This window comes from Carassius gibelio, chromosome B24 (assembly GCF_023724105.1).
Source record: "Carassius gibelio isolate Cgi1373 ecotype wild population from Czech Republic chromosome B24, carGib1.2-hapl.c, whole genome shotgun sequence".
Lineage (NCBI taxonomy): Eukaryota > Metazoa > Chordata > Actinopteri > Cypriniformes > Cyprinidae > Carassius > Carassius gibelio.
Window position 1 is genome coordinate 18780484 of NC_068419.1, and position 134343 is coordinate 18914826.

The 134343-nt window shown below is 38.9% G+C and overlaps 5 protein-coding genes and 2 long non-coding RNA genes across 7 annotated transcripts in view; 4 read left to right on the plus strand and 3 right to left on the minus strand.

Annotated features, from left to right (window-relative positions):
* Positions 1-3437: 3437 nt before the first annotated feature.
* Positions 3438-9823, minus strand: nrn1a (neuritin 1a). Its single transcript, XM_052596451.1, has 3 exons — positions 9566-9823; positions 6653-6797; positions 3438-5095 (listed from the first exon to the last, which is right to left on the minus strand). The coding sequence occupies exons 1-3, from the start codon at positions 9618-9620 to the stop codon at positions 4867-4869; spliced, it is 429 nt and encodes a 142-aa protein (XP_052452411.1). The 5' UTR covers positions 9621-9823; the 3' UTR covers positions 3438-4866.
* A 176-nt stretch (positions 9824-9999) lies between these two features.
* Positions 10000-89493, plus strand: LOC128013453 (uncharacterized). Its single transcript, XR_008183313.1, has 4 exons — positions 10000-10139; positions 10766-10835; positions 36084-36289; positions 89371-89493. It is a non-coding gene; the product is annotated as an uncharacterized LOC128013453 (long non-coding RNA).
* On the minus strand, positions 21081-37929 carry LOC128013442 (coagulation factor XIII A chain-like). Its single transcript, XM_052596437.1, has 15 exons — positions 37905-37929; positions 36652-36782; positions 35647-35832; positions 27304-27555; positions 27072-27190; positions 26861-26968; positions 25775-25949; positions 25526-25664; positions 25341-25444; positions 24483-24571; positions 24211-24364; positions 23835-24113; positions 23588-23748; positions 23361-23497; positions 21081-22952 (listed from the first exon to the last, which is right to left on the minus strand). The coding sequence occupies exons 2-15, from the start codon at positions 36752-36754 to the stop codon at positions 22814-22816; spliced, it is 2145 nt and encodes a 714-aa protein (XP_052452397.1). The 5' UTR covers positions 36755-36782; positions 37905-37929; the 3' UTR covers positions 21081-22813.
* Positions 61948-63420, plus strand: LOC128013454 (uncharacterized). The gene is made up of 3 exons (XR_008183314.1): positions 61948-62606; positions 62688-62780; positions 62866-63420. It is a non-coding gene; the product is annotated as an uncharacterized LOC128013454 (long non-coding RNA).
* LOC128013441 (coagulation factor XIII A chain-like) lies at positions 75721-89445 on the minus strand. Its single transcript, XM_052596436.1, has 15 exons — positions 89360-89445; positions 88259-88410; positions 86404-86589; positions 83631-83882; positions 83396-83514; positions 83177-83284; positions 79366-79543; positions 79121-79259; positions 78936-79039; positions 78075-78163; positions 77832-77985; positions 77456-77734; positions 77209-77369; positions 76973-77109; positions 75721-76522 (listed from the first exon to the last, which is right to left on the minus strand). Exons 1-15 carry the CDS (start codon positions 89413-89415, stop codon positions 76384-76386), a joined length of 2253 nt encoding a protein of 750 aa, XP_052452396.1. The 5' UTR covers positions 89416-89445; the 3' UTR covers positions 75721-76383.
* Positions 89494-93452: 3959 nt separating the features above from the next.
* eci2 (enoyl-CoA delta isomerase 2) lies at positions 93453-98682 on the plus strand. The gene is made up of 10 exons (XM_052596525.1): positions 93453-93590; positions 93795-93948; positions 95042-95140; positions 95660-95842; positions 96382-96451; positions 96539-96641; positions 96737-96857; positions 96967-97056; positions 97834-97977; positions 98103-98682. The coding sequence occupies exons 1-10, from the start codon at positions 93538-93540 to the stop codon at positions 98256-98258; spliced, it is 1173 nt and encodes a 390-aa protein (XP_052452485.1). The 5' UTR covers positions 93453-93537; the 3' UTR covers positions 98259-98682.
* Positions 98683-130106: 31424 nt separating this feature from the next.
* The window catches only part of inhbaa (inhibin subunit beta Aa), a 10194-nt gene continuing 5957 nt past the window's right edge, over positions 130107-134343 (plus strand). Inside the window, exon 1 of the mRNA XM_052595461.1 lies at positions 130107-130965. Coding sequence (XP_052451421.1) covers positions 130563-130965 — 403 coding nt within the window. The 5' untranslated portion in view covers positions 130107-130562. The remainder of the gene's footprint in view (positions 130966-134343) is intronic.

Below are 134343 nucleotides of genomic sequence, written 5' to 3' on the forward strand. Positions count from 1 at the left end.
AAGGTCTGGAGTCTGGAGGAAGACTGGAGAGGCACAGAATCCAAAGTGCAGTGTGAAGTTTCTGAAGTCAGAGATGATTTGGGGAGCCGTGACGTCTCCTGGTGTTGCTACATGTGTTTAATCAAGTCCAAAGTCCATGCAGCCATCTACCAGGAGATTTTGGAGCAGTTTATGCTTCCACCTGCTGACAAGCTTTATGGAGATGCTGATTTCATTTTGCAGCAGGACTTTAGCACCTGCCCACAGTGACCAGTGATATTACTGTGCTTGATTGGCCAGCCAACTCACCTGACCTGAACCTCACAGAGAATCTATGGGGTATTGTGAAGAGGATGATAAGTAAGATCTGACAAACAATACAGAGGAGCTGAAAAGCTTCAATAATGCCTCAGCAGTGCCACAGGCTGATCACCTCCATGCTACACCGCATAATTAAACCTGCTTTGGAGATCTTGAACATTACTGTTTTGTAAATCTTTTTTTTTTTTTTTTTTTTTTTTTTTTTGATTGATCTTTGTGAAAATATTCACATTTTTTGAGAGACTGATTTTTTATTTTATTTTCCCAAGCTGTAAATCATAACCATCAGAATTAAAACAAAAAACTCTTGAAATATTTCAGTTTATGTGAAATAAATCTAGAATATAATAAAGTTAGCTTTAAAAAAAAAAAAAAAATTACAAAAAAATAAAATATTAACTTTTCCATGATATTGTAATTTTTTTAGATGCACCTGTAGTCCATCTGCCATCAGTGGTTCAACCATAACGTTATGAAGTGACGAAAAATACTTTTTGTACATGAAGAAAACCAAAATAATGACTTTATTCAAAAATGTGTCTCCTCTGTGCATCACTATACCACCATTTTGGAAAATATCAGCTCAACACAAACTGCGTACGCTATTCTGTGTCAGCAGCGACACAAGGATACATTTTCTACGTGTATTTATGCTATGATGTGAACAAAAACAGCTCATCCCTGCAGCACGGCTGACACAGAATAGCGTACACAGTTTGCGTTCAGCGGATATTCTCCAAAATAGTGTTATGGTGATGCAGAGGAACACAGAGGAGATGAGTTGTTGAATAAAATCGTTATTTTTTTTTTTTTTTTAAATAAAGTACTCTTGTCGCTTCATAACATTAGGGTTGAACCACTGATGGCAGATGGACTATTCTGAAGATGTCTTTCATACTTTTCTGAACCTTGACAGTGTAATTTACCTGTCAGTCTATGGGAAAGTCACAAGGGTTCCCAGTAGGCCTAACAACCAAAGACTTTTGATTTAGGTTACAAAGAATATGCATTCCCATTAAACCTATACTTGTGAATGGGTGAAAGTGCAACACAATATTGTGGAACAAGCTAAGTCAGATTTCAGATTTCCACATCTAAATCTAGTGCACATAAAATGGTGCTTCATTGCACCTAACAAAGACATAGATTGACTGAATTATGTGATTTTACTGCATGCTAGCTTGCTTATTTTGGCCAAGTCCATGATCTAGTTAAGTCTAAATACCATTCTAAGAAACAAACCACAGGGTAAGAGCATAACCTAAAACACAATTTTATGATGTTGTCTGAGAATGTTAGTTGGAATTATGGATTCGGAAAACACCAACAGTGGAATTTACGACCAGATGGCTAACTATCCTTTTGGGAAATGCATCCCAGGTCATTTGATGAATTGATTTACTGATTAAATGATCAGCATCAAAATGAAATGCTGGGTCTTTTTCAAACTTTTTTTTCAATGCTAAAATTATTATCTTTGCTCTGTGGATCAAACCACTCCAGCTGACTGTGATGCTGAAAAAAAATATAATTTTCCATGATGCTCTGCATGACTGTAATGCCCTGCCTTTATGCTCACAGCACTGTGAGAAAAGGCACAGCTAAACAAACAGTGCCATGTCTGCCTGGCATTGGCATGGGCACATTGATCAAGCCTGCCAGCCCTGAAAAATGGTCATGCATAGTCCGTTGTGGAGCAGCTGTAGGGGAGCCAGCCATCTCAGTGTGAGTGTGCATGTCATCTACTTTCCTTGTTAAAGATTAAATGTCAAAATCAGTATAGCCTCTTCATTTTGCAAGGTTAGGAAATGTTCCAGTGAGTGTTTGCAGAACTGGAAAAAAACAACAACCTCTTAACTAGGCTACCTAAACAAATGTACCTCTATGCACTGCACAAAGATATGTGGAGGATAATCTATTCAGTGCAAGCAACAGAATAACATGCATTTTAATGAGATTACAAATGTAATCGTCATCGCCTTCCAGGGACAGAATGAAATCCAATCTCATTTTCAAACTCAAAAAGGAGCAATAAAAAACGCGTTCCAGGACTTGAGTCCCATTCATGCAGTCTCACACCTCCAGGGAGAATACTAGTGCTCATTTTACCACTGCTCCAAATAAGCTTGTTTATGTCTCAATGTATCAAAAAGAGTTGGTTTTTATACACACTCTGATTTATATAGATTTTCAAAAGAGCTGTATAATAAATAAGCGAAAACAGAACACTATTATTGTATCTATCGTATCTATGTAGCTTTAATGCGTTTATTGTCAGATATAAGCTTACCAGTTCTAGTTTTTTCTTCACTTTCTAAAAATGTAAAAACGTTCATATTTCAAATAATTTTATAGAAATTAAACGGTTAGCGTATTCTCTAAACCACGTTAAACTCGATTTAATGTTGGTTTGGATTCAAGTGTGTGTGCAAAATTATGCAGAAGTGCTTCCAAAATCCAATTAATGAAAAAAATTAATTAATAAATAAATTAAAATTAATTAGCATATTCTCCGTTTTTTTAAAGTCAGAATTCGAATTAAAATGTAAAAGTTATTTAACGAATATTTATTTTTATTTGCAGAAGGGATTAGATATTATTTTTAAGTGTTGTAATTTATATATATATATATATATATATATATATATATATATATATATATATATATATATATATATATATATATATAAAAGGCCGTAAAGCCTCTTGAAACGGTGATAGACTATAATGTTTCTTAAAATGCGTTTAGAATAAATACTTTCCCCTCGACTATCGTTTTTCAATCTGGAGGTTGTTTTCGCTCAGACAAGCGCCTCATATGCTGCAGAAATGCGCTGAGCGCGGGGGAATCAATATGAAATGACTCCCTCTGCCACCTTATTAATAATGAAACAATACGTCTTCACTCGATAGAGTCTCGCGCGCCTGCGTGCTCGTTCACGCCCGTTTGGGGAGCTGGAAGAGAAACACATGTGTGTTTAACCTACGCCTTAGAAATTTGATTTGTATTTTTGACAATCATTAATGAATGCCTCTTTTATTCATGCTGTGCATAACCGATATGCATTATGCTGTATTCGATAAGATATATTTTATATGATGCATTACAACCAATAAAACAACAACAACAACACAAATCTCTTTCAAATAGTAACTGTTTTTATTTAATTCTTTTAAATACTTTTTTTTAGCAGTCTATTTTATATACCTGTATAATCAATCTGTTTTAAAACGGTTTCGGTTAAAGTATCTCTCTTTTCATTTCACATACATCTCTTATTTACTTGTATGGTTTTGAATATTCAGGTATTTCGTATGCAACATCCCAAGAAACAAACAAACGAACGAACAAATAAAATACACATCTTCTGAAGGCAGTGAAACGTGGTCTATGCCTTGGCAACATCAAATAAAGCTAGCAAAATTCACGTCATCCAACTATTAATGTCAATGTCCAGATACTGTCGTGCTACGATAATGTTGGGAGAAATACAGGCCGCACTTTACGTTGCAGTGTAAGTATTGCGTAATAAGAATGAACTACGTGTATTTGATGTGTAATTGTTTTCTGGAGCTGCTTGCTTATAATTACACATTTGTTAATTGCAACATGGACACTGTAATGTAAAGTGTTACCTTTTTTACTGTTGTGTGTCCTACATAAAAAGAGACAATTCTTCTTTGAATGGAATAGAATAGCATTTTGGGAGAAAATGGGAACAGTCAACTATCTCACAGCCTCTTATGGCTACATTTGACACCTCTTTGTTCCTTAATAAAGTCTTATATATATATATATATATATATATATATATATATATATATATATATATATATATATATATATATATATATATATTATCTGCTCTCTTGTATGCCACTAAATCATTCCTGAGGTTTATTTATTATAGATTAATTTTTACTATCATCATGATTAGGCTAGTATTTAAAGCCTATCGTTATTATTAGAGTCGTTTCTTATATATATTTTTTTTCTCTGCATTGGTGGGTCAGGAAACCTTCTAACCCCTCACACATCATCCATATACTTGGCTTGACTAAAATAAATTTGATAAATGAAAAACTAAATATTGACAAAGAGCGTATAAAAAACAAACGGATGGGAGAATATTTCCTATTTTTCTATAATGCATGATGGCCGTTGAGAATGTGAACAGCCTACAGTAATAATTCATTCATAACAGACAGTAATGTTATAAAATACTACGCTTCTAACCAGGACCTTTCAGAAATTCAGGCCGTCATTTCAACTCAATATCTGATAAATATTTCATGAAATCGACCCAGAGTCAGGCAAATGTGCTTGTGCATTCCCAGAAGACCTCTTCTTGCCATTGTCTCTTGCAAAAAACGTTTTTTTTTTTTTTTTTTTTTTTTTTTTTTTTCTCCAGATGAAATAGGTATATAAATCCATTTGGGTGAGGATGAATCTTGATCGCCATTACTTATTATTATTTTTTATTATTGTGTTGATGGTTTGTCTGGTCTTTTACTCTCTCTTCTCTTTCTTTTTTCTCTTCTTTGATTTTCTTTTTTCTTCGTAGGTTAAAACTGCATCCACGTGACGAGCGCAGACAGTGCGGTGAGGATCAGCGTTAGGCCGAACGGAACCGATGATCGGCTCGCGCCGTTCCCAGCCGCACACAGTTCAAACAAGCTGCCGCGAAAGTCCAGATTTCTGGACTCTTTTTTCAGCTTCTCCCACAGATCTGTGGCTCCCTCTTGACAGTCTGCCAGAGCAGTGGTCGCACATGAATGGAAATCATCCCAGTAACTGCAAATCAAATATTTCAAACACAAAGCAAGAAATCATTACTCATCTCTGATTTGAGTCACGCTTCACTTTGCATTAACATATTCAAGTCGAGCATCTTACATTGTCGCGTTGTTATTGTTATTACTAAACATTTTTTTTAAAAGACGCCTAGACTATTGTCCTAATTCTGTGGAAATTGAAAGAGTTTTTATACTTTTTTTCTTTTTTCGTTTTAAAATTCCATTTTGAAAATATTCTATATGTGGAAAGCAATTTTGACATTTATTTTGCTTCCAATTTAAAAACGCCACAGTTTCGGTGTATGCGTTTATGTCAATCAAAAGGATTTAGGCTATTTGACTGCATTAAACTTGCGTTTTCATTTGCATTTTAAACACTACTAAAATAACGTAAAGTATTGTATTTTGTTTAGAAAATCCACATCACTTTTGTACATTATATATCATATTCATCTCAATTTGAATTATTCAGTTCATTTGAAGGCTACTAACAAAATAGCTAACATTAATGTTTAAAGAAACGTTTAACCGGAAAATATATAGCCTTTATATTGGCAATACAATCCATATAATTATGACATTATTCGACACTCTAACATAGAATGCATATTATAGCATGCATGAGTTCTTATGTAGGCACGTGAAGGAGGAGACAGGGCACGAGGGAAACCCGAGTTGTAAAGCGTCTCCAAAGGGAAAGTCTCTGTATCACGTGACTTCAAGTGCCCTCCCCATCTCTCCCACTCTCTTACAACTCCCCTCCTGCGCCCCACCCCCTTCCTCTATCCCACTCTCAAGCCTATCATTTATTCATTTATTTCAGGAAAACACACCCACATTCTAAACTCTGCATCTACAAATGAATACGCGCATGGTCACAAGTAGCCGCGCTACAAATAAATTAGAATACAATAGAATTTAATTAAATAAATTGCTTTACTTAAAGATATGTAGGCCTATAGTAACCTATATTAGGCTATATGGAAAATGCATGTAGTATCAACATTTACTGCACAAGTAATTGTATAGACCATGCATCTATTTTTAGTAAAAAATAATAATAATAAAAATAATAATAACAAAAAATAACTTAAGTGTTTAGAAGTGAATGAGCTGTGTAGGCTATATGAATTAAAAACCCACAGTCAGATTTAATATCGAAAAAAGGGAAGTATAATTTGAGTCCCTGTAATAAGATACTGTTCCGTTTTGATTCGCTCAGTCACGCTGTAAAAGAACCCGTTATTTTATAGGGCGGATCGCTTACAATAATCGTGCATTACCTCCGGATCCGATCCAATTATAGATGTTGACCTTTGGCCTCGGCGTGTAGAGATGGTTCATCTAATTGTAATTAACTGGTGAAATGTGAATAGTGCGTACTGCCTTCACGGCTCTATTTCTGCTCATGGAGCTGTCGAATTAAATAAGGGGCCCCTTGTGCCATCTGGCTCCTCTCGCCATCTCTCTCTCTCTCTCTCTCTCTCTCTCTCTCCCTCTCCCTACTCTCTCACCGCGTATTTCATCTGCGGTGTTGTATGCATGTTTCCCTTACGTGCAGATGGTCTGAAGGTTTTCCTTCTCGCCCAGCTCCTGTGGATAGTTGGCCATGTTCTCTCCCAGTTGAAGCAGGCAGTCGGAGAAACCTTTGAACACTGTTTCACATTTCCCAGCCGCTCGAACCGCCTGCAGCAGATAGGCTGGAAAACGAGAAATGAGCATAAATGCTATAATATATACTAATTTAAATACTATTATAATACACTAAATAAAAACTATTTTTTTTAACGTTTAAAAACAATTTTATGTTTTTATGTTATTTTATGTTATGTTGAATCTTCCAAATAGCGTTGGAATATATATATATATATATATATATATATATATATATATATATATATATATATATATATATATATATATATATATATATATATATATCAGCCCTTTAAATGTTTTGTACTTCACTCATCTAATTATTCTAGTTATAATAAATACATAAGGTCGAAGCGATTTTAAGACAAGACACTGCAACACAATAATGCGTGTTGAGCATGATGGTGGCGTGTGGACAAACGATGATGTAATGGTTTACATGAGGGTGGGGTGTGTGGGCTTGTGTGAGGTGAGATTTTCATTCTGAGTGATTTGTATCCCCCCCCCCCTTTTTTTTTACACATGTAGAAAAGAGTCTCTTTTTTTGATGACAGATCTATTAGGGAAAATGAGAAGATCTGGACACACATGCGTTTGTTTCCTGCCCTCTTCATTTGGGACTCTGTAATGGAATGGGAGCTAACAACTTGATCAAATGACCAGCTCCCTTTGTTTAACGAACCTTAAAACGCCAGTGGCTTCTTCTCAGGTTCGTTAAACAGCGAGATCTCTTGAATTGATGAAGTTGTTTCACTTTCCAAATCAGAAGGGCCCATTTAACCACTGTAGGAATATGGGCAAGATGCACACACCCTATTACACACACATTGTACACAATAGCTCAGGATATGTCCTTTCATTAGGCTATATCAAATGCTTTTTTATACTAGCATGGTTATATGCAGTACATACCCTGCGTCGATACACTGTATGTGCATTATAGAGCCTACTCTAGCCAACAGTGTCCCTGCATTATATTCTATGCATTTCATGCTATATGATCCATTATATTAAATGTAGGCTAGTCCATGCTAGTCTGTATTTCCCTATGCTGCATTATATATATATATATATATATATATATATATATATATATATATATATATATATATATATATATATATATATATATATATATATATTACATGCGTAGGCCTACCTACTTTATATTACATGCATTAGCCTATACGTTGTATATTTGTCCCCGCATTATATGCATTACACGTTATATGATCCTACATTATTTTATATCCATTATATACTGTACATTCCCATTTTATTTTCTACAAGAATTATACGGTAAATAAATAAATAAAAAAATAAAAAACGAACATAAAAATATAGCAATCATGTCTGTTTTATGTAGGATATATATTTTTCGTAAATCGTAAAAAGTCGTTGTTTGATGCTGTATAGCTGAAACACAGTCGTTTCGTTCATTCTTTATCACCCACAAGATAAATAACTCAAAGAACACATCCAGGAATGACACAAAATACTGAACTGATAAAGCACACTTAAGATTAGTAAAATTATTGTATCGATTCTTTGCACATAGAGTTACTGAGTAATGTCGCACCGTTGAGGGCTTACATAACGAATTATCACGCTATAATTGTGTGCTCACGGACAGATCGCCCTTTTCTTCTACACGAATCGCATATGCTGAACATTACAATCATATTCCTTCAACAGATCACACTGAGTGAAAATAAAGGCGTTAAATTCGATGGCGTGTATTATGCTCTCTATAACCCGTTTCGTGCTTTTGTACTAAAATAATTGAATTAGCCTATTCAGACCAACATGGCGGATATGCGAAATACAAAGATGCTCATATAGCATGCTTTGGAAAGCCAAGTATCACTGGGATGTAGCCTATGCTTTCATGTTTAAAATGCATTTAAGTCCCCCCTTCCTTTACTTTCGTAAGACTACGAACAAACGTTTTTCGTTGTAGACACGATGGTCTATATTTAGAAACAAACGAGCTTCTAATATAGACTCACCTATCCTACTGTACTAGTGGTCACGACCACTTTACTAGACCCTGTCAGCGGTACCGGTGTCAACCTGGCACTGCATAATCTGTTCAGTGAAGTCAAATGAATATAGTTCAGCTGGGTAATGGCACCAGCTTTTTCACTAACAACCCCAGTTCATCGCTACTGATTTCATCCCAAAGCACAACGTGCGATTTTCATTACAGAGCCCTGAAAGACATTTAAAAAACGCACAATAAACAAGACCTGTTATGTTCTGTATATTCTAAAACAACAGTTGCCCACCAGTTATTTTTCGCTAAATTATAATTAAATGGTATCCTATTTTGTGGTTATTGCGTTATTTGTAAAGGGACACATGGGACCATATAAAACTGATGATGCATGTATAAAACCTTCTCTGTTTGCAAGCCAAATCTGTTCATTCAATCATTTTAATGCGTGTTTCCTGTTTCCTATTATTTTTCAATATCTGTATGGATAAATTGTTATGTAGAGGATCGGGAAAGGTCGCACACTTTCACCAACTTGCTCCAATAAGATTTACTTAGCTTTATTTATTTCGGAACACTCTCCAACATTTAATGGAGATGCAATGCATTATTACATAATTGTTACATATTTAAAGGACTTTAGAGAACTGTCTTAGTCAAGATCCAGCTCTCTTTACCTTTACGGGCTCCAGTATAGCCTTAACTATGAATAAGCCTATAAGCGTTAACTTATACGTATCTATATAAAAGAAAAACGATACTCAAAAAACTAAAAGTCAGACCAACCCAAATATACGACAGAAAGAATCGACTTACCTATTTGAACAGCAAGAAACAATGAAATATATCTTCCAGACAAAGTTAATCCCATCCTACGTCCAGTAAAACCATTGGAGTATATATGCCGATTTTAGATAGTTGTGAGGGGAAAATATTGCCAAAACTGAGCGTTGAACATCGCTGTTTAGTTTACGCAGCTATTCGGAAACTCGGTGATTTTTCCCGTAGTCGATGTGGCGCAGTGAAGTGAAATGGTGCACCCCGTTAAGAGAAAGCGGTAATGCCTCGTGTTTTTTCTCTCCCTTCTTCACGCCCACATCTCAAGCTTGACGTAAATTTCACCGTCGGACTCCCCACTTCTCTATTTTCTCATTTGCTAGACCGGGCTGGCCCCCTTCTCCCCCTCTCGCACTGTACTGGCATTTCAGGGATTGCGGAGATGTCCGCATATATCTGCTCTCCGGTGGTCTCACCTATCTACCCTCACGCAGTCAAACTTACACGTGGACCCGTGACCCATATAAGGATACACGTGCAGACTTCATTGCTCCAGGGTGCCAAGACTGATAGCATGAATTTTGCAGTGCGTGATGAGGATGGGTTGCCTGAGGTTGGTTATAGGCCATACTCCTCTTAATGACATGACTGTGATGTAAGTTATTGTGTGTAGGCTAGGCATAATTATGGATTTGTAGTATAATTTTAAATGCCAACCTGCAGCGTGCAGATCTAGTTGGCGCTATAACACAGTTTGATTAATGAATTGCCCACATTTTATTTTGAGTCTTATTAAAAGCAGAACTAATCCTTATTGATGATTTTTTCATGACTTAAATACTCCAGCAATGTTTTCAAGATCTGACTGAGGTGAATTGAGGTAAACTAAACAGACTGAACTGTTTTGATGATTTCTGGCAGATTTATTATTATTATTATTATTATTGAGAATCGTGAATGGCTTATGAAGAACTTAGCACCTAGCACTGTATTAAAACGTCAATGTTGCCATATCTTTACATACTGAGTAATACTAATAAATTACAAGTTGGAATATGTTACTATGAAAGATTATTTATAGCCTATGGGTTGAGATGAGTTATGTTACAGCTGAGAGAAAGATGATGTCTGTATCACTGACTGAAAAAAGAGTTCTTACCTTGCTGACGTCAGCGGAATTTGTAGCCAACCAGTGAGTACTGAGTATTGATGCACACCATTTTTTTTTTTTTTTTTCAGAGACTCTGACTTCAGGAGGAGAATACTAAAAAGTTACCTAGGGCATTCTAACTGAAAGAGTATTCGACAAGTGAGTAGAAACCGTGTGCTCCTTGCTGCTGAGTAATTAGGTCCCCTGACAATTAATTTAGGGTCCAGACTATACAGAACCCAGGAGACGGATGCCATGAGGACTTTTCACAATTTGATCGATTTTTGTTTTTCATTGACAGTATGGATGACTTTTACTTTTTGATATTAGTTAAATTAATAAATTTTCTATATTTTTCTTCACGTACATCTTCAATCTGAATGTATGTCACATAAGTGTATTAGCATTAGCCTATGATTAGTGAAAATGTGTGCGTTTAACCTTTCGAGAACAATAAGCAGTTGCATAACCGAAAAAAGCCTGCATAGTTTGTTGCAATGCAGGGAGGGATGCAATATCATGGATTTAATTTATAGAGAATGCCATAGGAGTCCAAACAATCATAGGGTTTTATTCATGTTTTGTCTCCATCTTGTGGCGAAGGTGTGCAACGAAAAGTATAAGATATCTAGGTTATGTGATTACTTTGATCAGAAAAACAAATATTTTGGCTGATACACATAATACACAGCCCGTCTTAGAGGAATATCAAAAAATCCTGAGTGAACAGAGTTAAATGAACTGTTATTTCGACAGGGAATTCCTGTTTAATGTTTTTCCGTGGTGACTCATTCAGGTGGGCGTGGGGAGGGTTTGGGGAAAGCAGCCGAGACAGAAAGAGAGAGAAGGGGGTATTCCAGCACACTGATGCAGTGAAGGCTGTCTAAACCATGTTTCATTAATATGGAAGGAGTGGAGTGAATGAGGTAAGGCACCGATTGCATCAGAAGAGTTTCCTTTTGTGAAATTAGGCAAAGCAGATTCTATCTGGAATTATTTTAATAACAAGAATTAAGTGCAAGGTAAAGAGTGAAATAATTCTGTGCTTTATTAATATGATGAAACAAAGCTCATTAATAGTTTTATATATTAAAGTCAATGAGGCTACATGGACTGTTAGCTGTTTTTGTACATGCTGCATGCTATTCCCACCCTTAACCCATCTATTTTAGAGAACTACAGACTGGCTTCCCTTCTTCCTTTCGTTGCAAAAAACATTTGAATGAGCTGTGTTCAGTGAAGTCTCTGCCTTTCTCACACAGAACCACCTGCACAGACAGCAATCAGTCTGGTTTCAGAAGTGGACATTCAACCGAGACTGCCAGCCTTTGACGCAGTTAACTGCCAGATCCTCTCAAGGTCTCAGGAAGTGCACTCCAGTGGTTTGAGTCTTACCTCTCAGATAGGTCCTAAGTATTTTGGAGAGGTGAGGTGTCTAAATTGCAAAATCTAACTACTGGGGTGCCTCAGGGCTCAATTCTTGCACCACTTATCTTCTTTGTCTACATGGTATAATTAGGTTCTGTCATTAAGAAACATGGCTTTTCATATAACTGCAATGCTGATGGTACTCAACTCTACCTCTCATTCCATCCTGATGATCCAATGATAGCTCCTTGCATCTCAGCTTGTCTGTCAGATATTTCTTGCTGGATGAAGGACCATCACCTTCAACTCAAACTTGCCAAGACAGAACTGCATGTGGTTCCAGCAAATCAATCATTTCATTCATATAAATGTAAGAAAATAATTATTCATATTGTTAGGCATGTCAACCATAACTCCTTTATAAAACATCCAGAAACTCTGCAGTTATGATTGATGATCAGCTGACTTTCTCAGACCACATTGTTAAAATTGCCCAGTCCTTTAAACAACATCAAGAAGATCAGGCCCTTTCTTTCGGAACATGCTGCACAACTCCTTGTTCAATCTCTTGTTCTGTCCAGGCTGGACTATTTAAATGCTCTCTTGGCAGGTCTTCCAGCCAGTTCTATCAAACCTTTACAATTAATCCAGAATGCAGCAGCAAGATTAATTTTTAATAAGCCAAAAATAATGCACATCACACTGGACACACTTTAAAACATTGATATTTGCCTACACTACTGGCTCTGCACCCCTTTACCTAAATTCACTACTTCAGGCTGACAGCATGTGCCTCTTAGAAGCTTGTGTTCTGCAAGTGAATGACACTTTATTGTTCATTACTAAAGAAGCACAAAATCACTTTTAAAGTAAATGTTTCCTTGTGGTGGAATGACCTGCCCAACTCAATCCCAGCAGCTGAGTTCTTAATCATGTTCAAGAATCGACTAAAACACCTCTATTACAATTTTATTTGATATTCTAACTCTCTATTATAATTCTATTCTTTAAGAAAGTATCAATTTTAGACTTGCAACCTATTCATTTACTGTTTACTTAAAAAAAAAAAAAAACTTACACTAGCTTTTACATTTTTTTTATTCTGTTTTCTTTTTATTTATTTTATTTATTCAGTTAACAAAAGCAAAAAAGGCATCTGGCACTATAGCTTGCTTTATTCTTTTTCTATTATATCTGTTTTCTTTTTATTCATTGTATAATTTACAAAAATCCTTGCTACATGCACTGTGTTAAGCTAACTAAGACTCGTTATAGCACTTGCTTATAATTACTCTTTTGTTGATTTTGATTGATTTTATTGTCTTCATTTGCTTGTTTTAGCACTTTTACTTTCATGCATTTAGCAAACAATACATACATTGCATTCACGCTTACTTTATTTTATTTTTGTATCAGTATGTGTGTTCTCTGGGAATTGAACCCACAGCCTTTTGCAATGCTAACACAATGCTCTACCACTGAGCCACAGGAAAATTTGTAAGTCTTTTTTGATAAAAGCGTCCCTCCAACCTGGCCCAATTAAATTAGGGCCAACCCCACCTGAACCATTGCATATCATATGCACCCCAGTGCCAAAGTCCATTTCAGTGTATAATTATGTCAAAAAGAAACAGAAAATTTTGTCATTGAAACATGCATTCATTAAATCGTTCTAGGACTTCAGGATTGCTTGCCGAGTTCACACTGCATGATTTTATCATTGATTTATTTTTATTTTTTTTGCTATAGAAAGCCAACCTCCTGATCTGATATTTAAACTACTTCTTATTATTATTATGAGACTAAAACATGAGACACCAACATGCTCCTCCCAGGAGTCTGAGTAGACGACAATGTCGGGTTGGGTACACGGCACACTTTTTCAGATCTGAGACCACCCGATTCATCAGCCTTTGGAAGGTGGCTGGAGCATTCCACAAACTAAACGACATCACTGTATAAGTTATAAAGGCAGCAATTTCATAAGCTCTTTTGGAAAGGGGTACTTGCCAATGCTCTTATAAAAGATCAAATTTGCTAACATACTTTGCTGACCCAACTTGATCAATACAGTCCTCCATCCTAGGAAGAGGATAACGTTCTGATTTAGTAACATTGTTAACTTTTCTGTAATCAGTGCAGGGTCTAAAATTGGATTCAGAAATCAACAAAACAGGGTAGTTTCTGATAAGCGCTATCAATTCATCACGTTTCTCAGAGTCTAAATGATCTACCAAAACCCTAAGGTTTTGCAAAGTCTGGGAATTTTTTTTAACCGACCTTTCTAGACTTCTTCAGAAACCCTAATGACCTCCTCTTCTCTCCCCTCCACAAAGCTAAAGCCACAAGATGCAGTGACCGGAGCAGCAGTCAGCGGTGACCCCACCACTGGAGTGGATTCAACTTTGCTTTGATCATGGGAGTGATAACATTTTAACAGGTTCACATGGTATAATTTAGAGGACTTCCTATGACCAGGGGTTTCAATAAGATAGTTCAAATCTGACACTTTGCGCAACACCATGAAAGGACCACAGTATTTTGCCTAAAAAGGTGAACTTAAAAGAGGTTTTGTCTCTACAGGAAGTACGCGTTCACTCGGACTAAACTCGCGCAGCTCAGCCTGTCCATCATATCCTGTCCAAAATGAGAACATTTTAGTTTGTCTTCATGACCTGATTTGGAACTTGGTAAAGGCCCAACACAATCGATAATAAGATGCTCAAAATATTGCCCTATTGCTGTTATTGGATACAAAAGAGCTGGCTTTACAACCTGGTTTGGCTTGCTTGTGTGCTGTTTTTCAATTAACTGTTCCTTAGTACACACCTCTAAAACTACCTCTGAAGGAGCTTGTCTCAGCATAGAAGACATTTTCCTCAACCGATACAACTACAAATGCTGAAAGAGAGACAGAGAAAAAAAAAAACACAACTCACCTGCTGCCAGTCTGGGTTAAGGACAGGAGCCACCATAATCAAGTAATCAATCCCATAATATAAAAATCGCTGACTTACCTCTATCCATTGACGGTTTATCAGCATGCTGTTTCGCTCCGTCTGCCATCTTATCACAAACCCAATTTTCCTACCAACAAAGAGAGCTATACCAGGGATTTTTCAGGTCTGCTGCTTTTGCCGGACCCGCGATCATTCCTACATAGCCAAACACGGCTGTTGAGCACAATTAAGCGTCGTGGCCAATAGACCATGCAAGCTCCGATCTCGCCTCACTTGACACAACGATCGTGCCACCCAAGACCGAGCTCTCCTTGAGCACTGGATTGCAGCAGCAGCAGGCATTCAACTAGCCTGGGCCACACCCCAGTTCTCACCGGAGCAAGCCTCTCTCACTTCCCGCCGCAGTTCAGCCTTTCACCACGGCTTTTCCGGCCGAGACGCAGTTTGAGGCCGCTTCCTCTAGCAGCGCAGACCACGTGTAGTAAGCCAATACGTTTTCGGGCGAAGACGCTTAAAGCAGGTTCGCGGCTAAAGTTTGTTAAATGACTTCATGACGTAGTTCCGTCGGATGACGATGCCACTTTTAACCATGAAGCCAAGACATTATTTCCAGAGTCTTCATCCACACTGAAATGTCCAAGACATTACATTTTCCTTACCGTGCATGTTTAAACCTCACTGAGATGATACAGACATAAGTTTCATGATAGGTTAAAAAAATAAAAAATAAAAATAAATTTTTGATAAAAGCGTCTGCTAAATGCTGTTTACTTAAAAATACAATGAAAATGTTTAAATACATTTAATTGTACATTTAAATTTAAGTTTCATGTAAGTATTCTGGCAGAACCAATTTATTTAGGGACCTATTTCACCGTTCACTGGCGTGATCACTCAAAATTCATCTAAAATGCAACTGTCCTCGTGTTTTGACGCAGGACAGCAAGTGTGAGTAAAATTTCTGTTGCCTTTTTAGGACCGTAATATGAAAAGGCAAGTAAATATCTTTAGAAACCACTTGGAAGTGAAAAGCACTTTAGTTTATTATCGTTTCACTTTCACAGCACATTAAACATCACTCTCTTACTTGATCTGGACAAACCGTGCATCAATTGAAAGTCTAAAGGCTCTAGCTTCGATATTTGACCAATGTTTTCGATAAAACATTGTTGCAGTGACAGTTATTTAGTAATTTATGTGAGGAAAATGATTCCGTTTCCTGAACAGTAAACTTCGAAGGGTCAGCTTTGTGGACAGATGCTGATCATGTACAGTATCTAGTCAGAAAGAATCATGAGCAGAAACATTTTTATTTCGGGTATGTAATTTCTGTCTCCATGCCAAAAATGGTGGGTGACTGGTAAGGGATTAACGTTACTGCTATAATCATGTCTTTTGGTACAATGTTTTACAAGACTAAACATGCTTCATCGTTTCCAAAAGCCTCTGTTTCCACAGTCCATACTACAACGTGAAAACAGCATTCCAAATGTATCCGCTCTGGAGACTGTCTAAAAAGGCCGGAGGCCAAATGATAGGAAAATATGCTTTTCCAACTGGAACATACAAATGTGGACAAGGCTTGAGCTCCTGCAGGAGCCTTTCCTGTATCCCCTCACTGCCGCTGCAGTGTCTGCTCCCGCAGGAGCCTTTTCTGTATCTCCTCACTGCCGCAGCAGTGTCTGCTCCCGCAGGAGCCTTTTCTGTATCTCCTCACTGCAGCAGCAGTGTCTGCTCCCGCAGGAGCCTTTCCCGTATCTCCCCACTGCCGTAGCAGTGTCTGCTCCCGCAAAAAAAAACAAAAAAAACATTGACATCACCTCCACTCGAAAGGTATGCCTTGCATTCTAGGTTGCAGTGATAGTATCACGTATCGACGATAGTCAAAACGATATTAGGCTCATTCTCCAATCAACGGGTTTTATTATCATTATTAGGTGGCCTACCATAATTCGGCTATCAAACTGCTCCATTATCTCATCTCAGCACTCCATTTCACGCTCGCCTGTGCTCTCAAAGATTTGAGCCTGTAGGCTGCGAAAAAGTCTCCATCCACAAATAGACATACATCGTTTGCAGATATAAGGTATTCCACTGTACTAACAGGTAATCCGATACGTGCCATATTTTAAACGAGCTCTCATTCACGGAGTTTAATGCGCTTGTACTGTGTCTTTTGCGACGGCGTCGAAAGCGTCTCATTATATTGTACTCTCTGTATCTCTCTCTCTATAAATATATACACCCTAAGCAATAAAAAATTATGCAACGTCCTCATTCAAATGTACCATCTGTTCCTGTTTCAACGGACACTGCAAACCATGCAGCTTCTTTTTTATTTTATTTTTATAATCTCTTAAATATGTATTATATAAAATAGGAAGCTGCCCTGCAGCTAAAGTTATATAGCGCTTCGTTCATTTTTGAATTTTTGTACAGATAGGTCACGCAGTGACTTATCGATCTTCTACTGGTCCCAGATCTTCACATGATGCGAATTCGCAGGTCAGAGTTCACCAAACTTGAACTTTGGAACGCAGCGAAATGCACCGTTGACTGATTTTGCAGAACATTTAGACTGATAACTTCCGTACACAGATGTGGCAAACTTGTCACAGGACAAGCGAGAAGACAGTAGTGACGACTACATGAACTAGCTGTTTTAAATATAGTATTTTATATTTAATGGCAGTTTATCAGTATGTCTGAAAGTATATTTTTCGATTATTGGTGATTCCATAGGCTCTTTTCCGTGCACCTGCATGGTTAAAATGGCAAATAGTAAGCTCTGACAAGAATAAAGAATCTTTCTCTTACTTCACCCATGTACGATTACATCATCGATATGTACCATTGATCTCATGTGCTGACAATATGATGATTCGTCAATGACCATATCGCTGATTCATGGCACCTATTCGGGGTACACTGGCACAAGAAATTCAATTTATTTTTTGCACGCTTAACTTCGAATACAAAGACTGCACCGAGATTTTCTGACTCGTTATAGGAAGCAGCTCATTGGATTTGCTAAACAATTATTCAAGTAAGCCTCACAGCGACTACCCTCGTAGACAACCAAATTGTCCTTAGTATTGAACTCCCTGTCAGGCGCTGCAAGAGTGCTCCTGGTTGAGCCAACATTTGCCTTATATGAGTACCAATGAGTGCATCACAGCTAAAACAATTTTCCCACTGATGGCGAGACGTACCCATCCAATACCGCAAATTAAGCTTTCACCAAACACCAACGGGTGCTTTGCAGATAAAACAATCTCAATTTTCCCTGTGATGGTTGGAGAGACTACCCATCCGGGGTCACAAGTAAAAAAAACAACAACAACAAAAAACAACAACATATATATAGCCTATAGCCTCCCGGCTAGATAACCTTACTTTTTCTATCCTATTGTCAGCTAGGCTCCTCTCTTCGATGCCAGCAGCTCAAGCTCCCATTGGATGCCGACGAGAGCCTCCCGGCTAGACAACCTCACCTTTTCCATTCTGCGGCCAGCAAGGCTTACCCGTTCATTGCCAGGAGCTCACACTCCCTTCGGACGTAGGTAAAAGCCCCCGGCTACCTTTCTTGCCATTCCGTCTTACATACGGAGAGGTTTACCCATTCAGTGCATGGAGTCGGGGCTCCCATTGGATGTAGGTGAGAGCCTCCAGGCTAGACAACCTTACCTTTTCCGTCTTTTGGCCAGTGAGGCTTACCCGTTCAATGCCTGGAGCTAAGCTCCTATCGGACGTAGGTGAGAGCCTCCTGGCTAGACAACATTTTCTGTCCTTCGGTCATCGAGGCTTACCCATCTCATGTTCATCTTGTTGGATTAAATCCTGCCGTGGACACGCTTCAGGATTATACACAACAAAACGCAGCGACGTTGATGCGTGCACTTCTATTTCTTATGGACACCGTGAGCCTTCCGTGGTCGGATATTTTAATGCATATGGAAACGCTGCAGCAGGTGGATGTTTTTCTGGGTCGCGTGGGAATGCTTGCTTGGCATTTCACAATGGGTGGTACGCACAGTTCATAGAGGATACACAATTCAGTTTCATAAAGGAACGCCTTCTCTCTGTGGAATTGTTCCCACATTTGTGAAGCCAAAGGAAATTGTGGTGCTGCAGCAAGAGATGTCAGCTCTACTGAGCCAAGGGGCTATAGAAGAAGTACACCCCTCTGAGATGGAGTCAGGTTTTTACAGCCGCTAATTTGTTGGCTGGTGTTAGCACAATCGCAGACTCAAGCACACTCTCATCAGGATCTTATGCTGAATCATCTAAACAGCCTGGGCTTATTTACGAATTTCCAGAAGAGTGTTTTAATTCCTTCTCAATGAATAACCTTTCTGGGAATAGACTTGGACTCTCACACGATGACAGCAAGATTGTCTCTCTCATGTGTTCTCTCTCTTAACGTCATGTATGCGCCACTTCAAAGCAGGTCACTCAGTGACGGTGAGTTTGTGGGTCTAATGGCAGCAACATCCCCTGTAATCCATCTGGGCTTGCTTCATATGCGCCCATTTCAGTGGTGGATAAAAAGCCAAAAGATTTCACCCCATTTTTTTTATGCATTGGGCGATTTCGGTGACATGGAGGTGTTTATGTAAAAAAAACCTTGGATGTCAGCCAAATTCCTTCGAACTGGGGTTCGGTTGGGGATTTGTGTTTCCCACAAGACTGTCATGACGGACGTGTCTTTGAGGGAGCTGTTTTTCAAGGACGCCCAACTCACGGAGTATGGACATCGACACAACACAGGTGGCATATAAACAGGTTGGAATTGCTGGTAGTATTTTTAGCTGTCCAGTATTTCCCGAATCTTTTGATCGGCCGTAATGTATTAATCAGGTCAGACAAAATAGTGGTAGTGTCGTATCTGAATCATCAAGGAGGATTACGCTCTTGCCCCCTGTGGAGGCTGGCGAGGAATATTCTTCTTTGGTCTCAGAACAGATTTCTGTTGATCCGAGTGATTCATGTCCCCGGGCACTTGAACTTCAGAGTGGATTTGATCTCCAGACAGAGCCTGGAGGAAGGGAATGGAGGTTGAACCCCAAATGGTGAGCCTCATATGGCGAGTATTTGGAGAAGCAAAAGTGGAATTATTTTATCGGCCGATCGTTATGCGCACAGAGCCGTTGTTAACTGAGAAGATGCACAAATCCATGTTCATTTTCAGCATTTATTGGCGCATTTTCTCAGTTAATAACGGCTCTGTGTAGTAACAGCTGCTCTATGTGAAATCACGCACCTGATGGAATTAACCGCTGATTAGAGAACCGGCTTTACTGAAGAGATGCGCATTAACGATCGGCCGATCGTGATCGGAGCACCCCAAATGATAAGTGCTTAATGAATGACAGGCTTTCCGTTTAACATCGCGTTCACGTTAATCAGAATTTGTGTGCTGAAATAAATACTGGAAAAGATCTATTCGTGGCTTGTGACAATCAATATTGAACCGAAGAAAAAAAAGAAAAACGATAAATCTAAAAATCTAATTTTTTGCCCATCCCTACTAATCACTTGCTAATCATGCATGCTAGTAGCATGCTAATCATGCTAGAAACAGGCAAATTGCATGCTAGCAACTGGTTAATCATGCTGGAAATATGTTAGTAACTTGCTAATCATACTAACAACAAGCCAGATAGTTTATAATCATACTTTCAACAAGCTAACAATGCTAGAAACATGCTAGAGACATGTTAGTAATTTGGTTAATTTAATTTTTAATTTAATCATGCTAAAAACATGTTATCAACATGTTATCTAATCTATCTAAATTTTCAAACTTCAGGCTTTTACAACTGCTTTAAAATTTCAGGCTAAGCTTTCTCAAGCCAGTCTAAAGTTTGTCTTGACTAACATTTATTTTATCTAGTAAATAAAGTCCTGCTCTAGTTTTTAACATTGAATATTCAATTACACTGGAAAGTGCATAGAAGTAAAATGGTTTGTAAATGGTATTTTATTAGTGAGATGATTCCTTTTTTTTTTTTTTTGCAGGTGGTGTTGATGTCTTATTGAAGATTAGCAGTATAACAAATAAAACAATCAAAAATGCTTTCATGCTGAAGGTTTATTGTTAGTTTATATTAGTCAAACACAGTCAGTGGCATTTTAGCAGAGAAAATATGTAACATATTCTGATTAATACAGTCCAATTTATACAGTCTAATTAATAAGTTTAATACATGTTAATTGTACACACAACCAAAACAACTGTCAGGTAATTTAGATGTATGTGTAATATCAGAAAATCTTTTACATTTTCTTCTTAAATTTGAATACACCTTTGTTATTTCAAAGCTTTACGTTTGTCATAACTGCCAAAATTCCAAATATTATGAGGTTCTCCTGCTTTTTCCACTCTTCCTTCCATTCCCAATTTGCAACTTATTCTGATAACTGCACGATTTCTTACATCCACACTTTTCTAATCAGAATATATCAGACTCCCAGGGTGACTGTGCATTCTGTATGGGTACTTAATCTTTGATTGTGTGTATTTTAAACAGTCAATTGAGTTCACAGATTAAAACCTTCTGCTTAAAATGCTTGAAACACTATATTATTAAGGGGGGGGGGGGATGCTATTTCATGCATACTGAGTTTTTTACACTGTTAAAGAGTTGGATTCCCATGCTAAACATGGACAAAGTTTCAAAAATTAAGTTGTACGTTTGAAGGAGTATTTCGGTTCCAAAAATACTCCTTCCGGTTTGTCACAAGTTTCGGAAAGTTTTTTTCGAGTATGGCTCTGTGTGACGTTAGATGGAGCGGAATTTCCTTATATGGGTCCTAAGGCACTTCTGCCGGAAGAGCGCGCGCTCCCGTATAGCGAGGCTGAGCAGCACAGACATTTCACTGATCAGAGCGATTCACTGATCAGAGCGAGAGCGAAAAGTCGCGAAAAGTCACAAAAGAAGTGTGTTTTTGGTTGCCAGGGCAAGACAACCCTGCACAGATTACCAAAAAAAACAGCATTAGGGGACCAGTGGATGGAGTTTATTTTTACAGAGCATCAACGGAGATGTGCAAGTGTTTTTGTTTGTTCCCTGCATTTCGAAGATGCTTGTTCTCAAGGCCCAGTTTGACGACGGATTTGCATCGTTTATTTCTTAAGGATGATGCAATCCCAAGGAAAAAGGGTCACCATCGTGTGTTGGAACCGTAGGCGGTGAGTAAAACTGCTTCAAATATCTCTGCCTCCTTGTTAGTGCGTCCCCTCCCATGCCAGAGACCCGGGTTCAAACCCCGCTCAGAGCGAGTCGTTGCTGCTGCTGCTTTCGTTCAGTTTCAGCCTCTGGATCTGATTCTGGATCATAAATAAACGGCTGAATCTGACTGTAAGCCATGGTTTGTTTTGGATGATGGGTTTTCCCTCACGGTAATGTCACAGCTTCCAAACGCTCTCAACGCAAAAGCCTATTCGCGCTCGTGATTCTTTAGCTCCGCCCACACGTCAAGCCTCCAGCGGCTCGTGTTTTTCCGGGAAAAATCGGTACAGACTATCTTTCTCTTATGAATATAATAAAACTAAAGACTTTTTGGATTTATGAAGGATGCAGTACTACTCTATATGTACTCAAGATTAACAGGATATTGAGTGAAAACGAGCATTTCACCCCCCCTTTAACAATTCAGTTTTGGAAGGCGTAGGTGTAAAGAAAAAAATAATAATATTAGCTTGTTATTATTTCGATTATATTTGTGAAGAAAGCCAAGCAATTCAACAAAATGATATTGGGAACACTTTTTCTCTCTGGTTCCCTCGTGGCAATCTTTTATCTGTTACTGGACAATGATTTCCAGCTGACTGGTGACCTGCCTCACTGTAGCGCAGTCCAGACAAGCTATCAGCACCTTTTTCCCAGAAGACCAAGGGGTGATCGTGTTTGTATATTGCACAGTGCCACCAGGTGCGATCTGACTGCAAATGCATAAAAAATACTGAATGTCAGTATTTCACCAGTTAAAAGCAAACTGTTAAAAGCAAACACTAAGAGCAGTACAAGTTCTTAAGTAAGAGTTAACAATGTAAACAATGTCTACAGAATATTTCTACATCTACTAAGAAGCAAAGTTACCAAATGCATTATCAAAGCATACACCAGTGCTCTGTTAGTATCACTGTAACACAAAAATCTCCAAGAATGTGCACTGTTTCTTAGAATTGACTCAGCAAACAGTGTCACCATTTGCACATCTCTCTGTAGATCTATAGATGTCTTGTAGTCTGTTGAGATTTTTATTGTGTGTTTAGTCATCTATTCACTTGCTGACAATGAAAATCTGCGGAATGAAAAAATTAAATATGACAGAGGTTATTCCATCTTACTCGTATGTTTTCTTTCTGGTCGAAATCAGTCCAGGGCTTTCTAGGCGCAGCTGTACGTTTTTCAGGACGGAGTTAAAGGTATTTCGGAACGACACTGTGACCACGAAATCCTTGCCGACGCGGGGTGTTCCAGTCACCTGTGGATCATTTATAATGACTGTTAATGGACATAAAAGATCAAATGCATCACACATATTTCTCCATGTTTGGTAATAAAAGACGTATACCGTAATTGTGAGTTCAGGAGGACGGAGGGCGACAACTCTGGTTGTCGTAAGGGCCCTGCCAGTTTCCTGAATGCGTCCATATGCAACAAAGAACAGGTTGGACTGATCCACCCGGTAAGGCATGTATTCTGAAGCTGTGACATCGAACATCACTTTCGTGGCTGTAAAATGATTTTCAGAAATTAAGCTAATCAATCTAAAATGGATGTGCCCTAAACCTACAACAAACTTGTAAAGTCAGGCTCACCTTTCCAGGGATCCACAGATGCTGTTTTGCTTTCAAGCTTAAAGATTGAGCTGGTAACACCGGTGTAGTACACCACACAGCCAGTGATGGTGACATCAAGGGTGCAGTTTTGGCCGGTCTGGTTCTTAATGTTGAGTGTCAGCTTGAAGTTTTCACCTATGCTGATGGTGTCGGCCTGGAGCTCGATTTCCACACCTGTTTCAGGGGGTTTTGTGTAATCCCTGGCAGGAACGCCACGACGCTCTGCCATCTGCATGGCCTTCTTATCCATGTCACTGCCTGGAGTCAGGAATAAGATCAAAGAATGACAGGGAAAGAGATAGGGCATGTGTGTGACCATCCATGCCCAGGTGTTTTTGGACCAAATGAAGCTTACCTTCTGGGAATTTGTAGGTAGAAGTGATGTCCTCATAGTTATTACTGTTCACCCTTTTAGTGACGATGAGCTTTCCAACATTCGTGGTGTCCACAGAGATGATCTTTGTGTTTCCGTACTTATCAGATTGATAGTAAACCACATCACTGTTCACCTGAAGACAGGAGGAAGTATTGTTCTTTTTCTTTAAACAGATTTGCAATTTGCTGCTGAGATTTTGTAAACTAAAGATGTGGTTAGTAATCATCAAAGAGAAATGACATGTTTCTTACCTCTGCAAAGACAAACCTTGCATCAAATGGATAGCTGAGCTCTCCCTCTTTAATGGCAATGACAGACGTTGGGCCGCATCGATAAAGACCTAAAACAGAGAGGGAAATCCATTTTGAATGCAAACAACAGAAGGCAAATGGTATAGAATTACCATCTAATAAGGTACTGCACTATTGGATCACCAGTACAGTTTAATAAATGATCCACATTTATAGGTTACACTATGTTTCAAATGCATAAGGTCAGAGCAGATGCAGATGGAACAGAAATGCCAAAACCCCAATCCTCAGACATCACCTCAAATCACCAAGCAGATGGAGGGTCTAAATGTAGGCCTTTAAAAGCCTAGCATATTATTTCATGGTCTTGGTGCTTTCTATGAACAGGGTAAACATAAACATGGCTTGAATGAAAGACAGATTTTCTTTAAAGTATCAGTTGAAGGAGAGAAGTCTGAAATATATAGTTTGGACATAAACAGTATAAATATTTGCTGTTGGTCATTTTTCATTTTTTATCCCAGTTACCCGTACAATTGGTGACACTTAACTTCATAATGAAAAACTATATGACATTTTATATCTTAAAATTATTTATTTATAATCACACAATTGCAAGATACAAAACTCTTTTAGATATAGAAACCTGTTCCCTCATTTGACTATACAATTCACAATCGTTTATCTAACAAAAATAATTCAGAATTGTGAGAAAAAGAAGTCAGAATTGTGACATATAAACTTACAATCGCACGCAAAAAGTAAGAATTGTAATTAGTAATAAGGGGATGGGGGTTGGTGAAGACCATGCTGCTTTAGAGGAAAAACAGTGTATACTGAAGATGTGGAAGATCATACCATCACTGGTCTCTTGAGGTGTGCTGTCAACCACCTGCCAGCCAGAGTATTTTTCAGGCAGATCAGGCCTCCTCATGTACACCTCATTCCAGCAGTGGTAGTTCCTTTAAAATACAGTGTTATTGTCACTAAACAGCATTTAACCATCATAACCTATCAGACTGTGTATGCTTTGTTTATCTCACCAGACTGAATCTCTCGTTAGACTTCTGTTTATTGTCCCATCTTCGTTCAGTGTAATGTCAGTCTTCAGGTTGCCCGAGTTGTCGTGAGCAGAAGAGAAATTGGTGATGACTCGTGAGGGCATCCCAAGACAACGTAAAACTAGGGGTATCATCACATAACTGTCATGGTCATGCCACAGTCTTTTTTAACAAACCTCTAAATAACCTGAATTTCAGAATCGGTAATGAACATGCTGTCGCTATACTCACAGGTGTTCAGCACACCGGCATACACCCAGCACTGTGCAAAGCACACAGGCAAACCACCTTTGGCATATTTGAGCAGGATTTCAGGACTTCCTGTCCAGGCAGTGGGTGCTGTGCCAATGGAGTAATCATCACTCCAGTTGCCAACCAGGACACCATCGTCATCTTGGGAGTTCATCTGAAAATATACCCACCAAAAAAGCTTGCATATATGCTATGTAAATTCATGATTTTGCCAAGAAAGAAATGTTCCTGGATCAACATTACTGTATATATATATATATATATATATATATATATATACATACACATATACACATATATATTTTATTTCCATAAAATAAGTTATATTGTATGCATTGGTTTATATATATGCAGTAAGATTGCTGCAGCTCAACTTGATAGTCGTTGATCGCCATTCTTTTTATTTTATTGTATGGAAAAGAGTAGGTTTGTTTGTAGGTTTTTTTTTTTTTTTTTTTGCTCTTCTCAGCTCTTTCTCCACTCTCTCCATTAATGGAACTTTCTGGATTTCTTAGTTTTCAGTTTTATACAGTAGGTGGTGCTATTGCAGTTTTCTGATTGAGTACTGAATGTCTGGATTAAAATATGATGAAGGAGCAGCAGAAAGAAGCGATAGCATATGTAAGTAGGTGCATATTGTGACAAATTGGCTACCTCCCCGCTAATTATCATCACCAGCCTGTCTCTTACAGGAGAGGAGGGGTGCATAAAAAGCCAGGTCTGGCCGCATGTGATGAGGCACACCTGAACTGAATGGAGCCTCATCACCGCCACTGTGTAAATGCTGAGCGCGCCTCTCATCGTTAGACCGGTCTGTTCTCTGTGAATGCATGCTGGTGTCCTCGTGGGTCTGGAAAGGGTGTGTAGTGGGGAGGACTTCTAGACCACAATATCAGCGCGATCTTGCATTATTTCTTTATCAACTGTCTTTTTTTTTTTATTTGCCCAGGAATGTGTGTAGCTAGAATAAAACTATTTGTTTTGTTTTTGTTTAAATGCAGAGGCTATGTTATTTCTTTTGACACATTGCATGTTCAGATATTCATACAAAGTATTAAATCATACCAGAGCTGATCCCTGCCGAACTAATTCAATGGCGTTTCCACGGTACAGCAGTGGTACTTTCCCAGAATCCAGAATGAAAAGACAGGCATCCAGAATTCCCTCTTCAAACTACAAAAAACAATATAAAATGTTAGATGAAGGTATAAGGCTGAATAATCCACCATAATAGTTGGAACATTTGTTTTCTTCATGAAAACAGAAAACTGCTGACCTGGCCGTAGTTCCATGAACGGCGGTATTGATTGTTGAATTCTCCATTGTAGATGACGCCCACATCATTCATGACATACTCCTGTCTGTCGGAATCTCTGGGTATATACACCACATCCGCTGTGTGCCAACATATGAGATACATGCCTTATGACATATGCATAAATTCATAGGGTTTGTTGCCATCTATGCAAGTGGTGTTATGCAAAACAAAGTGTTATACTTGTACTCACCGGGGTCCCAAGGATTGAACAGCACATAGAAATCAGTGTCAGGGTTCTTTGGAGTGCGCTGTTTTCCAACATTAGTGATTACTGTTACAAAAGTGCTGAAGCGGCCAATGATGCAGCCAGCGTCAGGTGTTATGCCCACTGTCACATCATTGCCTTGCATGGCAATCACGCGACCCTTCCAGCGCCCATTACGTCTCCCTTTTCCGATGAACACAATGATGTAGGTGCCCCTGTTTTCATTCGGTGAACTGCCTGCGAGGGCATGTACAGTATATGTCAATTTTGAAGGACAGTTCAAACCAAATTAAAATTTTGGCATCATTTTATAATGACTTTCTTTCCATTGTGGAACAGAAAATGTTATATTTTATAAGTACGTCTGAAAGAGCAAGACATTTTTTACTCATACAATTATAGCCAGTAGCATCCAAAGAAACGTATCTATCAAATATCTATCAAAATATGCTGAATTCAGAACACATTGCTAAAACTGTTCGGTCCTGTAGATTTGCTTTATTTAACATCAAGAAGATCAGGCCCTTTCTTTCGGAACATGCTTCACAACTCCTTGTTCAAGCTCTTGTTCTGTCCAGGCTGGACTATTGCAATGCTCTCTTGGCAGGTCTGCCAGCCAGTTCTGTCAAACCTTAATTATTAATCCAGAACACCAAAGCAAGATTAATTTTTATTGAGCCAAAAAAAAAAAAAAAAAAAAAAAAAAAAAACACGTCACACCTGCACTGGCTACCAATAGATGGCAATTCAAGGCATTGATGTTTGCATTCAAAATCACCACTGGTTCTGCACCCCTTTAACTAAATTCATTACTTCAGACTTATGTGCCTCTAGAAGCTTGCATTCTGCAAGTGAACGTTGCTTGATTGTTCATCCCAAAGAGACACAAAATCACTTTCACAGACTTTTAAATTAAATGTTCCCTCCTGGTGGAATGACCTGCCCAACTCAGTCCTAGCAGCTGAGTCTTTCACCATGTTCAAGAATCGGCTAAAACACAACTCTAGCACTCTATTAATTCTATTCTTTTAAAAAAGGCCCTTTTATATTTGCACTCTATTCATGTAATAACTGCTTGTTTTTTTTTTGGTATAAAAAAGAAATAAAAAAACTAACACTAGCTTCTCTATTCTTTTTGTATTCTATCTGTTTTCTTTGTATTTATTATACAATTAAAAATGTAAAAAAGGCAGCTAACACCAGCCTGCTCTTTTTTTCCCATTGTATCTGTTTTTTATTTATTATATCATAAAAAAAAAACTTTGCTGCATGTGCTGTGTTAAGCTAACTGAGACTTGTTATAGCGCTTGCATATCATTGCTCTTTTGTTTGTTTTGATTGCTTTCATTGTTTCAATTTGTAAGTCGCTTTGGTCTATTAAATGACTTAATGTTAAATATATGCTTAGATATGTATGGGCAATCTGCCTTGGGTCATTTCAAAATGAAAAAGAAAAGAAAAACGGTGCTCTTGGGATTGGCTTCAGTAACAAGGGCCCAAACCTCAAGAGGAAATCTTCCCACAGGACAGAAGCTGAGCCAGCAATGATGAACATGAAGCTGACATCGAGACTGAATTAAATGGTGCTACAACAGCCATGGGGACATCACTTCAATTATTCAGCTGACCTAACTGTAGAATGGAACTATGCTCTGGTCAGTCTTTAATGAAGACGGACAGATATTTTCTCACTTTTATTCATTGTCTGATAGTTATTTCCAGTCCATTAATAGCTCTGCTGTCGATCAGTTCATGCTCCCTTTGAGCATATATATATATATATATATATATATATATATATGTGTGTGTGTAACCAGGGGAAGGAAAATATCTTACATTTAAATATGTAATTGGGATCAATGTCATACAGTACTAGTAATGTGTAAATGCCTTAAAAACATGACCAAGTACTGTCTGCTCTTGCCAACATGAATAATGCTAATACCAGATCTTATGTATACATTCCACGTGAGCGTCAAATTGTACCTTTCAGTGGTGACTGTTGTAAAGATAACCAAACTGTAGACGAGTTCATTGATGAAATTGAACGTGTCATTCGAGTCCGTGGTTTAAACAGTGAGGATCAGGTAGACTTTATTCTTTCTCATTTGAGAGGTTCAGCCTTGGATGAGATTAGGCTGTGTATGGGGGGGGAGAGATAAAACAACCCTAGCACCTGTTTTCTTATTTAAGGGGAGCTTTTAGAGAAAAACACACAACACCACAGCTGTTACATGCATTTTATTCACGCAGACAATCAGATGGGGAAGATTTTCGCAACTTTTACCATGCTTTGTCTCAACTTTTAAATGCTGCTATCCAACAGTCCTCTCATGTTGTGTCTGACCCACAGCTAGCTCTCAGAGACCAGTTCATTGACGGGGTGTGAGACTCTACCCTTCGTAGGGAACTGCGCAGGTTTGTGAGAGAGCGGCCACACTGTGCGTTGTTTGACATCCGTGATGAGGCCATGATGTGGTGCATGGAAGACAAACCTCATAGTGCCAATGTTGCTAGAAGTAGGAAAATTATGGGTGCAGGGCCGGTTGAGATATCAGAGCAGGACAACTCGGGTGGTACAGAGCCTACTGAACTAGCTGTAACTCTGCAGGAAGTGGTTAAAGTTATCACTCAGCAAGGCAAAGCTATTGGTGAGCTTACCACTGCAGTACGTGAATTTACCATGCAGAAAGCCAATGTTGTTCCTGACAAGAGCACAAAACCCAAATTCAGGCCAAGGTATACCGACGATGGTCAGCAAATCTGCCTAAGATGTGAAGGAATAGGACACTCAGCTCGAAACTGCACAGCATCACATGCCTCAAAAGCTGCGTCCAGTTCTGCCTCAATGTCTGTGGTACCGGGAAACTGTGTCCCTCCATTGCAGTGAGCCGAGTAATGCGAGGTAAGCCTGAAGGCTCAAACAGTAACCCATTGACTAAGCAAAGGTTTCTTGAGCGTGCAGTAGGCACATATCCCGAGGTCAATATCTACATTGGTGGCGAGCCTGCTCGTTGTTTATTGGATACGTGAAGTAACATTAGCACACTTACTGAAAGTTTTTTCAGAGAGCACCTCCATGGTGAGGATCAAGATATTCACTGTACAGCTAAGTGGCTAAAGATAACAGCAGCCAACAAGCTACCTTTACCATACCTTGGATATGTGGAACTAGATATCAAAGTTATGGGACTGACCATACCGGAATGTGGATTTCTTATAGTAAGGGACGAGGGTGGTCCAGAGTCCGACTCGACCCCACCGGGCATAATAGGAATGAATATAGCTCAGAGATGCAGACAGCTCGTTCTTTCTGAGTTTGATAACACTCTGGGAGGTCAATTGGACTCTATTTGGAGGGAAGCTTTCCAGCGAGTACAGGAAGCGGAGCTCATTGGAAAGGTGTCAATCGCCAGAGTAAGTGGCAAACGCAAAGCATATGTACCTGCTGCCTCTGTTGCCACAGTCTATGTCAGGGTCCACAAGAGACCAGTGGACAATGATGCTTGGGCATTGTTAGAGCCAGGGAACAGATCCTTGCCTGGTGAGTTGGTCCCAGTTCCGACCTTAGTGCCCCCTCATAGTCATGTTTTTCCAGTCCAGTTGGTCAATTTTTCATTCGGATGATGTTTGGTTGCTTCCCAAGACTCCGGTGGGTGTACTCAGCCATTGTCAATGCATGGAGGGTAACCCCTGTGAAGTGAGGTTTCATCGTATGTCAGCTGATCAAGAAGACATGTCTGATGATCGAGAAGTTAGACAAGAGCCTGACAGTGACATGAGACACCTGCTAGATAGACTATGGATAGGAGGTACGTATGAGCAAAAGGTAGAGCTAGTTGAACTTTTGAGGAAATATGCTGATGTGTTTGCTGTCTGTGAAGAGGATCTTCGGTACACAGACAGGGTGAAGTATGAGATTTCTTTAGTAGATGATACTCCAGTTGGCCAACCATACCGACGCATACCTCCGAACCAGGTTGAAGAAGTTAGGGAACATATTTCCAAGTTGCTCAGAAAAGGTGTCATACATGAGAGTTCCAGTTCTTATGCCTCACCAATTGTGCTGGTGCGCAAGACTGATGGGAGTCTCAGACTTTGTGTGGACTATAGGAAATTAAACGCTAAGACCAGGCTTGATGCTTTCCCGTTGCCACGCATAGATGAGAGTCTGGATGCCTTGGGGGGAGCAGAGATTTTTTCAACAACAGACCTTGCCAGTGGCTATCATCAAGTTGCTGTACATGAGAAAGACCGCCACAAGACCGCAATTGTAACTCCGTTTGAGCTATATGAGTATTGCCGTATGCCTTTCGGGCTTTGCAAAGCACCTGCAACTTTCCAGCAGCTCATGCAGTCTCTCATGAGTGACTTGGTGTTTCACATCGCCCTTGTTTACCAAGACGACTTGCTAGTGTACTTGTCTACCTTCACAGATTATCTGAAAAGACGGGAAATGGTGTTCAAAAGGCTGAAAGATACTGGGCTAAAAGTCAAGGTAGAGAAATGCCACTTCTTGCAGCCAGAGGTCAGGTTTCTTGGACATCAAGTCTCAGCTCAGGGAGTGAGCGCAGACCCGGACAAAGTAAGTGCGGTAGAGCAGTGGCCCACACCTAGCACCCTTAAAGAGCTCAGATCATTCCTGGGTTTCTGCAGTTACTACCGAAGATTTATAGAGGGTTTTTCCCAGGTTGCTGGTCCACTACATGACGTAGTCAATGCTTGTCTTTGAGGGGATAGTATTTGCAGGACAGATCAACAGTTTAAAGACTCTTGGTCTGCCCTTTGTCAGTCAGCCTTTGTGCAACTCAAAGAAAAGTTGACTAGTGCACAGACCTTGGGATATGCTGATTTCACCCTCCCGTTTGTTTTGGAAACAGACGCTAGCAAGCTTGTGTTGGGTGCCGTCTTATACCAGCATCAGAAAGGGATAAAGAGTGTGATACCATATGTGAGCAGGAGGCTACGTGGCCCGGAGCGGGATGATCATAATTATAGCAGTAGGAAGTTGGAGCTGTTGTCCCTCAAGTGGGCGGTGACAGAAAAATTCTGGAGTTACCTGTTGGGATCACAGTTCACCATCATCACTGACAACAACCCCCTCTGTCACCTTACAACTGCCAAGCTAGGGGCCATTGAGCAGCAATGGGCAGCACAACTTGCTGTCTTCAATTTCGATGTGAAGTACCGTCCTGGGCGATGCAACACATCAGTGGATGCACTCTCGAGAAGACCAGGTTTGGAGGAGGTGGAGCCTGAAAGTGAGGACATAGAGTATGATGACTGTGTCGCCATCTGTAACTCACTTAGAACCGGAACGGCCTTAGGGCCTGATCTGGTGGCCACAGGGATTGAATGTGGCAAAGTTTGGCAGATACAAGCATCCACTGCAGATGAGGAAGGGTTGACTGTGAGAATACACCTACCTTGCCGGGATACTCAAAAGCAGACCTCCGCCAGTTTCAGGAGACCGATCCAACTCTCCATGTCTTTAGAAAGTTCTGGAGTAGAAGAAGAAACCCCATTTACCAGGAGAGAATGGAGTTGTCAAAACCTGTGCTGTCCCTATTGAAATAGTGGAAGAAAATCAAGGAAAAAGAAGGTCTTCTGTATCGTATAGTCGAAGATGTTCACAATGGGGAGTGCCAACAGATACTGTTACCTACATGCTTGACTGAGCAGGTTCTGAGAAGCGTCCATGATCAGTTGGGGCATCAAGGCATAGAACGAACTCTGAGCTTGATAAAACCAAAGTGTTTTTGGGGGGGTATGTACGAGGATGTGGAAAAGTGGGTGAAAAATTGTCAGCGGTGTAAGTTGGCAAATATGCCGCAGCCTAAAATCCAAGCACCCTGGACACCATTCTTAGCTTCCCAACCACTGGAAGTTGTTGCAGTAGATTTTACCACTCTAGAGCCAGCTACAGATGGCCGAGAAAATGTCCTTGTGGTGACGGATGTATTCACCAAATTTAGTCAGGCATTCCCTACCCGTGACCAAAAGGCAGAAACTACTGCTAAGATCCTCCTAAAAGAATGGTTTTTAAAGTATGCAGTGCCAAATGCACCTGTATGGTAGGAGGCACTTTATACACATCATCTGATAGAACACTGAATGTCTGGATCAAAACATGGCAAAGATGAAGCAGAAATAAGTGATCACATGTGTAAAATAATGCGACCATCAAACATTATATAAACAGCATATAAATCAAAACTACCCAATGCGACCAAATAAAATGGTTTAGGACTGTGAAGCTTTGGGGGTGTTGATGGTTTGATGATCATCAACCTGCAAAAAAGCATAATTTTGTTAAAAATGTTTTTTTTTATATATATATAATACTTATTAAAAACTTAAAACTTTACAAATTTAAATACAAATAAAAAATAAGTGAAAGAGTTCAAATAATAGGACAACCGAAATGTCCACATTTATAGTCTTTATTTAGTAACATGTATGAAGTATTTTCTGCTTTTAAAGTTCAATTTAGAGATGTTTCAGTTTATTTTTGTCAATAGAAACAAAGTCAATGCTCACCAAAACTCTTTGGTGCCTTGACCCTCTAACACCTACATTCTCTATTCTATTTATATTCTATATACAGTACTTGTTTTCATTTTATTTATTATAAAACTTGAACAGGTTGATGGCTAATTTCACTGGTGAACTTGACACTCTATCACTAGCTCTATTTATTCTATTTCTATTCTGTCTACTTCTTTTCTTTTTATTTATTATACATAAAACACTTACACTCTAACACTTACACTTTATATTCTATTTCTATTCTATTTACTTGTTTATTTTATTATAAAAATAATAACCTGACCCCTAACCCCAGCCTTCCCTATTCTATTTCTATTCTATTTACTTGTTTTCTTTATAAATGTAGTAAATGAGTAAGGATGCCCCACTAGAAGAATTGCAGGTATTGGAACAACCAGTTTTGCTGTGCATAAGCAGTAAACATCAATCTGGATTAGAGTAATGTCTCTAGCTGCTATGCAATTCTAAACAAGAATCGCAAAGAAAAGCCATCCATAGTTGTAAAGTTTGTTTCACAAAAGGACAAGATTGCGCTACTGTGACAGACCAGAAAATTAAAAGGTACTGAAGAAAAAGAAAAATGCTGAAATAGCAAAATGGAGTCAAATACTCAGGAAGCAAGAGGAAATATAAGTAACATGGACATGGAATGGGAAGGTTTACATCCGACCAAATGGAGAAGATCAACACAGGCCAATCAAAACTGCAAGAATTGGACAGATACAAGTGATGGTCCACTTCTACAGCTATGTGGCTGAAAAGCTGGAAAGCTCGGGGTGTGTGCTGTGTTATCGGAAACTGCAACAAAAGATGTGTACATGGCGGCACAAGGATCTAATATAAATAATGCAATTCCTTACACAAAGGATAAAAGACCTGGTATTGTTATGGATGAACATGTGACGAAATTGGGGAATATAACCATAGATGAAATGTTTGAACAGGATGAACTTAAAGCTGCAGTTGGTAACTTTTGACACTCTAGTGGTTAATAAACAGAACTGCTTGCGTGTTGCGGAAGGACATTGTAGCCGGAGCTACTTCTCTCTGTTTATGTCTATGAAGAATCACAAAGGTACTGGGTTACTCCGCCACGGTGCCCCCGAAGCAATCTAAAATAGTCCGAATATAAACACTTATTATAGGTGCATCCTAGTGATTCAGGACAAGTTAAAAACACGGTTTGGGAAATGGATTCATGGTGTACTCGCTTATTATATACATTTTGTATACTTTGAACACAAAAAAAGTTACAGAATGCAGCTCTGATTGGTTGTTTATTACCAGGAGCAATGTATTTCTGCAAATGGCAATAGGACCACTGGGAGGAGCCAGAGGAGCTTGATTTTTTCACAGATTATCTGTCTCATATTCTAATGTCAGGACATGATGACAGGTTTTACAAATATGTCAAAAATACATTTTTACAAAAGTTACCAACTGCAGCTTTAAGAGGTATGATTCTGATAATGAAATTGATCTGCATTATTATAGCAATCTGATGTAAATTGTATTTATTACACAGATCAAGATTTCAACAAGAGCGTGAAAATGTATGGTGCTATTTCTATTTCTATTCCTTCTACTTCTTTCCTTTTTATTTATTAGAAGTAAAACATTGACCCTCAAACACTTACATTCTCTATTCTACTTCTATACTATCTACTTCTTTTCTTTATTTTATTATAAAAAATTATAACCTTATCCCCTATACCCAGCCTTCCCTATTCCATAAATGTAATGTAAATGTAAAGGAGATGTTCTGAAAGATCTGCTCACCAATCATGAACTCCAGCTGCACATTGTCCTGCTGGTCATTGAAGGGTTGGTCAAAGCTGATGATGATAAAGAATTCTTTATTCCTGCGCACAATGAGGTTTGTGTTCTCATACCTGCTGGTGTTGTGCTTTTTATTGTTGTCTGTCACAAGCATATCAACACCCAGCACTGAGATAGATCGTGTTGCTGAAAAAAAAGACAAAAAACGTACATGATCATTGGAATACAATCATTATTTTGTCAGAATCAGTTCTGAGAGTTTCAGAACAATTAAAAACACTTATTAAAACACTGAGTGGTAATTAAAGGCTTCCTTATCATCTAATCATGCTAATGAAAAGCATCTATAAAATAAAAAAATTGGTAGTGGTTATTAATTGTAACACTTGATCTCATTTAAAGAGTTTTCTTTATTTTTCTTTATTTTCAAATTGTAGAGTCACTCTGAAGGCATCAAGGGCTTTTTGACCAAGAAGGAGCGTGATGGGGTGCTGCGCCAGATGACCTGGCCTCCACAGTCAACGGACCTGAACGCAATCGAGATGGTTTAAGGGTGAGCTGGACCGCAGACAGAAAGCAAAAGGGCCAACAAGTGCTAAACATCTTGGGGAACTCCTTCAAGACTGTTGGAAGACCATTTCAGGTGACTACCTCTTGAAGCTCATCAGGAGAATGCCAAGAGTGTGCAAAGCACACATGAAAATAAAGAAAACTCTTTGAATGAGAAGGTGTGTCCAAACTTTTGGTCTGTAATGTATATATATATAATCAAGATGTCCATATATAACACCTATAAGAAAGACACTTTGAAGGATACAGTGAATCCAAGGTAAAAAAAAAAAAATATATATAAAAAAATCTATTTCACTAGATTTGAGAACAGACCAATATTGTCTTATTAGCTAGGTTTGGCATTTTAAGTGTGTGGTGAAAAAATTACACTTTGTTCATTTTGAAACACTTGGTTCATGAATTCCAGTTGAATGTGAATGAATAGGACTTTACTTGGTGCTCTGGGTCCTGCGCCTTCAAAAGCCTCAAAGACAGGTGGGTTAAACACCTCTGAGTTAGATTTGGAAAAATTGACACGGCCGAGATCACTTGACATGATGTACACAAGATGTCTTTTCGTTTGCCTAGAAGACAGATCATGCTAATATTAGACTTTTAAATACAGAGACTTTACATTTGGTAGATTTGTGACAGCTGCAAAGAAAAGGATAGATTTCACTGAATGAAAGAGACTTTATTTCTTTCTGTCTGTCCCTGTGGGAAGATATGATGCAATGTGGTGTTAGACTATTTTAGGAAAGCCAAACTCTCAGTGAAACTGTGAGAATCATAAAGTGCTGATGAAATATCATTCTCAACTGAGCAATGCAGTAGCAGCAAGAGCCTTCCTGTCACAGATCCATCACTAACACAGTTACTCAGAACATTGTTCAAAAGTTTGGAGTCCGTAAGATCTGTAATGTTTTCAAAAGAAGTCTCTTCTGCTCACAGCGGCTGCATTTGTTTGATCATAAATACAGTAAAAATAGCTATAACTGTGAAATAAATTGTATAATTTAAAATAACTTTTTTTTTCTATGTAAATATATTTAGTTTGTGATCAAATCAGAATTTTCAGCATTATTACTCCAGTCTTCAGTGTGACATGATCTTCAGAAATCATTCTAATATGCTGCTTTGCTGCTCAAATAACATTTCTGATTATAAGCAATGTTTGAAACATTCAGTCTTTTTTGTGGAAATTGTGACTTTTTTATCAGGGTGAATAGAAATAGTTATTTAAAAAAGAAATCTTCTGTAACATTCTAAATGTCTTTTTATAACTGCCCCTTTTGGACAATTTAACGCACCTTGCTGAATAAAATTAAATACTAAAAACAAATGCTGAACCCAAAAGTTTTGTACCTTTATGCAAGATAAATACATTTCAATTGTTTAAAAATCTCAAGTCATCAGAGAAAAAAAATCACCATTCTTCACTGATGAGTTTATACATATATTATAAAAAGGAAATTACCGTCATGTAGTATACACGTGGCCATAATTGACTAGTAAATTATTTTGACTGAACTGAAATAAGTGAAAAAATGAGTAAATCATGAACATATACAAATATTTTATTTAAATGTGAGAGAATTATGCAACCAAATAGTTAAAAACTGCACTGTTAAAATTGAAAAAAGTTTTCAAAATGTAAATCTAAGCTCAGAAATTTCAGAAAGCGTCATAAACAGTGCTGAACTCACTTTCTCTGTAGAAGTGGAGATGGTCTGCTGAGAAGCTCTGGACAGAGGAGCCCCATTCTGATTAATATATGCTCAGGACTTCCTCATCCACTGGAGAAAAACACCAGAGCAAGTCAAGATGATCCCAAGATCAGGTCAGTCTGACACACACACACACACACACATCTGTGACCTCACTTCTGATTCTTGATGACAGCAGCATATTTCAGACCATCACTGGCATGGCAAACATCTAACACACATTCAATAAAATGCCTAAAATAAAACTTTTTATTGGGCAACAACAACAACAAAAATGATCATAAAGTTCCCAAGTGCTGTTTTAACTTAGACAATTTATAAGAGGTTTCATGTTTCAGACTAAAGATTATCTGAAAGGCCCTTCAAGAACATACACACTCTTTTCTGACTGAAATCAATAGGGAAGCTGAAAATCCATGCTGATGAAATATCATACCTCAGATAAAGTGACTTCTCAGAATATTGCTAATATAAAAAAATTAAATAGGACTTACTAATAAAATAATGACAGTCTAGAATCAATTTTTCTGTAATACAACTAATCAGACCTGTTCATATTAATCTAAATGCAGACCAACACAACGTAAAAGTGTGATATGATTGTAAAGAGGACCAGTTGAGACTACTTTGAGTGCAATTTGACTAGACTGAAAAGTAAATGGTAATGTCATAACTGGTAGCAGCTGTCAAACCTGAAATATTACAAATAAAGAAGTAATAACAGAAAAAGACAACTTTCAGTTGAATATATGAAATCATTCTGAACTGATCACATCTGAGGTATTAAACTAGTTTTCAGCAGGGTTTGTGAGATGCTGTTCTTAGAAAAGAATCACAAATATACCTCATTATTTCAGAGTTAAGTTTCATAGGAATATCTTGACCTGTTGAATATCTTTGAGGGCATGTCAATAAAGCCATGGTAGAAAACATGGGGAACTGAAACTCGTGTTTGGCCCAAATGATAAGTTAAGTTGCTGTGTCTTTCAATTTCAGTAGAAATTCAGAAAACAATTAGAAATTCAAGGCAACCTTAAAACATAATCATTAGAAATGACTTTGCTCAGAGTCCTGCATCATAAAATAAGCTTGCAGACTTCAAGAAAAGCAGAGTTGGTAAAAAACTACCCTATTATTATTTAATTTTTTTTAAGTTCTAAAATTATGTTGCAGAAATATGTAAATTCAAACTTTAAAAGCCCAGATGCCAACTCATTTCCAGGTGAAGTTGCTAAAGGGAAAGTGAAGTGACATTCAGCCAAGTATGGTGACCCATACTCAGAATTCGTGCTCTGCATTTAACCCATCCGAAGAACACACACACACACACACCCAGAGCAGTGGGCAGCCATTTATGCTGCTGTGCCCGGGAGCAGTTGGGGGTTTAATGCCTTGCTCAAGGGCTACTCATTTGTGGTATTGCCAGCCCGAGATTCGAAACCCAAAACCCTAGGGTTAGGAGTCAAACTCTCTAACCACTAGGCCATGACTTCCCTAACGGCAGGTCAGTTGCTTTCTAGCTAAATGAATTATTAAACCATGACGTATTACAACCTATTATAACTTTTAAAAATCAAGCACCCTCTAGCGGCTTTATTTATTTATTTATTTTTTTATTAAAAGCTGTGGTGGTGGTGGTGTTTGTTAAGGAAGAGGCTCAAGTAAATCGCATGAAAACTTATGGAATTGTGGTAAGTGGAGAATTTATTGTTGTTTCACACTTGTTGCGCCTACATCTAGTTACTGTATATTGCTTCCATATATTTCAAATGAGAAAATTGAGCAAGGACTTTTACGTTATGGAAAGTTTAACGCAATAAAAATGGTACCACTCGCCTGTAAAAACAAAACGTTAAAACATGTAATTTCTTTCAGAAGACAGGTGTTCATGTTTTTGGAAGAACCAAATTTAGACGATGTATCTTTTTGGAGTGTTACACGAAGGAAAGGCAAATATGATTTATGCTAACACTGGAAGCATAAAATGCTATGAATGCAGGGATGTAGTTCACAAGTGGCTAGCATGCCATCATAAAGTGATTAGTGCTAATTTTGATACATCAAATGGTGAAGACGTGATGCTGAGATGAAAGATGATGATACGCTTTCTGAGATTTCTGACATGGGATCACAGATAGTGGGAGATGTGTATACTTTACAAAAGATCTTCTTGGATATGACTTTCGGTAAGAACGTTTTTTTCCTGATGATGATAAATTTATTGCGTCAGTATTGTTGTTGCTAAAAAAATGGTCAGCTATGTGGTTTTGGATAAGAAGAAGAGATTTTGTTTGAAGAAGATGGTAACAAAAAAACGAAAAGCTAAACTTGTTCTTCAAAGACATCAAAATGTTTAAATATCACTTTGTAACTTTTATACTTTGCAGTTTTTTCCTCATTCTATCCACTCTATACTCTTATATGGATTTTTTGAGGGTGGGTTCTCTAAATATGTATAGGGGAAGGGACAGGTAAATTAGCAATGGTTTCAGAATTCCTTAGAATTAAAGATTGATGTTGATGTTTACCAAATGGTTTTTCTGACCATCACATGATTATTTGGGATTTAAATCTAAATAAGTTATTAAGATTTAATTATTACTGGCATTTGAATGTTAAATTATTACATGATGCTTTTTTTTTGAAAGTTTTAAAGTGTTTTGGGGTAATTGGAAGATGAAGAAACTTTTATTTGAGAATCTTTTTCAATGGTGGGATGTTGGAAAGGCGAATGTAAGATCATTTTGTCAGAATTATGCTTTTCATACATCAACCATGGTTAAAACAACAGTAAATATTTTGCAAAAGGGCATTGAGTTGTTGGAAAAAAATCCTGTAACTGATAATGGAGAGGTATATGGTGATGTGTTAAAGTCGAAAAAAACAAGAACTGAACACTTTTTTAAAAGAGCAGGCAAAAGGAACATTGATAAGGGCAAGATTTTGCTCTATAAAAGACATGGGCGATCCAAGTGCTTTCTTTTTTAATCTTGTACGAAAATGTGTTAATCAAAAACAAATGTGTCATCTTCGTTGTCAGGATGGATCACTGATATCAAATCCAGTTGAAATGAGAAAATTAACAAGAGACTTCTACATTTTTACAGTTCTGAGAGCTGTGATGCTGAAAGTGGTGGTCATTTGATAAAGAACTACCTCAGCTTGAGGATGAACAAAAAAAGGAACTAGACACTTTGATTACTTTTAAGGAACTTACAGAAGCAATGCGGCAGTTACATATTGGATGTTCTCCAGCAATGGATGGACTACCTGTAGATTTTTATCAACAATTTTGGGAGGCAAAGTGTTGCTAGACTGCATTAGAAGTGAAACTCTTCCCATGAGCTTTTGTCAAGCTGTCTTGTCTCTGCTTCCAAAGAAGGGGGACTTGGGACTTCTTAAGAACTGGAGACCAGTGTCTTTGCTGTGCTCTGATAATAAAATATTTTCCTATCAAATAGACTTAAAAACTATTTAGATGGCTTGGTTCAAAATGATCAAACATACTGTATACCATAAAGATCTATAATGGACATTTTTTTATGGATATAATCAAGATTGATCTGTTTTATTATGCTAATTTTGGAGTTCTGTCATTTGATCAAGAAAAATCTTTTGATCAAGTTGATCACAAATATCTTTTAAATGTGTTAAAGTATTTTTCTGTTTGGTGACAGATTTATATCTTATATTCAGTTGTTGTACTGAATTGTACTGTACTTGATATTTATGTTATGGTTAAAGCGGCGATGGATTAAGTGAACCAATACCTTTGTTGAGAGGCATTAGACAAGGATATCCACTTTCTGGGGAATTATACACTTTGGTTATTCAACCTTTGTTGTGCAGATTGAGGAAGAATCTTTAAGGAGTTGTAATTCTAAATTAAAATGATAATTTTAAATGTTTTTTATCAGCGTATGCTGACGATATAACAAACTGCTAGATCCAATTACTTTTGTTCTCTTTTAGAAGAAAACAAACATTATCCAAGGTATTTATTCAATACAGTGGCTAAATTATTGAAAAATAAAGCCTCAACAAGTGTTAAAATTTCCCAAAATCACAGTAATGTCTTTATGAACTACTTTACTTCTAAAATCGATACTATTTGGGATAAAATTTTAACCATTCAGCTGTCACCTACAGTAGCGCATCAGACAGCTGAGGAACAGTTCTACTCATTCTCTACTGTAGGAGTGGAAGAGTTGTATAAACTTATTAAATCATCTAAACCAACAACATGAATGTTAGACCCTATACCATCTAAGCTCCTAAAAGGGGTGCTTCCAGAAGTCATAGATCTTCTTCTTACTATGATTAAATCCTCATTGTCATTAGGTTATGTCCCCAAATCCTTCAAACTGGCTGTTATTAAGCCTCAGATCAAAATAACAACAACTTGACCCCAAAGAACTAGTTAATTATCTTGAATCTCCCTTTTCTGTCCAAGATAGTAGAAAAGGTAGTATCCTCACAATTATATTCCTTCTTAGAGAAAAATGGTATTGAGAGAGGCCATTTAGTGCACGTCCTGGGGACCTTAAAAATAGGACTTAAACGGGATGTCCTCACAACGTCCAGCAACGAACATTACACAGCTGACCCAATCCATCCGTGAACATTATAAATCGGACGTACTGCTGACCTAAACGGACAGAACATTCAGAAAGTCTTGGGGAAGTCCCCTGTTTGCTGGGTTAATCACCTAGATTAGCGCCATCTACAGTTTTGCAAGAGGAAATTACTCAACTGCATTTGTGAGAAAATCTGCCTGAGTACATGTGAGAAAATCTGCCTTGACACATGTGAGAAAATCGAGCCGAGAGATCTCATAAAAAGCCAACTGTCTCACAATCGTAACAGACAGGTATGCATTTGTATGCACTAGAGTTGGTTACATGCAATTTGTTGGATAGTTTGTATTTATTTGTGAAGTATCATTTAGACTAATTTATTTATATTTGTAAAACACAATATTACTCAACAGCGTTTTCGCTCTATTTGACCTTTGTACTTTAACATTGTTTTCTGTTTGTTTGTGAGTCGAGTTTTCATTTGTAAAGCAAATCGAGTTTGTTTGCGAGTCGAGTTTTCCTTTGCAAAGCAGATCGAGTTTGTTTGCGAGATTGAGTTTGTTTGCAAAATGCTGGATTTGTTTGTTTAATTATGGCACAAAATTGGCTCCATAGAAATCAGTCTCATGAATGGGCATGATGTCCTAGGCGGGTGACGATGTGAGGTGGAATGAGCGTCAGCTTCTAGGAATGAAGCAAACTCTGGCAGGGATGCCGGAAGTATGGTTTTGAGACGCAGCATCTCGTTCCCTTCGGGGAACCATGGTTACATACGTAACCTGGGACGCTCCTCTTCAGGAACTCGAGCTGCGTCCGAAAACGCTATGGGAACGAGAATGCCCATGCCACCAGAGTTACAAGTCCCTGCCTAGTGTCTATAGAAGGAGCACAGCTAAGGCAAGAGAAAGAAGAGCCATAAGTGGCTCACAGGTCTAAACGATAAAATCTGATGAATGTGAGGGGTGTGGACCGTACAGCTGCATTGCAGATGTCCTGTATAGACACACCTGACAAGAAGGCCTTGGAGGCTGCCATACTTCGGTTCAAGTGAGCCTTGACTCCCAATGGTGAGGGGAGATGATTGGACTCAAGGTTTTAGGATAGCATCCTGATCAACCACTTAGCATAAGCCTCTTCTGTCCGGAGGCCTCAGCCTCAGTGCACCACAGAGGAAACATGTAACCAGAGGGTGTCTGCCCACTGAATGGCCACCAAGAAGGCACGGTAGGCTCTAATGGCTGCAACGTAGACCCTCAGGGTGGTCAACCCTGCAGAGAGAAGGGCCTGCAGGAACTCCAGAACTGTCCCAACTGGGCAAATAACTGGGTCAAGCTGGCAGTCTTCACACCAGGAGGTGAAAGGTTTCCACCTCAAGGTGTACGGTATCCTCATGGAGGGAGTTCTGGATTGGAGGATGATCTCAGCAACCTCGGTTGATACCCCAAATGCTACAAGATGTGCCCCCCCCCCATTCTCATAACTTCCATAGCTCCGGGCGGGGATGGAATATCGTGTCCTCTGCCTGTGAGAGGAGACCCCTCCTGATGGTGCCGTTGAGGAGAGAAATCAGATCCGAGAAACATACTCGGCCCACCCAGAACAGGGCTACTATTAGAAGATGGACCCCGTCCCAGCAAACTCTAAGCAGAACTCCTAAGAGCAGAGGGATCGGGGGGAAAGTGTACAGATGAAGCTTCTGCCAAGTCTGCACCATGGCATCCAGCCCCATTGGAGCCGGATGAGTCAGAGAAAAACAAAGGGGACAATGCGATGTTATCTGAGTCACAAACAGATCCACCTGACTAAATATTCTCCATATCTGCTTCACCACCTCGACTCCTGCCTCAACAGGATATCTGCAGCTGCCATCAGACCCAGCAGTCTAGATCTGTTTGACAGCAAGTGACCAGTCTTCACTCTCGTGACTGTGGTGAGGATCGACTCGATCCGAACAGGAGACATTTGTGCCTGCACCATGGTCGAATCCCACACCATGCCCAGATAAGTAGTTCTCTAGACTGGAGAAAGCACACCTTTCTTGGCTTTAAGTCTTAACCCCAGGTCTTTTGTGTGAGCAAAAAATGACATCCCGATGCCAAACCGCCATCCAGTTTGATTGAGCTAACATCAACCAATCATTGCACCATGTGCTTAAATGTGAAAGTGTGGGACGAGAATGCAAGGCCAAAGGAAGAACCGGTATTAGTAGACTTTTGCCCCCAAAAACCAACTTCAGGAACTAGGGATGGAGATTGCATCTTTCTAGATCGATTGTGACACCAGTCCTCATATTTGATTCTCTGCTTCTAGTGAAAGTGTGCTGAACCTCAGTCCCCTGACTGAGTGGTTCAAAAAATGCAGATCTAAAATATGACGCAACCCTTTATCCTTCCTCAGAAAGGTGAAGTACTGGCTGTGTGACCCGTCCACCGCTACGCGAGGAGGGACCACCTTGATGGCGTCAGAGGGTGTCTACTTCTGTTCCATAACCAGAGCCTGTTCAAGGCCCACCAGGGTGGAAAAAACCTTGTTGAATTGAGGCAGAGGAGAACCAAAATGGATTCTGTGGCCTCTTACTACAGTGTGAAGGACCCATTGAGACATGTTTGGCAGTAGTTTCCACACTGCTAAATAGTCTATTAAGGAAACCAGTCTCTCTAGACTGACCTCTGGTGTAATCAGAGCTGCTAGCTCGGTGCCCTGAAGCGGCGAACCAGCAGGGGAGAGCTGAACAAGCTGCTTAAGAGGACTCTGTGGAGGTCATGAGCCTCTAATCACTGCTACATTTCTGGGCAGTAACAGAGAAGCGCTCATTGAAGAACGCTGCACCCTGAAACACGGGCAGGGTTGGCAGATCGATCTCCTGAGGGCACTGAGGAGAGACGGGCACTGTTTAATGCTGTGTACCCTTGTCTTCCCCAGAGGGGCCTGCCCTCCGGGGTCCTGAGCCACAGCATCAGGACGCACAAAGCTTAAGTCTCCTATTAAAAACGATGATCCTCAGACCCACATCGTCTGCTAGGAAGACTCGATTGACTAGAGCCTGTTCGGGGCAGGACCCAATGAAGCACACTTGGCAGGATGCAGGTTCAGAACTGCTCGAAGCCTTCGGCCTGGGAGCACCACTCTGACTCTAGACTCTGCAGAGTATGAGAAGTGATACCCCCAGAATGAGGAGCTGGAACACAATAGGTTGGGACTGCTCTGCCCAGTAGCCCCTGCTGACCACCTCAACCTCCTCAGAGGAAGAGAGTTAAACACATGCTCTTACTTGAATTTTATATCCCTTGAGCTCCTGCATATCTAACTTCTCAAAGTGAGATACATGTCATTATATTCCTCAGAATTAAATGCCATCAAACAATCAGATGAGTTAACCTCGTCTGGCATGGTAAGATTCATATCAAGAATAAAAAAATAATATATCTAACTTCTCGTCGTTAGATAAATGCCTCATTTAATTCTTCATTATTAAATGGAGTGAAACAACCTTGTGTAACTGACACTTGTGTAACTGATATTTATGTTTATGTAACTAATGCTTGTGCAACTGCGCGCTCATCGACGCCCTCCATGTCAATCTCCTCGGAGAAAAACAGATGGAGCGCGAGCACAGCCACCGCTCCACCTCGGCAAAAGCAGGACTGGCACTGTGAGAAACGCTAGTGAAGGCTCCCTCCTTAAAGAGAGTCTTCTGAGAGTGAAACAAAGCAGTTACAAAGGGAGAGCTGATTCTGCGTGCTTCACTCTCAAGCAGACAACAAACTGCGTGTGTCCCTACCCCATTATATTCTCACGGTCTGGGAAAACACACATTCTGAACCCTGCCTGCTTTAGCCCAAAACTCCTCTTGACTGAGGTTTGATATAATGGAGCTTATCAATGGACAAACAACACTAAATAAGACTCACAAAACAAATAGCGACTGACACACACACAGAGCTATGCTGAATGACAAAAAGCTGACGCTTGTTCCACCTCATGTGCTTTTATACCTTCATGGTCGCTAAGTCACCCGCCTATGACATCAGGCCCATTCATGAGACTGATTTCACATATTATTCAGAAGTGGTCACACTAACGGGTGTTCCCATAGCATTTTCAGATGCAGCTCGAGTTCCTGTGGCAGCCTCATGCCCTATGAAGAAGTGGGGCTTTCGCCCAAGGAGGGGCATACAATAAGCGTCACTAATACATTGCTGCCCTCAAATTTAATAAAACTCTTCACCAAGTGTCAGCTTGAATAGATTCTGGACAAGAGAGTGATTTTATGGACATTGAGCTGGCTGCCAGATTAGGTGTTCCATCTGTTCGGCTGGCCGAGCCCATTTCAGCCAGCACCCATCTCAGCAGAATTACCCACTCTACCAGGTTTATTACTCTCACCCTCCTGGGTAATCATTCTGAGGAGATTCGTTTTCTCCTCATTCATTCTCCCTCTGCTCCATTAGTGTTAGGACACACATGGTTAGTCAAACATGACCCGCACATTGACTGGACTCTTACTTCTGTTCTGGCATGGAGCTCCTTTTGTTTATCTCAATGTTCCGGTCCTGCGTTTTCCCGTTATGTCTTGTTCTGTGTTACAGGAGGAGCCGGTAAACCTGGCGAATGTACCGGAGGCTTACTATGACTTTTCAGTAAGTCCTGAGCTTCATCTCTTCCTCCGCACCGCCTGTACGACTGTGTGATAGATCTGTTTCCTGGCACTTGGGGTTCTTCTTCATGGGGAAGAAGGATGGATCACTCCATCCCTGTATAGATTATCAGGGTTTGAATGACATCACGGTTAAGAAACCTTTGCCATTGATGTCATCGGCCTTCAAGCTCTTGTAGGGGGCAACCATCTTTACGAAGTTGGAACTTCACAATGCTTATCACCTAGTTCGGATTAGGGAGGGGGATGAATGAAAGACCACCTTTAACAACCCCACTGGGCACTTCGAGTATTTGGTCATGCCCTTTGGACTTTCAAACTTCCCGGTGGTCTTCCAGGCACTCGTCAATGACATGCTTAGAGTGATGTCAGGCGAGTGCTCCAGGTAAAGGTAAAAGCAGTTGCTGATTGTCCCACCCCAGCAATTTATGGGGTTTGCCAATTTTTACGGAATTTTAGCCAGGTCGCCTCCCATCTGATGGATCTCACCTCCACTCGAAGACGTTTCTGTTGGTAGCCGCAGGCTCAGGCTTCATTCTCTAATTTAAAGAGTCGCTTTGTTTCGGCTCCCATTCTTGTTACTCCCAATCCATCTCATCAGTTCGTTGTGGAGGTGGATGCAGCAGAGGTGGGAGCAGGGGAAATTTTGTCTAAGAGGTCACCTTCAGATGACAGAGTACATCCCTGTGCATTTTTTTTCTCATTGTTTAACCCCCTCGGAACGGAATTACGACATTGGGAATAGGGAGTTACTGGCTGTTAAGGTGGCACTGGAGGAGTGGCGTCACTGGTTAGAGGGCGCGGAGGTCCCTTTTTTAGTTTGGACCGATCATAAGAACTTAGAATATATCCGCACCGCTAAATGAATGAATTCCCGACAGGCTCGCTGGGCACAATTCTTCGGTCGGTTCAATTTTAACATCTCCTACCGTCCGGGGTCCAAGAATGGTAAGCCTGACGCACTTTCGCGGATCTTTGAGGCTGAACCAAGATCCATCCTCCCGGTGCCCATTCTGCCCCCCAATCCAGTACTAGCAATGGTCACCTGGGGGGTGGAGTCCAGAGTCCGCTCAGCTCTGCGCAACGTCACAGTTCCCACAGGTTGCCCTGAGAGCCTGTTGGTCGTGCCAGAATCGGTCCGAACTAAAATCCTACAGTGGGGTCACTCATCCGTACTAGCTTGCCACACAGGAACAACTCGTACATGTAGTTTAATCAAGCAGCGCTTCTGGTGGCCTTCCATGGCACGGGACGCACGTCAGTTCGTTTCGGCATGTCCTGTTTGTGCTGCGGGTGAGGGCTCCAATCAACCCCAGCATGCCTCCATACTAAGAGGGTCGCCAGAGAAGCCCTCACTCGGGCTCGTGACAGGAACAAGTCATCAGCTATCCCATCTAAAATGCTTAAACAGGTTTTTAACCACAGAGGGCCCATGCCTCCTCTCATTTATAAACAGTTGCCTGAGTTCAGGTTCTGTACCAACTGTATTCAAACACGCAGTGGTCAGGCCTCTGCTAAAAAAACCCAACCTTGATCCTACCGTTATGTCAAATTTTAGAACCTGTGTCCCATTTACCTTTTCTATCCAAGGTTTTGGAAAAGATTGTTTTCTTACAGTTACAGTCTTTTCTGGAGAACAATCAGATTTTTGAAAAGTTTCAGTCTGGCTTTAGGACACGACACAGCACTGAGTCCGCTCTTCTCAAAGTACAAAATTACATTCTCTTGTCCCTTGATGAGAAAAAGCCAGTGCTGCTCATAATGCTGGACCTTACTGCAGCATTTGACACCGTGGACCACTCAGTCCTCCTGACACGTCTGGAACAACAGGTTGGGCTTCAGGGACCTGTGCTGCAGTGGTTTAGGTCGTATTTAACAGAGAGGACTTTTTCTGTTAGGATTGGTGACCTCTCCTCCTCCTCCGCTCCCTTGACCTCTGGTGTGCCACAAGGTTCCATTTTGGGCCCTGTTTTATTTTCCTTGTATATGTTGCCGTTAGGTGCAGTTATTTCAAAGCACAAAATGTCTTTTCATCTGTATGCAGACGACCTACAGGTTTACCTTCCGGTTGTCCCTGCTTGTCCTAATAGTCTTCAGTCCATCAACAGATGCTTAGAGGACATCAGATTGTGGCTGTCCCAGATTTTCCTCTGTTTGAATGAGGATAAAACTGAATGTATTGTGTTCGGCACATCCAACCTGCCCAGTGTCTCAGCTCCTGGTCCTTTTGCTTTGGCCCCCCATCTTAACCATGTTGTCAAAAATCTGGGGGTAAAACTAGACAGCAGTCTAAAGTTTGATGAACAAATAGATTCGGTGGTTAGGGCAAGCTTTTTTCAGCTTCGCCTCCTTTCAAAGGTCAAACCGTTTTTAAGTCGTGCTGACCTGGAGAAAGCCATCCATGCTTTTATTAGCTCCCGCATAGACTACTGCAATGCGCTCTATGTGGGAGTTCACCAAACTGGACTTCACCGTTTGCAGCTTGTGCAAAACGCTGCTGCCCGACTGCTAACTAACAGTAGTAAACACGAGCACATAACACCTGTCCTGTACTCCCTGCACTTGCTCCCTGTCCAGTTTAGAATTAATTTTAAAATCTTAATGTTTGTTTTTAATGCACTCACGGGCCTTGCACCTTCCTATTTGTGTGAGATTCTGACCCCTCACAAACCCAGCAGAGCTCTACGTTCTGCTGGGCAACATCTGCTGAAGGTGCCCCGGTCCCGGTTCAAACAGTGGGGCGATCGTTCTTTTGCAGTGGCCGGTCCTAAACTCTGGAACTTGTTGCCCATTGAGTTACGTTCCATCACTGACCAGCCTCTGTTTAAAGCCAAACTTAAAACCTATTTATTTAAAATGGCTTTTTGCACTTAATGGCTCTGTGACACTGCTCTGTTTTTATTGTGTAAATATGTTTTAAACCTATTTGTAATTATGTTTATTTTTTACTAATGTTGTTAAGCACCTTGGTTCAATCTGTGGTTGTTGGAAGCTGCTATATAAATAAATATTGATTGATTGATTGATTATTGTTGATTTGTTTATGACCTAAATATTCCAGCAATTCAATTCAAGTTTTTTCAATTCAAGTTTATTTGTATAGCACTTTTTACAATACAAATCATTACAAAGCAACTTTACAGAAAATTATGTTTCTACAAGATTTAGTAATAGCTTATAAGTGGTGACTGTCAGTTTTTGAACGTATGACAGGATTTTTAGAAAAAATAATACAAGACGTAGTCAGTCAGAAGATGAACATTATTAATATTATTAATAATTATTATATGATGCAGTCACACTTGTAGCAATATTTGTTAGTTCTGTTTGTTGATTCAGGGTTAGCATCATCTCTTCTCAGGTGTTCTGGATCCAGAATGGAGCTTGTGTAAATCCTAGTTACTGTGGCAAAACATATAAACAAATAGAGACATCATTAGCATAGCTGCTGTTCCAACAAAGTAAAATTAATTAGTTTAACCCAAGCTAAAGAATAAAAATATGCATCTACAATCACTATTTAAGATACATTATTCAAATGCTTGACGAAAGAGATGCTTTTTTCAAGGTTTTCAAGGTCTGACTGAGGTGAATTGAGGTAAACTAAGCAGACTGAACTGATTTGATGATTACTGGCAGAATTATTATTACTATTGTTGTGAATTGTGAATGGCTCATGAAGAACTTTTTACACCTACAGTAGCACAATATTAAAACCACTTTACACACACAAGTGTCAATGTTGCGATATTTTTACATACTGAGTAATACTAATAAATTACAAGATGGAATCTGTTACTATGAAAGATTATCAGTTATTTTATATGGTTTGAGATGAGTTATGTTACAGCTGAGAGAAAGATGATGTCTGTATCGCTGACTGAAAAAAAGTTCTTACCTTGCTGACGTCAGCGGAATTTGTAGCCAACCAGTGAGTACTGAGTATTGATGCACACCATTTTTCTTTCAGAAACTCTGACTTCAGGAGAATAATACTAAAAGGTTACCTAGGGCATTCTAACTTAATGAGAATCCGACAAGTTAGTAGAAGCAGTGTGCTCCTCGCTGCCGAGTAATTAGGTCCCCTGACAATTCATTTAGGATCCAGACTATACAGAACCCAGGAGATGAATGCCCTGAGGACTCTTCACAATATGATCACTTTTTCTTTTTTTTTTTGGTCATTGACAGTATGGATGACTTTTACTATTTGTTTTAGTTAAATTAATGGTGGGCTATATTTGCCATCACGTAAATCTTCAAACTAAATGTATTAGAATTAGCCTATAATTAGGGAAAATGTGAAAACAATGAGCAGTTGCATAACCAAAAAAAAAAAAAAAAGACCTTCATAGTGTGTTGCAATGCAAGGAGGGATGCAATATCATGGATTTAATTTATAGAGAATGGCATGGGAGTCCAATCGATTACAGGTTTATATTCATGTTTTGTCTCCATCTTGTGGTGGAGGTGTTCAACAAAAAGTATAAGATATCTAGGTTATGTGATCACTTTGATCAGAAAAACTAATATTTTTTCCTTCTTAAAGGAATATCTAAAAATCCTGAGCGAACAGAGTTAAATGAACAGTTATTTCGACAGGGAATTCCTGTTTAATGGTTTTCCATGGTGACTCATTCAGGTGGGCGTGGGGAGGGTTTGGGGAAAGCAGCCGAGACAGAAAGAGAAAGAGTTATTCCAGCACACTGATGCAGTGAAGGCTGTCTAAGTATTTCGGAGAGGTGAGGTGTCTAAATCGCAACATCAAACTACTGGCGTGGCTCAGGGTTCAGTTCTTGGACCACTTCTTTTCTATGTCTTCATATCACTGCTATGCTGATGGCACTCAACTCTACCTCTCATTCCATCCTGATGATCCGAAGATAGCTGCTCGAATCTCAGCTTGTCATTTCTTGCTGGATGAAGGACCATCACCTTCAACTCAACCTTGCCAAGACAGAACTGCGTGTGGTTCCATCAAACCCTTCATTTCATCAAAATGTCACCATCCATTTAGGGACGTCAACCATAACTTCAACTATAGCTTCTTCATAAAACAGCCAGAAACCTTGGAGTTATGTTGTTGATCAGCTCACTTTCTCAGACCACATTGTTAAAATTGCCCAGTCCTGCAGATTTGTTTTAAACAACATCAAGAAGATCAGGCCCTTTCTTTCAGGACATGCTGCACAAATCCTTGTTCATTATCTTGTTCCATCCAGGCTGGATTATTACAATGCTCTCTTGGCAAGTCTTCCAGCCAGTTCTATCAAACTTCTACAATTAATCCAGAACGCAGCAGCAAGATACACTTTTAATAAGCCCAAAAGAATGCACGTCACATTTCTGTTCATCAGTTTGGAATGGCTACTAATAGCTGATTGATGTTTGCCTAAAAAAAACACCACTTGCTCTGCACCCCTTTACCTAAATTCACTACTTCAAGCTGACAGTATGTGCCTCTAGAAGCTTGCGTTCTGCAAGTGAACATCACTTTATTTTGTTATCCCAAAGAGGCACAAAATCACTTTCACAGACTTTTAAATTAAATGCTCCCTACTGGCTCCCTACTAGCTCCTAACTCAACTCAACTCAACTCAGTTCTTAACCATGTTCAAGAATCTACTAAAATACATCTATTACATCTTTATTTGATATTTTAACTCTAGCACTCTCTATTCTGATTATATTATTTAATAAAATATAAATTTTAGATTTGCACTCTATTCATTTACTTTTTACTTGGAAAAAACTTACACTAGCTTTTTATTTTTTAATTCTGTTTTATTTGTATGTATTATAAAATTAACAAAAGCCAAAAAGGCCTCTGAAACAGCTTACATTATTTTTTTCTATTCTATCTGTTTTCTTTAAAATATAACAAAATAAACTTGCTAAGTACGTGCACTGCGTTAAGCTAACTGAGACTTGTTATAGCACTTGCATATAATTGCTCTTTTGTTGATTTTGATAGCTTTTATTAAAAGTCTTCATTAACATTTATTTTTAAAATGGTATATTAATATTTATGATATTGCTAAATGATTTGTTTGTTCCTATCTTATTACTAACTTTTTACTTGTCTTCAACAATTTAATATTTGAAATTTATATTACAGTATTTCACATTTGCTAAAACACATTTCTTGAAACCTTCAACCATATTCTCAAAACTTTAAACACGAAAAAACAGTCTTTAAACTATATTCACAAAACCCCTGACTCTTCTGGCAAAATCAAACACTTGCCTCAAAACCATTTGATCTGTGCTCAAAATCAAACAATGTGTTCAAAACATAAACACAGCCAGTCACTCATCAGCGTTCATTAGACACTACATCAAAAAATTTACAACACAATGTTCAGGGCATGTAGTTAAAGAACAAAGTTTATTGCATATAGAAAATTATTTTGCCATAAATAAAAGTAAATAATTCTCAACTCAGTACAGCAAATATTGCATACTGTAAGTACTGCAAGTAATGATTCTGTGATAATCATTCTGCCTCAGCATCCTGTCTTCGTGCTGGGTCCAGCCAGAGGACGTCGTCCACATCACATGCAATGTTGTCCCTTCCTAGGCAACGGGGGAAGAACCCTCTTGTGTGCTGGATCCAGCTTTTACAACACACCTATGTCATCACAGGCCAATTCCATCGCCTGTAATAGGTTTACCCTTGTATATGGGTTACGGTCATAGACCTTCCATTGCCACGCAGAGAAAAAACTCTTCTATTGGGTTGAGGAAAGGGCTGTATGGTGGAAGGCAAGCAATCACGAATCGCTGGTTGATGTTGAACCACTCACGTATTCGTACACCACGGTGAAAGCTGACATTGTCCTAAACCACAACATAGACCGGATGCAACCTGCCTGCTGATTATCCTGCTGCTCACGTTCAAACAAAACATCCCGAAGACCACCCAGAAATGTAAGAAGATGGTCAGTTGCCCCCGATTGCTTATGGCTGCACATAGGTTGACATTGCCACCACGCTGGCCAGGGACTTCCACAATGGCGCGTTGACCATTCATCTACAAGAATATATTCATGGGGCCCTCGATATATAAAATAAATAAATAAATTGTTTTGTAAGTGTTACAGAAAGACATATTTCTGCAAAAGTGTATGAACATATGTATATGCACTCCTGATTTACATACACTACAATATAGTGCAGTTACAGTAACAGTATAGGATAACAACTGTAGGCCAAACTTGTACTGTAAGCATCAGTGCTGAAAGTGTAAACTTGCACATACTGATATCGTAGATCTTTGACCCTTTCTGAATTTCACTCAAAGGGTACTCTGTACACTTGCTTCATGCTTACTCTATTGCAATGGAGGACATGGGAAATGGTAGAAAGGCTGACACTGTTGATACCTTCAAAGTTTACATTGTCTTTTACAAGTCTTTGCTGTATTTCACGCAGTCGGGTGACATTGTTTTGACAGACCATATTAACAATGAGAGCCTCCTGCTGTTGGGAGAACAAAGGTGTGCTTCCACCCTCATTGGGTAGTCTTGCAGTTCTACAAAAGGCAAAATGCCTTTACATACAGAACCAATAGTACATACAGAAACAATAGTAATGGACATCACATTCATATGTAAAATGTATTGTAAATATTTTTTTCTTTTTTCCCCGCTCCCCTTTCTATTGACAAACTGAGGTACTATATCAAATGTATACAGTAAACATTCAGTCGCACAAATTAGAAAAACAATACATTTACCTGTTCTCTTCTCTGACTGTCCTGATTATGGTGGCCACAGAGAATCTGGACAAATTGGGTTGCATTCTTTATCCTTCTTCCCTCACTGTCATTCCATGAACAAGAACATGGTCTATCACAGTTGCCCGAATTTGATCTGAAATTAGTATTCTTGGTTTTGCTCTTCGTTGTCCTTGCACTCTTCCTCTTTTTCCACCACCTCTTACACAAACTCTTCCTCCTCTTCCTCTCAAATTGTTTCCATCCTTTGTGGTATCAACACTCAATGTATCTGGGCAACCTGTACTGGCTTATATTCTAGACAACTGATTTTCCGGGAATCAGACAACTTCATTTCCCAGAATCCCTTGCTTAAGGCTAATCACCACCAGGTGTTCCCCATTACCACTCCCCTATATATACTTTGTTTCGACTATCAATGATTGCAAAGTCTTATTTAGTTCTTTCTGGCATTTCCGAGTGGTTTCCCTGTGTTTATTCCTCCTGTGCTTGATCTTGGATAGTTTATACTGACTGTGATTCTCTGCCCTGACCTCTGCTTGTTACGGTTTCTGATTTTGGATATCTCCTGACATACCTGACACTGTTTTCTGATCTCTGTCTGTTTGACCATTCTCAATAATAAACTTCTGCATATGGATACAAATGTCTCTGACTCACTGTTACGGAAGACTTTTCCATACCAGGATCCAGCAGCCCGGTATCCTCTCGTTACCAAGATATCTGTTCCCACTTCCATGTCAGCGTTTCACTTATCCAGTTCAACCATGGACCCAGAAGACCAGCTATTGCATCTTTGTCAAGGATGCTTATATATTGAGGAGTATGTTCACCGGTTCTGTGAGTTGTCATATCAAGTACTGTTTCATGATTAAGTTTTGTTTAAGGACTTGATATTGGTTTGTTTGAACTCAGAGGGAGTGTCAGCCACATTAAAAAAGTTAACAGCTTAAGTCATTTGTGGATTAATGTGTATTGGAGACACAAACTGTTTAAAATGATTCAGTTTGATTTGGTGAACTGGTTCAAAAAGATCTGGTTACATTGAATGATTCGTTCGCGAACCGGATATCACAAACTGCTTTGTTTTGAACTCTCTCTCACAACAGACATGGAAGAGAAGACAATGCTGAATAAAGTCGTAGTTTTTGCTATTTTTGGACCAAAATGTATTTTCAATGCTTCAAAAAATTCTAATTGACCCTCTGATGTCACATGGACTACTTTGATTATGCTTTTCTTACCTTTCTGGACATGGACAGTATACCGTTCACACACTTTCAATGGAGGGAATGAGAGCTCTCTGACTAAATCTAAAATATCTTAAACTGTGTTCCAAAGATAAACGGAGGTCTTACAGGTTTGGAACAACATGAGGGTAAGTTATTAATGACATAAGTTAGATTTTTGGGTGAACTATCCCTTTAAGACCCTGAATAGCAATATAATCTGATGTTTTTAACATGAAACTATAACATTTATTTTGATGGGAACTTGCAGCTGCTGTGTATGTGACATGACAGTAGTTTTCTCAAATGAAACAGTAAAATGCTAATTAAATTAATCTCAGAGCTGCTTGAGATGATATTCCTGTATTCATATAATCATAGTGAGATAGCAGAAGCTGAAAAGTCTAGAACGTCATCGGTGCTATGCATGTAAGGTAACAAACAAAACAATGTGCCAAGCAATCCACCATTCATTCATTGATTGTGGAAGCTTGAGATGATATTCCCGTATTCATATAATCATAGTGAGATAGCAGAAGCTGAAAAGTCTGGAACGTCATCGGTGCTATGCGTGTGGATTGCCACGCAATCCACCATTCATTCTTTGATTGTGGAAGCTTGAGATGATATTCCTGTATTCATATAATCATAGTGAGATAGCAGAAGCTGAAAAGTCTGGAACGTCATCGGTGCTATGCGTGTAAGGTAACAAACAAAACAATGTGCCACGCAATCCACCATTCATTCATTGATTGTGGAAATCATGGCACCTTATGCGTGACATCAAATGCTCCCCAGATTTATAGTATTCCTATAAATATATTCCTATAGTATTGTTTTTTTGTTTTGTTTTTTTTTGCTGGAACATCACGTTCACGCTAATCAGATCTCATTTTAAATGTGTGCTGAAATAAATACCAGAAAAGATTGATTAGTGGCTTTTGAAAATCGAACGGATGTCATTTAAAAAAAAAACCGTCTCTAGGTCACGTATGTAACCCTAGTTCCTCGAGGGAGCAAGACGCTGTGTCAAATGCGCTTTGGGGAACGCGCTTAGCGTGAGCGACTCTAAATATTGTGTGTAATCAGTCCGATAGAAGAGTGTGACGTCACAGGCGGGGTGACGTAAGCGAACAGGAAGCTATAAAAGCATGTGCCGCGCAGCTGGCGTCAGCTTCAAGTACCAGCAAGCTCCTGCAGGGGTGCTGGGGGTATGGCTCCGAGACACAGCGTCTCATTCCCTTGAGGAACAAGGGTTACATACGTAACCTAGAGACGTTCCTCTTCAGGAACTCGAGCTGCGTCAAATGCGCTTTGGGGAACGAGTACCAACGCCCCCAGACTACCAAACCCCTGCCTAGTGTGTATCCGAATAGCACAGCTGAGGATAAGAGTACAGAAGGGCCTGGAGTGACTGGCATGTCTAGGCCATAGAATTTGACAAATGAAGAGGCTGTGGACCACCACGCAGAGTTGCAGATGTCCAGTATGGATATACCTGCTATGAAGCCCTTGGAGGCCGCCATACCCTGAGTAGAGTAAGGGTCCTCCGCTCGAGGGTATATAAACGCTTTGGTCATGCCAGGTACAAACTCAAGATAAGTGGGGGCCACAGAGAGGGCCTGAAGATCTCCTACTCTCCGCAGAGAGGTGATAGCCAACAGAAAGGAGGTTTTAAGTGTAAGATATCTGTCTGAAATATCTTGAATGGGTTCAAACGGGGGTTTGCATATTGCCTCTAACACCACAACCAAGTCCCACGGGGGAATACTGGACCGTACTGGATGTCTCAGCCTCAGCGCACCGCACCGCAGAGGAAAAGTGTAACCAGGGGGTGTCTTCCCAGAGACTGGCCATCGAGAAGGGCATGGTAGGCCCCAATGGCCGCCACGTAAACCTTCAGCGTGGAGTAGGTCAACCCTGCAGAGAGTTTGCTGGGTCTAGCTGGCGGTCTCTGCACCATGAGGTGAAGAGTTTCCACCTCAGGGCGTACAGTTTCCTCGTTGAGGGAGCTCTGGATTGGTGGAGGGTCTCAACAACCTCAGTTGAGAGACCAGTTGCTAACAGTTGTGCACACTCAGGGGCCACACCCACAACTTCCACAACTCCGGCGTACTCTCACCAGAACTCCCGGGAGCAGAGCAATAGGGGGAAAGACGTACAGACGAAGCCTCTGCCAAGTCTGTACCATAGAGTCCAGTCCCAGAGGCGCTGGATTCAATTCAATTCAATTCAAGTTTATTTGTATAGCGCTTTTTACAATACAAATCGTTACAAAGCAACTTTACAGAAAATTAGGTTTCTACAATATTTAGTAGTAGCTAGTAGTTTGTGCACGTTTGACAGGATTTTAGAAAAAATAAAATAAATAATAATAATAATACAAGACGTAGTTAGCTAGACAATGAACTATCAATATTAGTAATTAATAGGTATTATATGATGCAGTCACACATTTAGAAATAATTGTTAGTTCTGTTTGTTGATTCAAGGTTAGCATCATCTGGGGTCCTCTTAGGGACAGCATCAACTCTTCTCAGGTGTTCTGGATCCAGACTGGAGCTTGTGTAATCCTAGTAAATCCGAGCAAAACATAGAAACAAAATAGAGACATCATTAGCATAGCTGCTGATCAAACAAAGTAAAATTAGTTTAACCCAAGCTAATGAATAAAAATGCACATTTGATCAGATGCAACTACACTCACAATTTAAAATGTACATTAATGGTATGCTTGGCGAAAGAGATGTGTTTTTAATCTAGATTTAAACAAAGAGAGTGTGTTTGAACCCCGAACATTATCAGGAAGGCTATTCCAGAGTTTGGGAACCAAATGTGAGAAAGCTCTACCTCCTTTAGTGGACTTTGCTATCCTAGGAACCTAGGATTAAAGGCTAGTTAGGTATGCAGGAGCTAAACCATTTAGGGCCTTATAGGTAAGTAATGATAATTTGTAACTGATATGGAACTTAATAGGTAGCCAGTGCAGAGACTGTAAAATTAGGGTAATATGATCATATTTTCTTGCCCTCATAAGGACTCTAGCTGCTGCATTTTGGACTACCTGTAGATTGTTTATTGACGATGCAGGACAACCACCTAGAAGTGCATTACAATAGTCCAGTCTAGAGGTCATAAATGCATGAACTAGCTTTTCTGCATCAGAAACAGATAACATGTTTCGTAGCTTAGCAATGTTTCTAAGAAGGAAGAATGCCGTTTTTGTAACATTGGAAATATGATTTTCAAAAGACAAATTGCTGTCTAATATAACACCCAGATTTCTGACTGTAGAGGAAGTAACAGTACATCAGTCTAGTTGCAGATTGTAATCTACAAGATTCTGTGTAGTGTTTTTTGGTCCAATAATTAATATCTCTGTCTTATCCGAATTTAATTGGAGAAAATTATTTGTCATCCAGTCTTTTACATTTTTAACACACTCTGTTAGCTTAGATAATTGGGAAGTTTAATCTGGTCTCGTTGAGATATATAGCTGAGTATCCTCAGCATAACAGTGGAAGCTAATTCCGTATTTTCTAATAATATTACCAAGGGGAAAAATGTATATTGAAAATAGAAGGGGACCTAGGACGGATCCTTGTGGCACTCCATATTTTACTGATGATAAATGAGATGACACCCCATTTAAGTAAACAAAATGGTAGCGATCAGACAGGTAGGTTCTAAACCATCTTAGAGCCTGCCCTTGAATACCTGTATAGTTTTGTAATTAATCTATGAGTATGTCATGATCTATGGTGTCGAACGCAGCACTAAGATCAAGTAAGACTAGAAATGAGATGCAGCCTTGATCTGACGCAAGGAGCAGGTCATTTGTAATTTTAACAAGTGCAGTTGCTATGCTATGGTGGGGCCTAAAACCTGACCTGAAATTCTTCATACAGATCATTTTTATGCAGGAAGGTGCTCAATTGAGCAGACACAACTTTTTCTAAAATTTTAGATATAAATGGAAGATATGAAATAGGCCTATAATTTGCAAGTACACTAGGATCTAGTTTTGGTTTCTTAATAAGAGGCTTGATAACCGCCAGCTTGAATGGTTTTGGGACGTGACCTAAATATAACGACGAGTTAATGATATTGAGAAGTGGTTCTTTGGCTACAGCTCTTTCAGTAATTTAGTGGGTACAGGATCTAATAAACATGTTGTTGGTTTAGATACAGTGATAAGTTTATTTAGCTCTTCCTGTCCTATATTTGTAAAGCACTGCAGTTTATCTTTGGGTGCGATGGATGAAACTGAAGTGTTATTGTATTGTACATTCGCTATTGTATTTCTAATGTTATCTATTTTATCAGTGAAGAAATTCATAAAGTCATTACTATTTAACGTTGGTGGAATATTTGAATAAGGTGGCGTCTGGTAATTTGTTAATTTAACCACTGTGCTAAATAAAAACCTTGGATTGTTTTGGTTATTTTCAATGAGTTTGTGTATATGCTCTGCCCTAGCAGTTTTTAGAGCCTGTCTATTGCTGGATATACTGTTTTTCCATGCAATTCTAAAAACTTCTAAGTTAGTTTTTCTCCATTTGCGTTCAAGACTATGAGTTACTTTCTTGAGAGAGTGAGTATTACTGTTATACCATGGTACAGTACGTTTTTCTTTAACCTTTTTCAATTTGATGGGGGCAACAGCTTCTAATGTATTAGAGAAAATAGTGCCCATGTTGTCAGTAATTTCGTCTAATTCATGTGTATTTTTAGGTACAAATAGCAGTTGAGATAGATCAGGCAGGTTATTTGCAAATCTTTCTTTGGTGGCTGGAACAATAGTTCTGCCCAGACGGTATCGCTGAGACATATAGTTAATATCAGTTATACGCAGCATGCAAGATACAAGGAAATGGTTCTTCCACATGTCTAAGGCAAGGAGGCAGCGCCGCGTGACCTTGATAGTGTGAAGTAGATTGCCCCTCGGGGAAAATCACTTGAGCCACCACTGTAGGGGACTCATGTACAGCAGGCCAGGAGGTATCACGTTGGACGCAGCTGCCATCAGACCCAACAATCTCTGAAATTGTTTGACAGTAAGTGACTGGCCTTCTCTGACTCTCTCGACTGAGATGAGGACCCAGCAAACACAGAACGTTGTGAGGACGTCGCCAGTTAGTCGTCATTTGGTCAGCGCGACATTACTTTATGGCAACGTTGTGAGGACGTCGTGGTAAAGTTCCATTTTTTTTAATCTTGGCTAACTTCCCAGAAACGTCGTGGGCACGTACTCAAAAGACGTCGCTAGTTAGTCCCATTGGGGACGTTGTAGCAACGTGGTCAGCTGGTCTTCAGATAACTTTTAATATTATTGCACTAGATGTATTATTATTATTAAGATACCATTTGAACAGCATATTCTTTGGGAAATATACAAAAAAATTAATCAAGCATGTTAAAATAATTATATATATATGCCATCAGTTTAAGAACAATAAAATAAACAATTTGCTTAGCAAATGGTGATAATGTTTGTTAATGAAAGAGAGTACGGAACAAATTAACATTTAAACCTTAAACTAGCAGCGCACGTCACTTTCTGAGTGAAGTGCGCGACGTGCGCGTGCCCGTCATTTTGTAACGGTCAACTTCCAGCGGACGGACACGGAGGAAAGGTAAGTCCTATAAATCTACTTTTGTTCATAGATTTTAACTTGATATAACGTTAAATGCCATCAAAGAGGAGTAGTGTTTTGTATTTTTGTAGGTTTTCTCTTTCAATTTAATAAATAAATGCTCCGTTTGTTTAATTAGCTCAAAAGCAGTCTCAGGTGGTCTAAGGTAACGGTAACGTTAACTGTTAAAATCGAATTTAACCTTACCTGTTTTAAATTATTTGAAATTTATCACTATAAACTATACAGTGTTAACTTTCTAATAATTAAATTTTTAACCGTAGTAACGTTAATTAGTTTGTTTGAATAACTTACCTGCTGCTCGAGCTTGATGATGCTCATGCTATCCATGCTGTGAACTTGAATATAATCCGATATAACGTTAAATATAAAGGTTAACGTTAATTAGACCGAGGCTGCCGAAATCATGTTCAGTGTAACGTTATGTGGGATTAATAATTTCCCCTTTTCTCCCTCAAGTGGCAGGCTTGTAAATTCTGTCATCTGTTCATTATTGGTGTTGATGGTGTTTTTCACATGCATGCTTTTTAATGCTAGTTCAATTCTCAAATTGATCTGATACTTTCGTTTCACAAAAAGTAAACAAATTGTTCACTTTCTTAGGGCCTGACAACCACCAATTGAGTCCATGATTCAGTGAGTTCCTTATAAGGAAATATATTTGTTAACGCCTAGTAATTTAAATGTATTATTTATTGCTTTAAAATGAGCACATATATTTATCATCAGGGGAAAAGACAGTCTGGGCAGCAGCAACAAGACAACTATTACAAGTAGAGATGGGTTTCAAGAACTGGTACTAATTTGGTTCCTGACTTGTTCGGTACTGAAAACATTTACATAAGGTACAGGATCAATAGTGCTGCTATCAGTATTCTTGTAACATTGATTCATTACCCTTTAGACACAACCACATATCCTCCAAATCATCTTTGCGTGGATGGCAGCAAGGATCCAGGATCAAGAGATCATTCTTCATGGAAGCAGTTTCTCCTGGGTGAAAAACTAAACCTGGTTGTTTCAGCATCACTCAGGCAAGCCTAAATACTTTTAAATTGATTTCAGTTGGTTATGTGTTTCAGGTCATCCTGACCATTCTGCTGTCCTGGATGTAAGGCCGTGCTGGAACTACATTTCTCGTTGTTTAAAGATTTGTGCAGCGGTATCCAGACATATAACGCCCCATCACACGGGGCGTCAACGCCTCTCGTTTACTTTTAAATGAAGTGACGTCAAGGATGGTGAAATCAATTCTAGAAATTAATTCTAAATAGAAGTTGAAGACTTCTCAAGCGACAATGCAGCCGTCCTCCAGTCAGAACATCTTATGCAAATACCCTAGCGCAGACGCAAGCCAATCAAGTGCTTGCAAAACCAGAAAACTAATGTGATTGGCTGTCACTATGAGAAGAGACAGTAATTCTGATCCGATATCAGTGTCGTTTTTTGCAAAAAAAATTTTAAATCAATGTAGAATTTTCTATACTTCTGTGTAGGGATGTCAATTTTCAATCATTTCCATGATCGATCGTCGTTTAAATTAACAATCAAATAATCGATTAATTGTTAACCTTAATGCTGCAAAGTCTATTGCAGTAACATCCAGTCACTGGTATGACAGGATGTGCAAAAGTGTGTGTGTGTGTGTGTGTGTGTGTGTGTGTGTATATATATATATATATATATATATATATATATATATATATATATATAATATAAAAAACTGTAAAATATATATTTTACAGTAAAGACAAAAAGTTTGGACACCTTCTCATTCAAAGAGTTTTCTTTATTTTCATGACTATGAAAATTGTAGAGTCACACTGAAGGCATCAAGGGCTATTTGAGCAAGAAGGAGAGTGATGGGGTGCTGCGCCAGATGACCTGGCCTCCACAGTCACCGGACCTGAACCCAATCGAGATGGTTTAGGGGTGAGCTGGACCGCAGACAGAAGGCAAAAGGGCCAACAAGTGCTAAGCATCTCTCAGGGAACTCCTTCAAGACTGTTGGAAGACCATTTCAGGAGACTACCTCTTGAAGCTCATCAAGAGAAAGCCAAGAGTGTGCAAAGCAGTAATCAAAGCAGAAGGTGGCTACTTTGAAGAACCTAGAATGTGACATATTTTCAGTTGTTTCACACTTTTTTGTTATGTATATAATTCCACATGTGTTAATTCATAGTTTTGATGCCTTCAGTGTGAATCTACAATTTTCATAGTCATGAAAATAAAGAAAACTCTTTAAATGAGAAGGTGTTTGCAAACCTTTGGTCTCAAACTGATATATATATATATATATATATATATATATATATATATATATATATATATATATATATTAGACAGTTTCATCGGATGCATGCGCCTGGACCTAAGTTAACTTCCAGTCTGTGTATATATATATATATATATATATATAATTTAGCATTGTGATTATAGTTATATAACTATTGCAATTCGTGACTTATCCAAATTGTCTGTAAAATGATGTTTGTTTCTGTAGATTTGAGGGAAAGATTAAAAACAAGGAGGTCTGGGAATGACTGAAGGGAACTGACAGCAGTGAGGGAAGGAAGTAATCACCAGAATGTAAGTTCTTTGAGAATGTGTGCATTATTACAAGTTGAGTTTTCATTTAAATGTGGCAATGTACACAGCTGGTCAAAAGTTTTAAATATATTTTAAAAGTTGAATTTATTTCTATAATGCACAGCTATATTTTCAGCATTAATTACTCCAGTCTTCAGTGTCACATGATCTTCAGAAATCATTCTAATATGATGATTTACTGCTCAATACATTTTTCTGATTATTATCAGTTGTTCCGAACAGTTGTGCTGCCCAAACATTTTGTCTACACTACAGTTATATTTATTTATTATTTATTTTATTTATTTATTTTATTTGGGGGGGGGGGGGGGGGGGGTTGGCTAATAGCAAGAATGCATAAAATTGAAAACCAGTGGTAGAGAAGACTTTTGTAATTTTACAAAATATTACCTTTTTTTCAATGTTTTGAACTTTGTGTTTTATAAAATAATAATGAAGAAAAAATTCAACTTTCCAGAAATGCTAAGTTTTCTTCCCCATCATTTCTAATATGGGGTGCGCTTCCCTAAAACCAACTTAGTTCCACTGAACTCTATTGGTAACGAAGGAACTTTTTGAACAAAGGACCGTAGTAAGCTAACTGCAGATGTGATTTACATCATGTATGTCATGATCAGATGTACACTTTGATCTTAGCGGCAATAATGCGATTGGGTGCATGTAAATGCACTGATTTGTGATAATCAGCAATGTTTCCCGATCAGCAAATCAGTATATGAAAAAGATCATGTGACACTGCAGACTGGAGTAAAGATACTGAAAAATTCAGCTTTGCCTCATAATTATTTCAATAAATATGTTTAAGTATATTAAAAAAAAAGAGTATGAAAACTGTTATTTCTTTCTTTATTTCTGTTTTCTTTTTTTTTTTTTACAATTTGATTTTTTTTTTTTTTTTTCAAATTAATCTAGCCTTGGTGAGCAGAAGAGACTTCTCTTGAAAACCATAAAGAAAAGATTCCAGATTTTTGACTGGTTGTGAACATACATGAGCAACATTAACAAGATGATCCTCCCTTTCAGCTCAGAGAGGGATGTTGACAGCAGGTCCAGGATGAAGAAGAGGAGGAAGAACACGTTTAACAATTTTCTATAAGCTTGCCATTAGTTATAATAAAAACAATGAACATGACTACAATAATATGCTAAATGTTATTAAAAGATTCTAGTTTGCAAGAAGTCTGAGTGTCTGCCTCTACACTAGAGGAACTCTTTTCTGAAGAAGATCAGGTGCTGAGAAGGAGCCTTGTTCTACAGCAAAACACTGCATCAAGCCTCCTGTCCTTCCCTCAGAAGAGCCTGTCTTCTGCTGCTGGGGTAAGAAACACACTCTTCCTCTTCTCTATCAGCTGTCCTGCACCTAACTCTGCCTCCTCAGCACTGTCTGAAAGAGTCTTCTCCACAGTCAGTAATCACAGATCACAGATTCTTCTGAGAAAGTCGATATGCTCATTTTCTTAAAAAACTTTGTTTTTTCGGGTGGGACAAATAATACAGGAGAGATGCTAGAAATCTCTATATTGTTCATTTTTCATATCTTTACGCTTTATGAATGTTTTTCTTCTGAGAAGCTAAAAAATTATGGTTCTTTGGTAATTGCTTTATTGTTTAGTTTTATCCTCTGATAGTGAGCACAGAGCCCTGATCATGACATGCAAGAAAAAGAAAGAAATCATGTCCATGATTTACTAATTCGTTCCCTCTATGTACTAAAACGTGCACGATTACTTTTACATTTCATTGATTTGCTAAATCGTATGCACAATTTACTAATTCGTTCTCTTGATGTATAAATAGTGTACATGTTTTAGCAAATCGAGGGAATGAAATAGAAAATCGTGCGCATGAATTAGCCTAAATTTTTTTCTGCATGTCGTGTAATTAAAGCACATCACCACCAGACATTTATACCAGGAGCCTCATATACGACGCTCACAGTTTTACTTTGTGCAGTATCTCTGTGCAGTATCTGCTGAATTGTTTCATATCTATTTATCATGTATTTTTTGTTGCACTAAATTATGTTGTATCAATAAGTTTACTGATAATTATCTTTAATTTTCACTAATAACGTCATTAACCATCTCCCCATCTTTAAGACAAAACTAACTTAAGACTATTGTTTATATTGTGTAATCTATGAATTGATGTGTTTAGTTTTCTGTGCTCATAACTTAGTAACATTTTGCATGTTTAAAGAACAGGTGCGATGTTCAAAATGTTTTGGCTTCGTATTTGTACAAAGTAGTGCAGAATAAATATTGATTTGTGAATGAATGCAGTGTGTTTTTGTCCATTTTATACTAGAATGTAATGTTTTTGTATTTGTTTGCATTGCATGTATGTAATTAATGTATTAACTATGAATCCCCTATAATTAGATTACAATTAGATTTCATAAGGTTTATTTTTTGCACCAGAGATGGATTGAGTTTATTAGTTCTTTATGTATTTCAAGGTAATGGTGAGGTGAAAATATGAATTACCAATATGATCCTGTAATGTCACGTCCTCATAACATGCCAGTTTGGTCGTCAGGACATACTCATCACGTTCCAGCGACGTTCCACTATAACGTCGCCATGACGGATATGGGAATCACAAAGTTACGTCACTGGAACGTTATGTGGTACATCGCTGAGACCAATATGGTATTTTATAGGAACGTCCTCATGACGTGACAGTTTGGTCGTTGGGACGTACTCATCACGTTCCAGCGACGTTCCAATATAACGTCGCCACGACGGATATGGGAATCACAAAGTTACGTCACTGGAACGTTATATGGTACGTCGCTGCGACCAATATGGTACTTTATAGTAACGTTCTCATAACGTGGCAGTTTGGTCGCTGGGACGTACTCCTCACGTTCCAGCGACGTTCCACTATAACGTCGCCACGACGGATATGGGAATCACAAAGTTACGTCGCTGGAACGTTATTTGGGATGTCGCTGCAACGAATATGGTCTGGTCCAGTTACGTCGTCACAACGTAACTGTGTTAGCTGGGGATAGACTCGATACGAGTAGGGGACAATCGTGCCTGCATCGCGGTCGAATCCCATACTACACCTAGATAGGTGTTTCTCTGAACTGGAGAAAGTACACTCTTCTTGGCATCCATCGACCAATCTTCGATGTAGTTGAGAATGCGGATGCCCTGCATGTGCAGGGGAACCAGAGCCGCGTCTACACATTTTGTGAACGTGTGGGGTGAGAGTGCAAGGCCAAAGGGAAGTACTCGATATTGGTAAGCTTCACCCCAGAAAGCGAACCTCAGAAACTTCCTGTGTTGTGGAAGGATGGATATGTGGAAGTATGCATCTTTGAGATCTATTGTGACAAACCAGTCCTCAGACCTGTGAGCATTCTAAACTTCAATCTCATAACTGAACGATTTAAACCCCTCAAGTCTATAATCGGACGCAACCCCCTTTCCTTCTTTGGAACTATGAAATACTGGCTGTAAAATCCAGACTGCCGGTCTTGAGGAGGGACCACCTCGATGACCTCCTTCTCTAATAGGGTTTTCACTTCCTGTCCCATAACCAGACCCAGCCTGGGGCCGACTATCATCAGGATGACCACATTGAATATTGGTGGCTCAGAGCCCAACTGAATACGGTAGCCTTTTTCTACTGTGTGCAAGACCCCTCGAGATACATTTGGCAGTAGTTTCCACGCTGCTGAAAAATCTACTAAGGGAATCAGTCTCTCGAGACTGACTTCTGGTGTAAAAGGCCCCCGCAGGGGCGGCAAGCGTCTCAGCCAAGTCAAGTTACCTTTATTTATATAGCACTTTAAACAAAATACATTGCGTCAAAGCAACTGAACAACATTCATTAGGAAAACAGTGTGTCAATAATGCAAAATGATAGTTAAAGGCAGTTCATCATTGAATTCAGTGATGTCATCTCTGTTCAGTTAAATAGTGTCTGTGCATTTATTTGCAATCAAGTCAAGGATATTGCTGTAGATGAAGTGACCCCAACTAAGCAAGCCAGAGGCGACAGCGGCAAGGAACTGAAACTTAATCGGTGACAGAATGGAGAAAAAAACATTGGCCGCAGTTGGGGGGCCAGTTCTCCTCTGACCAGACAAAACCAGTAGTTCAATTCCACGCTGCAGCAAAGTCAGATTGTGCAGAAGAATCATCTGTTTCCTGTGGTCTTGTCCTGGTGGTCTTCTGAGACAAGGACTTTACAGGGGATCTGTATCTGGGGCTCTAGTTGTCCTAGTCTTCGCTGTCTTTCAGGGCAGTAGAGGTCCTTTCTAGGTGCTGATCCACCATCTGGTCTGGATACGTACTGGATCCGGGCGACAGCAGTGACCCTCTGATCTGGATACAGACTGGATCTGGTGGCTACGGTGACCTCGGAATAAGAAAGAAACAGACAAATATTAGCGTAGATGCCATTCTTCTAATGATGTAGCAAGTACATAGAGTGTTATGGGAAGTGTTTCCGGTTCTGGTTTACCTAATTAATGCAGCCTAAAAATCCTTTAACGGATTTGGATATTAAAAGCATATTAGTATGTTATGTGTAAGCCAGGTTAAAGAGATGGGTCTTTAATCTAGATTTAAACTGCAAGAGTGTGTCTGCCTCCCGAACAATGTTAGGTAGGTTATTCCAGAGTTTTGGCGCCAAATAGGAAAAGGGTCTGCCGCCCGCAGTTGATTTTGATATTCTAGGTATTATCAAATTGCCTGAGTTTTGAGAACGTAGCTTACGTAGAGGATTATAATGTAACAAGAGCTCATTCAAATACTGAGGTGCTAAACCATTCAGGGCTTTATAAGTAATAAGCAATATTTTAAAATCTATACGATGTTTGATAGGGAGCCAGTGCAGTGTTGACAGGACCGGGCTAATATAGTCATACTTCCTGGTTCTAGTAAGAACTCTTGCTGCTGCATTTTGGAATAGCTAATCGTGCAGAACAACCACCCAATAAAGCATTACAATAATCTAACCTTGAGGTCATAAATGCATGGATTAACATTTCTGCATTTGACATTGAGAGCATAGACCGTAATTTAGATATATTTTTGAGATGGAAAAATGCAATTTTTCAAATGCTAGAAACGTGGCTTTCTAAGGAAGGATTGCGATCAAATAGCACACCTAGGTTCCTAACTGATGACGAAGAATTGACAGAGAAACCATTAAGTTTTAGGCAGTGTTCTAGGTTATTACAAGTAGAGTTTTTACGTCCTATAATTAACACCTCTTAATTATAGGACCAGAATGTCACTTCCTGTTTGTTGTTGGCGGCTGTACTGCGTTTGAGCTCTGTCACTATATTCTTTTTATCGACTATTTTTAACTTAAAAATCAATTTTATACACCATCGTTTCCGTTTATATAACGTGTGAATATATCGTTTATTGTATTCTACAACAAAAATAATCAGAGCGCCTCGCTATCACTAGTTTTATTTTGATCTCCCGGGTCCGCTATTAGCTTATAGCCCATTAGCATCAGCGGTGTGGTTGCAAGCTAACTGCGCTTACATTGCTAATACTCTTTTCACACACATTACCACTGCTGTACTCACTGTTACTTGCTTTAATTTGCAGATGAATGTCTACCTCTGATTGCAGTTGGGGACACGCTCAAGCTGCATTCTGTGGAGCTCGAGCTCGAGGCCGTGGGGAAGCAGATTCGTGACCTGGAGGTGAGGCAGGCCCAGCTGAGAGAGTGGAGAGCCACGCTGGAATCATCCCGAGCTGACGCTCACAAGTCCGGGATAAGTATACAGCGTGCTGTTAACAGTCCCACAACGTCTACTCCGTGTGTTTCTCTGCATAGGCCCGGTGCACCCAGGACGCGAACTTCCCAGATGTCCTTCACTGCGACGCCGTCACACCACGGACCCTGGGTGCATCCAACGCGGAGAAGGCGAGCCGGGCCCTGGGCGACGACTTCTCCCTCTCCAGCCTTCGAGATCTCCATCCCGAACCACTTTGGAACAGAAACTGCTATTTGATAATAACTGGAATCTTTTCTGGGAGCGTCCTAGGCTGTTTCGCGCTGATGTGACCCCTAGCAGAATCGGAGCGGAGCTGCTCTCTGACAACATCTCCAGGACACTTCGCTCCATGTGACTAGTAAGACAATTCTCAAATAACTATTATAATGAGTTTTGTTCCACCCGCTTAAATGATAAAAGTACTTGTGGTGTAAAAACTATTAAGACTGTGTCTGTTCCCCGAATATTGAGGTCAAAATATGAATATAATGTAGGATCTTGAAAAAGTCTTATCGTAATTAAACCAGAAACATGTAAAGTGAATGAACAAAAACAATTTTCAAAGCTTGGCCTCATAAATATTAGATCACTCACACTCAAAGCAGTTATTTTAAATGAAATGATCACAGATAATAGTTTTGATGTACTCTGCTTGACTGAAACCTGGCTAAAACCAAATGATTATTTTGGTCTAAATGAGTCTACTCCACCAAACTACTGTTATAAGCATGAGCCCCGTCAGACTGGTCGTGGCAGAGGTGTTATACAATATATAGTGATATTCTCAGTGTTACCCAGAAAACAGCATACAGGTTTAACTCTTTTGAAATACTTCTGCTAAATGTTACACTGTCAGACATGCAAAATAAATCTAATGTATCTCTTGCTCTGGCTACTGTGTATAGACCACCAGGGCCGTATACAGAATTCATAAAATAATTTTTAGATTTCCTCTCAGACCTTCTAGTTACAGTTGATAAGGCGCTAATCATGGGAGATTTTAATATTCATGTTGATAATACAAATGATGCATTAGGACTTGCGTTTACTGACCTAATAAACTCCTTTGGAGTCAAGCAAAATGTCAACGGGCCCACTCATCGTTTTAATCATACACTAGATTTAATTATATCTCATGGAATCGATCTTACCATTATAGATATTGTACCTCAATGTGATGATATTACAGACCATTTCCTTGTATCGTGCATGCTGTGTATAACTGATATTAACTATATGTCTCAGCGTTACTGTCTATGCAGAACTATTGTTCCAGCCACCAAAGAACGATTCGCAAATAACCTGCCTGATCTATCTCAACTGCTATTTGTACCCAAAAATACACATGAGTTAGATGAAATGACTGACAACATGGGCACTATTTTCTCTAATACTTTAGAATCTTTTGCCCCCATCAAATTGAAAAAGGTTAGAGAAAAACGTACTGTGCCATGGTATAACAGTAATACTTACTCTCTCAAGAAAGAAACTCGTAGTCTTGAACGCAAATGGAGAAAAACTAACTTTTTAGTTTTTTAGAATTGCATGGAAAAACAGCTATAGACAGGCTCTAAAAACTGCTAGGGCAGAGCATATACACAAACTCATTGAAAATAACCAAAACAATTCAAGGTTTTTATTTAGCACAGTGGTTAAATTAACAAATTACCAGACGCTACCTGATACAAATATTCCACCAACGTTAAATAGTAATGACTTTATGAATTTCTTCACTGATAAAATAGATAACATGAAAAAAAATACAATAGCGAATGTAGATTCTTCAGCGACTAACACTTCAGTTTCATCCATCGCACCCAAAGATAAACTGCAGTGCTTTAAAACCATAGGACAGGAAGAGCTAAAGAAACTTATCACTGTATCTAAACCAACAACATGTTTACTAGATCCTGTACCCACTAAATTACAGAAAGAGTTGTTACCTGTAGCCGAAGAACCGCTTCTCAATATCATTAACTCGTCGTTATCTTTAGGTCACGTCCCAAAACCATTCAAGCTGGCGGTTATCAAGCCTCTTATTAAGAAACCAAAACTAGATCCTAGTGTACTGGCAAATTATAGGCCTATTTCAAATCTTCCATTTATGTCTAAAATTTTAGGAAAAAGTTGTGTCTGCTCAATTGAGCACCTTCCTGCATAAAAATTATCTGTATGAAGAATTTCAGGCCCCACCATAGCACAGAAACTGCACTTGTTAAAATTACAAATGACCTGCTCCTTGCGTCAGATCAAGGATGCATCTCATTTCTAGTCTTACTTGATCTTAGTGCTGCGTTCGACACCATAGATCATGACATACTCATAGATAGATTACAAAACTATACAGGTATTCAAGGGCAGGCTCTAAGATGGTTTAGATCCTACCTGTCCGATCGCTACCATTTTGTTTACTTAAATGGGGTGTCATCTCATTTATCATCAGTAAAATATGGAGTGCCACAAGGATCCGTCCTAGGTCCCCTTCTGTTTTCAATATACATGTTGCCCCTTGGTAATAGTATTAGAAAATACGGAATTAGCTTCCACTGTTATGCTGATGATACTCAGCTATATATCTCAACGAGACCAGATGAAAAATGTAAAAGATTGGATGACAAATAATTTTCTCCAAATAAATTCGGATACTTCCTCTACAGTCAGAGATCTGGGTGTTATATTAGACAGCAATTTGTCTTTTGAAAATCATATTTCCAATGTTACAAAAACTATTGTACTATTGACTATTGTAATGCACTTCTAGGTGGTTGTCCTGCTTCGTCAATAAACAGCAGCAGCTAGAGTTCTTACGAGGTCAAGAAAATATGATCATATTACCCCAATTTTACAGTCTCTGCACTGGCTACCTATTAAGTTCCGTATCAGTTACAAAGTATCATTACTTACCTATAAGGCCCTAAATGGTTTAGCTCCTGCATACCTAATTAGCCTTCTGCCACGCTACAACCCATCACGCACCCTAAGGTTACAGAACGCTGGACTGTTGGTAGTTCCTAGGATAGCAGAGTGCACTAAAGGAGGTAGAGCTTTCTCACATTTGGCTCCCAAACTCTGGAATAGCCTTCCTGATAATGTTCGGGGTTCAGACACACTCTCTCTGTTTAAATCTAGCCTAAAAACACATCTCTTTCGCCAAGCATTCAAATAATGTATCTCTTAAATTGTGAGTGTAGTTCCATCTGATCAAATGTCCATTTTTATTTATTAGCTTGGGTTAAACTAATTTTACTTTGTATGATCAGCAGCTATGCTAATGATGTGTCTATTTTGTTTCTATGTTTTGCCACGGGATTTACATCCCTTAACTAGGATTTACACAAGCTCCAGTCTGGATCCAGAACACCTGAGAAGAGATGATGCTGACCCTCAGAGGACCTCAGATGATGCTAACCCTGAATCAGAACAGAACTAACAATTATTGCTACATGTGTGTCTGCATCATATAATAATTATTAATTAATAATATTAATTATGTTCATCGTGTAGCTGACTACGTCTTGTATTAATTTTTTTCTAAAAATCCTGTCAAACGTGCACAAACTGACAGTCACCACCATAAGCTACTACTAAATATTGTAGAAACATAATTTTCTGTAAAGTTGCTTTGTAACGATTGTATTGTAAAAAGCGCTATACAAATAAACTTGAATTGAATTGAATTGAATTGAACCTCTGTTTTTTCAGAATTTAGCAGTAAGAAATTACTCGTCATCCAGTTTTTTATATCGACTATGCATTCCATTAGTGTGTTTCACTGGGCCGTGAAGAAATATAGAGCTTAGTATCATCAGCATAACAGTGAAAGCGAACACCATGTTTCCTGATGATATCTCCCAAGGGTAACATATAAAGCGTGAAGAGTAGCGGCCCTAGTACTGAGCCTTGAGGTACTACATACTGCACTTGTGATCGATATGATACATCTTCATTCACTGCTACTAACTGATGGCGGTCATATAAGTACAATTTAAACCATGCTAATGCACCTCCATTGATGCCAACAAAGTGTTCAAGTCTATGCAAAAGAATGTTGTGGTCAATTGTGTCAAACGCAACACTAAGATCCAATAAAACTAATAGAGAGATACACCCACGATCAGATGATAAGAGCAGATCATTTGTAACTCTAAGGAGAGCAGTCTCAGTACACGCACGGGTGGAAGATACTGAGACCAATGCTCGCTGGGTACTGCTGCGCCCTGGAACACTGGCAGGGTTGGCAGATCGGCCCCCAAAGGGCGCTGAGTCGAGACGGGCACCGTGTACTGTGGTGTGTACCGCTCTACCACAGCAGAGGCTGCCCTCTGAAACCCTGGACTTTTGGCATCAGGGTTTCTTGGCTGAGGACTTCTTAGCTTCTATAACTGCCCTAAGATCTTGTTTGGGCCTAGAAGACCTGGGCCTCGCGATACAAGCAGCTAGGGTGCGGCTGGGCATCTCCCGCCCAGATGCCCCGAGAGAGCAACGAGGTAGGAACTTATGGAACGCTGCCACTTCTCTCCCTCGTCTAGCTCTTTAAGCAGGTTGACTTGGTGCGCGCTTCCGACTCTAGGGATTGGGTGCTGGATCTGGTGGAAGTGGAAGGAGATAGGGACTGGCCCATCTCCATTCCCTCTTCCCTCCGTCTCCAAATCCACTTGCGAACCCCACGAGTGCAGCCGCCATTCTGCCTCGGCAGAAGCGGGACCAGAACCACGGGGGACACTGGCGAAGTCCCCCTCCTCGAAGAGGGCCCTCAGGGAATGAAGCAGCCGCACCAAAATTCGCTCACTATGTTTTAATTTTAGCATATCTAGGAGCTCTAACTGGACAGACAACAGTAAATAAGACTCACAAGACAAACAAGTGACATTCACACACAAAGCGCTTGCTGAAAGACGCGAAGCTGACGCCAGCTGCGTGGCATGTGCTTTTATAGCTTCCTGGTCCCTTACGTCACCCCGCTTATGATGTCACACTCTTCCATTGGACTGATTACACACAATATTCAGAGTCGCTCACGCTAAGCGCGTTCCCCAAAGCACATTTGACGCAGCTCGAGTTCCTGAAGAAGATTTTTTTTTGCCCATCCCTACTAATCACTTGCTAATCATGCAAGCTAGTAGCATGTTAATAATGCTAGAAACATGCAAGTGACAAGCTAGTAACTGGTTAATCATCCTAGAGACATGCTAGTAACTTGCTAATCATGCTAACAACAAGCTAGACACTTGCTAATCATACTATCAACAAGCTAATAATGCTAGAAACATGCTAGAGGCATGCTAGTAATTTGCTTATCATGCTAGAAACGTTATCAACATTTATCTAATCTATCAAAATTTTCAAATTTCAGGCTTTTACAACTGCTTTAAACTCTCTGGATAAGCTTTCTAAAGCCAATCTAAAGTTGGTCTTGACTAACATTTTTTTTTTCCCTGCTCCATTACACTGGAAAATGCATATAAGTAAAATGGTTTGCAAATGGCATTTCATTAATGAGATTTTTCTTTACAGGTGGTGTTGATGTCTTAATGAAGATTTGCAGTATAACAAATAAAATAATCAAAACGGCTTTCATGCTGAAGGTTTATTGTTAGTTTATATTAGTCAAACACAGTCAGTGGCATTTTAGCAGAGAAAATATGCAACATATTCTGATTAATACAGTCCAATTAATACAGTTAATTAATAAGTTTAATACATTTTAATTGTTGTTTTGTCATGTAATTAAGATTAAGGTGTTATTTCAAATAATCTTTGACATTTATACTTAATAGACCTTTGTTATTTCATCGCTTTTAGTTTGTCATACCTGCCAACATTTCCAATAATATAGTGTTCTCCTGTTTTTTTTTTTGTTTTGTTTTTTCACTCTTCCTCCCACTCCCAATTTACAACTTATTCTGATAACTGCATGATCTCTTGCATCCACACTTTGCTAATCAGAATATATAAGACTCCCAGATAGGTTGAGGGTGATTGTGCCTGTGCATTCTGTATTGGTACTTAATGTTCGATTGTGTGTATTTTGTACAGTTAAATGAGTTCACAAATTAAAACATTTTGCATGCTTAAAACACTATATTATTAGCATAGTGTTGGAAGTTGTGGGTGTAAAGAAAAAAGAAATTAATGCTAGCTTGTTATTATTTCAATGCTATTTGTAGAACAATTCAACAAAATGATATTGGGAACACTTTTTCTCTCTGGTTCCCTCGTGGCAATCTTTTATTCTCTACTGGACAATGATTTCCAGCTGACTGGTGACCTGCCTCACTGTAGGGCAGTCCAGACACGCTATCAGCACCTTCTTCCCAGAAGACCAAGGGGTGATCGTGTTTGTAAATTGCACAGTGCCACCAGGTGCGATCTGACTGCAAATGGAAATGGATATAGTTGTATATGAATAAAAAATACTGAATGTCAGTAACACACTAGTTAAAAGCAAACTGATCCCTAAACACGAAAAAAAATCTTACCAGTAAGAGCAGTAAAAATTCTTAACAATGAGTTAACAATGTAAACAATGTCGACAGAATAGTATTACATCTACTAATAAACATAGTTAACAAATTCATTATCAAATCATATGCCACTGCTCTGTTAGTATCACTGTAGCACAAAAATCTCCAAGAATGTGCCCTGTTTCTTAGAATTGACTCAGCAAAGAGTGTCACTGTTTGCACATCTCTCTGTAGATCTATTGATGTCTTGTAGCCTGTTGAGTGTCTTATTGTGTGTTTAGTCATCTACAGTATTCACTTACTGACAATGAAAATCTATGGAATGGAAAAATAAATATGAAAGAGGTTATTCCATCTTACTCGTATGTTTTCATTTTGGTCATAATCAATCCAGGGCTTTCTAGGCGCAGCTGAATGTTTTTCAGAACGAAGTTAAATGGATTTCGGAATGACACGATGACCATGAAATCCCGGCCGACCTGGGGTGTTCCAGTCACCTGTGGATCATTCATAATGACTGTTAATGAACAAAAAAGATCAAATGCATCACACATGTTGTGATGCAAGGGGTCTCTATGGTAATAAAGGACATATACCTTAATTGTGAGTTCAGGAGGACGGAGAGCGACAACTCTGGTTGTCGTAAGGCTCATGCCGGTTTCCTCAATGCGTCCATATGCCACAAAGAGCAGGTTGGACTGTTCCACCCGGTAAGGCATGTATTCTGAAGCTGTGACATCAAACATCACTTGCGTAGCTGTAAAATGATTTTCAGAAATTAAGCTAAGCAATCTAAAATGCATGTGCTCTAAACCTACAACAAACTTGTAAAGCCAGGCTCACTTTTCCAGGGATCCACAGATGCAGTTTTGCTTTCAGTCTTAAAGATTGAGCTGGTAACGCCGGTGTAGTACACCACACAGCCAGTGATGGTGACATCAAGGGTGCAGTTTTGGCCGGTCTGGTTCTTAATGTTCAGCGTCAGCTTGAAGTTTTCACCTATGTTGATGGTGTCGGTCTGGAGCTCGATTTCCACACCTGTTTTAGCGGGTGGCGTGTAATCCCTGGCAGGAACACCACGATTCTCTGCCATTTGCATGGCCCGCTTATCCATGTCACTGCCTGGAGTCAGGAAGAAGATCGAAGAATGACAGGGAAAAGGATAGGGCATGTGTGTGACCATCCATGCCCAGGTGTTTTTGGACCAAATGAAGCTTACCTTCCGGGTATTTGTAGGTAGAAGTGATGTCCTCATAGTTATTACTGTTCACTCCTTTGGTGAGAATGAGCTTTCCAACACTTGTGGTGTCCACAGAGATTATATTTTTATTTCCTAACTTATCAGACTTATAGTAAACCACATCACTGTTCACCTGGAGACAGAATTTGCAATTTGCTGCTGAGATTTTGTAAACTAAAGAAGTGGTGAGTAAACATCAAGGAGAAATGACACATTTCTTACCTCTGCAAAGACAAACCTGGCATCAAATGGATAACTGAGCTCTCCCTCTTTAATGGCAATGACAGACGTTGGGCCGCATCGATAAAGACCTGAATGAGTGAGCAAAATCATTTTTAATGTGTTTCATTTAGCATTACAGAATGTGAATGGTATAGAATTACCATCTAATAATGTCAAGGAACTCTTCTATTGGATCACCAGTACAATTTTATAAATGATCCACATTTATAGGTTACACTGTGTTTCAAATGCATAAGTTTAGAGGAGATGCCGATAGAGCAGAGATGCCAAAACCCCAATCCTCAGACATCCCTCAAATCACCAAGCAGATGGAGGGTCTAAATGTAGGCCTTTAAAAGTCTAGCATACTATATCAAGGTCTTGGTGATTTCTATGAACAGGGTTCAAAACATGGCTTAAATGAAAAGATAAAGTATCAGTTGAAGGAGATTATGAACTCTGAAAATTTTTGTTTGGCCAAATATAAATATATTTAATATTTTATCCCAGTTACCCCAATTGGTGAGACACCCAAGTCCATTTTAAAGTTTTCTTCAGACTTGTGATACAGAAACTCACAATTGCAATAAAGAGAATTCTGACAATTCTCAATCTGACTTTTTTCTTGCAACTGCAAGTTTACAGTATATCTTGCAGCTCTGAGAAAAGAAGTCAGAATTGCGAGAGAGAGAAAAAAGACTGTGAAATATACACTCACATTTGCGAGCTAGTTATCGGAATCAGGTGTGTTAAACAATAGAAACTTGCAAAATATGCAGTGCGGGGGGTTGCGAGGACCAGGATTAAGAACTGCTGCTTAAGAGGAAAAACAGGGTATACTGAAGATGTGGAGGATCATACCATCACTGGTCTCTTGAGGTGTGCCGTCAACCACCTGCCAGCCAGAATATTTTTCAGGCAGATCAGGCCTCCTCATGTACACCTCATTCCAGCTGTGGTAGTTCCTGTGAAATACAGTGTTATTGTCACTAAACAGCATTTAACCATCATTACCTATCAGACTGTGTATGCTTTGTGTATCTCACCAGACTGAATCTCTCGATAGGCTTCTGTTTATTGTCCCATCTTCGTCCAGTACAAGGTCAGTCTTCAGGTTGCCCGAGTTGTCGTGAGCAGAGGAGTAATTGGTGATGACTCGTGAGGGCATCCCAAGACAACGCAAAACTAGGGGTATCATCACAGTGCCATGGTCATGCCACAGTCTTTTTACCAAAGTTCTAAATAACCTGAATTTCAGAATCGGTAATGAACATGCTGTCGCTATACTCACAGGTGTTCAGCACACCGGCATACACCCAGCACTGTGCAAAGCACACAGGCAAACCATTGTCTTTGGCATATTTGAGCAGGATTTCAGGACTTCCTGTCCAGGCAGTGGGTGCTGTGCCAATAGAGTAATCATCACTCCAGTTGCCAACCAGGACACCATCGTCATCTTGGGAGTTCATCTGAAAATATACCACCAAAAACCCTACATATATACTATGAAAACTGATAGGTTGCCGTGATTTTGCAGAGTAGGATATGTTCCTTGATCAACATCTTTTGATGATCCTGAATCAACATGACTGTCCAACCCAATCCCTACCAATAATTTATTCCTAAAATCAGAGGGAAATGATAGCTGATTGACAAGGGTGTAGAAGCTCCTAATCTTGATTGTAAGCCTAAAACAGATATTTCCTGAAAAGTTATAACTCAGTTCTAATTGGTTGATTGGAATGTTATTGTTTTTTTTGCTTGTCATAGCTCTTTCTCCACCACTGATGGAACTTTCTGGATTTCTAAGTTTTCAATTGTATACAGCAGGTGGCGTTATTGCAATTTTCTGATACAGTACTGAATGTCTGGATGAAAATAAGATGAAGGAGCAGCAGATAGAAGTGATAGCATATGTAAGCAGGTGCATACTGTGGCGAGTCGGCTTTGCCCAGTTTCGGTCTGCTAAATAGTAAGGCGTGGCCAGCTGACTTCAATCACAGGTAATCAGGCAAATATAAAAGTGGTAGTTTTCACCGTTGCAGCGGTCACGGCAGCGCTCGTGTGAATCTTCCTCATTTGAAGACCGACGAGAGTAAAGACCATCGACTCTACCTGCGCGACTCCACCGAGCAAGTACACCGACAGGGCACTGGTATTGCTTTTTTCCCCTCTCTTCGGGTACCTTACTTAGTTCTCAAATACTTATTTCGGTCGCTTGTAGTCACTATGTGCTTTCTGATCTCTACTATCACTACTAACACTCTAGAGAGCATGCAATTTACATCGCAGGAAGGCCTATCCAACAAATCTACGGCCTGTCCATCTGACATTTACTACTGCACTCTCTATTCCAGTTGGTCGCTGGAACTGCCAGTCTGCTGTTAACAAAGCTGACTTCATTTCATCTATCGCTACTCATTCCGGTCTCAACCTCATGGCACTGACTGAGACTTAAATCAAACCTGAAGACAGTGCCACTCCCGCAGCCCTCTCCACTAATTTAACTTGTTCCCACACTCCTCATACGACTGGGAGGGGGGGAGGTCTCCTTTTATCAAAAAAATGGAAATTTGATCTTCAGCCATCACCTACAGCTACTGGTTCATTTGAATCACATGCCATTACTGTAACCCACCCTGTTAAAATCCACTTTGTGGTCATTTATCGCCCTCCAGGTCAATTGGGAAACTTCTTGGAGGAGTTGGATGTGCTGTGATCAAACTTTCCTGAAGATGGTACTCCTCTGGTACTGCTTGGAGACTTCAACATCCACCTAGATAAACCCCAGGCTGCTGACTTTCAAAACTCTGTTCGCCTCATTTGATCTCAAGCATGTACAGCGACACACAAATCAGCCAACCAACTTGACCTCATCTACATGCGCTTTTGCTCCGTGGACAACTCTTCAGTTGCTCTACTGAACACCTCAGAACACTTCCTCATTACTGCTAACCTAGCACTTACTTCTGAAGTGGCACACACTCCAACGCAGGTCACCATTCGATGGAACCTACGCTTATTCTCTCCATCTCGCCTATCTTCTGCGGTTTCATCTTCGCTTCCTGTACTCTCTCAGTTTTCAGCTCTGGACACGAACAGTGCTATTGAAACTCTTTGCTCCACTTTAACCTCTTGCTTGGAAAACTTTTGCCCACTGTCGTTGAGACCAGCATGCACCACCCCATCTGCCCCCTGGCTGTCCGAGGTTCTCCTCGAACATCGCTCTAAACTCAGGGCTGCAGAGAGGAAATGGCATAAATCAAGAAACTCTACCGACCTCAGTGTGTATCAGTCTCTCCTCTCTTTCTTCTCTGCAAATGTCTTCACTGCTAAAACATCCTACTACCACAACAAAATGAACAGCTGTTGTAACGCTCGGACACTCTTCAAAACTTTCTCTTCTCTTCTTAATCCACCTCCACCCCCTCCTCCATCGAATCTTACAGCGGATGACTTCGCAGTTTTCTTCACAAATTAGACAAGAACCGTCAGTGACCAATTCTCCACACCGCAGACTGAGGATAACTCCACAGTGTCTGATGCACACTCTTTCTCCTCCTTCTCTCCACTCTCAGAGATGGATTTTCTTCCGTCATACCTTTGCTTACTCACATTATCAAGTCCTCTCTTCACTCTGCCCTCAGCATTTAAGCAGGCTCGGGTAAGCCCACTGCTTAAGAAACCATCTGTAAATCCAGCACTTCTAGAAAGCTATAGACCGGTATCCGTTCTGCAATTCATTGCAAAGACACTTGAGGGAGCTGTGTTCAACCAGCATTCTATGTTCCTTGTACAGATCAACTTACTGGACACCAACCAATCTGGCTCCAAAGTGGCCACTCAACTGAGACTGCCCTGCTACAGGGCCTTACTGAAGCCCTGCAACTGGCAAGAGCAGCTTCAAAATCCTCAGTACTCATACATTCTCATACTCATACAACATTAGGAAGATTTGACCCTTCCTATCAGAGGAAGCCACCCAACTTCTTGTCCAAGCTCTTGTTCTCTCCAGACTGGAGTATTGTAATTCTCGCCTGGCGGGCCTTCCTGCATGTACTATGAAGCCTCTGCAATTGATCCAGAATGCAGCAGCGAGGGTTGTCTTCAATGAGTCCAAAAAAGCTCACGTTACTCCTCTCCTCATCAGGTTACACTGGCTACCAGTAGCCGCTCGCATCAAATTCAAGGTACTAACACTTGCCAACAAGACAACCACTGGCACGGCACCAACATACCTAAACTCACTGGTTAAATCTTATGTGCCCTCCAGAAGTTTGCGCTCGGCAAGTGAAAAACGCCTTGTGGTGCCATCCCAAAATAGGTCAAAATCACTCTCACGGTCCTTTTCCCGGACTGTGCCCAGCTGGTGGAATGACTTCCCAATCTCAATTCGTACAGCGGAGTCTTTACTCATTTTCAAGAAACAACTAAAGACTTATCTTTTTCACCAGCACCAACTAATACTAGCACTTCTATCTATTGCAGTGGTTCTCAAACTTGTCCTGGCGTACCCCCTGCCTTGCACATTTTGTGTGTCTCCCTCATCTATCACACCTGATTCAACTCAGTAGCTCATTAGTGGAGACTGCAAGACCTGGCTGTGTCTCTGGGAGACATAAATGTGCATTGCTTGGTTACTTCATGCAGAAGTTTGAGAATCCCTGATCTATTGTAAAGTCATGCAGTGTGTAACTTCCTGTCGCCATTCCATGATGTAATTAGAAAACAGCAGCCATCGAATGCTACCCCAGATAATTGTCCAGTGTAAAAACAATGGTGATCCGATGACTTTGAAAATAATGCAGTGTGAACACGGCATTCGTTGTTGAGGAACCAGTGCATCTGTTGAGTACTGTTAAAATCAGGTACTCTAAGACTATTATACAAGTTGCATTGGAATTGAGCTATGTTTTGATCTGAATTGGATGTCTTTGAGAAAAATGTTGTTGTTGTTTTATTATTTTATAATGTTTTTATAAATGGAACTTGCCCAGGAATGCATGAAGCTAGAATGAAACCACTTTTGTTTCAACGCAGAGGCTACTTTCTTTTTTTACATATTGCATTTTCAGATATTCATGCAAAATATTAAATCATACCAGAGCTGATCCCTGCCGAACTAATTCAATGGCATTTCCACGGTACAGCAGTGGTACTTTGCCGGCATCTAGAATGAAAAGACAGGCATCCAGAATCCCCTCTTCAAACTACAGGAAACAATATAAAATGTTAGATGAAGGTATCAGGTTGAATAATCCACCATAAAAGTTAGAACATTTGTTTTCTTTGTAAAGAAATATCTCCAGAAATCTACTGACCTGGCCATAGTTCCATGAACGGGGGGCTATATTGTTGAATTCTCCATTGTAGATAATGCCCACATCATTCATCACATACTCCTGTCTGTCGGAATCTCCGGGCATATACACCACATCCGCTGTGTACCAACATATGAGATACATGCATTATGACATATTCATAAATTCGTAGGGCTTGTTGCCATCTTTACAAGTGATGTCAGTACGCAAAACAGAATGTTATACTTGTACTCACCGGGGTCCCAAGGATTGAACAGCACATAGAAATCAGTGTCAGGGTTCTTTGGAGTGCGCTGTTTTCCAACATTAGTGATTACTGTTACAAAAGTGCTGAAGCGGCCAATGATGCAGCCAGCATCAGGTGTTATGCCCACTGTCACATCATTGTCTTGCGTGTCAACCACGCGACCCTTCCAGCGCCCATTACGTCTCCCTTGTCCAATGTACTCAATGATGTGGGTGCCATTGTTTTCATCCGGTGAACTGCCTGTGAGGACAGAGACAGTATATTCCAGTTTTGAAGGATATTTCACCCGAATTTAAATTCTGTCATCATTTTATGATGACTTTTCTTCCATTGTGGAACATAAAATTATGATGAACATGAAGCTGACATCGAGCATGAATTAAATGGTACTACAACAAAAATTTAGTTTTTTGTAATTATTATCTGTTATGTAGGCTCCTCCACAGCTTTTGTCAGGTTCAGTACTAACTTGATCTTTTGCTAACTCCTTCCCCTCCACCGATGGAACTTTATAAATCAAAACTGCCTGATATGACAGCATAAAATGGTTAAGGACTGTGAAGCTTTGGGGGTATAGATGGTTTGATGATCGATCTGAATCCGATCCAGAAGTAGTCTTTGACAAAAGCATCATTTTGTTCAAAATTGTACTTTTTTAAATAAAAAGTGTCCACATTCAAGTGGCAACTTAAAGGGGGAGTGAAATGCTCGTTTTCACTCAATATCCTGTTAATCTTGAGTACCTATAGAGTAGTACTGCATCCTTCATAACTCCAAAAAGTCTTTAGTTTTATTATATTTATAAGAGAAAAATAGTCTGCACTGTTTTTTTCCCGGAAAAACACGAGCGCCTGGAGGCGTGACGTGTGGGCGGAGCTAAAGAATCACAAGCGCGAGTAGGCTTTTGTGTTGAGAGCATCTGGAAACTGTGACATTACCGTGAGGAAAAAAAAAACATCATCCAAAACAAAGGTGTTTTAAGGTGTACATGTGGAAAGTGCAGTTTGATGACAACATCGCATGTTGTTTACTTGATGTGCTTACGCGCCGATAGCTAAGTTAACAACACAGAGATATTTGAAGCAGTTTTACTCACCGCCTGCGGTTTCAACACACGATCATGACCCTTTTTCGTTGGGACTGCATTATACTTAAGAAATAAACAATATGCAAATCCGGCGTAAAACTGGGCCTTGTTTGTAAAACAAGCATCTTCGAAATGCAGGGAACAAACAAAAACACTTGCACAACTCCGTTGATGCTCTGTAAAAATAAACTCCATCCACTAGTCCCTTAATGCTGTTTTTTTTTTTTTTTTTTTTGTAATCTGTGCAGGGTTGTCTTGCCCTGGCAACCAAAAACACAATTCTTTTGTGACATTTCGGTCTCTCGCTCTGGTCAGTGAATGTCTCTGCTCTGCTATACGGGAGCGCGCGCTCTTCCGGTAGAAGTGTCCTTAGGACCCATATAAGGAAATTCCACTCCATCTAACGTCACACACACCCATACTCGAAAAAAACTTTCCGAAACTTGTGACAAACCGTAAGTCCGTTGTTCCAAAAATACTCCTTCAAACGTACAACTTAATTTTTGAAACTTTGTCCATGTTTAGCATGGGAATCCAACTCTTTAACAGTGTAAAAAACTCAGTATGCATGAAATAGCATTTCACCCCCCCTTTAAAAAAAATAAAAATAAAAAAGGTCAGGGAAAAGGTTAAAATGATAGGACACCCAAAATGGCTTTATTTCTAGTCTTTATTTAGTAACCTGTATGACTTATTTTCTTCTTTTAAAAGACCCTTTAAAACTGGCACTTTCTATTCTATTTCTGCACTAAATACTTTTTAATTATTATAAAAACCTTACCCTGTAACACTTGCACTCTCCATTCTATTTCTATTCTATATGCTTGTTTTCTTTTTATTATAAAAACCTTGTCCCGCTAACACTGGCAATCTCTATTGTATTTCTATTCTGTATACTTGTTTTCTTTTTATTTATTATGAAAACCTGACCCTCTATCACTAGTTCTATATATTCTATATCTATTCAATTTACTTATTTTCTTTTTATTTATTATAAAAACTTGACCCTCTAACACTGTTTTTTTCTTTTTATTGATTATAAAAAACACGACTTACATTCTCTATTCTATTTCAATTCTCACTACTGGTTTTCTTTATTTTTATTATAAAAATAATAATCTGAGCCCTGACCCCAGCACTCCCTATACTATTTCTATTCTATCTAGTAGTTTTATTTTTATTTATTACAAAAATATTGACCCTCTAAACACTAGCAATTTATATTGTATTTCTATTCTATTTAATTGTTTTCATTATATTAATTATACAAACCTTGACCATCTAACACTGGCAATCTATATTGTATTTCTATTCTATCTACTAGTTTTCTTTTTATTTATTATAAAAATCTTGACCCTCAAACACTAGCTCTTGTCATTCTATTTTTTCTATCTACTTGTTTTCTTGTTATTTACCATACAACACTTAACACTTACATCCTCTATTCTATTTCTATTCTATTTACTTGTTTACATTTCTTTGTTTTTATAATAATAGTAACCTGACCCTCTAACACTAAAAAGAAAACTGCTACGTGTACTGCATTAGACCTGGGATTTGTCACAGGGTTGTTGCTCTTTAGTTGCTTTGATTGTTTTTATTGTCATCATTTGAAAGTCACTTTGGATAAATGTAATGTAAATGTAAATGAGATGTTCTGAAAGATCTGCTCACCAATCATGAACTCCAGCTGCACATTGTCCTGCTGCTCATTGAAGGGTTGGTCAAAGCTGATGATGATAAAGAATTCTTTATTCCTGCGCACAATGAGGTTGGTGTTCTTGTACCTGCTGGTGTTGTGTGCATTATTGTTGTCTGCCACAAGCATATCAACACCCAGCACGGAGAGAGCTTGGGTTGCTGAAAAAAAGACAAAAAACTTAAATGATAATTTGAACACAAACATTATTAGTCAGGTCAAATAGTTTCAGAACAATTAAAAAAATATATTCTTCTAACAAGTGTTTACCAATACTTAAAGTACTTTTCTAAACTCTTAACACAGAACACATCACTAAATTTTCTGGCCAAAACCACATTTTGTTAAATAAATACAAACCCTACATTTCAAAATGCTGAATACCTTTTTCTACATATACTAACTCTACTAACACAGCAAACACAATTCAAAATGGAGTCATTCGGACAAAACAATTACCACTACTTTTCTATCCAATAAGAACATATAGTCAATCATAGAACAGTGACTGTCAAAATAATAAAAGCTGATGGCTTTACAAAAACTCCATTACTTTCTTCTACACTTTGACATAGATGTTTCAGTTCTACTTGCATAGACAATATAAAAATTATTCATTGTTCAAAAATTCCATTGTTTTTTTGTAATGTACAGTAGTTACCTTCAAGTGGAAGCCATTTAAAAAAAAATTAGTTTTGAATGTGTTCATTCTTGGCAACATACTATCTAAAACTGAATGAGTCATTACTTTATAGACTTTATGTTTACTTTATGTACAATAGAAAAAAAATGGGTCCTCTATGCACAAATTCAATTGATTGAAATTGCTCTCCAGTGGGTGGTGGTTGGCTGTGGATGGTTGCTGATGCCAGTGATCAACAAAAATTACAACATACATGGCCTTTGGTTAATAGGCAATCTTGTTTCCATCACAGGATAAAAAAGTAAAAACTGTTAACTTTTTATCTCACAATTTGGACTTCTATTCTTAAGATTTTGAGTTTACATAAAATAAAAGTCACAATTACCCTTCACTTTTTATATTCCATGGCAGAAATAAGCTTGCATATGTTCCACATGTGTAAGAGAGAAAAACAAACAAACATAAAAAATATACAGTCCAGCACACAATCTTATACCCTTCCTTAACTTTTCTTTTCCATTACCTAACGTCTTCTGATCAAACTACTCCTCTCCCTCCTTCCACTATTCCTCTTCCCTTCCCAGGCATTATTTTTCTCTCTTTGATTCTTTGTGTTGTTCTTCATCCACAAATCCAATTCAAAGAGGTGTTTTTTACTCTATGTTGATGTAATGGTAAAAGCATCTACACCTGAATATACCTCCAACTGAGACTGGATTCAGCTATTTCTTAATATCTTTGTGATCTGTTACTTAAAAATGCTTATCAGTTGTTAGAATATTTAATATAGAGATATTTTTTATACTTTTGAGTTGCTCTTGTTGCAAATGTAGAGGCTTTTCACTATATTTAAAGTTTTGAACATTAGGTCTTTATTTCTGTCATGCTGTGTTTAAGCATTTGTAAAAAAAAAAAAGATAAGAACGATCTATGATTTTGGTATGGGGTAAGCGTGTGGGAAAATAAAATGTAAGCAGAAACATGTTAATTTACTGAATATTGTGTGAAAACAACATGAATTGTGTTAAAGGTAGGGTCACAACAGACTGATGTTGTGCTAATTGTGTTTTTGAAAATGTGACTACAGATTTGACAAAATGGTGATCTATGAAAAAAATGACACTTTGTTCATTTTAAAACACATGTTTCATGAAGTGAAAGTTGAATATAAATGAATAGGACTTTACTTGGTGCTCTGGGTCCTGCGCCTTTAAAAGCTTCAAAGACAGGTGGGTGATACGCATCGTAGTTTGATTTGGAAAACTTGATACGGCCGATTAGGGATCTCCAGAACTTAGTGTTACCGGACATGATGTACACAAGATGTCTTGACGTTTGCCTGGAAGACAGATCATGCTAATGTTAGACTTTTAAATACAGAGACTTTACATTTGGTATGAGACATACATCTGGAGATTCGTGATAGCTGCAGAGGAAAGGATAGACTTCAGTGAATGAAAAAAAAAAAAGGTGAAAGTTGTGACATTTGCCAAGTATAGTAACCCATACCCAGAACTGGTGCTCTGCATTTAACCCATCCAAGTGCACACACACAGCAGTGAGAAGTGAACACACACCCAGAGCAGTGGGCTCCTATATATAATGCAACTGGGGGCTCAGTGCCTTGCTCAAGGACACTTCAGCCATAAGTATTGAGAGTGGAAGAGAGCACTGTTCATTCACTCCCCACCACCTACAACTCCTGCCAACACCGAGACTTGAACCTTCGGGTAACTAGTCCAAGTCTCTAACCATCAGGCCACGGCTGCTCCCAAACCACACAGTGGGATTTGAACCCATGCACCAGAGAGACTGGAGCCTAAATCCAGCGCCTTAGACCACTCGCCATTATAAACATTAGAAATGTCTTTACTGCCCCTTTTGGATAATTTAATGCACCTTGCTGAAAATTAATTTCTTAGAACAGGTGCTGAACCCAAACGTTTTGTCCCTTTATGTAAGACAAATACAAATGAATTGTTTAATAATCTCAAAGTCACCATTCTACAAATTAACATCATGGAGCCTACTGTACATACACTTGGCCACAATTGACTAATTTGCTCTAGCAAATCATTTTGGTTGAACTGAAATGAGGAAACAAATGAGTAAATCATGGCCACAAATTAAAAAGCTGTTTGAACATATACAAAGATTTTATTTCAATGTGAGAGAATTATGCAAACAAATAGTTAAAAACTACACAGTTAAAATTGAAAGCAAAGTTTTAAAAATGTAAATCTAAACTCAGAAATTTCAGAAAGCGTCATAAACAGTGCTGAACTCACGGTCTCTGTAGAAGTGGAGATGGTCTGCTGAGAAGCTCTAGACAGAGGAGCCCCATTCTGATTAATATATGCTCAGGACTTCCTCTTCCACTGGAGAAAAACACCAGAGCAAGTCAAGATGATCCCAAGATCAGGTCAGTCTGACACACACACACACACACACACATCTGTGACCTCACTTCTGATTCTTGATGACAGCAGCATATTTCAGAACATCACTGGCATGACAAACATCTGACACACATTCAATAAAATGCCCAAAATATAACTTTTTATTGGGCGAAAAAAATCATCATAAAGTTCCCAAGTGCTATTTTAACTTAGACAATTTATTAGAGGTTTCATGTTTCAGTCTAAAGATTATCTGAAAGGCCCTTCAAGAACATACACACTCTTTTCTGACTGAAATCAATAGGGAAGCTGAAAATCCATGCTGATGAAATATCATACCTCAGATAAAGTGACTTCTCAGAATATTGCTAATATAAAAAAATGAAATGGGACTTACTAATAAAATAATGACAGTCTAGAATCAATGTTTCTGTAATACAACTAATCAGACCTGTTCATATTAATCTAAATGCAGACCAACACAACGTAAAAGTGTGATATGATTGTAAAGAGGACCAGTTGAGACTACTTTGAGTGCAATTTGACTAGACTGAAAAGAAAATGCTATCTTATAACTGGTACCCAGACAGCAAGCAATTTCGGCCCAGAACCCGCCTACATCTGTGGGCCAGATCTGGGCCGAAATTGCTTGCTGTCTGGGTAGTAGCTGTCAAACCTGAAATATTACAAATATTAAACTAGTTTTCAGCAGGGTTTGTGAGACACTGTTCTTAGTATCACAAATATACCTCATTATTTCAGAGTTAAGTTACATAGAAATATCTTGACCTGTTGAATATCTTTGAGGGCATGTCAATAAAGCCGTGGTAGAAAATATGGGGAACTGAAACTCGTGTTTGGCCCAAATGACAAGTTAACTTGCTCTGACTTTCAATTTCAGTAGAAATTCAGAAGAAATTAAAACAACAACAACAAAAACTGCCAAGCACATTTTCTATTTCTATTTTTACACATTAGAGTTTTTCTCATTAACTTTGGTGCATTTTTCAAAACAGAAATGAAATTCTCAAAACTACTTGTACAACCTCCTCATCATCTAGTCATTTATACACATCATAAAACCAGTTTCTCATTCTTTTGAACGAGTTGTGATTGCTTTTGTACTTTCATGCAATTGATTATGCACATTTATCTGCGGTTTCTTACATTATCAGTTGCTAATGTCATGTTGCTCAAAATGTATTATTCAGTCTTCTGTGCAATAGTCTCATGAATCTTCAGTTGGAAAGTTTATACTCTATAGACAGAGGACAATACAAGAGTTACACATTCAGAAAATTGACTTATTTCATCTTTGTGCTCATATTTCTTTTTCCTTTTCTATATCACAATGACATTGTAAAGGTTTTTTTTTTATTATTTATTTTTTTTTTGGCCAGACCACTAGTAAACGTGTAACTGGCAATTCAATCCATTCTATTTCAGTCAATACCCCACATATAGTAATGTGTAAATGTGTACTTTTGAAATGATTATATGGCATACATAAGCATATGGCATACTGTTCAATCCCTTAACTTTCATCCAAAATGTTGCTATAGTTTACATCAGAACATCCCTCCAGAGTAAACTGTTATATTGACAACATGACTAAGCAATTTGACTGTCTTATCCGTACACAATGACACAAGGACTTGTCATTCGATGGCACTGACATGTTCATTGACACAGATATTTGTTTTTGAGAGATGAACTAAGTATTTTGAGCAAGAGACTGGCTTTTGCAGGTAATCCATGGTGTTTTGCTGTTTGTATGAGTTGTCTTGAGAAATGCAATTACTGTTTTGCAAATCTCAAGGATAATTCGAGAAATGTACCAAAGCAACTGAGAAAAACTGTCACATCATGGCCACGTCTTCGGCCCTTGGCCAGGTTGAAGCCAGCTTCCTCCACAAACACAAGGATGTAAGGGGTCTTGTTTCCTTCAAATGCCATTATTCTCTACAATAGCGTAAAAAAAGGTCAGGTCACTAAACATACTGTTTGATTGGTCATCTAAAATGTATGAAACTCCTCCTCCGTTAGTCAAGTTCTAGTTTCACTGTCAATTTCTGTAATAAATTTATCAAATTTTCCAAGGATTCTTATATGGTATTCAGGCTATTATGTTCTTGTCTGATTTTGACATTTGAACAGACTATTGTGCATGTGATGATTTATACAATGAAATGACGCTGACACGTTTTGTAACGAACAACCATTAGACTGAGAATCAACAATCGGTTTAGATCAACAAAATCTATTCACTTGGAAATTGTGCTAAATATAACCTGTACTTAATCATTTGCAAAGATGTACTGAGACATTGAGACATGTACTTAGACATTTGCAATTTGATTAAATGAATGAGAAAATCAATTCTGTTGTGAACTATTGCCAAGTGGTTTGGAGGTTTGTCCAATATATTCATTGTGTCTTGCATGCATGTGGCAGTCTAATCCAAGCACTGCATTATTCATAACTTGTGTGTAGTCTACATGCACATCCCATTCACATCTAGTTCGAACCAACCGCACATTTATGTGATTGTTGTTATTATACTTTTCACATTTTACTATAATAGAAAAGTCATCCGAAATGTGTATCAACACACAAATATCTGATTTATCTTTATCTGAAAATATTTAGTCTACACAAACAAATATGTGCAGTTTAAACAGACGAGCCTCTGGATGGCCTCTGGCTATTTAAGTTGTATGTGGTCGTTAATCCTGGAATGAGATTTGGACTTCAGATTTGCTTTATTTTATGGCTCTGTTCATTTCGATCGAGAATAGAGGAGCTTGTTTGTTCTCTGCTAATGACTTAGTTTATGTTTTGTTTGCTAATTAATTAATGAACCATTACTTTTTTGGACATTTATTTATTTATATATATAAAAAAATGCCTATTGTTGTTAAGTACATTTTATGAAGCAGCAGATGACACTGTTCTACATTTTCCGAGACTGACTTTTTTTCCTGGCATCATACACAATGTACATAAAGCTGTCAGGCTTTCACCTAAAGGCGTTGAATTATGCCATTTAAATTTAAATGTAAAGTTAATTACAAAATAAATATAACTGTAATCTGTTACAGTTACTGAGAAAAAAAAAGGTAATTAAATGACAGTTACTTATGAAAATGTTAACGATTTCAAAAGGGGTTACATCTGGATATTTTCACACAGATACAGTTTTGATTTATTTCTTTCCCAAACTGCATTAACTGCTCTAAAATATACCACACCAATGTTTGAGGAGTTTAGGACACATGCTGATTTAATAACTGTTGTGTATATGTTTTATTTTATAAGATTGACTTTTTTTTTTCCCCAAGCCATTTTTAGATGCCAGTGTTTCCTGTCATGGATATGTAAAGATTTGATTTAAAATCTGTTAAACTTAGCCTATTTATGATTTCTAATCTGTATTTAACCTCAGAATGATATCAAAGTAAAAAAAAAAAACAAAAAAAAAAAAACAAAAACAAAAAAAAAACAGCTAAAGTCTGAATTTGTGGTGGCTGTTATTAAATGAGATGATTATAAATATTTTGTGTATTTTTAAGTATTTTGAAAGTCTGACAGTAATTAGTGTCGAGTCCTACTGTAAGATTTAATTTGTCCGCTTTAAATGTTTCACAATGATAAATAGTTGAACACATTAATTAGAAATTCAAAACTGTATTCAAAATGCAATCAGTTACATTACTTTAAGAAACACTGGCTGTCATCTTGCGTTAGTTTGAGGAATAGCCCGCGAAAATAACAACAGTTTGAGTGAAATGTTTGTCATTTATTTATTTACTTATGTTCAAACACCTGAGTTCAGAACATTATTCGGGATTTTTTTTCCTTCAAGCTAAAATTCAATCCATAGCAGTTCAGCATCTAAAAGGAAAATCCGATTCCTCCAACCAGGAGGCGGCAGTAACAGTTTTTAAAAGAATATAAATTTCAAGTTGAGAGAGAGAATGAGATAAGACGGTGTCTGATTGGCTGATATCTGTGTCGTGGGCGGAGTTGGATGATCTGACAGATGATTGACAGCTTGCGGTAGGATTATGGCTGCCGTGATCAAACTACTCTCGCCCTGGAGATTTAACCGAGTCGCCCGGTAAGAGAGATCTTATTAGATCTTATTAATCTCCAGTATTGTTCTGGACATCATGTTGTGCTTCGCAATAGAAACTCCTGTACCTTGTGTTTACCTTGAGCTTGCATTGACCTTTACCCTACATCACGGTGTCTGTCAGAGCCTCACCTCTCACACACTTTCACTGGGACACCGAACTGTAACATATTTCTGATTTGTGTCCAGAGCGAGTAAAGTTGCGTGTGCTCAGCTGCACCGATCTGCTGCAGTTATGGGAGCTTCAGTAGAAGAATTTAACGCGGCCAAAGAAAAGCTGGGAGCTCTGAAGAAGGATCCAGGGAATGAAGTCAAACTCAAGGTCTATGCACTCTTCAAACAGGTGAGACGAGCAATAACCAGTGCTGGGGAGGAACTTGTTACATTTAACACAGTTAAATACAAATGTAACTGTAACAGCTACTGAGAAAGAAACAAACAAACCTACAGGTGAGGTAATTTTGAAAATGTTAAAAATAACATCTCATGCATTCATTTTGTGAAATTTTATTTTTATGTCCTATTGGGGTTTATGTATATGCTTTATTTTTTAAGATTAACTTTATATATATATATATATATATATATATATATATATATAGATAGATAGATAGATAGATAGATAGATAGATAGATCTATATATATTTTTTAGAAAAGTAATCAAAGGGATCATATCTAATCAGTTACCCTGTTGAAATAGTTACACTACACTAGTTATTACTTTTTAAATGGGGTAACTTGTAATTTACAACCACTTAGATTTAAAAAATTAAATCTCAATATTTTCAGGGATTTTATCGATGACAATAATTAGATGATATTTTGCTGTGTGTTATGGTGCTGGTCTCTTAAACTTTAAATGTGAAATTAAAACGACCAGTAGGTGGCAGCATTTGTTGTCGAAATAGAGCGAAAGCAAGCAATTTGTGGTCTAAAACGTTAAGTCTCTTAATTAAGCACTCTTCGTAGTTGCAGTGTTTTGAAAGGTCTTTGTAAAATACTTGATCATGTCAAATTGCATATAATATGATATAAAAAATATGATATAATTGCAGACGATATATATCGTGCTTGCTCTTGGAACAAAAAGTATTCTGCCATATGTTTGCCATATGTTTGGATTTGATTTCTTAATTGTTTTAAATTTCTTATGAAGTTAGTCTGCCGTTCCGTAAAATTTGTAAAGAAATAAATGCTTTTATCCAGCAGGAATGCATTAAATTGATTAAACTTTTTCAATATTAAATTGTACATTTTAAGTTGTAATAATATTTTACAATATTACTAATTTTACTGTATTTTTTATTAAATTAATGCCGCCTTGGTGAGCAGAAGAGACTTATTTCAATTACAGATTTTTGTTGACCCCATCTACAATGCCAGATTGTCCTTAATTATCTTAATTATGATGCACTTCTGTTTTGTAAATGATCAGGCCACACAAGGACCCTGCAACACCCCCAAACCCAGCATGCTGGACTTTGTGAATAAAGCCAAATGGGACGCATGGAAGAGTCTTGGCTCCGTGTCACAGGTATTTTTCATTAAAATTTTTGATAATATATTTATTTTTCACAAAAGAGTGAATATATATATAAAAAAAGGGTCTTTTTTATGTTTGGCTAAAGGTTTTATTTTCAAATCTGTAATTAAATTCCAAAATGATTTTAGAAAGATCTAATTTGAATAAAAATGTAATTTTATTACACTTTATATTAAGTGTCCCTAATACCTTTCTACTTGCATAGTAACTAAATGTGTACGTAGTATGTAACCAGACCTTTCATTTGCCTTGTAAGTTTACGATCATCTAATATTTTATTAATCTAATATGCATTTTATTCATATTTAATGCATGTAATATTTTACTTCATTTCAGCTTTATTTAAATAGCTGAAAACAAGTTTGGATTTGATAATAATGGGCCACAGGGTTTCATTTAGGTCTCAGGACAAGGTTCAGGCTTTAATCTAATAAAGAGTGAACATGTACCGAGCACAGTGTATGTGTCCAGCATACATCAGTGTTTAATGTGGTGATGTGTCTGTGTTAGGAAGAGGCCAGGCAGCAGTATGTGGATCTCATCTCGTCTCTGGTGGGAACAGAGGCTCCTGCGGTGGCAGCGCAGCCCACGGGGAGCACAAAGGGCTTCCAGTCCCTGCTGGTCACCACGGAGGACAACATCACCACCATCCGGCTCAACAGACCCGAGAAAAAGAACGCCATCACGGTGGAGGTGAAGACCTTAATTTGGATAATGTTTTTTCACATCTTGAAGGCTCAAAACTAATAGTTTTGTAGGATGTCAGTTGTGTAGGACCTTGGTCAGTTTTAAATAGATATTTGACTAGAGAATGCCAAGACTGACACAGACTGTAAGCCAATGTCATTTTAGAATCAGTATTAATTTTAATGGTTTTATTCTTATTTGAATTCAAAAAACGGCACACCTTTGTTGTTGTCTCGTCTCCCCTCAGATGCACTGCAATGGCGATCCTTTGCACAATTCTCAAAACACCCACAAGATGACACGTTTATCTGTGAATCTGATATCGGATTATGGTAAAATAGTTAAATATCGGGGAAAATATCGGTAAATCGATATATCGGTCGATCTCTAGTTTTAATTTTAGTACTTCATTTTTCTATTTTTGTTTAATTTAAGCTTAATTTGAAACAAAAACTTTTAAAAGACCTTAATTTTTAGTTTACAGTAGCAACACTGATGCATAGACATTTTTAGAAAATATTCTTTCATGTTTTTGCATCCTGTAGATGTACAATGAGCTAATCGAAGCTTTGGATCTTGCTGGCAAAGACGGTTCTGTCATCACAGTGATAACAGGTGAAGTACTCTGCTTTACCTTTCAGTGTTTGCAGATATTCCTCTGTAGATCAGTGTGCTTATCCTCTTTTTTTAATGTCTCTGAAGGTAGTGGAGATTATTACTGCAGTGGAAACGACCTGAACAACTTCACAAAGATCCCTGAGGGTGGAGTAGAGAAGATGGCTAAAGATGCTGGGGAGTTGCTGAAGTAAAGTCAATTTTGCTTGAATCTAAACCAGTTTATAGTGTTTTTGAGGTTGATGAGAAGTTATGATGGATGTATGCCTGCTTGTGTTGTTTTAGGAGGTACGTAAAGGCATACATTGACTTCCCCAAACCTCTGATTGGAGTCGTAAACGGACCGGCGGTGGGGGTCTCAGTCACTCTGCTGGGACTTTTTGATGTTGTTTATGCCACAGAGAAGGTGGGCTGCTTTCCTACAGCATATCAGTGATCCATCATGTCTGTCTGTTTAATTATATCTATATATCTGCATGTGTTTTGGCTTTATATTCCTTTTGTTTTGTGTGTAGGCGACGTTTCATACACCCTTCAGTCAGCTGGGTCAGAGCCCAGAGGGCTGCTCTTCATATCTTTTCCCCAAAATTATGGGTGCAGCAAAGGTATGAACATCAACTGAAATTTGAGATTAATCCGTTTACTACAACAACAAAAAAAATCACAGTACAATTTATTTATTTATTAATATGCTAACGGCACTAATATACATACAGTGGACTACATGATATTGGGAAAAAAAATCTAATTTTCTTTTTTTGTAGAGCATGAAAATTTGGCCAGAACTTTTGTGATTTGTATAATAACATGACTATAAAATGATGATGATGATAATATTAATAATAATAATAATAATAATAATAAATATTTGCTTTATTATTAATGTTAATATAAAAAATATTATACAAAATAAATATTTCAATATTTCACCATTAATTTAGTATTTAAAAAAATAATAATAATAAAGTAAACAATTTTATTTTATAATACAACTGAGAGTTACTAACAATACTAATATTTACAGCTGTCTTAATTGCTTCATTTTCAAATGTTAAACCCTCAAGCTTTTATTTTGGAGGACAACAGCACTTTTTAATGTTTTTCTAGATCGATTGCTTTGTTCCAAAACAGGGATTAAAATGTTGCCTTTTATTCTTTTAATTCTTTAATTCTTCTAAGTGTTAATGCAAGTCACGTGTGAGTAAACTCTCCTCTCACTGGTCAAAGCAACCAATGTCAAATTGGAGGAAAGCATTTGGGGAAACCTGTTTAATAACAGTCATTAATATCTTTGGTGGCACAGAAATGACACTTGGCCTTCAGCTCTGGGAATATTTTTTCTCAGATATGTTCTTTCGAGTCTGTTTGTCGTCTCTGTTCAGGCGAGTGAGATGCTGTTGTTTAATAAGAAGCTGACGGCCGCACAGGCCTGTGAAGTGGGTCTGGTGACCGAGGTCTTTCCAGAAAGCTCTTTCCAGTCCGAGGTGTGGACCAGACTGAAGGCCTATGCCAAACTGCCCAAGAACGTAAGTGCTCCGGCTGCTTGAATTATGACGTGCTAGTGTTAAACAAGAGAGAAATATTATCACTCTCAGGTAAAAGGATCTTGAAAACAAATGCTTCTCCTTGTCATTTTCTCGTACCCCTTCAGTCTCTGGCTCTGTCGAAGCAGTTGATCCGCTCGGTGGAGAAAGAGAAACTTCACGCCGTGAACGACGCAGAGGTGGAGAGACTGGTGGAGCGCTGGCTCTCGGATGAATGCATGCAGGCCATCATGAGCTTCTTCCAGGCCAAGTCTAAACTTTAAGAAGAGCCCATGGAGCCATTCAACATCTCCCTAAATAACCTTTCTCTTCTCACGCAATAGATTTTCTAGTTAACCCTTTATACTACAAACGACAGGAAGAATTACCCAACTCATCTAAACAGTGGATTGTATAGGATTCGTATAGCATTAGCTGATGTATACATGACATGAGACATTTATTTAATCATTCTGTCATAACAGTTTAATAAGACGACCACGTAATATAGTGTTTTGCAACAAAATGAACCGTCCGTTCCATTTACTGTACCAGATGTGCACTTAGTAGGTTGTATCACTCAGTGCCTTACTAATGTTAATGCACTTGTGTACTGATATCTGAGGGCCAAAAATCAGATGTATCAAGACATTAAATAATTTGTAGTCTTGAAATTTTGTCCTGAATACAGTTTTAATACCTACTCAACCTGTGAGTGTCTTGTTTTATATATCACACACACACACACACACACACACCGATATAAATGTATATTCAGTGCTGATGCATGTAATCTGGATTATGTAGTCAGATTCCAAAAATACGTTATTAGATTATTTTCCTATAATCTAAATAAACCTATAATCATTTTCTTACGTTACAAGATTATCCTATTTAAATCAATCTGATCAACAAGTTTAATACAAAGTAATCAAAAAGTAATCTGATTATATCACCTGTCCAAATGTAATGGATTATGTGACTATCTGCAATGTTTGTCCTGTAGTAATCTATCCAGCACTGTCAGTATTACGATCTGAAATCACTGGTGGTCATTACAGAGCAAATGCAGCAGATGGCAGAGCACACCAGAGAAAAGGCAGTGAATTTTTTTTTTTTTTTTTTGCAAACGCACAATAAACGTCTTCATCTGAACACAAACAAAATTGTACTTTATAACCTATTGCCTTTTTTTTTTTTTTTTTGCTATAGGCCTATATACGGTACCTGTGAGGCAATATAGACTTTTTTTATTTTTTATTTTATACATATGCAGCCTATATTCCTATGGTATTCAAAAAACCATAGCCTATATAAAATACCAATATTAAAATGTTTATATTTGCATGTTAATAATATATATATGATGCTTTTATATAGCAATTGTACGTAAATTGTATATATATATATATATATATATATATATATATATATATGCAATTTTATTAAAACATTATAGGCCCATATTTTAAAACAAATTTTTATGTTTTTGTATATGCCTATATTTTTTAAAGGACATGTCTATATTTTATATTTATATAATAACAACATTCAGCATGCCAGTTTTTTGATGGATTTGCATATACGTCAAAAAATATGTCAAGAAATGTATTATACTGTACAAATTTGTAAAGGCTAGACATGTGTCAATGTATGGAATTGTTCCAATTTAATATGCATCACATATGCATTTAATTCATATGACAATATATTTCAAATATTATTAAACAATATAGGAATAGTTCAGAAAAGAGGATTTGTAATTTATTTGTTCATTTAATTATAATTATTAATATCATTGTTATTATTTTGTACATACAATGAATGCCGATGAGATCCTGTGTTGTTTGAACCCCACTTGACATTCAGAATATCTGCATTTGTGTATTACACACACACACACACACACACACACACACAAACATGCACAAAATGTAATCAGGGTTGGAATTAAATGAGGGTTAGTAAATGATTTTTATATTGTTTTTGGGTGAGCTGTCCCTTTAACCAGAAACACTGGTGCTCATTTTCTTTATATGAATAATATCACCCACAGGAAAAAGCCTAAAGTAACTCTCGTGCGTAAAAATAAGACCCTGTGGAAACGGGACATGATTTCCTCCAAGCTCAGGGAAAACTCTCGGGAGTCAAGGTCTAACCTCACGGCTGAGGACAAAGAGCTTTGGATTTCAGTCTGTGCCCCACTTTTACTAAGACAGTCCAATATGAAAACCCACGAGACAATTCGCTCCCAGAATAAAAAAAAAAAGCATGGCTTCTCTCAAAGAAAGCATGTTTTGAGTTATGCACTAATATGCCTCCTCTGAATACTGCTTATGTCACCTGTGGCAGAATCCATAATTCACTTTCCAGCCAAACGGATATCTTAGGTATCTTCTGGGTTGTCCTACAGAGACCGTAAAAATTGACCTTTCCAAGTCTTGTAAAGCTGCAGGTTGTGATTTAAAGGCCATCTTCCTCCAAATCCAGACTGGGTTTCACTGGTCTGTGAGCTTTCTGTCTTCTTCACCATCATATTCCCACATCCATCTTCAGGATGGTCGCTCCACACGCTACTGCACATATCAACTCGAGGGGCGAGAATTGGATACACCTTGTACAAACTCGGGAATCCCAGAAGGTGCTGGGAGACTGAAACGGCAAAACACATCCATTACAGAGCTCCGCTATTGGCAGGATTGAGCGCTGGCTTGAGGCACAGGCCAGTGTTTGTCTATCTGGGGTTGAGATCTCCAACACACTGGAGGAAACCATCATCATTTGGAGAAAACTATCCACATTTACTCATTATGTCTTTCCAAAGCCGTGTAACTTTCTTTCTTCTGTAGAACAAGAAAGAAGTTTTGAAAAAAAATGGTGAGGTTTGTGTTAGCGGAACGGAGATCCAAGTTTAAGGTCAAGATCAACGCCATACACTTCTTCACCGTCGGTATACACAGCAATATCTTTGAAGCATTCAAACCTCTAAAAATGTCTTTTCCCACCTCCTTTCACTTTTTTTCTCCTTAATAATGGAGCACGTCTCCAGCAGGCACTGGCAAAGCACATTAAAAAGATTTGCGATTGTGCATGACCTTGTGAATGAGTGCATGTGTTTACACATGACTGTTGTAGTTCAGTCCGTCATCAGATAATCTTGGGAAGATCTCAGCAGATGAAACTGGAATACACTTTTTGACCTCCTCACGTTCCCCTTGAGAGGGATTTAGTGGCCCTCGGGTCCTGAGCCATTGACATGATAAACCATTCAGTATGTCTGTCTTTCTCTTGCCGAGGCGGAGAGTGTCCTGAGGTAATCCCTGCAACTGTGCCAACCAGCAGACAGACTAGAGATACACCAGATAAACCCACAAATGTTTATTTGAGAACACTGTAAACTCTGGCCCATTTACGAGAGATCTAGACATGTGCAGTACCATCACAACAGGGTCACTTATGGCCAAACGACATGATTATTTGGTATTATGAACAAATTGCTAAAGAATCCTGAGTTCATCTGCAAATGACTCAAATAAGGCTATAACCTACACATGGAAAAAATCTAAAATAATATAATACCTAGGTAAGTTGTTGTTGTTTATGAAAAAAGTAAATTTTATTCAGCAAGAATGCATTCAGTTGTTTAAAATAATGGAAAAGGCTTACAATGTTATTAAAAAAATATGAAGCAGCACAACAATTTTTTACTATTTTTGATTTGCTGCATCAGATGATCCATGAACGTTATCTCACGACCAGTTCATACATATTTTACGAGGTGGCTATTTCTCACTCGTACAGTTTTGTACATCTTCTATGAGGGTTACAAATTTCTATTAATATGCCACCTCGCAAAACACATTCGATTTTTTACAAAACGATATGATTTTGTATGAGCAAGGTCATAGAAATATTGTAAAATATGTACAAATTGCCATGAGATCATGTTGGATGACAAGCGTATCATCTGAAGCATCAAGTGACACTGAAAACTAATGTAATGAAGCAGAAAATTCAGGTTTGATCAAATAAATGAATTTAAATTGTAATGATATTTCACAATGCTGCTTTTTTACTGTATATTTATCAAATAAATGCAGCCTAGCTGAGCATAATAGACTTTCAAAACATAAAAAAATCTGACTAACTCCAAACTTTTTAACAGCGGTGTAGGTCCAACAAAGACCTTCTTAAATCCTTTGGACCCCTGGTTCGTAATGACTGAGCTAAATGACTAATTACTAAATTAGTATTACTTTATACATACTTAATTCCACACAGCCTGTAAAAATGCTTGTTCCTTTTCATTCAATAGCACTACTGCACAAATTCATCTTTCACTGCCCCTCATTAGCTGCTTATGATTCACTGCATGACTTTTTACAGGTTGCCATGTTTCATTAGAAACCCCACGGAGCTCCAGCTTGGTCTAAAGGAAGCCGTTCCTGATTCAGCCGGCTGGTGATGTAGAGCATGAGCAATACTGGTGTCTGTATGACAGAAATACTGAGCTGCCCGTCTGACAAATCCTGCCATCAAAGCAGGAAACACCTCGTCTATCTGTGATGTCATTCTTTCATGTAGCCAGCATCTGTTACAGCTGTATGTGTTTAATAAGTGAGAGTTTTACGTGTTGAGAGGGTCTCTCAGGTGCGTCACTTCTATATGCTCTCATCAAAGGGTTTGTGTGAATGAGGTATTGTGGTTTTAGGACAAATAACAGCGTGGTGACACGTCCAGCGGTCTATTTGAAACAGGCTCCTTGAGGACAGTCTCATAAAGAAAGCTTAACGCCTGCCCTATTATAGAGAGTGCTGTTGGCATCAGAACCAGGTTAACTTCACCCCACTATATGTTGACACAAAAGCTTTGATGTTCTTCTGAACAGAGACGTCTTTGGGTATCTGGATTGGGTATCACTCCCTTTATGTTCACTTTAAATCTTTGATCCTGCTATAGATGAAGGACATCAGTCGAGAGCATCTCTGCCATTAAAGTGTGGACAGACAACGTTTGCCAAGTCATCTCTGAAATTCAGAATTGTACAATATTGTTCTTTATTGTACAAATCCATGTTTTATGCGCCGAATGGGAAGCCAAACAGTATGAAAATTGGATGAATCTCCGCTAGACAACAGATGTATTAACTGAATAAACCTTTATGCAAGTATAGGCATTGGTCATGCTGTATAATTGATAAGATTTTCCATGATTAATTCATTCAGAATATAGTCATACTTACTGATTTCAGCAATTTTTTTGGAAGAACCGCAGGTATTTCAACAGGAATCCATGCATTTGGAAATTCTCTTGAAGGTGAAAGATTTCCCATACAGATCTAGTCATGCACAGAATATTGTTTCTGCCATGGAATACAGAAATAGAAAAGTAATTGTGATTTTATCTCACAATTCTGACTTTAATTCTTACAATTCTGAGTTTCTTTTCACATGTTTTTTTTCTCTCACTATTGCAAGATATTTATTTTTCCCCTTCCTGCCACAGAAGGTAATTTAAACTTTTTAAAAAGTTTAAAAAGGTAAAGGTAAAAGTAATTTAAAACATTTTATTTAAACATTTTTGTGAATTTAAAACTCATCATAATCTCTATTCCTCTCAAAATTTTGAGAAAAAAGTCTGAATTATGAAATAAAGTCACAGTTACTTTTTTATGCATGCAATCTCATCATGTGTATAAACATTTTTATTCATTATTTTATTAATCTCTTTATGTCTTACATGCCTTTTAATCAGGATGATGTTCAACAGAGTATATTTTCAAGGTTACATCAGAAAGGAAAGGCAGGAAGAAAGGACAAAAAGTTGTTACGATTTGAAAGATTGTGAAGACATTTATAATTATTATTATTTTTTTTTGGTTTAACATGCTCTTAAAGCATAAGACCAGGAACATGAGTTAATGTTGATACGGTCACATGTCACATTAAAAGCAAACCATAGTGGATACTTTAACAGAAAAGCTTTACACTGGCTATAAAGTTGATTTCAGACATGAAATATTCTCTTGTGTTTATTTCTGAAGTATATGCATGTTTGATGAATGTGGACGTCATACGAGGACTGCTTCTGCGATACTGACCTTCTTTCAGACAGCATGCCCTGCTGCTTTCAGACAATCAGCAAAATAAAGTCTGCAAATTGGTCATTTTTGGCTCTACTGCATCCAGCTTGGCACATTCCCTGAGAAACTCCAGGCTTTTCTCTGCACTTCCGCATCTTTACAGGCTGACAACCTAACACAATTTACATTTATGGCATTTTGGCAGACACTTTTATCCAAAGTGACTTTTATCCATTCACTATATGCACAAAGTTAAATGAAACAAGTATCAGTCATAGTTAAAATACACAATTAAAAAGACATTCACATTAATGGTGGTTAAATCATTGGAGGTTGCAATGTCTTTGTGCTTTTGGGATCTCGGTCTCTGCATCACCGCTTAACGTTGAGCTCAACTTTCATGTTCAGGTCATCAGATAAGATAACAGTAGGTCTTCCCCTGAGTTTTCTCTCATCATATTGTACTTTTAAGAAGTAAACACAGGTTCTGGCAGTGAGTTTGGACTTGTTGGACTATATTACACAATATGTCATGGGTCTGGATCTCTTTGCTGGATCTTTCAATCATAGCTGCTTCCCAGGCTCATGGAGGTCCTCTTAAAGCTGACCCAAAGGAAAAAACTGCCTATTTCCACAGCTAAGATCCACACTGCTTTCCGTCTCAGTCGACCTATGTACAGCACAGATATGGAAATGTTGGACTGCCATCCAGTCCTGTCACCTCATTACGGGGGTCCCAGCCAGAGTAAACATAATAAAGGTAAGGTTTGACCAATAATATTTATTTTATATATTTAATAATAAATCAAATATGTGATGTAGGTATGTATTGAGCACAATATTTCATTTCATATTTGATTTATTGCAGTGAATTAATCAGTATTTGATTAAAAATGTCCAGCATAAACAGTAACTTTCTGGTCCCATATGCTTGTTCCAATTTAGTTGACCTACTGTATCACTAAAGTGAAAAGCCATGTATGTGTATGTGAGGGTTACACTTTAGAGGTGTCTTTATACAGTCAAATTAAAGGGTTAGTTCACCCAAAAATGAAAATTATGTCATTAATGACTCACCCTCATGTCGTTCCAAACCCGTGAGACCTCGTTCATCTTCAGAACACAGTTTACGATATTTTAGATTTAGTCCGAGAGCTCTCAGTCCCTCCATTGAAACTGTGTGTACGGTCTACTGTCCATGTCCAGAAAGGTAAGAAAAACATCATCAAAGTAGTCCATGTGACATCAGAGGGTCAGTTAGAATTTTTTGAAGCATCGAAAATACATTTTGGTCCAAAAATAGCAAAAACAATGACTTTATTCAGCATTGTCTTCTCTTCCGTGTCTGTCGTGAGCGCATTCACTGCAGTGTATGATATCCGGTTCGCGAACGAATCACTCAATGTAACCAGATCTTCTTCAAACAGTTCACCGAATCTAACTGAATCGTTTGAAATGGTTTGCATAAGCATTAATCCACAAATGACTTAAGCTGTTAACTTTTTTAATGTGGCTGACACTCCCTCTGAGTTCAAACAAACCAATATCCCGGAGTAATTCATTTACTCAAACAGTACACTGACTGAACTGCTGTGGAGAGACAACTGAAGATGAACACAGAGCCCAGCCAGATAACAAATGAAAGAATGACTTGTTCTCGAGTCAAGAACCGGTTGCATCGGTAGCCGGATCACCAGTAGTGATGGGAATTTCGCTTCTTTTCTGCGAACCGGATTTTCTGCACAGTTCGATTCAATAAACCAGTTGAGGAAAACGGTTCACAGGTTCTTTTGCGCTCGAAGTAATGACATCATTGGCGATGATTGCCCTTCATTCAAGCTAGGGTTTACCCGCGCTCATAATATTAGCACAGAATCAGTTCAGAATCAATCATCAAAAGAATCAGTTCAGTTCAGACGCTCTGTGTGTCGGTCTGCTTCACGCTGAATCACACATGCGCAGTATCATCAGCTCCTCGGTTCTCGAATCGGACACATCTGACAGAAACGGTTCTTGACTCGAGAACGAGTCAATGTTTTGTTCATTATCTGGCTCGGCTCGGTGTTCATCTTCAGTTCTCTCTTCACAGCAGTTCAGTCAGTGTACTGTTTGAGTACATGAATTACTCCGGGATATTGGTTTTTTTTTAACTCGGAGGGAGTGTCAGCCACATTAAAAAAGTTAACAGCTTAAGTCATTTGTGGATTAATGCGTATTAGAGATGCGAATCGTTTAAAACGATTCAGTTAGATTCGGTGAACTGGTTGAAGAAGATCCGGTTACATCGAATGATTTGTTCGTGAACCGGATATCACTACACTGCAGTGAATGCGCTGACAACAGACCAGAAGAGAAGACAATGCTGAATAAAGCCGTAGTTTTTGCTATTTTTGGACCAAAATGTATTTTCGATGCTTCAAAAAATTCTAACTGACCCTCTGATATCACATGGACTACTTTGATGATGTTTTTCTTACCTTTCTGGACATGGACAGTATACCGTACACACAGCTTCAATGGAGGGACAGAAAGTTCTCGGACTAAATCTAAAATATCGTAAACTGTGTTCCGAAGAAGAACAGAGGTCTCACGGGTTTGGAACGACATGAGGGCGAGTCATTAATGACATAATTTTCATTTTTCGGTGAACTAACCCTTTAAGGCTGCTCTGTGCCTGTTTAGAATTCAGTGTAAAGATGCAAAACTGCATAAAAGCCAGTCTAAATTATGTATATCTGCTCTGATCCACATCAGGACCTATCAAAGTATACAGTGCATTTATGGCACCTCTGAGCAGCATTAAACAGTCTGTGTAAAGACACCTACAGTAAATGCCACTTCAAATGCGCTTCTGTGATAACTTTGCAATGTAATTTTGGCATAATACTTCAATGAGAGTTAGCTGACATGCAGCTGCTAAGGTACTTGAGCTAAATTTACACTGCAAAGGTGGCACAGAAGCACTTGTGTCTTTACTCTTTACACAGACTGTTTAATGCTGCTCAGAAGTGGCTTAAATGCATTTAAACAACAATAACAACTGTATACTTTGATAAAAGGGGCTAAGGAAGGTCTCAGAAGGCATAATTTAGTCTGGCTTTGACGCAGCATTGAAACTTTACATTGAATTTTGAGCAGGCATAGAGCAGCCCTAATTTGGCAGTGTAAAGACACCTCAAGTTGACATATACTTGCAAAGTTACATATAATTCATATAATGTCTAAAGTAGACTATCGAAATGAAGTTTCTATGTGGTTCCACTCTGCATTTGTTCCAGACAGGCCAAAAGTTGCATAAGAGAAGGCTGCTGGTGAGAGAATGATTACCATTTTATAACGAGCAATAAAACATGACTTGTGAAGAGCCGTGAGTGTGACTTTAAGTGCTTTGGTCCTGTGTTGGGAGGGTGTGTGTCTGGATTACAAGCAGGGGAGAATGTCGATCCCCTCGCCTTTTGACAGATTTATCAGAAGAGCCGTTTACTGGCAGACGACGTCCAACATAGACACGCTCATAGACTATTTAAACTTAGTCATGGATGACATTATCACAGGGCAGAAAAATGTTGTCGTAAAAGAGCTCATATCAGAGAATCCACAGATGCAGAATAAGATGAACTGTTTATGTGCATTTGGGAAAGCATCTGGGCAGCCCGGAGGCTAAACACCTGGAGGAGTTAAGAGAGACGTTTAAGAAAATCACTTTGAGGGGACAAATGAAAACCCTTGGCATGTGAGGTTTCTAGAGACTTTAAAGTTGTAATCAGTTTCAATCCGATGAATGTTTATGTAAATAAAATATATTTGTACAATATATAACTATTTGCTAAATATAAATATTAGTCTGTTTCTCTCTTATACCGAGGTCACTGTAGCCACGGATCCAGTTCATATCCAGACATGATGGTGGATCAGCACCTAGAAAGGACCTCTACTGCCCTGAAAGACAGCGGAGACCAGGACAACTAGAGCCCCAGATACAGATCCCCTGTAAAGACCTTGTCTCAGAGGACCACCAGGACAAGACCACAGGAAACAGATGATTCTTCTGCACAATCTGACTTTAGTGCAGCCTGGAATTTAACTACTGGTTTCGTCTGGTCAGAGGAGAACTGGCCCCCAACTGAGCCTGGTTTCTCCCAAGGTTTATTCTCCATTCTGTCACCGATGGAGTTTTGGTTCCTTGCCGCTGTTGCCTCTGGCTTGCTTAGTTGGGGACACTTAATTTCCAGCGATATCGTCAAATTGATTGCACAGATACTATTTAAAATGGACTGAGCTGGATGATGACATCACTGAATTTAATGATGAACTGCCTTTTTGCATTATTGACACAATATTTTCCTATTTAATGCTGTTCAGTTGCTTTGACACAATCTTTATAGTTAAAAGCGCTATATAAATAAAGGTGACAAATGAAAAATGACAAATAAACTGTATGTAACTAACTACTGTATACGCCAACTGGTAAACTGTTAATGTCATTATGTGGTATATTTTATTTTATATTATTATTTTTAGCGGCCTGTACTGTGTCCAATTGGTTGACATAATGTTTTTGAATCAAGACTGTAGAAACTGTCATTTTGTTATCTTTGTTTTTGGATATATTATTTTGCTGGCATCTACAGCATGTGATGAAATAGAGAGCAATAATATTCGCCCAAGTCTTTGTTCCAAAGCATTTTTCCTTTCATTTTTACAATAAAGATTTAGATAAAAAAATGGTGTACCATACCAGTTAGATCATAGATGAATTACTACAAACATTTTTTAAACAGAAAACTAGCTACTAGACATATTCAGTCATTAATAAGAACATGCAATTTTAAGCAGTGTTATTTTAGCATTAGTATGATTTTGTCAATATTTTGAATGAGTTCTTTTTATATTTTTTTTCAGTTTAATTTTAATACTAAAATTTTTGCAATTTTGTTTTGCATTTTTTACTTTTGTATTATTTATTATTGTAATAATATTTATGTATTTTTATTTATTTATAATTAATTATTATTAAGTTTTAGTTATTTGAAAATGGAACTAAATGTAAAGAGGAAACGTTGCCTTGGTAATTAGCTGTAATATTCAATTCAATTAAATTCAAGTTTATTTGTATATCACTTTTTACAATACCAATCATTGCAAAGCAACTTTACAGAAAATTAAGTTTCTACAATATTAAGTAGAAGCTTATAAGTGGTGACTGTCAGTTTTGTGTGCATATGACAGGAATTTTCAGAAAAATGAATAGAAGACGTAGTCAACCAGACAATGAACATTATTAACATTAACATTATTAGCAATTATTATATGATGCAATCACATTTGTAGCAATATTTGTTAGTTCTGTATGCTGTTTCAGGGTTAGCATCATCTGAGGTCCTCTGAGGGATTGGCTTCATCTCTTAAAATAAGTTTTGTATATTTTATTTTAAATTAATTTTATTTCAAATAACACATTTTTATGGTTTAAGTTTTAATTATAGTATACTATAATAACCCTGATCTGAATATAAATAGTATATGCAATTGTTTGTGAAGTGCGAGTGGACTGGCTATCATCTGAGTCGTAAATACCAATATGACACCCTTACTGAAAAACGAATGTGAATTTTCAATCCGGTCCATAATTGTAATGCTGGTGAGTGCAGTAAAATATAAAGTGCCAGAATGGGCCTAATAATGTTTTCTGCTTTCTCTTGAAGTGCGAATTTGGCAAGCAGAGGACAGTGGTGTCATGCCGACAGACAGATCTGCATTAGATCAAAAGTACAAATTTCAGGTGTGACGTACCTTACCCATTGCCACGTAAAGGAAAATCACATTCAGCCAGAAGGTCAGAAAATGAGAAAGGAAAGTGTCTGGCAGAGAGTGGAGGTGCGTGGGTGTGTAGATCAAAACAAGAGGACTGGGATTCCATCACTGCGTCATACTTCCTCATCCATCTCTCCTGAAGAGATCACAAGCATCTGATTCAGTCATATTCACACAGCTCTAAAGCCATGGCAGCCACTACTGTGCCAACTCACAACATGAATCAGGACACACTCTCTGAGGATGACTTGAATGGGAAGAATGATTGTAGATAAGTCATTTTCCCTCCCGAAACTTCCCAAATATATGATGAAAACTGCAACCTGACAAAAACACCATATCTAACTGCAAAAGACAGAATAATTTTTTTTCATTTTTTTTTTTTTTTTCCTAAGGAATGGTTTTATTTCTCATGTGAGAAAATGTTCTGGACTAATATTCAGAAAACTTCTTCAGAAATGTCTTAAAATCACAGTGCATACATATGACTTTAAAGTTTTAAAGTAAGGTTATTATTACATTAAAATAATCTATATTTTAATTTGAAAACCTTAGTTCACTGTCAAGGGAACTTTGAACTGCGTCCTCTGAAGGGACACTATGGGGAACACCTCGTCGTGACCCGTGTCTGAAGCATACTTTGAAACGCCAACGTGTTGGCCGGCGACAGCCTCTGACTTCGCTACCGGCGTGACTATAAATATGCGCCCGTAGGACCCATCACTTATCTTCTTCATCTTCATTGACTGTTTTGTTTGAAGCGTGCATCTGAGAAACGACCAGAAGGGTAAGAGCGATCTATTATTGTTATCATGGCATCCACTAGCAAGGCGTTTAAACAGTGTGTACATCAATGTCAGCGTTATTTGACACCTGATGACACACACAGCCGTTAGCCGTTATTTGTCTGACCATAGCCCGCCAGCCCAGGTGAGCCTCCCATTCTTGACTGACTTACATGCAGAAATCGAAAAGGAATGGAAGAGGCCGTTTTTCTCTCGCATCCATTGGTTTCAGCATACGAGTTATGCTGATATAGGAATCGCGGGTCATGAAGAAGTAAGCAGGGTCTGAGGGATGTGATTCAGACATGGCAGCGTTCTCGTCCGGATCGGAGCGATACCTAGGAGTTAGTCAGTTTTATTTCTCCCCTGCCTCATTCCCCTGTAGCCACCAGCGCTCCACCTGTTCGGGGTTAGGTGGAAAGTTTCTCACATAACAGTCTCCTATCCTGGACCTGTTATGTTTTGGTTGGTCCTATTTTCATAGTGACCACCTTACTGGCGGTCTGGACCGAAAGGGGGCGCCCCGTAAAGCGGGACTCCAGTACAGGAGGGTGGGTGAGTATGTAACCCTTTTCTGCTTATGGGTGTTATGTTGCTGGTGGTTATATGTGGTAAGTGTGCACGTAAGTGGTAAGTGTGCACGCAAGGCTCTGCGCACTTTATAAAATCCTGTACGGTAAGGGTTACGCGCTCCACTTCATTCCCTTTCTTAAGATGATTAGCCCTGGGGTCCATGGGCTTCATTCAACCAGTGTGTATTTGTTATACACCCCAAGCATCGCTTCCCTCAACATGAGGGGCTGTGTGGACTCCCACATATTGTGGTTATCAGGTAGTGGGCTTCATCAGGCCTCTCTGATGGTAAGCTCCCACATACTGTGGTTGTCAGGTAGTAGGCCTCACCAGGCCTCCCTGGAGATTTAGCTCCCACATACTGTGCGTTTCCACTAAAAAAAAAAAAAAAAAAAAAAAACGACCTCCCACAGTTTGTGGTTGTCAGGTAGTAGGCCTCACCAGGCCACCCTGGAGTTGAGTTCCATATTACCTTACACTGAGGTGGTTATCTGGTAACAGGTAGTAGGCCTCTCTAGGTGAACTCCCACATATTGTGGTTATCAGATAGTAGGCTTCACAGGTCTCTCTGAAGGTGAGCTCCCACATACTGTGGTTGTCAGGTAACCTTTCAGTACACACGCTAAGCCTGTGTACTTTCTCAAAACCACATGGTGGTCAGTGTGCACGTTAACGCTTTGTGCACAGTCTGAAATCGACATAAGTGGTAAGTGTGCACGCAAGGCTCTGCGCACTTTCTGGAATCCTGTACGGTAAGGGTTACACGATCCGCTTCATTCCCTTTCTTAAGATGATTAGCCCCGGGGTTCCTTGGGCTTCATTCAACCAGTGTGTATTTGTTATACACCTCAAGCACCGCCCCTCAACATGGGGGGCTGTGTGGGCAATTCTCGCGGTAGTTTAGCAGCGCTCCCCTTTTCAAAAGGGTCGCCTATGAGCATGCTGCTCGGAGCTCGGAGTCCTCCTCTCATGGAAGACTGAATTCTCAGTTTTCTTTCATCAGAGCGCTCCAGTACTACATACTGTTTTGAGACGCACTGTGAGAGCAGGCATCCTGCTGAGGCAGGGGCTGAGGCTCGGGGAATGGCGCCTTCACACCAAGGTGTTGAAGCAGAGTTGGAGAGGTTGGCCAGACCTGGGTGGATCAGTTTTGCGTCTCAAGAGAGCATCGAACTATCCCTCTGGCTTCCTCTGACTCATCCAGCTCCATTGGGGCTGGACGCCATGGTACAGGCGTGGCCGAGGCTTCATCTGTATGTTCCATCCTCCAATTGCTCTGCTCCCGGGCCATTCCATCTACAAGCTGCTCTATCAGAGTGCCACGAGGGCCCCTCCTTTGTGACAGGCAAGACTTGGTAATAAACAGTGCTAGGTTCTTAGCCGTATCCCTTTAAGTGGGAAGTGGGAAGTGGGAAGTGGGAAGTCGTGGCCTAATGGTTAGAGGGTTGGACTCCCAATCGAAGGGTTGTGAGTTCTAGTCTCGGGCCGGACGGAATTGTGGGTGGGGGGAGTGCATGAACAGTTCTCTCTCCATCTTCAATACCACGACTTAGGTGCCCTTGAGCAAGGCATCGAACCCCCAACTGCTCCCCGGGCGCCGCAGCATAAATGGCTGCCCACTGCTCTGGGTGTGTGCTCACAGTGTGTGTGTGTGTGTGTTCACTGCTCTGTGTGTGTGCATTTCGGATGGGTTAAATGCAGAACACAAATTCTGAGTATGGGTCACCATACTTGGCTGAATGTCACTTCACTTTCACTTTCACTTTTAAAGGAATCTTTCGTGATTCCAAGCCTTCAGCTCAACCCCGGGCCGAGGCCCTACAGGTAAGCTGGGTATGTAGCTTAGGCCTTTGGCCATAAGGGATAATGTCATGGACAGCCGTCGAACCGTCCCAGGGGTGACTCCTGGTGAAATGGTAGAGTTGGTACTTAGTGTTTGCCATGATTCTAGCCTGCACTCCCCTCAGCATGGCCGCGTGGGTATACTGTTCCCCATAGTGTCCCTTCAGAGGACACAGTTAGAAGTTCCCTTGACAGGGAATGTCTCAGGTTATGAATGTAACCATGGTTCCCTGAGAGGGAACGAGACACTGCGTCGTCTAGCTCCCTGCCATGCTTCGGACGCAAGCTTCACGAAGAAGATAAGTGTCAGGTCCTACGGACGCGTATTTATAGTCACGCCGTTAGCGACGTCAGAGGCTGTCACCGGCCAACACGTTTTTCAAAGTATGCTTCAGACACGGGTCACGACAAGGTGTTCCCCATAGTGTCCCTTCAGAGGACGCAGTGTCTCGTTCCCTCTCAGGGAACCATGGTTACATTTGTAACCTGAGACGTTTTCTATATGTCTTACTAATATTTCTTAGAGAAAAAAAAAAACTTTTTCAGTCAAAATTCACAAAATTCAGTTACTTATATGCAGAAACATTAAAACAACAATGCTAAACAACATAATCTGTAAAAATGCAATTAAAGTATCCCTGCAAACCTGCGGTCAACAAGTCTCTTAATGGGATAATTCACCCAAAAATAAATATTAGCCCATTATTTACTCACCCTCAAGCCATCCTAGGCGGAAATGCCTTCCTTCTTTCACCGGCAGTCAGCCGGTGTCTCAGTTCATCAGTCTAAAGGAAGTGAAATAAAGTGCATCCGTTCATAATAAAACAGTGTCTCACATGGCTCTGGGGTGGTGAACAAAGGCCTCCTGTAGTGAAACAGTGCATTTTGTAATAAAAAATAAGCATATTCAAAATGTAATAATCACTTTTAATGTAGCTCAAACTGAGTTGAGTTTGGATAATGTTATGTTATACTCAACTCAGAAAGAAGAATTAGAAAAACTATTAACAAATGCTGATTGTAAGAAAGCATTACCAAATAATAAAGCACCAGGTTTAGATGGCTTCTCCCCGGAATTTCACAAACATTTTTGGTCAACCATTTCACCACAGTTTTAAAATATGACAGCAGAAATTAAAAACCGCTTGTCTATCCCTCACCAAATAAATACAGCACTAATCACTGACCAAATGCACAAGTTACAGACATATATCACTTATTAACACTGACATCAAAATCATTAGCAAAGCTTTAGTGATACGTTTAGAAACCATTGTCTCAAATCATATTCATCCAGATCAAACCGGTTTTATTAAAGGACGCCACTCATCATCAAACATACGACAACTATTCAATATAATGTCTTTCAATAAATCTGTAGTATCTTTAGATGCAGAAAAAGGATTTGACAAGGTTAACTGAAATGTTTTTTTCGTAACACTAGAAATTTCTTTTGGGAGAATCATGCATCCATTTGATTGAAACTTTATATAGTATGCTGAGGGCTTCAGTTATCACTAACAACATTATTTCACCATCATTTCAGTTGCTATGAGGGACCAGGCAAGAATGCCCACTCTCTCCACTCCTATTTGCACTATTTATAGAAACATTAGCAGCTGCAAGAAGACAAAATGATAATATCACAGGCTTCTCAGTGATTAAGTATATTCATAAAATGTCATTATATGCAGATGATATTTTACTGTACCTACAAAAACAGAAAAATCATTAAGAGAAGTAATGGAAACTTCATTAATGATAATTCTAAAATATCATATTATACAATAAATTGGTCCAAGTATACAATTTAACCAATAAATAATTCAGTACAGTGTATAGCAATTCAAATGTCCATTTTAAATAGGCAATATCAATTATATGGGAATAAATATCTCCCAATTTGTCAGACTTATTTCATCTTAATTTAATTCCACTACTGAAATCCATAGAAGATGACTTGAAACTTAATAAAACTTGCCGCTATCTCTTATAGGCAGAACTGCTACAATAAAAATAACTATATTACAAAAAAATTAGCAAACTATCTACATCTGTTTTCAATGATTCCTATTCCAAGAAAAGTCATCCCACCAGTTACAAATGACAGTGTAAACCAGTGTTTCACAATGAGATAAACATCTTTAAATCATTTCCTTGTTACCTGGAATCCTGTGTTGTCATTAAACACATTCTCAGGATTGGATATCCATGCTGACACAGGTAGATGAACTGTATAAATCATGTCACTGTTTATATTTTCTGTGCATTCAACTAACCACAAAAGGGCTAATAAAGGTTTCTTGTTTTGTCTCCTCGCACGAGTCATCTGCAATGGAAGATTGACTCACAACTTTGCCTAAATATAGGAATAGACCATAATATGCAAGAGAACTTATGACTTATGACTGTAGACCTTACTTTCCCATAGGAACATTTTAGCGATCAATTCAATTTCAGTCGGATCAGTTGTCATTGCACACAGGAATTCTGTCCCCACACTTTTCCTCACTCTGACCTTGATTTCCAATCTCTCTGCCACTGTATCTATGAAGAGGAGTAGTAAGTGTATCGCCTGTCTGGGCAGTTCCCATGCAGAGACTACATGCTCACTGAGACAGAATGGTCTCACTGAGAGCATGAGTTCCGCCCCTCTCCACTCGCCTTCTTAATGAAGGCAGCCCTGCTCTCTCCTTTCACCTCAGCAAAGCTCAGAGATAGGAACTGCCACAGGTCTGACAGATTTGAGTTGAGTGCACTGCTCGCCTGGGCCACACCGACATTCACTTGGACAGACCACTACAAGAACATGTGTCTTGCACTGCTACTCTTGAGGTTCATCGCCTTCATTGAAGGTGGCCCCGCCCCTCCTCTCTCCCACACTATGAGTGGAACTGAGAGAATGCGTGCTGCACTTTTCATCTGCCGGCATGTTTACACATAAATATCATCAGTACCCTTCTTCTAATGAGCGGTTTTGATCTTTTTGGGCAGATTGAAAGGGAATGCTGTCACTAGTGATTATCGCTAACATCTTTAGATTCTTGACTCATCTGGGCCACACCCACAAGGCGACCCACCTTCCCAACCAATCCAACCTCTTGTCACAAGTGCCAGAGTGTCAGGTTTTGGTCAGGCTACACTCCTACACAGTTCGCTCAATGACCCCCATGATACAGCGGCTTGGTTTCCACCTCGGTTCAGAGGAGGGATGAATCTGTTGGAAATGGAGCCATGGAAAGGGTTCCTCCAGTTCAGAGTGAGTCAGGCTTTTACAGCTGTTACTTCCTCATCTCCAAGAAGGAAGCGGCCCATCCTTGATTTCAGATGCATGAACCACATTCTCATGAGACGGCCGTTCAAGAGGACTACATTGAAACAGATCCTCTCGCAAGTGTGCCTAGGGGTCTGGTTCTTTTCTCTGGATCTTAAAGATGCCTACTTTCACATCCAGACAGCCCCCCATTAAAGACAATTCTTGAGATTTGCCTTTGAGGGAATGGCTAATCAATGCACGGTCCTCCCCTTAGGGCTTTTCCTAGCTCCTTTATGAAGTGCATAGATGCTGCTCTTTCCCCGCTGAGACAGATGGGAATTTACATTCTGAATTACCTCGACAACTGGCTCCTCTCAGCTCAGTCAGAGGACGAGCTACTATCTCAAAGAGTCTTACTCCACAGCCACTTGGAATGCCTAGGACTCAGGGTTGCAGCTGTCATGCCAGAATATGCACTGGCCATACAGCAGAATGCTCAGCTTGTGTTCACTGAGAGTAACCCATATGCCAGGCAAATTGAACCAGGGAGCGGATATGCCATCTCGAAGCAATAACCCCTCAGAAAAGTCGATATTCCACCCCCAAACAGTTTAGAGAATCTGGGAGATCTTTGGCAAGGCAGAAGTCGATCTCTTTGCCCTAAAAGACAACTCTCATTGCCTTATTTCACGTAAGAAAAGGATGAGCTGACCCACTATTGGCCCAGTCTCCTCCACTATGCTTTTCCTCCCAATCGTCCGGATCTCACAGGTAATCAGATGAATCAAGGAACAAAAACACAAGGTTCTGTTAGTGGCCCCAATTTGGAGGAACCAACAGTGGTTCACAGATCTGTCTCGGCTGCTCTCAGCAGCCCTGTGGCCCATACCCCTGAGACGGGACCTCCTGTCTCAGGCAAACAGAACAATATGGCACCCCCAGCCCGAACATGTGGGATCTGCACCTTTGGCCTCTCAATGGAAGACAACGGGCCTCACAATGGGACCCTGCAGACCTCCCTGAGTGTAAGAAATATGCCCTTAAAGAGTTTGTCTTCTCCGCCTGGTGTACAGCTCACAGCGCAGACCTTATTTCCTTTGACATATCTCTGATATTGTCCTTTCTGCAACAGCTGCTGGATAAGGGTCATTCCCCTTCCACCCTCAAAGTCTATATTGCAGCCATAGCAGCCTCTCATGCTCCTAGAGCTGGCCAATTGGTGGGCAGGAAAAAATGTAGTTGTTCGTTTTTTTTTGAAGGGTTCTAGGAGGCTCAAGCCACCTCACCCCATCACCATCCCTACATGGGATCTGCCCACATTATTGAGGGCTAAGAAACACTCCATCCCTAATGCTGAAAACCACTCTGATACTACAGAGTGATGTCAGCATCTGTGAAGTCACCTGAGTTTGGCCCTATTGCCTCCTGCGGGCTTCCTTGCAAAACACTTGGTACCTCTGGACCCCCTGGAATGCTTAAGGCAAGTTAAAATATTTGTTGTTCCTCAAGCATAGCATGGCAAGATTGTATTGTTCCCCATAGTGTCTTAGTAAAGTATCGATAGGGAACATATTTGGTTACTAACGTAACCTTGGTTCCCTGAGATAAAGAATGAATTCTACGGGGGAATGCCCACTTATATAGCCAGATGGCCCTGCCCATTCTGGTGGGGTATGCCGTGCTTCGTCACCGAACCATGGGTTTCATCTTTTTGTTGAGAGATTTATAAAAGTCAAATTAACCAAAAAAGAAATCTCTGTGATAACTTACTCACCCTCATTATATAGATATATATATATATATATATATATATATATATATATAGATAGATAGATAGATAGATAAATAGATAGATAGATAGAATCTAAGTGTTTCAAATAATCAAATAAACACTGAGATACAATTACTGGAATAGACTCCCACCAGAGTAAACAAACAAAAATATAAACATTTGGTTAAATATTGAGATTTTAGTGTTGAACATAAAATTTTAAATAATTGTATTTATGTATTGATTACTCCACTATAAAACTTTAATGGGACTCGACTACAGAGGAAGCACATTTTACATTTGATTTTTATTTATTATTTATATATATTGTCCCAGATTAACAAAAATGTGATTTTTGCATTCCACAGAAGAAAGAAAGTTATTCAGGTTAGGAGCAACATGAGCAAATTGAATGAACAATTTCTTTAGCCGTAAGTGTCCATAAGTGTCCACTGCCAATTTAATCTGACTTAAAAAAACATTCCATCCTTATTTGTGGATAATTAGACAATAAGCTTGGTTTTTCATTCTCAGACCAAGAGGATGTTTTTCATTTTCTGTCAACAGAAGATGGAACATCACAGGAATGATCATAAACAGCCAAGTAACAAGAGAATGATAAATTAGTAGTTAATAAAATGTGGTGGATAGATTTTATTCTTAATTATCTTTCCATACTGTGAGAGTAGAGGTGGAAAACAAAAAAAGAAAAGCTGGAGAAAAGAAGAAAAGACTTCATGTTCTCCATGCACCAAACCTGCCGGCCAAATATTGTTTCACATCATACGTATCTGCCTGCCAAAATGAGGCGAGGGGAATTTCTGCAAGCACTCAGTATATCAGTCCTTACCCTCACACACTGGTCCAATTAAAAATGAAAGAACAACACAAAAGGGCCCCGAAACACATTCTTCACTTTATAACCATCAAAGCAGAGAGTGGAGGCACAGCCAGTGCTTTCAGACTCATACAGGAGCTATACTTCTCTGTTTACCCCTGACATGACTCAGCGACCAACAAAAGCCCATCAGCCCATGATAATTTCTAACCTGTGGGCCGTGGGTCAGTGATTCAGCTGATCAATGAATCAGTTCAGCAGTCATGCGTCTCGCCTCAGAGTGCGTCTGGACTGCCGGAAGTGAGCCAACGGTCCAGCTGTGGTTTCTCATAGAAAGTGAACTGAGTCGACTTTCACCGCCAAAACTACTGTGTGGTTCAGTGCTATGGAAAGCTGATGTCACATTTTTTCAGAAGAATAATGATCTTATTGGGTTGAAGTTAGTTTAGGCTTTGTTCAATCTGCTAAATGTTTTTTTTTTATTTTTTATTTTATTTTTTTTAGTCTTTTGGATTAGCTGTCAATACTAACAATTTGCAAGAGATGAAATCAAATCTTTTTGTTCAGATAGTATATTCAATATCAAGAATGTACTCTAGGAGCAAGTGGATAGTATTGAAGGAAAGAACATCATAAGACTTTTATACAGTGTGTGCGTGGTTCTGTCAGATAAACTCTCTTAAAAACTATTCTGTTTGATTTAGTTATACTAAAGTACAACATTATACATTCTAATTAATTTCCCTCATGTCATTCCAAACCCGAAAGACCTTCGACCCTCCATAGATAGCAACTCAAATGCAATGTTCCTAGGTCCAGAAATATATCAAGGAAATCAGGAAATGAGTCCATGTGACATCAGTGTTTCAGTCGTAATTTTCCGAAATAATAAATTTATCCCAGAACGTAATCAGTGCTGTTTACATTCAGCAAGCACGTGCTTTGTCCTGAAATCAAAGAGAGATGATTACATTGATTACGTTCTGAGGTTCTCTCCAAAATGATGGAAGAATGTAACTTGGGGACAAGAATTGTTGAATAAATTACATTATTCTTGTTTTCTTTGTGCACAAAAATTATTCTCACAGCTTCGTAAAATTATGACTGAACCACTGATGTCACATGGACTATTTTAACGATGTCCTTCGTACGTTTCTGGACTTGGGAACAATGTAGTTCCATTGCTGTCTATGGAGGGACAGAGAGCTGTCAGAATTCATCAAAAATATCTTAATTAGGGTTCCACAGATGAAAAAAGGTCTTCCAGGTTTGGAACGACATGAGGGTGAGTAATTAATGACAGAATTTTTGAACTAATTCCTAGTTCCAAAGATACTTACAGTTAGCATAATGTCTAAAGTGGATCAAAATAAAGGGTTACAATTTGTTTTTATTTAACTGAATTTACACTAACAATGTCCAGCAGTGTATATGCATACATTGCAGATTTTTATTATTATTATTATTTATTCATCATATATATATCACGAAAATTTCCATCACATTTCAGATGACACATTGTATTTGATTACATCCTGTGGTTATATCCATCGCTGACTGCTCTGTTACGCTAAGGCTAATATTAACATAAAAGTTGAAGAAACATTCACGTGTTGCTTGTTCATTCACGTGTTACATGACTGAATTAACTTAGGACACATACATAGGCACAACATGTCCTGAAAAACAAAGAACTACTTGAAATCCGAGCGGACTATTAAAAAAGACACATTTCAAACATCTGACTTTAATTGGATTTCAAACCGCCTAAGAGCGTGGGTTGGAATGGGTTTGCAAAAACTGAAGTAGGATACACCACAAACTCTGATTTTTGCATACTGTCTAAACACTGTTTTAAAATACTGAAATGTATAACATATTAAGTATTTGTTTAAAATTTCTGTGTTTTAATATTTTCTACTTCGTGCCTGATATGTTTTATAAGAACAGTCATCTGGGTCCTAAAACATCTGGGTCTGCAAGTTATAACAAAAAAACTTTGTAATGATGATATATGCGGCAGAATTATGAGTGCCACACCCGGATACGTGCTGTCTAGCAGATCCACCGCCCTTTTCCAATCACCATCTTGTCTACACACCCACAACCTCATATTACCCCTCCAATTGTTCTGAGACTATGTCTCTAAGTTTGCCATCTAGGCTAACTTCATCTTATTCCTCACATATTATTGCGTGTATGAAGGAAGAATAAACTCCCAGAGCCGTCTGAGAAGCAGCTGTTTCTGATCCCTGAATAACCAGCACAATTGGAACTGATATAATTGTGCTCACTGATGTAAATATCCCTTATATGTTTCTTTCCAGCTTGGCACTTCATTCAAAGTTGATGAATGCAGTGACACCGATATGGAACTTCTGGGCTGACACTGATAATTGATGACATTATTTTACTTAGTTTTTTTTTTATTATTATTTAAATTGAGTGACAATACAATACAAAAATGGTGATCTAACTGGAGAACATGCCCGCGGTGCAGCACACGCTTTTGGTCTAAGCGTGAAACCTGTGGCAATGACTAAAATAATGCTCAGTACAAGCACCATTTTAGTGGAGCGAATGAGACGTGTGTAAGAGAGAAGGGATTGTCGGAGAGAAGAGAGTGAGAATGCGCAGCTGACGTGACATTATTGCCTGTGCCGCTGGTAACAAAATGGATCAGCTCAAAATCAGAAAGACATGAGACTGAATGGCCGATCACTGATCCAGGCCAATCATGAGGAAAATTGTCTGATCCCTGGCCGATCGATCGGTGCATATCTAGTTCTTGCACAGACCAATCGTTTCGCTTCATAAGAACTTATATCATCAGGAGACAGGAATTAATTTTGTCTTGCTTGTATATGCTTTTTTGATTCTCAAAAGTGCCAGTAGCCACTGACTTGCATTTTATCACCATTATTTCAACTAAAAATCTTCTGTACTGTATTACTGAAGAAAAAAAAAAAGTCACCTACATCTTGAATGGCCTGAAGGTTCGTTAATTAATAGCAAATTTTCATTTTTGGGTGAACTATCCTTTTAAGGGCATGAGGACAGTAACAGACAAGTTACAACTGTGAACGATGATGCATTAAACACAACTGAAACACATAAAATATGGAAAAAGGGATACCATTGCTTAACAACAGATTGAACTGATGAAAATGCATCAAGATCTTGAAATAAACCTCACAAAGTATCATGCTAATGCTGTATCTTTCCATGTCACACTTCCACACAGATTAATGAACCTGGTTAGGTCCTACAGGCATATACAATGCCACAAGAGCACACACACAACACATTATTGACTGCAATTTAGTGATGTGTCATTAGTGAACGAATCATTCTTTTTGAACGAATCTTTTAGGTGAACGTATCATTCTCGTTCACGTAATCCACTGACTCATATTTCTCATTCACTGAAATTCCTCCCTCCACCGCAGCACGGCGCTATTAGCAGCGCATGCGCAGCTCTGTGAACTGTTTCATCCTGTCAACCTTGAGCCAATAGCCTTCAAGTATGACATGTGACGGAGCATGTGATTTGTTGAATGTAGTGAAAGAATACGCCCTTCACTGAATGAGTTTCATGAGTCTGAAATCGAGAGTTCTTATCATTTGTGAACGAAATGATTGAACTGGTACATGTCGTTCGTGAACGAGTTGAATGATTTGGTACACGTCGTTCATTAATGAGTTGAATGAATTGACACATCTCGTTCATTAACAAAATGAATGAGAGTAAACCAGGTCAGTCGGCCATTTAGCATGTAAGTTAGGTACTGTGCACATACGCTTGTTTTCACATTTACCATACAGAACATAACTCCAAGTTTAATCCCCAATTTATGAATGTGAATATATAATATATGAACTGTCTGACCAAACAATTAAAATGATAATTATATGCAAGAAACCATGTGCTTTGTTCATCTGAATAACTTATTTAGACTTTATTTATTGAATGCTATTATGCACACATTGTAATAAAACCAAATCAGTTTTTGTAACAAGTGTATACGACATAACACATAAGACACCTATTGGCATATTTTGTGTAATACGAAGAAATGGTCACTGAACTAATCCGTAAACAAATCTGAACGAATCATTTTGTTGAATGAACTAAAAATGAATGAATCTCTTGAAAGAATCAACATTTCCACCACTACTGCAATTCCTATTAACAAAAACAACAATATAAAATCTTCAGTAGCAAGTTCAAACTATCAAATTTCAGCTCAGAATGACTTTTTATTTGGTGAACATTTAACTGCACACCCTATGAATTAAATTTTCACCTCTCATTCAGTGTGCCAACACACAGGTCCCATTAGACTTCTAATTCAGAGCTGAATATGCTTTATTTAATCGACAACATTTCCTGCTAATAAATATAAAACCATAATTATTTAAACAGAAGGCTGATGTTTTTTTTTCTTTGGCCCTGTATGTCATTGAGCACATCAACTAAAACATTACACAAAATAAATTACAAACCAACCAAAGATGATTGGTCCAGCAGATATACATAACGTTATTAATAAAGATGTTTTTCGGCTAGGTGTGGTTGGTCCAACTTGAAAAGCTGCCTGCAAGGAAAGACAGATTCGCATTAGACAAAGCTCTCCATTTCAAAACACTCTGGGCTTTTGAGAATACAAATGTCTTTTCAGGTCAGGTGGGTTGAGGAGTGTTTGACGAATGACTGCATAGTGAACATACATTAATAAAGTCTTGTTTGCATATAAAACAACCAGAACACCCAAGAGGCTAAAATATACTGTTGCAATAAAGCATGGTGGGAGATTCTGCCATGGCTGAATATAAGGAGCTTTACGTATATATTATACATGCACTGCGCAAGTTACATTCCCACTTAGCTGAAGTTAGCTATTATGCAATGCTTTACAAAGCCATTGGATATGATATTATCAGTGATGGTTCACAGATGCTTCTAGCATACATAATCCATCTGATGCATCTAATGTAATAACATTTTGGAGATGTTGGCTTGGTAGCTCTATCATGTAAATGATAGAGTAAATATTACATATCAGAATACTTATTGTAGTCCACATTCACTTCCAAGGTTTAGCTAAAGTCTACAACAGATGTTATGCTTAAACAGAGGAGCTGTGGATCTCGCCAAAGGCTATGGCCTTCATCCGGAATGAAAGGGCCATGGGTGGTTAGGGTGCAGAATGATTTCTTCTCTAAGAATAAATTAAAGAAATCTAAAGATAACAGCATTAACAACCTAATTCACTTCTTTAATGTTACTTGTTTCTCAGTGAAGCATCTGGAAGCTTTCTTCTGCCACTGAATATATTAAAAAATGAATTGCCACTTCTTACAATGGTAGTTATCTCATATAGCAAATATTCATTTCAACATTCTGACATTTTTGCCCAGAACAGTGTGGGTAAAAAATAAATAAAACATATGTAGTTGTAAATTGTAAGTAATCTATCAATTGTGTACTACAGCTTGTTTCTGTAACCGAATATAAAATTAATTTATCCCAATATTCTGAGTTTCCATTTCACAATTCTGACTTTTTCTTCTTCATTTTATTACAAAAACTTACAAATAGAGCATCACAGTCCCGCCCACAGCCCGAGAGGGCTCTGGTGCCGGAAATAAATTTCCCATTCATTTCTCCATTGACTTTCGGAAAAATCCGTATCTAAAGTGTTTTAGAGCATGTGTGAGGATAACCAGCTACGGCTGAACTCATAAGCATATAACATATAATTTCGAGTGAAATAATTAAGAGAAAATCCAAAAAAAGTCAAAGGTACAAGACTGTGTACATATTTTCATTTCGAGTGCAGGAACTACTCATCCCATAAACCACCGCGCCCCATTGAATTCGACTGAAGCCACAACTCCGAACGAGGCAACGAGCCTTTTGAGCGACTTCCAAATTTGATGACGGTTCGCTCGCGCGAACTTTTTCCTCCAGTGAATTTTATTTTATATAGTGAATGTAGTGAATTTACAATCGTGTAAATAAATAGTGTTTTATATAGGTATTGTGTATTGATTTTTATATTTATCATTGTGTATTTTATATATTGTGTGCATGTGTGAAAGTGGTTAACAATAACGTCAGCAATGGTGCAGTGCTTTGTACCTGACTGCAATCACCGCTCGGTCGTCAACACATGTCGTTGCCATTACACAAATGTTCAGTAAATGCACAAAAAGGTATGCCTAGGCTAAATATTGTTTTGACAGTAGCATTATAAAATGCTTGATATGACATGAATACCATATGAAGGCTACAGTAGCCTAGCTTAGTTACCAACCTCCCTGCAAAACTCTCATGGCATCCAAGGAGATCATGATTGCACTGATAAGTCTACCGTGCAAAAACGCAACACATGTTTTTATTTTATTTTATTTTTTTATTAATGATCTTCAGTCTTCACTGACCTTCGCGGGGTTTAACCAGACAGTTAAACGAGCTCCACCTACTGTCTATGGCTCCACCAATCAGATGCAACACAGTGGGATTGTTCAGGATTGTGGGTAATGAAGTACTTATCCAAGACATCGGGAATAAAAGGCATTTATATCAAAACAAGGTTAATGCCCCGTGATCCTTTTACGTTTATATGAGCATATACTATCGATTAGTACAGCCGTAGCTGGTTTTAAGTCTACCATGTATGGTTACGTTTTTATGGCTTATACCCCAAATGTCAATTCAGAAATTGCATTGAATTTTTACTTCCGGCACCAGCTGTGGGTGGGACTGTGATGCTCAATGTGAGTTGCAAAGTCAGAACTCATTTGTGTGTTTTGTGCATCTTGTTTCTGCTACTGAATGAAAACTGAACAAAAAATTTCACAATTCTGATGCAATTGTGAGTTACAAAGTCAGAACGGCATTATATTAAAAGGAATATACTACCCCAAAATAAAATTTCTGTCATTAATCACTTACCCTCATGTAGTTCAAACACCATAAAAGCTCTGTTCGTCTTCGGAAAACAAATGAAGATATTTTGGAGACCTGTCTGTCCCATAGACTGCCAAGTAACTTAAGCCCCTTTCACACTGCACATTGGACCCGGAAAATTGCCGTAACATTGCCGGGAAGCCTTCTGTGTGAACGCAAACACGTACCAGGATTGATTCTGGGATTGATCCCAGGTCTGGGACCCAGTAACGTTGCCGAGTTTAATCCCAGAACGTGTGCTGTGTGAACAAAAGCCAGCACTAATGCCAAAAAGGGTGTGTTGTAGTGATGACGCACATTATCACGACTCTTTTACCAGGTGTTTAGAAGGCAGATCAACGTTTGCGACTTAAATATGTGCAAACTGTAACGAAGCAGAGATCAGTTACTTCTTCACTTTCCGTGCTGATGCTGAGATCGTTTGTTGGCTTAAGTGAAAGTTAACGTGCCTAGGGTTTTCGACTCGTACATTACACGTCACATCTTGATGTCACGTGTCTTTATGGGACCTTTACGGGTTGTCTGTGAACACACGCACATATTCCGGGTTAACACTGGCAGTGTGAAAGTGCAAAATCTAGTCACCCGGAAACAATTGCTGGGACACATTACCCGTGTAATTTCCGGAATCCCAGTGTGAAAGGGGCTTTACACTGTCAAGGTCCAGAAAAGTATGAAAAGCAAATAGTCCATCTGCCATCAGTGCTTGAACTGTAACGTTTTCAAGCAACGAGAATACATTTTGTATGTGAATAAAACAAAAATAACATCTTTATTCAACAATCCCTTTGTCAACAGCCTCCTCTGTGTCTCTCCACATCACTCAAACTGCCTACGCTCATCTGTATCAGCCGCGCCACAAGGGTGTGCTGTTTCTGTGTGTATTCATGCTTTGATCTGAAAGAAAACAGTGCATCCTTGTGGCTTACAAACTGTGAAATAAGAGATGAAAACTTGGTGAGATGTTGCAATTACATTAAGTGAGAAATTAAATAATATGGCAGTTGCTTGGAGTTGTTGAAATACATGAGGGATTGATGAAAAAAAAAATATTCTGATTAAGGATTAGGTAACAAACCATTTTTTAGAATAACATGCACAAAAAGAAAATAAATAAGTCTCTTTTCATTTTCATGTTGACTTGGACATCTTGGACCTTGATTTTGTGATTTGTTTAACCAATAGCATAGGGCTATATATCTGGCCAACCAAGGGCGGATGTTTTCAAAACATTGCTTTTTTGTTTGTTTTTGTTTTAGCAACCCAACCAGTTTGACACAGCTCAACCAATGGTGTGTGTCTGGACCTGTCTGTCCAACCAATATAATTTGGGAGACATTTTATAAGCCATCATTTAAAAAAAAAAAAAAAAAAAAAAAAAAAAAAAAAATCACACACTTTAATGATGGCAATTAATTTATTGTAGATGAATTCAAAAGTTTGAGCCATGTGCTTCCAAGTACAGTATAGGCTGATATACTAAGTATAGGCCACATGGGAGAATGCAGCATAATAAGCATGACGAATGCAATGGTTACGCAGATTGTGCGGGAGTGTTTTGGCTTTTGTTTCCCATCTTCGCACTTCAACAACAGAGACGCAAGGGCAGTCGGCGTTAGCCTATCTGACCTCATGTCTTGGAGATTTTCCCTGTGGTCTCCAGTGAAACTCACAAAGGGAGGCAGAGTCGATTCGGGTTTCAGATAGCACACGGCCCAGACAGCCTGACCTACAGCCTCTCTCCCACCCCAAATCCTGGAAGGGATGGACAGCAAGAGAAACACAGTGTGTGATAGAATGTTTTGAATCCTGGAGACGCTCACATCTGGAGAAAGATTTACTCTTTCAGTCCATCGCTGTCTCTAGGGTTGAAAATACATTATCCCTGCTCCTTCCTCTCCCTGTTCTCCATTCACGTTTTAATGGGACGTTGTCTCCCTGCCGTGATGGTGAGGAATCACGTAACCCCCGTGTCACCAGACTCTCATCTCTCTGTCTGTTATGTGGCCCCTGATGAAAAGACAGAGGTGGAGGAAGGTAATCCATCACCTACTGGTGGCCCAAATCATCCAGACTGTCCCGCCGCGAGACATTTAGACATGACCAGCTAAAGTTAGAAATGTTTTCTTAGACATTACTTGCAAAATGTAATTGCTACAATAGGACTGCATGGAATTGTTTACTTGTAATGTTTGGAGAATTGTCATTGTTGTATATTCAACAAGTCGGCAAGTTCTAAGTGTTTACTGTCATGTGATATGAAGTATACACCAGGTCACTGCAAGTCTGTTGCTTGCTGAAGTGCTGTACTAAAGCAGTAAAAGCTCTCCTGTCTCAGGTATGAGGCAGAGACTGCAATGGCTCATTTTAACAACCCTAATAAAAAGCTAGTCTGCACACAAACATTCAGTGCCTGAAGGAAGAAAAGTTGTCTTGTTCTATCTGTTCTCCATTCCCTAGGTGAATAACTAGCTCAAATTTAAACTGTAAAGCATTTCAGAAGATCACAAACTGAAAAAAAGGAACCCCCACTGTCATTACAACAACTGATCATTTTGGCCTCCTCAGACCACAAAAACATGACGTCAGATTTCGCAAGCATCATATGAGAATTCAGTGCGGTCATGATTTGATGGTATTACACAGCAGTGACTTCTAGATTTCCTCTTCTCTGCCGTCACAACGCAAGCCATGATTATTATGATTCAACTGTTTAATTCTCTTTTCCAGTCTAGTCCACAAGTCTCAGTCAACAAAACAACAGTCATCTTAGAATCATCCAGTCTAGAGAGTTTTCCAGCAGTTAAGATTTTAAAGGTTCTGACATTTCTAGAAATAAACAGTAGAATATCTTTTTAACTTAAAACCAAGGCAAGCAGTAAACCACAGAAAAGATGTTGCATATAGAAAAACTAACAGTATATTCATTATTTGGATGGTATCAACAGTATAATGACTTCAGTGATTCTTTGGGCCAGATTTCAATTACTTATTACTTGAGAATTCACCAAAAAAATAAATGAAAGACTGTAATACTCAAACATTTGATATCAAATTGTGTTAATCAATACTCAGCCCTGTACTCCATGGGGTGGGGGGTACATATCTTGATCTCTGCAATAAGCAAGTTTGACCACAAGAGGGACTCCTTACAGTGAGATGTCACATGTTAAAGTGATACAAATGTGATACAGAGAAAATACCTTAACCTATTATCCAAATCAAGTTATTAAACATACATACAAATATGGCATACAACTCAATAACAACTATGTTAATAATATTTATTAAAATATTAGTCTGAAATGATATCATTTAATAACTAGGATAAAGACAGAAAAAACAACTAAAGACAAATAGATCCCTTGATTCATTATGCCCCAGACGTGCTTATATTACTAAAGCAAAGGCTGACTCTCTCAAGGCATACTTGAGGCACTGACTTCAGTCAGCATCACTAATGAAGAAGGGACTCCTGAATCAGAACTTTGAGTAATCCAGAATTAGTACATCAGCATGTCTTATATGGTAAAAACGTCTACGTAACCCACTGCACATCATGACTCGCATGACTGCAGGATCCCTCATGCATGTTTTGGCTGATATGCAGACGAACGACCCACGCATGCCCTCGACGCAGTCTTTGATGATGTCACATCCCCAGCTGCCTGAATCTCAGACATCTGTCCTCTGCCAATTAAACAGGAAGTTAGCCTTCCGGGCACTTCCTGGTGAATCTGCGCACAACATGTGTTGCATGTTGCAGCAGTAAAAGGAAGCGTGGAATACTTAACGCGCACTGCTTTAAAGTAATGTCAAGACGTTCTTTCTTCAAAGTAACTGTTTAAATGGGAAGAAAACTGAAGTTCTCTGAAAATTACCACTGGTAACCTCCAGTTGACCATAATACATTTATGAGGAACTGCTGTGCCACCACAAAACTCTCGAATACTATTATAATATTTCTGTTTGACAATTTGCCAGACTTGAATTTTGTCTATTAAAATGAGTTCGTAATACAGAAGTGTCCTGCATTTAAAAGCAGCAAGACAGTTGAAAATTTACAAATGAATGAACTTTAGAAAAATAAATGAAAAGGAAATGTAAAGAGAGGGAGGGAGCAAGGAAGAGGGGAGGGGCCAAGGGAAGTATAATTACTCTGTAAGAGAGAGAAGCATAAATAGAGAGACGAGAGCTAGAGCCAGTGAGAGAGTCCAGCCCACTTCTACAAAACCATTCAACTCCTGCACAGTGAGCAGTCCCAGACCTCTTACGAGCACACTGCTTCCCTGGGGCACATCCAGAAGCCGACTGCCCATCCTATACAAACTTCCCAAGGACCTGGAGAAGGAGGAAAAAGCCACTGATAGAACTGATTCCAACCAGCATCTCTTCTCACAACTTACCAGGAAGGATTACATTTTTCCTCACTTTTCTTTTCCCCTCTAGTAGTTTAGCTCTTACTTTTTTGCTCCTCTCAAATTTTGCTAAGATTGAGCTCATCCACAGGCAGACAGACTTAACTGCAAGCTCTCGGCGACAGGACAGTTCTTGTTTTACTTTGAAAGGAACTTTAAAGTAAGTTGTTCATTTTGCAACCCAGTGCAAAAACCCTCCAGCTCTCTTCAGCAACTGACACTTTTCATTAAGGATGTCCCCTCTCCCTGTTCTGAGCGGGATCTTCCTGCTGCTCATCCAGACCTGCTCCCTCAGTGCCATGGTCACCAAAGGAAGCCTGGCAATGTCTGAACAGGCAGCCACAGACTGTCCCTCCTGTGCCCTGGCGCGACTCCGAAAAGGTGAGAGTGAGGACAAGGGAGCCCAGCAAGACGTGGTCGAGGCGGTGAAGAGACACATACTTAACATGCTGCACCTGCAAGAGCGCCCAAACATCACGCACCCAGTGCCTCGAGCTGCGCTCCTCAATGCCATCCGCAAGGTACACGTGGGACGGGTGGGCAAAGATGGCAGTGTCCTGATTGAGGACGAGGCCAGCAGCCGTCAGGACACCGAACAGGCAGAACAGATGGAGATCATCACATTTGCTGAAGCCGGTGAGTCCAAATTTCTAACAAATGTCTAAAGAATGATCTTAGTCCTTAAATATTTTTAACTAAATCATTTAGTCGTCCCTTGAGGGATGAAACCGGAGAAGTGGGTTTTTAAAACTGTTCAACTTAAGTCTGAGGAGTTCAGGGAAACCTGTTGCCACTGCACAAACTCAATGCAGTTAGAAAAAAGCTGCGGCAATTCTCTCCCCCTCTCTCGAGGTTCCTGCAAACCTCCTGCTGGTTTAGAGAATCAGTAATTATCTGTGAGGGCCCCCTAGGCTTCTAGCCATAAGCTCTGCACAGGAGCACTTCCAAGGGGACTGACAGACTCATATGTAGCTTCCCCATGTGACTGAACAGGGCTGAGAGACATAGAAAAAAAAATCATAATGCATAGGAATAAAAAAAGGACTTCGTATTATAGGAGGGAAAAGAAGACTGTTCAGTTACTGCCTTTGTGTCAGGTTTCAAAGGCAGTTTGAAAAAGCAGTGAGAACTGTTCAAAGGTGCTGTCAAGCCCATGATGTGAGGAGAGATTGGCTTCTTCTCTGAGTCATGCAGCACAAATGGGTCATGAGTGACAGAGCCGCGGTGTGCTGCAGAAGTTCTCAACAGATGTGTCAGACCTAAAAAGCAGCAAACAGAGCAATTGGATTGCTTGTCTTAAAGATGAATGTTTCATGATTTTAGGGAGCTGAGACTGTAACACTGCTGCCTTGTGGAGAGAATGAATATTTAGAATGTCTTTAGAAGTATAAAAATGAATTATGCATTTTTTTTAATGGAATAATAAGTGTACAAGATACATGACATAAAGTAGACCAAGAAATAAAACCTTTAAGACAAGATATCACAAGAAATAACCCAGTCACTGGAACAAATAAAATATGCAATAATATGCAGGTTTTTTTTTCTTTTCCCAGAGTCATTTACGTCTATTGCAAAAGTGTTTTCAAAATCATTTTATACAGACTGAATTCACATAGAGCAAATAGGGTGAAAATTTGCATTCACTGTAGAAATTTCCATGACGTTTTAAGACCTTCCACATCTGGAAATTTTAAAAGGCACTGATTTTTCCAGGTTTTTCATGACCGTGAGAACCCTGTTTCTGAGAACCATTCCCTGATAATGTTTTGGTGCCAGACTACAGCTTGTCACATTACAAAACAAATTCAACTCATGCTTAAGTGATGACAAAAAACCTAGTTGAGAGACAGAAGGAAAACTGTTAATAATCAAATCTATATCAAACTTTTATCACATGGATTGTTAGTGAAAATTTTAATACCCTCAACCTCAGACACATCTTTTGGATCTCAATGGGTATTTGATGATGAGTGGGGGGTTATGGACATAAATCAGGATTATGAGCTCTCATTCAACTGCTCACATTGAAAAATGTCAAATTATGACTAGTACTGGCACAAACCAAGCACATGGTACATCATAGCTCAATTTCTGTGGACAGCAATCAGACTTTTCACCACTCCATCACTCATCTTTGACATTTCAAACACACCAGAAGAATACCCACATAAATAATATAACACTTAACTCATACTTCTCATCATAAAACCGAATTAGACTAAATACAAGGCTGTAAATAGTACAAAAATAAGTCGTTATTGATATAATAAGCAGTGGGTGGAGTGTTAGCATTATTGAAATTATACTTTGAGACTGCAATACTTTCTGTCCAGATTATTTTTTAACATGATTCATAATCAAATCTGACCAAACCAAAATACATACATCTTCTCCCCTTATGTCCACTTATGGGCTTTTGTTAAAAATGAAAAGCGTGCAAAAGCATCCATCACCTCCTTCCGCCAAACCGTTGCAGTGTTGTCGCACATAAACTCGCGATAACTGTTTCTTACTCGACCTCGTGCCTCGTGGGAATACCTGCTCAAATTCCATTTTCTGTCTGGCGCGAACTACTGGGTTCAGTTGCCTCTGAGCCGTTTCCAAAAGTATTCAAAATAGAGCTGTTCTTCAAATCCACCACAAGGGGGAATTCAATAAAGCTTGATTGCAGAATCTCGCAAATAAGAATTAGAATTATCTCGCAAATAAGAATTCACTAGAACTGTCCATACATTAAATTATACATTATGATTAATCTCAAAATGTGCTGCGGAAGTTCCTACTGAATTTGTTACTGTGCACATTTCCTTCTTGCACCTTCAAAATTTACTGAGGCTCCTGGTTGGGCCAATTCCAATGTTGCTGTTCAAGCATCATTTAGACTGCAACGTGGCACCAGGTGATATTTTTTGGCTTTGGCATCACAAGCAGAGACAAAACTGTAATTAGATTGATTTTCTAAATACTGTAATGCATAGTTGTGCATGGTAATTATTTCATACTGGTTTGATTTTTAAGACACATGTTGCTGCAGAGCATCACTGTAATGCTGTGTTAAGTGGGTTGTTTAGACATCTGTAATTATGTGTATGATGTAAGTCTCAGAATCTGTCTGGAATCTTGTCCAAGAATATGTTCTCATAATTGTCACACATACAGGTAGACATACAGATATCGTATAAAGCTATGGAATATAAGTATATGAAGTAACAGCATTTAGTAGCCCACTATTCATTAATGATCATAGGCTGAATTTTTATTAAAATTAAAGCTATTTAATTGTACTTTATAGATCTCAGTTTCTCAGAACATGAGGCATACTGCATTTATTGAAGGACATACTTGTTTAAATCATTATCTCTAACATGCAGCATTCTGGCTGATTGGGTGCTACATGGTAAGACTGATTACTCTCAGTTTAAATGTGTAGCCTGAAGGCATGAGCAATCAGAGCTTGTGTATGTTAGCATGACTGCAAATAATGAATGACTTTAGTCTGCAGACTTTCAGGCAGTAGCAAAGGGTACGAAATAACAGCATTGTAACTAATAAAAAAACTTACAAGTGCTTTTTAATGCAACCATATCTAAAGAATTTGCTCTTTCCTTGACATTTCACTATCACTACTAAACCTTGAGAGTGCACTAGAGGTCATTCATAAAATGTGGCCAAATCTTCTGCAAAAGTTATTTTTTTCCCCCCATTAAAAGTTTCAAAATGGATATCATTTGAATCCAAACCAATGCTAATGATTTAAAAAATGCAGAGACTAAATAAATAGTATGTACCATGTTCACTATTCTTTATCATTGAATTTCACCGAAGCCATGTGCAGAATCTTCAAACAGAAGGCGTGTTGATGATATCACTGTGGATGCTGTGAGTGTGTGTGGGCGTTCAGTGTTTGGCCTTTCTGATGTCATTCAGTCTTGCAGGTTGCATATGCAATGCTTGACATGTTCTGAAACAATGACTCAATATTTACTTTGTTTCCTCGTTTTGATCTCCTCC

Bases quoted from the DNA above. Each gene is read 5' to 3' on its own strand.
- nrn1a (XM_052596451.1), bottom strand. From the start codon at position 9,620: ATGGGATTAACTTTGTCTGGAAGATATATTTCATTGTTTCTTGCTGTT. The intron at 6,798-9,565 runs GTAAGTCGATTC...CTCGTTTTCCAG, and splicing joins GTTTCTTGCTGTTCAAATAG to CCTATCTGCTGCAGGCGGTT. The intron at 5,096-6,652 runs GTAAGGGAAACA...TTTGATTTGCAG, and splicing joins AACCTTCAGACCATCTGCAC to TTACTGGGATGATTTCCATT.
- LOC128013442 (XM_052596437.1), bottom strand. From the start codon at position 36,754: ATGTCAAGTGATCTCGGCCGTGTCAATTTTTCCAAATCTAACTCAGAG. The intron at 35,833-36,651 runs GTAAAGTCCTAT...CTTTTTTTTCAG, and splicing joins CGCAGGACCCAGAGCACCAA to CAACACGATCTATCTCAGTG. The intron at 23,498-23,587 runs GTATACGTCTTT...AATGATCCACAG, and splicing joins CTCCTGAACTCACAATTACG to GTGACTGGAACACCCCGCGT.
- LOC128013441 (XM_052596436.1), bottom strand. From the start codon at position 89,415: ATGGGGCTCCTCTGTCTAGAGCTTCTCAGCAGACCATCTCCACTTCTA. The intron at 78,164-78,935 runs GTATGATCCTCC...TCACTCATTCAG, and splicing joins ACCTCAAGAGACCAGTGATG to GTCTTTATCGATGCGGCCCA. The intron at 77,110-77,208 runs GTATATGTCCTT...AATGATCCACAG, and splicing joins CTCCTGAACTCACAATTAAG to GTGACTGGAACACCCCAGGT.
- eci2 (XM_052596525.1), top strand. From the start codon at position 93,538: ATGGCTGCCGTGATCAAACTACTCTCGCCCTGGAGATTTAACCGAGTC. The intron at 93,591-93,794 runs GTAAGAGAGATC...ATTTGTGTCCAG, and splicing joins AGATTTAACCGAGTCGCCCG to AGCGAGTAAAGTTGCGTGTG. The intron at 96,452-96,538 runs GTGAAGTACTCT...ATGTCTCTGAAG, and splicing joins TGTCATCACAGTGATAACAG to GTAGTGGAGATTATTACTGC.